At 37.6% G+C, this 144,179-nt stretch overlaps 1 protein-coding gene and 1 pseudogene across 2 annotated transcripts; one reads left to right on the forward strand and one right to left on the reverse strand.

The window, feature by feature from the left end:
• Window positions 1-232: 232 nt before the first annotated feature.
• Window positions 233-62,057, reverse strand: SNX2 (sorting nexin 2). Of its 2 annotated transcripts, XM_070465104.1 has the most exons (16): window positions 61,905-62,057; window positions 33,647-33,764; window positions 29,501-29,664; window positions 28,148-28,214; window positions 27,763-27,806; window positions 26,259-26,400; window positions 22,220-22,298; window positions 16,116-16,191; window positions 15,041-15,154; window positions 14,696-14,789; window positions 13,078-13,283; window positions 7,332-7,475; window positions 6,136-6,216; window positions 5,940-6,011; window positions 4,437-4,531; window positions 233-3,698 (listed from the first exon to the last, which is right to left on the reverse strand). In XM_070465104.1, exons 1-15 carry the CDS (start codon window positions 62,010-62,012, stop codon window positions 4,481-4,483), a joined length of 1,560 nt encoding a protein of 519 aa, XP_070321205.1. In that variant the 5' UTR covers window positions 62,013-62,057; the 3' UTR covers window positions 233-3,698; window positions 4,437-4,480. The 2 variants fall into 2 exon arrangements, with proteins under 2 accessions (XP_070321205.1, XP_020733260.1); XM_020877601.2 differs by lacking the exon at window positions 233-3,698 and having other exon boundaries at window positions 4,047-4,531; window positions 61,905-62,056.
• A 53,142-nt stretch (window positions 62,058-115,199) lies between these two features.
• LOC110135765 (PRELI domain containing protein 3B-like) lies at window positions 115,200-115,785 on the forward strand (annotated as a pseudogene).
• Window positions 115,786-144,179: the final 28,394 nt, after the last annotated feature.

Here is a 144,179-nt window from a genome sequence, read left to right on the forward strand (position 1 = left end):
AAAAAATCTCAGCTATGTAAATGAAAACATAAGCATTTTGTGTCTCAGTTGCAAGAAGATAAGAAGCACTTTTAACTGAAATTTAGCAGCAAGGGTTGGTTAAAGTCTCCTCTCATGCATGCACATGCACATTCATGTACACACACAAGTCCACACACACATGCTGAGAACCACCTGAAATAAAGACCTAGGAAATAAATATAGGTTAAAATCAAGATAACTCAAGACTTGATAATGGAAGCAATAAGAAAGCAATTTATTGTTCAGTTTTGTTAGATTCTGTCTGATTTGAGTTTTATTAAACAGTTACACATATAAATTTAAAATAGAACTTTTTTCCTCAAAGAAGTCCCTTAAATCAGTTTAATCCCACTAACTGGTGTTAATAAATTAAAAAAAAAAATTTCTGTGTATTAACAAGTGGGCAGCTTCACCTTAATTGTCTTTAGTTACAAAGTTTCCATTTGACTCAGTGTATTAAGAAAAATACTTAAAATTATTCAATTTCTTGAGAATTAAAGTATGTGACAAGAGGAAGGAAGATGAGGATTTTTAGTATCTTTATGTGCATTAAAGGATCAGATAGCAAGCCACAACTTTCCTGTTTTGTACCATCTTCTATTCTTAGCCACTTCTGAAGGAACCGTTTGAAGAAATAAATTCTCTGTATACCAAAGGACTATCTAGAATTCTATGTTAATGATTAGAAGAAGAATCGCTAATGTATCTTTTCATACATTTTCAAGGAAGAATGTTTCAACAGATTTAAGAAAAATCAGTTCAATTATAATGATTTAAGATTCCGGGTTTGCTTATCTGTAAAATAAGGAAGTTGTACTAGAGTCTCTAATTTTCCATCAGGAAATAAAGTGCTACCATTTGTTGAATGTTACGAGTGCTCACTACTTGCAAAGTACTTATACCTGAATTGAATTATACCTTTTGGGAGCACCACCACCAAGTCCCTTTTCTTTAGCTTTTAACACTTCACTGGATTTGGAGTGGTAAACAAAAAAATCGCTGTTGGATGTAACTCTCCTTTTCCAGTTCCATGCAATTATCTAAATCTGAACTGTCCAGAGTCACAGCCACTAGCCACACGTGACAACCGATCACTTAACATGTGGCTAGTCTGATTGCATATACAAAGTGCGAAATACACAGGGGATATTGAACACTTAGTACAAAAAACAGAATGTGAAACATCACAGTAATTTTTAATATACTGGATTGCATGCTAAAGTATTTCAGAGCTACTCAGTTAAAAATTAACTTTACCTGTTTCATTCACTCTTTAAAATACGGGTATAGAAAACTGAGAATCATGTATGTGGCCCACAGTGTATTCCTACTGGTCTGTGACACTAAGGACCTCGTCACAGATCATCGTGCCCTCTCCTCACGGCCGTGACTACAAAGGTGAGGAGTCAACAATTTTGATACCACTCCTGTCGCAAGCTCCCTCTTCTTGCTATTTCTGTGTCTGGCCAATCATTTATCTTCATTATTATTGAAACCATACCCTTCACTGTGAGGATTAGAAATGAAACTTGTTTGATTCGGGATTTTATTCTTTTTTTCAATACTTTGAAACAGATTGTATCACAAATATGGTAACATACACATTTCCTGCCAGTGGATATGGAAATGTGTCCAAAGATCTCAAGTCAGTGACTGCACTTTCTTTTCACAGCTGTTGTCTTTCCTCCTATCAGCAACCTTCCTTCCTCTAAAACAGGATGACCTCTGCTCCTTCTATCTATAGTCCTGAGTCTTGTTAGTCACATGACTGCCCATGCAGGGAGCCGTAACAAGAAAGTGAAGTAGACATTTGGCTTTATAACTAGTCATGTGCTACAGGACAGAAAAACAAAAATCTCTATAACTTCCTTAGAAGTTATTCAAGAAGTAATTTTTTTAAAGGACTCTAATCTTCCATTTTTACTCATCTGATTTCCTTCCTTTAAAGAAACCTGACTTGTTGAGACTTATTTTATATTTAAAAGCCACTTATGGAACAACCTACACACATTGGTAAAACTTTGCTATATCGTAGCCAACAATGTAACAAGGGTAGGAGATTAATATAAATATATATATGTATGTATAAAAAAGAAGATGGATAGTTGAAATTACTCATCAAAAATACAATAAAAAAAACTTACCTTACATTTTAGAAATTTTTATACACATTTATTTTGCTTTAGCCTTGCTTTTACTTTATTAATAGAAGGTGATTTTGATTAGAATATGACTCTCTAATAGAATAATATTTATGCTAAAACTTGGTAAACAACATACTTTAAAGTAGAAAGGCACTTTAGGAATCAGTTTGATACCCTTGTTTTATAGATGGGTCACACAGTTACCGAGTGATAAAGACTCAACACAAGTATGCTGACTCCAAGTTCAGTTTGTTCCGCTGTATTATGCTGCCTTAGTCCTTCTTTAACTTTTATCTGGTTAAAAAAAAAAATTCTAATGTGTATGCTTATAACTAAAAGATTATATGAACTGTACTATTAAGGCTCTTGCTGTTCTATTTACTTGGAATGAAAGTATTTTAGTAAGAGGAATAAGAGATGTGAAGACTGATGGCTAAAGATGAATGTAGGGCTGAAGAAATTAAATCCTGTCTCAGAGGCTCACATAATTTATTTGAAATTTCCAATACTCTATCTTTTAATAAAAAGATTGTTAACGGGAATGAAATCTGGAATAGACTCAGGTCTGTTACTCTCTTCAGCTTAAGTCTGAAAATATTTATTATTTTATTTGGTGGTCCTGAAGGTTGTTAAAAATATATCACAGCAGAACTGAAGATTTCTGCTTGAGTAACTAAGTTTCTATCCTATGTGTAAACTGAATCTTCGGAAGTAACAAAACTATATACCGAATACTAAAACATCATTATAGTGAAACTGTTCCCAGGAAGCCTGTATTTTGCTCAATATTAACAAGACAACAAGGTAGGGGATCTGATATATATTAATATGAATTACTCATTTCTTAAAAGTATCTCAGTCACCTCCAAGAGAAGCAACAACAGAAGACTGTACTATTTCCGATTCAGTTTCTCCTTAAGACAGCAAACATTATTTTGCATCGTCCAGGATTTTTTCTTTTCTGTCCAACTCATCAAGTCTTTATTATTAATCTATAAGTGTCAGGTATTCTTCTAGGTTCTAGGATTATAAATATGAACAATACCTACAGGAGGCTAAAAATTTCAACTAAAATAAGTGGAAGCAAACATAGCCTGAGGGTACTCTGCTATGTTAACTGTGTTCAGTAAGCTGTTAGAAAAGACTCAGTTACACGTACATCTTACCCTTCCAGAAGGGAGATACAATTGCTAAGCCTGAGAAGAGGAGCATCTTTAAGAAAAGCCTGATGCTAGTCACAACTTAAATTTTCATCAACATTAAGGATTATATAACTGCCATGTAAACATGATACAGAAATAGGTGAGATGGCTGCCGAAGACAAATTTCACTTTACTTCAAATTTTCTTTGCACTATCATTGGCTGTTCATCAAATAACTGGGTATTTTAGCACAGCGCTTTTCTCTGTCAATGATGACCACAGATGATCTTTTAGCTTAAAACAAACAAAAAAGGCAAGGTAAGGAATAAATTAAATATATGCAAAGTCTTAGACTTTGAAGGTAATAGAAGATGAGCAAAATCCATAGGACCTGTAACAGAAACAGATAAATATTTTTTAAGTTGTTAAATTGGGCACTTATAATAGGAAAGGATAAAAAACAAGACAACTATTACTCCTCTACTCAAGACAAAAGCATTCCCCAAAGCTGAACCAAGAGATAAATGTTCTTTGGTTTATGATGATTTTGCAAAAACAAAACTTAATTAACCTTCATTTAGTGACTTAGTAATGAAACAGTTTAGCTTTTTTGGTCAATTAAAAAATTAATGATCATAGCATCACCTAAATACATCTAAAAGAAAAAGCTTCTTTGTATTAAAATGCTTTCAAAAGACCTCTAATATGTTTACATACCCAAATAATTTGTTACTAATACTTCACAAGGAATATCATTTTATTACTGTAATCACAAAATCATAATTTCTGTACAGGAATGTATAAGTGAACATTAATCAATGCATTGATAATTCACTTCATAAAGAGGGTGAACACACTACAGAACATACTGTAAAGAAAAAATATTGTAAAATTTTCTGGCCTCGCAGCGCACTTTTTAGTGCAAGTATTTAAGACACAATAGTGTTCAATTCAGCAAAGTATTGCAGAATGTCATGCCACAGTCCACTTAATTCAAAGAGGGTCAGGACATGCAGCTTGTAATAAAATGTCAGAATATATATTTATAAAAAACCACATGTAATTCATAAAATATATAGTGGTTTATTTAGATGGTTTTTAATGATTTCACTATGGAATTCTGCATAACTGGAACAAGCATCCAAGATCTTCTTAACAGGAATAATCTTCTTGCTAGGCAATGGCTTTGGCCTCAGGTAGGAATGCCTCCCAGTATTTTATCAGCTGTGGATGATAATAAAAGATATTCTTATAACCTGTCATATATATAATATACTCCATGAAGCATTAAAAAAATCTAGCTAACAATAAATAACATTTACTAAAGTCTGATTCTTAAAGGGACCATCTAAATTCCCTTAAACAGCTTGTCAATATAATTAGTTTTTAATTATTTAAAAATATTAACTACTCATGGTTCATTTCAATTTTTGTAATAAAAAACACAATTAAAAAAATACCTAAAAATTTAAGATTAATTTATGCAAAATTGTATATATAAAAAGTTTTGCTAGTGTAAACTATATAAGATTATCTTAAATAATAAAACTGCAATGAGCTTTTCCATATAAAGTGATAACATCTCCTAATTCAGAGGATATTCACATTTTATGCTATTGCCAGCCAAAAAGAATGATTAAAAAAAGAAGGAAGAAAAGAAAACATCCAAGCAAGAAAGGGAAAAAGAGAGACTGTAAAGAATTATTAGCTGTCGGTCTTTCCTGGATAGTCCAGAAAATAGTACAGATTGACATAAAAATTGAAGATATAATGTCATCACCTAATTTAAAAATTTAATCTATTATATAGTTTTAAAAGAACTGGGGGAAGAAATCCTTCTGTTCAAGACATTAAGTAATTTGATATATTACTCAAAGTTACATTAAAATACACAGGGGAAAAAACCTCTATTATCTTGTTACAGATTATACTATAATGAAAACTCATGGTTTTCCCTATTTAAGGAGACAAATGCCACTTGTGGTATACAATCAACATGAAACCCACACAAACTAAAGCAAAAATCAAACCAATATTTTTTTAAAAACCTTCAAAACTTAGTTTTTAGTTTAAGTTCTAGCTGGTATGAAAGAGAACTTACTATAAGAATGTATTTAAACAGCAGTGATCAATAGAGAAATAAAACTGGGAAGACAGAGAAAAAAGGAAAAATAGTACAGCATGTTTCTCAAAAGTCTAAAATTGAGAAACCCATCTCTCTCCTAGGGGTTAGGAGTACAGGCAAAAAGAACTTCAAAGTGAAAGTGTTAAGTTGCTCCGTCATGTCCCATTCTTTGTGACCCCATGGTCTGTCCATGGAATTCTCCAGGCAACAATATTGGAGTGGATTGCCATTTCCTTCTCCAGGGGATCTTCCTGACTCAGGAATCGAACCTGGATCTCCTGCAATGCAGACTGTTTACTACCTGAGCTACCAGGGAACCCCAAAAAGGACTGGAGGACACTATACCATTTTATTTTCCATTTGCTAGCTTTAGTTTTTTCTACTCCATTTGTTGCTTCTCAAGTTTAAAAGCTCGTTTCAGTAGTTATCATCTTTAAAATAAAAAAGTTTATCAAAAGCAAGTTCTAGAGGTCTGTAAGTTATAAAAAAAAAACAAAACTACCTTACCTGTTGTTGTGTTTGTACTAATGATTCTAAGTACTTGATAATAACAGTTTTAAAATCTTTCACTCGTTCTTTCTGTTAAAATACAATAAATGGGGGGGGGGGGAAGCTCCATTAGTACAAAACTAAATTTGATTATACCACAGTATCACAGCAAAATGTGACCACATTAAGAAAAGTGTAAAATCATTAAACTTGCCTCAAATCTTCCCACTTCTTTTCGAATTGTTTTAGAGATCTGTTCAAAATCTCTTTCTCCTTGTTGTACTTTTGCCTCCCACTGACAAAAACAAAAGGTACAAATTTTTAAATCTTGCCTGGGAAGAATCATTAGAACTAGCTGTCACGACCACTCATTTAATTTATATAACACAATGCCTAAAAATCCTGAAAGCTCACCATTGGCAAGACCCAGTTTGGCATCACTCAAACTTGTATCTAACTTTACAGTAGTGGAAGTGCATTATCAGCTTAATTTCCATTAATATTTTACTGTCAGATATACTCAAGATCAGGATTTATAGCGCTTAATGAATTACAATCTCCATATCTTAATTTAGATGAAAAAGATTTTGAATATAAACTTCACCATCAAATAATTCAGCAGTTAAGAGTATAATCCTCTCATTTCTTTATACAACTGTAAATTATTTCAAAATATATCAATAATATTTGCCTAATTTCAAGAAGACATGGTCATCACAATTTATATGCCATGGAAATCATTAGAAAAATTAATGTGACATACATTTAGGAAACATTTTTGTGATGGTGTAATGTCCAGATTAAAAAAAAAAAAATTATGCAATTATGGTCTAGTGAAGAGCTATTAGTAAACATTAAACTCACTACAGAAACAATGAACGCTGTGATCAGTGACCAATGGAACAGCTAGAAATAAAATAAATGAAGAGTTAAGCGATGGAAGGCTCCTCCCCACTATGTGACCAAATGGGCACGCGCTCCGCGGAGCAGGCCCCTCGACTGTAAGTGAAATAAAGGTTGTCATACCTCTTCAATTTCCTTATTGAAGCATGGCAAGAGAAGTGTACACATTGTAATAAACTCACACAGATTTGCTAGCAGACCATATATAGTACATATATATGGGGGGTAATACACAAGTCACTCTCTGAAATCAAAGCATCTCAAAAGAAAGGTTAATTTAAATGCTTTCCCTGTATGCTTCTTTATCCGTTCCATAATTATGTGAAAGTAACAAAAGCTGCTGGAGATTTTTACGATGATCAAAATGCTAAAATAATTCTAAAACAGTTTACAAATTATGAAAAAAATTGCTAGGTGTAGCATGGTTCAGAAAAAAATTTATGAAAAATTATGCATATATGAATGACTTATGGAAAACTTGGGTAAAAGATAAAGCATATTAATCACCTCTCTTATTTCATTTTTAGCTTGCTGTATTTTATCTGGTTTGTTAGCAACCATCATTTTTGCTTCAGTTTCACGTTTTTTGAGCAAAGTAATTTGGGCATCTTCCCATTTCTGCCAGCATTTCACTCGATGGTCAAACACACCCTATAAATGAATGACATAGTATTATTAACTGGGAGCTAACAATGAAATTCTTTCAAAATACCAGAAGTGCTACATACTGAAAACAATAAAACCAAGTATTTATATGCCATTCTTTATACTAAGATACTGAAAATAAACATGCTATTATCAAAGGAAGTAGATTTCCATACTCATTTACATAAAAATAAAAACCCACCCATAACTGGATGAAATATACAAAATTCATTTCACTGGACTGGAGGGTTTAAAATGTGGCCTATGACAAGGTTTCTAACAGAGTTTTATGCCTTGAAGAAAGACTTTTTAATAGGAAAATGCTGGTATCATATCTACTATTGAAAGTTTTCCTACTAAAATATCAAAAGCAGATGGAAATATCAAAAGATTTGGAAATATGTCAGAAAATTGAAAATAGTAAATTGGAAAAGCTGTAAGATAACAAAGTAAAGTAAAAATGTAGTGGAAGAGATTATCTATAGCAAATAAAAGAAAAGCCAAACAATTTAAAGGTATAACAAAATGGGGGATGGGGGAAAGAGAGAGAGTCTTACACAAGACGAAAAGGGCAAATGGATGGATATCTAGTATGCAGAACCTAATGAAGAAATAGACAAAAAAAAAAAAAAAAAACAGAAAAATCCAACCCACTCCATGACTTCTTTCAAGGGGTTTGGCAGAGCAAGAACAAGTTAATAGAAATAAGACAGTTACTAGAAATTTCTTTAGAAAAACAAAAAACTGATGGACAGGATGGAATACAACAGTAATCCCTTTTCTAACTTGATGTTGAGGATATATATATATATTTTTAGTACTTATTAATTGAATAAATGAATCAAGCATTAATAGGTGAAACAGTTATTTTCATTTATTCCAAGTAAAGTGTTCTGGATCAAGAAACAGTAAATTAATAAATGTTCTTATAAGAACTTGATGAAGAAGAAAGCACCTAGATTGTGTATTTTCAAAATGTAGGCTTTGGAAAAAATCAAATTTGGATTCGAATACTAGTTTTGTTGCTTAAAACTTTGGGTAAATTCCCAAAATACCCAAAAAATTGGGTAAATTACCCAAAGTCAATTCATTTAATTTCTGTAATCCACAGTTCTCTCATATATAAAAGACGAAAATGAGATCTAGATTTATGCACTAGAAATAAACTGAAAAAAGTATATAGCATACACAGTGACTTAACCTACCAGATGTTTAATAATTAGAAGATACTATTATGGCTTACATACAAGTAACACACACACATAAATGTAGTTGATTAACTAGATTTCTACTAGAAGTGCACATAATAACAACTTAGTAGGCAAAAAAAAAATTGGACTGTATTTAGAAAAATACTAGTAATGTATTTGTATATTATTAAAATGTGGGCAATAATATTAAAAACTCCAAGTCAAGAGAGAGTTCTTAAAGACCATACACATTTTAAGTAACCAGGACAAGAGACATCCTAGACAAACTGGTAGGTTAAAAACTATCTATAGGCACTGAAATCCATTTTACTAGATTTGTCATCTCATATCATTTTTCTTCTCTTAGTAGTGAGTCTTAGTGTCCTCTTTGCTTTTCTTGTTTAAAAGACCATATTCACCTTAAAACATTTCTCATTATGAATTAATTTTGCTTCAGTCAAATTAAAGCGGGCCCAAATCACAAAAGTAACAAATCTAACACAGATACATTCCAAAAGTCACTATCATTTAAAAGAAGCAATCCCTGTGCCTCACCATATACACAAATTTTAAAAGTAATTTACAATTTTAAGGCCTAGTTTTCCTTTAAAGGGACAGAGCCGTATCAGCTCTTTATTTTTAAATTCCTCTGTTCAATAACTAAATTTATTATTTAAAATATTTACCAATACAGGGCAGAAGCGAACTAAAAAGCCCTTTAATTTCAATATTTGCTCAAGTTCTTAATATATATCAATGGGCCTTTTCAATGGAAACTAATTTGGTCTCTGCCCAGGTTATTTCATAATATTCCAGAATCATCACATGTTTACTATGGTACAGATACAGGAACCATGATAAAGGCAAAATGATGAAAGTCTGGTTATTTTGGGAAAAAAATTAATCTTAACTCCCCAAAAATTAGCTTTTTCTTCATTTGTCTTTCCACCCTTGTAACACTAGAATATAAAGAGAGAATCAGAACCACACTTAATCTCCTAAAAATGTGATCTTAAAAATCAAATTATTGCTGAGGTTTGACAGAAAACAACAGAATTCTGTAAAGCAATTATCCTTCAATAAAAAATAAAAATATATTAAAAAAAATCAAATTAGAACTTAATGTATGCCTCTGCATGGCAAGATACTAATCCACTCTGGTTCAACCAGTTTCATCTGTAAGAGGGAAACATTTAGACTGGTGATTCACTTTAGACTCCACATCTGTGGCGATTTTATGGTACCTATCTGTATGCAAGCTAGTCTAAGTTGGATAAGGTTGCAGTTGTGAAGCAGTTTTCCTAGCCAACCAGGAAATTTGACGCTACAATTTTAATTTTTTCCCATTTTAATTTAATTAATACCATATTCCAATTCAGTGAATCCAAAAGTATGTGGCCCAGATACCTGGAGTCCTGAAAGAATGCTGATTATATAGACAAACAATGAAGATGCTAAACTCCTTGGGGAATCCACCTATTGGATTTTTAAAAAATTACATTTTATATATTTTATACATTTACTTTCAGAGTAAGAATTCCTTATAAAGAATTCTAGTGCTGAAAACACTGAAAACTACTACCTCAATTCCTGACCCTACTCTAGAGGTTCATAGGAAGCCAACACATGAGAATGTATGTAACGAGTTTACCATTTAATACATGTCAGTTAACAGTACTACCCAAAATGTGGAGTCCCAGATGTCAGAGGCTGTACAAAAGAGGAAAACAGGAATTTTCTGGCTTCAAGGGCAGAACTGGAGAGTATTTTGAGCAAGTGAACTTTATCTCTTTCTTTAAGACCCCAATTTCTCCTGTTTTCAGCAGTCACTTTAATTTTAAGCTAGTTCTCAAAGTACTTTAGCTTCAAAATTACCATCATTTTGAAAAATACTCTCAATACAGATAGAACAAAGGGCTAAGTAGTATTAAACAGCTACTAGAAATCAGTAAGACAAAAAATTAAAAGAAAACTGGGCAAATGACACAAACAGTTCATAGAAAAAAGAAATGCAAAAGGCTTACTGTTTGTAAAAGTGCTTATATTCACAATAACTAAAGAAATTAAAACTTATACTTCTTTAGAGAGTAACATGGCAGTGATCATGGACATTTAAAATTCATATATCCACTGGTCAAGTAATTCTACTTCTAGGGATTTTATGCCCAAAGAGTTATTATCAAAATACTTAATATTAGACTGATCAAATAATTCAAGGTCTATCTATATGCTAAATGACAGAATATGATTAACCATTTAAAAGATTAGAAAATATATTTACATAAACTGATAAACAGATCTCTTAGAAATGGAGTGGGTAAAAAAAGCAGGCAAAGAACTGTGCATATAGTATGCTCCTTTTTGAAGGAAGAGATAAATGGAGAGAAAAAGGTGGTTGAGAAAAAGAGATAGAAGGAAAAAAAAAAGAGAATCAGTTTCATATACATGCATGGCTAATTCTGTAAAGACACCTCACAGTATTTGACTGAGTGAAGAGAGATGAGAGGTCTTAGGTAGAAAAGAAATTACCTTTTAGGGCTGCTAGAATTATTTTATGCATCTATTACTTATTGAAATACAAATGAATTAGTTTAAATTTAAAAACAAACAAAAGATAAAGACCATAAAAATTACCAAAAAAATTATGTCATTCATAATTTCTCAACTCCTTTATGAAATTGAGTTGGGCTAGGTTTCAGTAGAAAATCAATCTGAAACAGCTTAATGCATCTTAATGTATAACTTGACCACAGACCATACTAATTTAGTATTTTCCAAAGGGTGTTCCATATATGTGAAAGGACATTAAGTGGAAAAGAATTCCTATTCATATGAATTTGGAAGCCTCCGGATTAAACAAAGTTAAATGTCTATTTCATTTTTTACTACTAGACAGTCCTGAGCTTTTTAAATGTACACTGAATCCACAAGACAGGGATATCACAAACATTATCTCAAAGACTTAGTTGACTGTGGTCAGTGTAAGAGTTCTGTAGGAAACATTCTGGGATGTGAATATAACTGTAACTTCATGAGGTGCAAAAATGCAGTAAGAAGGTAGAGGCAGTGTGAGAAAAGCTGTTTTTGAAGGATGAGCATCCATCACACAGACGAACACTGAGAGGGAGTCTTCTCCCAGGTTAGCTCTTGTCAGCATGTACGACCTCTCATAATAGACAGTGCCAAGTGTCCCTTTTTGAACCCACAGGTTTTTTCTGGAGGTGTTATTCTTTTTAACAACTCTCATGCTAGTGCGAGTTTTGGAATGAGGTGAGGGTAGGTGGCAGAGAAACAAGAACCATTATCTATAAACTGGACTTCTGTGTATCACAAGTTGCCTAGTTAAAATGAAGTATACTCTGATTAACTGTCTATATTAACATCTTTAAATAACTGAAAAGAAAAATTAACCACCAGGAATATAAAGAGTGACATCTAAGAGTAAATACAAACAAAATTGGTAATTTAGCGAAACCTAAACCTAAGAAGGAGCCTCTATTAAGTGCTAAGAACCCTCTAGCAGTAACTGTCATTAGCCTGAGAACAGAATCATCTAAAAGATGAAATGCATCAATGTTCTGATTATAGATGAATACCAATTTGATCAGACTTAAGATGAAAAAAATTTGTGTAAGAAAGCAAGGAACAAGGTTACATTAACTTCTTAGATGTTTGAATTCAAAGTAAACTTTCAGTTCCCCTTATTCCATGATAACTAATGTTCATAACAATACTTCAAAGACACCATCAGATCTTAAAAAGTACATTCCAAAATATGTAACAGACAAAATAACAGTTCAATTACCTGAATAGTGGAGATACCTGTAAAAGACTAATTTTTATCAGTCAACAGGATTACTTTCCCATTATTCAGAAACTTAAGACTGCTCATCCTCTGACATTACAACTTAAAAACACAGTTCTTTATCTAATCTAGTCCCATGTCATCTATAAACACACGGTGACCACACGAAATGTTTTCTTATAGTCTAAACTCACGCTAAAGTCACTTTTAAGTATATTCATGCAATGGTCGGTCAGTTCTGGTTTTGTCTGACTTGCTGTAACTCTACTAATGAGAACAGAGTCCAGCCGGTAGTTTCAGCTCATGCCAGAAAAGAGTAAACTAATGCCATCAGTTAGCTGCAAACTTCTATATGTAGATATGTAAGTATGTACTGGTTTTACTGTATTTGGCATCCTTGGATCCCTTAAAAAACATCAATTCTGCCTGTGGTACTAAGTCATGGGGAAGAGACTATTAAGTTAGGAATAATCATCTTGAAATCATTTTACAGATACTAGTGTAGTGTGTAATTTACATATTTAAATGCATGCCTAACATGAAACCATATTCTTCTCATAAGCAAAGCACTGAAGTAGGGAAAGCTCAAGGAAGATTAGAAAGTAAGGCTTACTTTCACTGCGGCAATAAGACGAATGTAGTCACCAAGTAGTTCTGAAAACACGTAAAAATCAGCAAAAGCTTGTTCTTGATGCAACTGGTCTATCTTCTCCTCGACCTCTGCAAGCTGAGACAAAGCTCTAGACAGAGCAGTATGATCTTCAGAATTACCTAACATGGCAGCACTTTTAGCAAAGGCAGCTGTGTTGGCTGAAAGTTCTGAAATAGAAAAGTATTCATTTTTAGTGTTCACTAGTGAAGTTCTTAAATATTGCATTGATATTTTATATTCTCTTTAAATTTTATCTATTTACAAACTGCTCAAGTATTTTAAAACAACACTGTAAAGCAATATGCTCCACTTAAAAAATAAAAAAATATTTAAAAATAATAACATGAAAAAAAGTCGTTAAAATCCTTGGGCATATAAGTGTCAACTGTTCAGAGCTCTACTGAAAATTTACAAGTACACTGCATAAACTATGTTTAAAAATTTAATATAATAATCTCCCTTCCCATTCTCCTCCTAAGTGCTTCCCTGTATAGTCTAAAATAGACAAAAAATAAATATTTTTATATGGAAAGCACTGGGAACACTCACAATTGATTTGTATTACATTATATGGCCTTTAAACATGTATTTATTATTGAAAATAACAATTCTTATGAGATTATTATTTAGCTCACAGGAAGAAAGCAGGGCAAAACTGTATATATAATTCACATAAATCTTATTCTTTTTTTCTTTGTGTGCAACACCAATGCTTAGTGATATATTAAGAATTTTTGAATGTGATCATTTTAAACACATCAAACAGAAAAACAGATGTTAAGAACTAATGATTACTTTGCCTGGATTTGCTCTGTTGCTCTGCATTTGGTAAAGTTCTCTTAAAGAACCATAAAATGTTCCCTAAGAGAGGATATAAATAGGAAAAACTGTTATAAACTACTTTCAGTAAGAAATATATTAGTAGATTTTTGTAATTATTTTTTTTGCAGTATATTACTGATAATGGCACTTACAAGTAATAAATTATTTACTAAATGGTTTAGAAAGTGTTCTAGAAAGATAATTACTTACTAAGTGTTTCAAAAAGGTAGTTCTAGAAGTCATGTATTCTTTAAAAATAAAACAAAACCAAAAACACCTCACAATGGAATAAAAAATTAGAACTCAATTTTTTAATGAATTTTAAACACTCCCCTTGCTGGGTTTTTAAATATTGTGGTTGAAAAATAAAGCAAATGCTTCACAGTTCTTGAGGAAATATAGGCACAAAACTACATTTTAAAGACAAATTTCAAATATCAATTTTTGAATTTCATTCTTTAATTTTTAAGAGTTATCAATAAGACATCTTCATTCATTCAGTATATGTTTAACAAAGAGTTAATAATCAAGCAGTTTTAATCTAAAATTCAAAATATACTTTTACAAACCTAAGATTTTTCTCCTTCTAAACTAGAAGATTAAAATACAACAAAAAATATTAAGTAACAAAGTTGAAATAGAAAACATTCTCTTAAAACTATTCATTTCACAACTTTAAAATAATCATTTTTTAATAAAACTTAATAAAATATCTGAATTAACTTACAGTGTTAAACATATAAATAACAAGACAAACCTTTTCTATGACAGACCAAGGCTTCAACACTGGCATGAAGTTTCCTAAGTTGCTGATCCAGATTTTCAAATTGCTGCTGCTTTTCTTCAAACCACTAAGAAAAAATGAAAAATGGAGCTAATTTAGCCAGAACAAACCAGTGTAAATTAGGTTACCAATAGCAAGCTACATTCCTTGTTTTAAGGCAACGAATTAACCATGTATAACCATGGTGGTCAACTGATGTGCTGAGAACTAAACTCAATAAGCAAATTAATATCCTATTTTCTACTTGTACAGCTTTAAAATGCAATTGTTGGGCTCATTAATTCATCTCATTATTCAAGTCGAAAAATCAGCTCTTACTGCATCCGATTCATTCATCTTGATTGTCATTTTGTTGACAGCGTCGGCAGCCTTGTTCACCATCCTCAATATTCCTGCTCCACTCAGAGCCTGTGTATTAACTGCTCTAGGCAGCTGGAATTGAATGACAAATAAGGGCAAACAAACCGGTTAAAAGCCTAGAGGTTTAACTGGCCACAAAAGGGACAGCCCCCACATAACACCCCCGAAAAAAAAGAAAAGAAAAAAAGGAGGTTGTATTTTCTTCACTCTCATACATTTCAATAGTGAGATCTAATTTCTCAAATACACTACTTGTACATTCTCAAAGGAAAACTTAAAAAATAGACTTTCCATTTGTTTTTCTTCTGCACGTTTACATTTAGATGGAACAACACTCTGTTTGTCAAAATATATTAAGAAATTGCCGAGCACCTTAACACTGGCCACCTGTTTGCTAGCAGATATAAACTGTTTAAAAGGAAAAAAGGAGCAAGTCTTGAGAAAAATCTCCTTATGCTTACTTTGTCAGGGCTGTGCAATTTGGATTTTTTTTTTTTTTTTTTAACAATTCTGGAGTTCAAGTAGATTAAAAAAAAATCTCATATGGTAACAATTAGAGGATAAAATGTGCCAAATATAAAGATCAGCATGGTTACAATTAAAGTTCTTTCAAATCACACATTTCCATTTCAAAACCTTAATAAGACTATTAGAATGCAGACATACAAACCCACATTCAACTATCTCTAAAATGAGGTCTGAATAAACTTATTTCAACACAATGCCTAAGCAATGACTTAGGGTATTCAGAATTAGACTATTTGTAATCTTTTCTTTTAAATCTGGTTTTAATATATTTCAAGAAAGGGAATAATCATCCTACAATTATTGATATGAAGAAGATATTATGATATTGCTATGTACTTAGTTAAGTAATTAAAGCTAATTAAAGCACTAGGCAAAAAAACCCCACATTGTTTTAATTCATTTATTAATGCAGCTGTTTGCTGAACACCTATACTTATATAAATTACTACACTGATAATCATAAATGAGAACATATACATATAAAAATTTAAAGTAGAAATAGTACCTCCGAACTTTCTAAGAACTGCCTTAAATCAGGATCCTGCAGTAAAGTTGGATGCTTTACTGTTCTTTGAAGATACCTAGATTTAAGAATAAAATGCTTTTATTTATCAGTAGCATCTTATTTTAAATCTTATTTCAACAAAAGAATATTGAAATATTTTTAAAAGATGCCTTCTGTTTGCTTCCTATCAGTTTGCTTTCACTCTAATTATGTAGAATTTTACAGTAATTTAATAATTAAAAAGCTTTGCATTCATCTTTTGAAAATTCATAATTATGTAAAAAGAGGCATGGTAGGGGCTAGGGGTAGGAATGGGGAGAGGTTAAATTACTTACCAAACTTCTCACTGCAAAATATTAGAGTTAGGGTACATATGTAACTTTATCAAACAACTCTTATCTTTTGGCAGGTCAGTATGTCCCCAGTCACTATTATATATATTCTAGTAATATATATATTACTAATTAGTCCAAACTATTTTTTTTTAATTGCCATCATTACCAAAATGGAGCACAGCCTACCAATTTTTCCCCCCTTGGCAGTAGATTTAAATAATCAAATCAGTTTTCATCCTCATTTAACAGGGACTAAATTTTTTTCAATATTTCTATTTCCAAGGTTTTGCTATTTTTGATGTTTTCCTTATACGACATCACATAAAATAAAGAGTAAAGAGAAACATCACTATTAAATCACTATCAGTTTACTTTAGTAAATTTCCTTTACGAGAAAAGGTCAAACCCTGTCATTCATAATAAATTACCAATCTTTCTTTCATAAGAAAAAAAATTCCACCATTTGAATCACTGCTACTTATCTAATCCCATTTTTTAAAAATTGATCTTTCCCTAGATTAATAATTACATACAGTAATGTTTCAATTATAATAATTTGCCTAACAGTTAATATGCCTTTATTCTATTTATTCAGAACAGATTATAGAATATGCCTAAGAGTTTCTGGGGGGAAAAAAAAAAGCTCAAACATTAACTTCTGTTTTTACATATTTAAATAAAATACTCACCATATTAAACTTCATTTTAAGTCAGCTCACGTAAGACGTCATTATAATAGAAGTAGTATTTAATAGATATGTACAATACAATCTACACTGGGTTTAAAAAATATTTATTTGCTGCTTAGTTTATAAAACTAAAAAAAAAAAGTACAGTAGGAACACTAATCCTGTAAGTTTGAGAAATGGTTATATTTTTCCACTGGAATTTTACTTAAACAATTTTAACACTGGTTCTCCAGTACTACTCTAACTGAGTTATTGTTTACGACTGTGTGCTGTTTAAAAGCAGTCTTCATAAGTTGCTCATTTGAGCGCACACAACAGCTGGTAAATAGCAAGCACTTAAGACATTCATAAAACTAGCAAGGAAGACAAAACATCTAGTACACAACCTTCAAGAAAAATTGCAGTACTTCAAACCTAAATGGAAATAGTACTTATATTCTAAAATAACTTTTTAAAATGAGTTTTAGTGACAATTTTTGAGTGAGTTCTATTAAGTGAGAATACTAGTCTCATGAAATATTCCAAGAAAAAGAGTGTTTCTATAACCAACAAAGTGTGAAATATATTACATACATATTCCTTTAAGATTCATAGTGAACAGCAGCATATTAAATACTGTGAGAAGTACTGCAGGAAAAAGATTTGGTTTAACTTTGTTAAAGCCTACATTAATAAACCTCAGACAGTAGATTTCTTTTTTTCACCTTAAAACATACTAGCATTTTGAGGAATCAACGTTGAAAAATTATGTTCTAGAAAAAGACAGTAAAACTTTTTTAGGGGTTACATGAAAATAAAGAGTAATTAACCACTTTAAAAAGGTATTAAACTTACATAATGTTAAAATTAAAAGAAACATAAAACGGATTTTTAATTGACTAACTATTTGTAACTATACACCAATTCAGAATTAAGTTCAGAGAAGGTTATAGATGTGTAGAAGAAAGATAAAGAGCAAAAACGAATGCAGGAAGAATACACTGAAAATAAAATGAAAAGAGGTATTGGGAGAAGAACCAACACTGAAGGAACACATAAATGAAAGATGCTTGCAACTGATGAAAAGTAAGTATCAGACTCTACAAGAAGCGGTCAGGAGGCAGTTCTTAAGATCTGCGCTAAGGATCAGTATATTCACAATCACTAGGGGCTTCCAACGGCCTCCCTGGTGGCTGAGATGGTGGAGAACCTGCCTGCAATGCAGGAGACCTGGTTTCATGCCTGGGTCTCGAAGATCCCCTGGAGGAGGAAATGGCCCACACTCCAGCGTTCTTGCCTGGAGAATTCCATGGACAGAGAAGCCCGGAGGGCTATAGTCCATGGGGTCGCTTTCAAATTTCTACTTACCAAAACAGAATAAAGCAGGTTATACAAAATGCTTGAGAGAAACAGAGTTAAAGATATTTCTCTTGCTTTAGACTCAAACAAATGTGCTAACAAAGAGAGACTACAAAAGCATTTGTGGCTCTACAAATGCTACTACAAAAGAACCTAGGTCTCTGATGACATTCATTTGTTCCTTCAAGGAACATATCTTGATACATCAGTTACTGTTCTGAGTACTCAGAATGTATCAATGAACAAAAGAGAATAAGATTCCTTTCGACTGAAGCTTTAATATCAGAAAAAGAAGACAGACAGCAAATCATAAAAATTATGTAGTATGAGGTAAGATGGTAAATGCTGTGGAGAAATGAAAGGACAAGTAAACGGGATACGTGAAAGTGAAAGTTGCTCAGTCGTGTCCGACTCTTTGCAACCCCATGGACTATACAGTCCATGGAATTCTCCAGGCCAGAAAACTGGAGTGGGTAGCCTATCCCTTCTCCAGGGGATCTTCCCTACCCAGGAATCGAACCGGGGTCTCCTGCATTGCAGGCGGGTTCTTTACCAACTGAGCTACTAGGGAAGCCCAATGGGATCAGTGGTTGATGCCAATTTAAACAGAATAGGTCAGAAAAGGTGATACCTGAATGCCTGAATTTTAAACAGGTAATGGAATTAGCCATGCAGATACCCCAAGAGCAAAAGCTTTATAGGCAGTGCCACAGACGGTAGGGGAGTGAAAACCCAGGTGAGAAAATACCTGGGATCTCTGAGGAGCAGCAAAAAGGTGAGTGTGGCCTAGAGCAAAGTGATCAAGGAAGATATGAGATCAAGCACGTAACAGAGTGAGCAGTGTATGTCATGGAAGATTTTATAGGTCATTATAAGGATTATGGCTTTTATTGAGTGAAATTAGGTGCGTGTATGAGTGGGGATGATTCACATTTTAAACAGATGACACTGGTGGTTAAATTAAAAAAAGAGTAGAGATACGAGGATGGAAACAGGGAGATCAACTTGGAGTCTACAGTAGTGAATTCAGACGTTTCAACTAGTAGTGAACAAATGAAAAAACTGTTGTCCAGATAGCAAAAGGAAACAATAGGATTTCCTGATGAATTTGATAATATTAAAATCTGCCTACCTCCAAACCTTCTGGTATCAGTGGATTAATCAATCTACACTAACTGTTGAAGCTTTGCCAGCTGGGTTTTCAGGTACTTATTAAGATACAATTACATTTTTAGAGATAAGGAACAATGAATTTAGGTTAAATAATTGGTCCAAGACCTCACAAATAGTGTGCAATGCATAATGGAGTGCAGGTTTCAACAGAGAAAGGATTCTAAAACCCTACACACTACTTCATTCTACTTTACATTTCTCAGTTTATATTTACAGAAGTGTATCAATACTATATAAAACAAACTCAATATGCTCATAAGGTAACACATGAAGCACTCATAAGAAAATCAACGTGAGTATCTTTAGGAGACTTAGAAGATGTAGTTTCAGCTTACTCAGTGTGGCACAGGAGGAATGTTTGGGTTCTTAACCACTCCCTTTCTCTTCCCATATTTTAATACCAGATATTAGTTTTTTCGCTCAAGACAGTCATCTGGATTCTCAAAGTTCAACAAATAACTATGTAACACAACAACTTCATTTGAATCAGTTCTAATGAGATGGATGAAACTAGAGCCCATTATACAGAGTGAAGTAAGCCAGAAAGATAAAGACCATTACAGTATACTAACACATATATATGGAATTTAGAAAGATGGTAACGATAAACCTATATGCAAAACAGAAAAAGAGACTCAGATGTATAGAACAGACTTGTGGACTCTGGGAGAAAGCGAGGGTGGGATGTTTCAAGAGAACAGCATTGAAACATGTATATTATCTAGGGTGAAACAGATCACCAGCCCAGGTTGGGTGCATGAGACAAGTGCTCAGGCCTGGTGCACTGGGAAGACCCAGAGGGATCGGGTGGAGAGGGAGGTGGGAGGGGGGACCAGGATGGGGAATACATGTAAATCCATGGCTAATTCATTTCAATGTATGACAAAAACTACTGTAATGATGTAAAGTAATTAGCCTCCAACTAATAAAAAAAAAAAAAAAGAAAAAAAAAAACTATGTAAATGACTCCTAGAGTGTATATGAAGAAATACATCCTTGACCTGCCAGATCCAACTAGGTCATGTATCCCACAGAAATGCCTAAATGTTTAAATTTTAAGAAATGCCACAGAAAACTCACAATAAAAATCATTCCAGTTCCTCTGCTCTTTATGTTTACACCTGTATTTTCTTTAGTTATCTTCTATAATGTAGAATGAACTCATAATATGCTTTTTCACTACTGCAAATTCTACTAAGGTACTGATAGTACTTAACAAATAATATTTACTAGTCAAGAAACTATCCTCACAAATACACTAGGTCAAGCTTCAATACCTCCTTAAAACTCTCCTCAGTGTTACATAGTGAATGAAGGTATGGTTTAAGTACTACGCAATGCATTCAAGTTAAAAGAAAAGGTGAGTGAAGAATCAAATATGTCCTTGGTACAATAAATCTTCATTAAGTTTCTTATCAAGGATGTCATCCAAAATATTTCAAATTTACTCACAGGAAAACAGGACTGGAAAGGCTCCTCAAAAGGTCATGGTTATACTTTCATGAAGAACTAAGTGAAATCAAGGCAGTACATTATCTATCTTTATTCTTAAACATACTCAGTCTATGACTTTTCACAACAGAATCAATTCTAATGCCGAAATTAAACTTCTAGCAATTTACATCTTTTTCCAAGGTGACTGCTAGCCTCACCGACATAATCTCATCTTTTAAGTCTTCTCTAACATAAGATATTAAGTTGCACACTAGCTTTTCTTATTATGAATTGTTCAAACCTGACTTTACTGTGGCATTTTCTTAAAATTGAAATAATTACTAAAACCCAGAACTATGTTGTCTGAAAAAGAGTTTTAAAAACTAATATATACCCAGTAGATATATATGCTATTTCCTAAAAACTGTCCTTATCTACTCTAACCACTAATTTTAAGCTGAGAGAGAAAATAAAACAAATAAATTTGATTAAAATTAGAAACCAAAAAACTATGAAAGTAGCAAGTATTTTAAATCTACATAATTACCAACTATAAGTTGAACTTTAAGATAGTTTTGAACTTGTTTTCTCATATTTTCATCATAGAAAGGAAGAGGTGTTAAGATTCTGGGAGTAGATTCCTCCTATCCATTTCTTTTTGAGTTGGCCACAATGAACAAGTCTTCAAAGCTATAAGAAATGTGTCAGGTCAAGAAGTGTAAAAGCAGGTACAGTATAGATATCTATCAGCCTTTAACTCTACAGTCAGTTCAAGCACTGATTAACACTTTTGTACACTCAAGTCACAATCAACTATAAAGAACTGAAGGAGGGAGCACAAACCTACGTTTTCATTGCATTTAGTGATATTTCAATATCACTATTCAAGAGAAAAATTAATGTAGATGAAAACATGATACTTTGTTATGAGAATTAATAGAAATGGAACAAGTATACAGTACCACATTTTGTAATGAACCAATTTTCTTTAAAAAAACTCACAGTACTCTTAAGAGTAACTGAGTGGTACTTCAGAATTTCCATACTTAATAATATAATTGTGCCACTTAGTGGAATCAAACATATTACTGAAGTTAAAAACATAAGAGTAATAAATATAGCTGATTAGAATTACCTTTCAAGAGCTGCTCTCCGTTTTTCTACAAATTCTGTGGAGGATGAATCTTCTTTACCCACCTTGACCTTGGTCATGCCTTTGAAAAAATTGAATGAGATTCATGATTTTCAACTACTGAGAAACATTCTTTTAAAATAATTTCTGCATAATTTGGCTTCCCTGGTGCCTCAGAGATGGTAAAGAATCTACCTGCAATGCAGGAGACTCAGGTTCAACCCCGAGGTTGGGAAGGTCCCCTGGAGAAGGGAATGGCTACCCAGGCCAGTATTCTTCTCTGGAGAATTCCACGGACAGGAGTCTGGCAGGCTACACAGCTCATGGGGTCACAGAGTTAGATGCAACTAAGTAATTAACACTTTCACTTTCTGAATAATTTAAAATATATTTGAACTTGACAAAAAAGTGCCAAAAATTGTAACTAGCATCATACATTTGACAAATTAATATATATAATTGGCAAGTACTTTTAATGTAAGCTATAAAAGAGTACAGCTAAAAGCAGAGGTTGAGCTATGTCTGTAAGTTTTCCAGTATGGAATCCTCATTTTACTTGATATATATTATACTCCTGGTAAATTAAAATGTGTCTGCACTGCAATATGCATAATGGAGTTCAAATTCATGAGTTTAAGCTCACTTGATATTTTTATCTCTTTTGGGCAATAATTAAAAGTCTTTACTTTTGGTATTAGAAAAATATAAGTGTAATCTGTGAATATGCTAAGTATTTCCTCTGCCACAGATTTTAAGAACATGTTCTTGTTTATTTATCATATCTGGCTTTATAACAGCTGAAATAATGAGCTCTTTCACAGAACCTCTTTGAATTTAAAAAATAAAGTCATGTGCAAATTTTTTCTTAGTTAATGTATTCATTTTTAAAAACCGATGGACAACATGAAATTTTTAAAATGACTTCTTCTCTACTTGATTTTCTGCCAAGAACTTCACAGAACAACTTGTTATCCACCTTTAATAATTGCTCAGACTTTATGCACACATTTAGAGGAAACTAACTTGACTTTATCTTTTATTTAACTACATTTATTTTTCCTGCTAATCTCTTTATATCTTTTTTTAAACTGCATTTTGTATGGTTGCCTCAAATTCTTCCAATCTTTTCAATCCTTTTAATCTAATAATTGGTGGAAGGTTGAAGATTATTAGAGAAAAATATTAGTTTGAAACACAATAAACTTGGCATAAAAATTGAGTTTTTAAATTTTTTTTTTCCTGGCTCAATGTTTAAAGACCAGTGTATCCAGTCACCAAAATGAGAAAAATTATTTTGTTTTTCCTCTTTTGATATATTAAAAACAGTTGTACAACTTAAAGCTAAAGAAAAAAGGATATTAATATAAATAATTTATGATAAATGAAACAAGTTCACTACACAGATAATGGAAGGCCAAAGGATACCACTGCAACAGTTTAGAGAAATAAAATTATTAACTAGATTAGCAGTTCACAAAGCATGGTTAGAGTATCTGGAAGCATTCTGAGACCTTTTTGAGGAGTGACAGGGGATGTGTACAAAAATCTATCTTCATAATACACCACGGTGTTATTTTAGTATTTTTCACTCTCATTCTTTCATGAGAACTCAGTGGAGCTTTCCTAAAGTTATATGATGTGTTGTATTACAAAAGATAGAGTGCAGAAGCAGATGTAAAAATAAAGCTATTTTATATTAAGCCAGAAATTAAAGCGATTTTGCAAAACGATAAAAAACAAAAACTGCAAGCCATTCTTATAATTATTTTTTTGTCTTACAAAAATAGTTTTTCACAAAAACCTTATTTGTTAATAACAGGTTATGAGTTTATTATTTTTAAATCAATTAATAAACACAATTTAAAAATTCTCACATGTAAGTATCAAGAGATACAGGCCCAAAAGCAAAAGCTCTTTAACGCCCTTCAATAAATCTGAATATACAAGGGGTTTTGAGACCAAAAAACTGAAGAACTATACTAGATCTTTGAATTTTAAAAAAGAGCAAGAATATAAAAATGGTTTTGAATATATCAAGGTTTCAAAATCATAAAAGATACAGATAAAGCTGCTTTTCAAACCAAATGTTTAAAGAGGTAAAAACAGTAACTTAGAGTAAAACTTATTTCAAATATATTTCAGAATAACAATCTTATGTATATAAAAAATTGATTTAAATAAAAACCTATGACTGGGAAATTGGTTTAAGATGATGGAGAACGAGGATGTGCACTCAACTTCTCCTGAGAGAACACCAAAAATCTATGACTGAAAAGAAAGAGTGGAAAAAATACTACAAAATTTTAATGGTGGGACAATAGAGGTTTTCCTCTTTTGTAATATTCTGCATATTCTTAACTAAGTAAGGCTTTATTACCTGTAAAAGTGAAATGTTTTTAAATGTTAAATTGAGGTATGTAATAAAATAAAACGAGTTTAAATAGCTCCTGTGTGAGCAAGGCTAGATCAAATCTTTTTGTACAATGTATAGCTGAGCACAGAACATCTCCAAGTTCTCAGAAAAATGTTAATATGCCAATAATATTAAATATTCTCTAAATGTTACTCAGTAATAAGGTACTCTGCTACTGCTAAGTCACTTCAGTCATGTCCAACTCTGTGCAACCCCACAGACGGCAGCCCACCAGGCTCCCCCGTCCCTGGGATTCTCCAGGCAAGAATACTGGAGTGGGTTGCCATTTCCTTCTCCAATGCATGAAAGTGAAAAATGAAAGTGAAGTCGCTCAGTCGTGTCCAACTCTGTGCGACCCCATGGACTGCAGCCTACCAGGCTCCTCCATCCAAGGGATTTTCCAGGCAAAAGTACTGGAGTGGGGTGCCATTGCCTTCTCCGATAAGGTACTCTAATAATCCTAAAAGGGTTTTCAATTGCTTTCATCTTGCTAAATTCCAACTTAATATTTAACATCATCACATTGTATAAATCAAAATCCTTAGGTATTAGAAATAAAATTTTTAGCTACACTCTTCAGTTGATAAATGACTACCACAAATAGAATATTTAAATTCAGTATTCTTAAGAGACACGTGTACCCCAATGTTCATCATAGCACTGTTTAAAATAGCCAGGACATGGAAGCAACTTAGATGCCCATCAGCAGCGAATGGATAAGAAAGCTGTGGTACATATATACAATGGAATATTACTCAGCCATTAAAAAGAATACATTTGAATCAGTTCTAATGAGGTGGATGAAGCTGGAGCTATTATACAGAGTGAAGTAAGCCAGAAAGAAAAACATCAATACAGTATACTAACGTATATATATGGAATTTAGAAAGATGGTAACAATAGCCCGATATGCAAGAAAGCAAAGGAGACACAGATGTATTGAACAGTCTTTTGGACTCTGTGGGAGAGGGCGAGGGCGGGATTATTTGGGAGAATGGCACTGAAACATGTATATTATCACGTGAAACGAATCGCCAGTCTAGGTTGGATGCATGAGACCGGGTGCTCGGGGCTGGTGCACTGGGATGACCCAGAGGGATGGGATGGGGAGGGAGGTGGAAGGGGGGTTCAGGGGAACACACAGGGAACCCATGGCTGATTCATGTCAATGTATGGCAAAACCAATACAATACTGTAAAGTAATTAGCCTCCAATTAAAATAAATATATTTAAAAAATAAATAAAAAAATTAAAACCTGAAAGTCACTGAAGAGAGACTCAGAGAGATGTTTGGAGTGACTCCTCTCTTCCTTTAAGAAATACTGTAATATTTTACTTAATAGATATTTAAACTAGAATTATTAGAGCCATGAAAGACTTTTTTTGGAGGCAATATCAATAACATAAAGCAAGGGTTATTTTTGATGAAAAGTGTCTCACAAAGTTAGAAAAAATTCAAAAAAATAAAAGCTTGTATGGCATTTATAAAAAAAAAAAATAAATTCAGAATCTCTTACGACATTGATATGTCATGATAGTGAATGATCATGGAATACACAAATCCATGCAATTAAAACTGAACGTACTAGTACCAGTAACAAAAATCAACTTTTAAAGATTCACACTTACCTACTATACTCTTTTCTGGTGCTGGTGGCACAATATAACCGACGTGTAAATATTTGCTTGCTAACTTGCTATGCAAACCGAGAAAGTCACTAAATCTTCTTTTAACTGAAAATTCACTTTTACTGAACATGGAAAGAGAAGTCTACAAGTGAAGAAGAGGTATTTCAAATTTTGAATACTGAAGTTATTTAAAAGTTAATGTAATACATAACTGTGAATATGTGTACACACACACACACAGAGGTCTACATTGCAAAAAAAATGTAGAGTAGCTAACTAATGTGAAACAAAGATTTCTAACAACTGGAAAAACCCCAAATCATAGTTGTTGCTGTGTTTTTTTTAACAGAAAACACCTGCTTTATCCTACACTTAACTCATCTCACCAACTCTACCTGTATTTATGCTAATGATTCTTAACTTCTGATCTTTACCTCTAGCCTAGATCCCCACTGAGCTTCAGTCTAATATACAGTCCAAGGGAAAACCTCCACTTAATTGCACTGCCACCTCAATTTCACCATATTTTCCCCTGCTGGGAAAGTGAAGGGAACTTCTCTGTATTGTTTACTATTATATTCTAGCCTTTGGAAGACAGCCTGACTCCAAGGTATATAAATAAGTATCTGTTTAATGAATTAACAAATTTCACTCCATATTGGTTCCTCCCTTTGTATTGCCTTTTCTCCAGGATCATTCCAACAACCACAGAGTTCCTCTAGACAAAGATTCAGGTTTCCCTGCTTCCTGACTTCTTACATCCAAGCTCTACCGATCACACCTCCTATTTCTTCACTCATCCCCAGAACCAAGTCCTTAGTATTAAGCATCACTTCTCGCAGTAGGACTGCTGCAGACCCTCTGTCTTTACGATCTGAAGGTCTAAAATCCCTTTAAGAATTGCAACTGCCTCAGCCTCCTGACCTTTCTTTTTGTTTTGGCTGCACTGTGCAGCACGAGGAATCTTAGTTCCCTGACCATGGACTGAACTCACACACTCCCCAGCAGTAGAAGCACAGTCTTAACCAGTGCACCACCAGGGAAGTTCCCTGACACTTCTATCCTCCCAATCCAAACTGAGTCAGAGAGAGCTTTCTAGAACAAAAATCTCATTGAGCCACACTCTTGTTTGAACTTCAGTGGTTCTCTATCATACAATTCCTAATGTGACTGTTCATAATAAAGGCAGGCTTACTGCCAGACAATTTAATCTGGCACCACTTCCGGCAGGTCCTAGAAAGCACAATGTTTTCTTGTTTCTGGCTTTTACACAAGCAAATCCCTTTGCAACACTTCTACTTTGCCTAGCTTAGATCCCTTCCTGCAGAGCCTCCCAGAACACTCTAACCACCAAACCACTCAGGACTCACTGTGACTATTTATATGCAACTTTTACTGGATAATAACCTTGTAAAGACAGTGATCACATACACTTTAATCACTGTAGTATCCTCAAACTACACAGTGAGGGCTCAGTATTTTTTTAGAGGAGCAAAAGGCTTACCTTTGTCGTTACTCTATAAGCCATGTAAGCATTCATGCCATCACCTATAAGAAAAGCCAAGCTATTAAAATTCGTAAGCTTAACACACACGGTAACTATGTGAGGTAATATATTAACTTGATTGTGGTAATCATTTCATAAAATATTAAGCTATCACATTATAATTGCAATGTGTGTACATCCTAAATACACACAATTTTTATTTGTCAATTATTTCTCAATAAAGCTGGGAGAAAAAACAAACCACCAAACTGCCGCAAGTTTAAAACTTAGAAGCACTGTTTTAATATTGTAACAATGCATGTAGTTAAGAAAAACAGCACACTAACAACCACGTTAATTATCAAAAAGAAGCAAGTACAAAATATAATAAGTGTTGACTCACCAACTTTCTCTGGATCTGATACACCAATTTCTATATCAAAAACATCTCCATTTGCTTCTTCTTCAATCTAGGAAAATTTTTTTTGGTATTAAAGATTCCAATTTGTATTATTGTCATAATACCAGTAAGTATAATTTTTACCATCTATCTTTTATTAGGATCACTGCCACACGAAACAATCTGAGAATCACTCAGCACTCCATTTCTGAAAATCAATGAAAGCTTCTACATTTCCTGCCTATGTGAAAAATACACACACACACACACACAGACAACAGGAGAAGGATAATTGGGAGAAGTAACAAAGTCTTGTGTTCCTCTGACTCCTCAGATGTAAAGAAAACTTCTGGAGGAATACTGTGGAATATTTTTGTTCAATCTTCAGAAGGATGTTATGAAAATAATTCCTTAATTATTTTTAATGTTACCGTTTTTCAAAGCTGTATCTCTCCTCTTTAAAACCCAGGAAATAGCCATTACTTTTGCCAGTAGAATCCTACAAACTTGCAGAAATTATTATAAGCAACTTGATCATCATGATTTCTCTAATTACCTAGTAAACACATGTTCTTCTTGAAGCCAATAAAAGCACTACAAAGCTGAGAAAAAAGGTAGGAAAAATGATCAACCTATGAGACTACAGAGAAGCACTTTTTATGTCATTATAAGTAAGCAATCCCTATAACAGTAGCTCTGAGAGAAAGGTTTATTACCTTCAAGAAGAAAACACAGGAACTGTTCAATTTTTCAAAATTTAAAAGCAATATTAATATTCTAAGACTTCAGAAAAGCATGTTTTTCTAATGATAATTTTTTTCAAAGGTGCCCTACTGCACAGATTTTTGAAAAGTAAGCCTTACCTGAACTGTAACATAAAGTATATAAATCCTAGGTATACAGCTCAATAACTTTTACAAAGTAAACATATCTCTGTAACCAGAAACGAGATCAAGAAAGAAAACCATCATTACACCCTAGAAGCCCCTCATGCTTTCTCTCCACTCACAACACATCCCCTGCTCTGCCAACGTAGTCAGTCGCTCAGTCCTGGCCGACTCTTTGCGGCCACACGAACTGTGCCCAGCCAGGTGCCTAAGTCCACGGGACTATTATGGTAAGATCACAAATGACAAACTGTCTGACTTGAGAAGGAAAGTGATGTATTCAAGTTACTGGATTAAAAAGTGTGGAGATAAATTAAGAAGTCAAATCACCCAACCTCTTTAGTGTTCTTTTTGGAAATGTCTAAAAGGCTTTGATTACAAATGATGGACAGGAGAGAAATGCTGGGTCGGGAACAAAAACAAAAGTATTATTTACATATTACTTTAGAATATAAACATTTTTCCATACCTCATCCCTGGATCTATCAAAGATCACAGGAGCAGACATACTCTTTGATTCAATTCTGGGAGCAATGAGTGTTGTGGGGGTCACAGGTGTGACTGCAGGAGAAGGTTCTGAGGAGAGTATAGGTTCCCTTTCTGGACTGTCCAGAGAAACTTCTTCTGTAGCTTCTAGACACAAATTAAACAAGCTGGTTGAGGATACTGGTAACAAGTTGAGCAGGCAATGAACTATGAAACATTTTTATATGACCCATAATATCAAAATATTATTTTAAAATAATTGTTATAAATAATTTATAATAATAAACCACTTTCCTTAGTGGTTTACTTAAAACTTTAAATCCAACAGTGACTTTGTTGATTTTAGGAAGAATTCCAGTAAGTCAACATAGTTATCTATACTAGTGAAAGGGATAAAGCTAGTAGGAAAGCAATGATGTGAATAATTCCACATTCATTTGTGTCTGGATCTATAATATATCTAATACTTGTGGTAACTTACCTTCCAAAGTCTTGTATTCAGGCTAATATTATGTTTCTTATATACACATGAACATAAACTATCCCAACGGGGATTAAAAATTTGTTATGGAAAGTCCACAAAGTTAGTAATCTAAAGCAATTAACTGCTAAAGATTACTGAATATTAGCTGAATACACAAATATATACCAAGCAATAGATGTTTAGGTTTTCATTTCAAGTGCTTGTTTACTTGAAAAATCTAAAACTAAATATATTTATAAACAAAACAAATCAATAAACTGTGTCTAAAAGCTATGTAACATTGTGCTAAATGCAATGAAGAAACACAAAAAAATGTAAAGTATCATACCTGCCCTCAGGGAGTTTATAATCTAGTTGGGAAAACAAGACATAAGCATGTGGAATGTTAAATAATAAAAGACAAATAACAGCCAAGAGAACAATATAAAGAGCATAACAAAACGTTTAACTGATATATGAACTATAGAACAAACTATAATTTGAGTTGAGATGGGAGAGAATAATCTAGGCTGGGGAAAATAGGGAATATTTTATGAAACTGAATTGAAAAGATCTGAATGGATTTAAAAAAAAAAAAAAAAGAAAAGATCTGAATGGATTTAGAGAAAAAATGAGGGAAGTATTTTCCCAAAATGAAACACAGTTGACCCTTGAACAACATGGGGGTTAGGGCCACCAACCCTCTCCACAGTCAAAACTCTGAGTATAAATTATATTTAGGCCTTTCATATATATGGCTCCTCTGTTTCAGAGGTTCCACATTCTTGGATTCAATCAACCTCTGATCAAGTTGTACTGTAGTATTTACTAATTTAAAAAAATGCATATTAATGGACCTGAGCATTTCAAACCCATATTGTTCAGGAATCAATCATAATTGAGTAAGTTAAAAGCAAAGCCAGAAAAGTAAAATTTATAATCAGTGGCCAAAATAATAACCACAGTTCTGCTGGTTTATAGAACTGAAAGGCAGGAAGAAAAGGCAGGAAGGACTGTAAATGAAACAGGATTAGATCAGTGGTTTCTAACCTGAGGTTCTTAGATTCCTCAAAGTTTGAGAAGGTAGTAACAATACACAGTGAGTCATTTTAATACCTCAAAATGTATATCAGTAATAACATATATGTTATTTACTCGAAGCAGTAAGATACCTCTTGAATTTTTGAGGTATTAAAAATTTCTACCTCTTTGAATTAAAACATACAAAATACTATGCATAAAATAAATAATCTACAAGGATATATTGTACATCACAGGGAATACAGCCAACATTTTAAAACTATAAATGGAGTATAAACTTGAAAAATTGTAAATCACTATATCATACACCTGAAACTTAAATGATACTATGTATCAACTATACCTCAATAAAAAAATAAGTCAAAGTTTTTCTTTTTTTACAGAAAAAAGTCCCATATATACTATGTATAAAGATTAACATTTCCTTGAAAGAGACACTTTGAAGGTAAGTGTAAATTGATTATGTCAATGTCAGCTAAGTAACATTTCACTCATACCACAGACACCAGAGAATTTTTCAAACAAAGGAATACTTGTTAAACTTTGGATTTGGTATAATCTGCTGAAAAGCGTTAAGTGAAATACACTAACTACCCTGGCAAAAACAAGTTCTAAAAGTCTAGGACAATTTCAACACTGGCAATTTGCTCACCCTCACTTACTCCTCTTGGACAGTTTCCTAATGTGTTCAGTGAAGCTTAGTGCAGGATGGTACTGATGGGAAAGCGGCTCTCTAGTTACCCACGTTTGGTGAACATCCTGAAAGTAAGCTAATAACAGTAACAAAAGTCATGCTTGAACTTTTTCTGATGCCACTTCTGACATAATAGTATTTGAAATGCTACCCAAAGTATATTGGCATACATACCAATTACAATCTAATCTCATTATGGTTTTAAAACCAGAATGGCTAAGTCATTAGAGCAATACCTATAGTTTCTTCTCTTATCCAGGTCTTAGGAAACCTAACGATGTCATTATTAAATGTAGCTGAGTTTAAGATAAAAGTGTCTGCAGGTAACAAAAGAAACAGATGACTCTTTTTATTGCTTCATCTCTGTTTCTCCTTAAAAACAAACAAAAACACTGACACTGACCATGGATCAATCACTATGTTTAGTATAGTCTGCATTAGGTACACTGGCACAAAAAAGATTTTTCTAGTTGAGCTTTGTGGGCAAGTATCACTGCTCAGCCCTGATGTGGCAAACTGTTTGATCAGCAGGGCACATTGTAAACAAGAAAACCATCTTTCCTAGGCATACATCAGAGTTCTGCTTTTAGAGTTTCAGCACACTCATTAACATAGAATTCTGAGACTTAAAGGTTAAAGACTCTTTAATAAAATGGGTAATCCAAGTGTTCTATGTATGACCCTCTACTATTAAGAGGAATAACCACAATTTTAGATTAGCAGCTACTTTTGTCATCTTTCAGATTAAAACATAAATGCCACGAAGAAACTTCCAAGGATCTCCTGGGAGAAAGTTAAAGAAAGAAAAGAAAAAGGAGGATTACAATTTTGGTTAACTGTCATTATACTCTAAGTTGTTAGGCAGCGACAGAAAAAGAGGAGAGGGGCTGGGAATATGATTGTATTCACATTTTAATTTTCTGACATGAATTCATAAAATACATGAATTCATCTGCAGTGAAAACTTTTCACACATTAAACAGGAAATTATATGGACCTCTGTCATAGAGGATTGTATTTTTAAACATACTTGTATTAAAAAAATACAGGATGGTTTCAATATTCAACCACTATAAAAGCTGAGGGAGGATACATTATCAAGTTTTAACTCAAAGAAAGACAGTTTAGGTAAATTAAGCTCTTAAACACACAAAGATTTACTATTGCAATTATTTGTGCCATTAATTCTAAGATGCTGCTTTTTAATATCCAAACATTAATTTGTATCTAAATTTTAATCTTAACTACTGTTTTCAAGAGGGTCCAATTTTTTAAAGGTAGAAATGGACTACACCAAATCCTGCTGTGGCTGCTGCTAAGTCGCTTTAGTTGTGTCCGACTTAAGTGTGACCCCATAGATGGCAGCCCATTAGGTTCTTCTGTCCCTGGGATTCTCCAGGCAAGAACACTGGAGTGGGTTGCCATTTCCTTCTCCGATGCATGAAAGTGAAAAGTGAAACTGAAGTCGCTCAGTCATGTCCGACTCTTAGTGACCCCATGGACTGCAGCCTACCAGGCTCCTCCGTCCATGGGATTTTCCAGGCAAGAGTACTGGGGTGGGTTGCCACTGCCTTCTCCATAACACCAAATCCTGCCGCCATATCAAAAATAAATTCCTGAAGAATCTATTCAGTCTGAATGCCACAACCATTAGTTTGTGTCCAAGTACTGCTAGAAATAATCAAATTATTACTGTGACTTATTTCCAAATGCTTAAAACCAGAAAAGATCACATTCGTGCTTCTCACAACAGTCTTTATTTTTCACAAATCAAAGTAACTAAAATTTCCTATCATCCTAAGTCATTAACAAGAAAAGCCATCAATAGTACTTCACAGAAAATGTTAGTTTTGTTTTAGAGAATATTTTCTAATAGGATATATGCTACAATTGACTATTACTTAAAAAAAAAAAAAAGTATTTACAATTACCTGCAAAAAGATCTTCTCTGTCATCATCTAGCACAGCTTCTGCAGGCTTTGGACCATTGGAGTTCGTACTAATATCTTCTGCAAGAAAGCTAGCTGGATCCGGAGATGATGGACTTGACTGTTAAAAAAATAATTGATAATGGATTGCCATGTTTGTCTGTTATAATTATGTCTCCAGATACTACAGAAATAAAACATTCTCCTGATAAGCAGAGAAGAAAGAATAAGAACAGCTATTTACAGTTCCTCCTCTGAGGGTAAGAAATAACCAAAAACACACTTTCACTCACCGTCTTTCTTAACAAGAAGTCACTTAAGATTTAAAACAGAAAATCTTTTCCAGTCACCCAGTGAGATATACTAATCTGTCATATCTAGTTATAATTAACAAAAACAAATTTTAATGTTTTATATAGCATATAATATAATAGTAAAAATTGGACCTTGCAAATATGTTGCATGAATAAGAAGTTCAAATTAATACTTTAAGAAAAAGGTTTAGCAGTAGTTGACTTTTGACTTAAGACTACAATTATTCTAAAATTTCTGTATTGTCAAACTAAAAAATTCCCAATTATTTACATTTCAACTAAGCTAAAGGAATATTTTTGTATTTCTGAAAGTACAAAAATTAGCAAAATGGAATCAACACTGTTAGATTTACCACAGTTTTCTTATAATTAGTTAAAACCAGTACTTAAAAAAATACATAACACAAAAAGGAAGTTTTATACATCAAAAGTGCACAGCTATATATTTTCAAAACCCAACACACCTGTGTAATCAGCACCCAGATCAAGAAAGAGAACATTATCAAATCGAAAAGCTCCACTCATGCTCCCTTCCATTCTTTACCCTCTCCCAACCAAGGCTTCCACCAACAAGGATGAGTTTTTCCTGTTTTTGCTCTTCACAGAACTAGAATCATCCAAAACACAATTTTTTTGTTTTTTGATCTTAATGCTATGTATACAAGACTCTTTTATATTGTTGCATGTAATAATAGAACACTCATTTTTGTTGAGGTAAATATTCCACTGTGTAAATACGCCACAACTGATCCATTCTGCTGTTGATTAGCATCTAGGTTTTCAAATTTCATTATCAGTTTGTTACCACTATCAATAGTGCTGTATGAACTGTCCAGCACATGTATCTTTTAGCAAACAGTGAACAAATTTCTGTTTGGTATGTACCTAGGAGAGGAATCACAGGATAGGTAAATGTTTTGCTTTAGAAGACATCACTAAAAATCTTCTAAAGCAGTTATATAATTTACACTCCCCCCAGTAACATAGGACTTCCCTGTAGCTCAATGGTAAAGAATCTGCCCGCAACGCAGGAGACCAGGGTTTGATCCCTGGGTCAGGAAGATCCTCTAGAGAAGTGAATGGCAACGCACTCCAGTATTCTTGCCTGAAGAATCCAATGGACAGAGAAAACCACGGGCTACAGTACATGGGGTTACAGTTGGGCACGACCGAGTGACTAACACACACCAATAATATAGAGAGCTTCCAGCTGCTTCATATCCTTGTCAACACTTAAATATATTTCATGCTTTCACTTAAGCTATTATGGATATGTAGAGTACAGAGTGCATGTTACTGTGATTTGAACTGGCATTTTCCTGATGAGTAATAATGGTGAGCCGTTTTTCGTATGTTTAACAGACATTTGGATATCTTCTTTTGTGAAGGGTCTCTTAAGTATTTTCCTTATTTTTCTATTGTTCTTATTGATTTGTAGGAGTTCTTTACATATTCTAGATACAAGTTCTAGATATGTATCACATATGTATGGAGAAAAAAATTTTCTCCCAGTTTGTACTGTTGCCTTTCCACTTACTTAATGGTACATACTAATGAATAGTTATTAATTAGTAAGGGTAAATTATCAACTTTAAGGTCATTTCTAATTAATAAGATTTTTCTGATCAGTTTTTTGAGTAAACTATCCCCTATGGCATAAGGACATTTCTTTACAGCTTTCAAAAACAGTTTAAGTTCCTTATGGGAAAATTTTAAAAAGCAGTTTCTTTTCTCTCAGGAGCTCATTATTACATCTCCAAACTCTCACAAAGGTACACGTCTACTCACCTTAGCATTTTCTTCTTGAAGGAACTTAAAAACAAATAAGCTTTTCCTATAAGCTTTTTCCAGAAGATGTTCCTGACAACCTCCTCTCTAACAGAGTGTGGTTAGGTGAGTGGTATATATGCTTCCAATGCATATCTGTTTCTTTTGTCATAATTTCTCTTACCACACTGTATTACCATTATTATCTATTTATAGACTACAAACTCTGTATGAAAAGAAGAATGTCTTATTTTATTTCTTTTTACCAGGTTCCTGGCAGCAAACACTCAATGACTATCTGTTAACTCAACTCTAAGAAAATAACTATGAATATGTGTAAGAAATGGCAGTAAGTCTGTCAACCAGACTGTCTACAATAAAGTTTGAAATACCCTTAAGTACATATACATAAAAATGTAGCAGAGTGGCTCCAACACCCATTCATGGAAATACAGAATTGCTGCAATTTGAGGAATAGCTAAAAAAAATCTACCCCTAACATTACATTTAATGAAAAACTAAGAGCTTTCTCACTAAGAGCAAGAACCAAGGCAAGGATGTCTGCTGTCTGCTGTCTGCTGTCATTACTACTTGTCAACATCACACTGCAAGTCCAAGCTAATGCAGTAAAGATAAAAAAGGAAATAAAATCCAGAAGAACTGACAAAAAAGGCTTCCAGAACTAATAAACAATTATAGCAAAGTTGCAGGATACAAGGTTAACCTACAGAAGCTAATTATTTCTATATACCATCAACAAATAGAATTTGAAATTTTAAAAGAAAAAAAATACCATTTACATCAGCACCCAAAACAACTAAATACTCAGGAAGAAACCTAACAAAACATGCACAAAACCCCTATGAAGAAAACTAAAAAACCCTAGTGAACAAAATGAAAGAAGAGCTAAATAAATGGAGAGATATTCCATATTCATGAATAGGAAGACTCCATACTGTCAAGGTATCAGTTCTTCCTCACTTTGATCCACAGGTTGAATGCAATACCAATCAAAATTCCAGCAAGGTATTTTGTGAGTATCGCGAGAATGATGATAAAGTTTATACGGAGAAGCAAAAAACCCAGAAGAGACAATACATTACTGAAGGAGAAAAACATAGTGGGAGGACTGCAGCTACCTGACTTCAAGACTTACCATAAGGCTACAATAATTGACACAGTATGCTACAGGTTAAAGAATAAATAGACTAGTGGAAAAAAATAGAGAACCTAGAAATAGATTCACTTAATATAAGCAAGTCCTTCATGGATGGCAGTCTTGTGGCAAAGGGGCTTGTGTAACTCAATGACGCTATGAGCCATGCCATGCAGGGCCACCCAAGAAGGACAGGTCACAGTGGAGAGTTCGGACAAAACGTGGTCCACTGGAGGGAATGGCAAACCATCCCAATATTCTTGCCTCGAGAACTCTGTGGACATTATGAAAAGTCAAAAAGATACGACACTGGAAGATGAGCCCTTGGGTCAGAGGGTGTCACATGTTACTGGGGAAGAGAGGAGAAATAGCTCCAAAGCGAAGGAGGAGGCTGGGCCAAAGTGGAGACAATGCTCAGCTGTGGGTGTATCTGGTGTTGAAAGGAAAGTCTGATGCTGTAAAGAACAACAAAGTATAGGACCTGGAATGTTAGGTACATGAACTAAGGTGAACTAGACAAGGTCAAGCATGAGATGGCCAAGAGTGAACATTGACAACATTAGAAACCAGTGAACTAAAATGGATGGGAATGGGGGAATTAATTCAGATGACCATCATGTTTACTTCGGGGGCAAGAATCCCTTAGAAGAAATGGAGTAGCCCTCATTATCAAGAAAAGAGTCTGAAATGCAGTACTTGGTACAATCTCAACGACAGAATGATCTCAGTTTGTTTCCAAGGCAAACCACTGAACATCACAGTAATTCAAGTCTATGCCCCAACCACTAATGCTGAAGAAGCTGAAGTTGAACGGTTCTATGAAGACCTACAAGACCTTCTAGAACTAACACCAAAAAGTGATGCCTTTTTCATCATAGGGGATTGGAATGCAAAAGTAGGAAGTCAAGAGATACCTGGAGTTAAGAGGCAAGTTTGGCCTTGAGTACAAAATGAAGCTGGGCAAAGGCTAACAGAGTTTTGTCAAGAGAGCACACCTGTCATAGCAAACGCCCTCTTCCAAAAACAGAAGTGACAACTCTAGACAAGGACCTCACCAGAGGGTCGATACTGAAACCAGGCTGATTGTAATCTTTGCAGCTGAAGATGGAGAAGCTCTCTACAGTCAGCAAAAACAAGACCTGAAGCTGACTGTGGCTCAGAACATGAGCTCCATATTGCAAAATTCAGACTTACATTGAAGAAAGTAGGGAAAACTACTAGGCAGTTTAGGTATAATCTTAATTAAACCCTTTTGATTATACAGTGGAGGTGACGAATAATTCAAGGGATCAGATTTGATACACAGAGTGCCTGAAAAACCATGGATGGAGGTCAGTAACTCTACACAAAGTGGTGACCAAAAACCAGCCTAAAGAAAAAGAAATGCAAGAAGGCAAAGTGGTTGTCTAGGGAGACCTTACAAACAGTAGAGGAAAGAAGAGAAGTCAAAGGCAAGGCAGAAAGGGAAAGATATAACCAACTGAATGCAGACTTCCACAGAACAGCAAGGAGAGATAAGAAAGCCTTTTTAAGTGAACAATGCAAAGTAATAGAGGAAAACAACAGAATGGAAGAGACAAGAGATCCCTTCAACAAAACTGGAGATATCAAGGGAACATTTCATGCAAGGATGAGCAGGATAAAGGACAGAAATGGTAAAGACCTAACAGAAGCAGAAGAGATTAAGAAGACATGGTAAGAATACAGAGAATGATACCAAAAAAGTCTTAATGATCCAGTAACCACAATGGTGTGGTCATTCACCGAGAGCCAGACCTGCTGGAGTATGAGGTCAAGTGGGCCTTAGGAAGCATTCAGTTCAGTCGCTTAGTCTTCTACGACTTTTTGTGACCCCATGGACTGCAGCACACCAGGCTTCCTCATCTATCACCAACTCCCAGAGCTTACTCAAACTCATCTCAATTGAGTCGGTGATGCCATCCAACCATCTCATCCTCTGTTGTCCCCTTATCCTCCCGCCTTCAATTGTTCCCAGCACCAGGGTCTTTTCAAATGAGTCAGTTCTTCTCATCAGGTGGCTAAAGTGTTGGAGTTTCAGCTTCAGCATCAGTCCTTCCAATGAATATTCACGACTGATTTCCTCTAGCATGAACTGGCTGGATCCCCTTGTAGTCCAACGGACTCTCAAGAGTCTTTTACAACACCACAGTTCAAAAGCATCAATTCTTGGGCACTCAGCTTTCTGTATAATACAACTCTCACATCCAAACATGACTACTGGAAAAACCACAGCTGACTAGATGGACTTTTGTTGGCAAAGTAATGTCTCTGCTTTTTAATATGCTATCTAGGTTGGTCAGAATTTTTCTTCCAAGGAGCAAGTGTCCTTAATTTCAAGGGTGCAGTCACCATCTGCAGTGATTTTGGAGCACCCCAAAATAAAGTCTACCACTGTTTCCATTATTTTCCCATCTATTTGCCATGAAGTGATGTGACCAGAGACCATTATCTTTGTTTTCTGAATGTTGTTTTAAGCCGAATTTTTCACTCTCCTCTTTCACTTTCATCAAGAGGCTCTTTAGTTCTTCTTCGCTTTCTGCCATAAGGGTGGTGTCATCTGCATATCTGAGGTTATTGATATTTTTCCCAGCAACCTTGATTTCAGCTTGTGATTCATCCAGTCCAGCATTTCTCATGATGTACTCTGCATATAAGTTGATTAAGCAGGGTGACAATATATAGCCTTGAAGTACTCCTTTCCTGATTTGAAATCAGTCTGTTACTCCATGTTCAGTTCTAACTGTTGCTTCTTGACCTGCATACAGATTTCTCAGAAGGCAGGTCAGGTGGTCTGCTATAACCTTCTCTTGAAGAATTTTCAGTTTGTTGTGATCCACACAGTCAAAGGCTTTGGTGAAGTCAATAAAACAAAAATAGAAGTTTTTCTGGAACTCTCTTGCTTTTTTGATGATCCAACGGATGTTGGCCATTTGATCTCTGGTTCCTTTGGCTTTTCTAAATGCAGCTTGAACATCTGGAAGTTCATGGTTCACATACTGTTGAAGCCTGGCTTGGAGAATTTTGACCATTACTTTGCTAGCATGAGATGAGTGCAATTGTGCAGGTAGCTTGAGCATTCTTTGGCACTGCCTTTCTTATAGAGATTGGAATGAAAACTGACCTTTTCCAGTCCTGTGGCCACTGCTGAGTTTTCCAAATTTGCTGGCATATTGAGTGCAGCACTTTCACAGCATCATCTTTTAGGATTTGAAATAGCTCAACTGGAATTCCACAAACTCCACTAGCTTTGTTTGTAGTGATGCTTCCTAAGGCCCACTTGACTTTGCATTCCAGGATGTCTGGCTCTAGGTGAGTGATCATACCATTGTGATTATCTGGGTCATGAAGATCTTTTTTGTACAGTTCTTCTGTGTATTCTTGCCACCTCTTCTTAACATCTTCTGCTTCTGTTACATCCATACTATTTCTGTCCTTTATTGTGCCCATCTTTGCATGAAATGTTCCATTGGTATCTCTAACTTTCTTGAAGAGATCTCTAGTCTTTCCCATTCTGTTGTTTTCCTCTATTTCTTTGCACTGATCACCAAGGAAGACTTTATCTCCTCTTGCTATTCTTTGGAACTCTGCATTCAAATGGGTATATCTTTCCTTTCCTCCTTTGTCTTTAGCTTCTCTTCTTTTCTCAGCTATTTGTAATGCCTCCTCAGACAACCATTTTGCCGTTTTGCATTTCTTTTTCTTGGGATGGTCTTGATCACTGCCTCCTGGACAATGTCACAAACCTCTGTCCATAGCTCTTCAGGCACTCTGTCTATCAGATCTAATCTAATCTAATTGAATCCTTGAATCTATTTCTCACTTCCACTGTATAATCGTAAGGGATTTGATTTAGGTCATACCTGAATGGTCTAGTGGTTTTCCCTACTTTCTTCAATTTCAGTCTAAATATGGCAATAAGAGGTTCATGATCTGAGCCACAGTCAGCTCCCAGTCTTGTTTCTGCTGACTGTATAGAGCTTCTCCATCTTTGGCTGCAAAGAACATAATCAATCTGATTTCGGTACTGACCGTCTGGTGATGTCCATGTATAAAGTCTTCTCTTGTGTTGTTGGAAGAGGGTGTTTGCTATGACCAGTGTGTTCTCTTGGCAAAACTGTTAGCCTTTGGTCTGCTTCGTTTTGTACTCCAAGGCCAAATTTGCCTGTTACTCCTGATAGCTCCTGACTTTCTACTTTGGCATTCCAGTCCCCTATAGTGAAAAGGACATCTTCTTTGGGTGTTAGGTCTTGTAGGTCTTCATAGAACTGTTCAATTTTAGCTTCTTCAGCATACTGGTTGGGGCACAGACTTGGGATTACTGTGATATTGAATGGAAGCATTATTCTAACAAAGTTAGTGGAGGTGATGGAATTCCAGCTGAGTTACTTAAAATCCTGAAGGATAATGCTGTCAAAGTGCTGCACTCCATATGCCAGTAAATTTGGAAAACAAGGCATTGACCACAGGACTGGGAAAAAGTCAGTTTTCATTTCAATCTCAAAGAAGATCAATGCCAAAGAATGTTCAACTACCACCCAATTGGACTTATTTCACATGCCAGCAAGGTAATCCTGAAAATCCTTCAAGCTAGGCTTCAGCATTACATGAATCTAGAAAATCAAGAAGCTGGATTTAGAAAAGGCAGAGGAACCAGATATCAAATTACCAACATTTGTTGTATCTCAGAGAAAGCATAGAAATTCCAGAAGAACATCTACTTCCCCTTCACTGACTGTGCTGAAGCATTTGACTGTGTGGATCACAACAAACTGTGGAAAATTCTTAAAGAAACGGGAATACCAGACCACCTTAACTGTCTCCTGAGAAGCCTGTATACGAGTCAAGAAGCAACAGTTAGAACTGGACATGGAACAACAAATTCAAAATTGGGAAAGGAGTGCATCAAGGCTGTATACTGTCACCCTGCTTATTTAACTTATATGCAGAGTACATCACGTGAAATGCTGAGCTGGATGAATCACAAGCTGGAATCAAGATTGACAGAAATATCAACAATCTCAGATAAGCTGATGGTACCACTCTTTTGGCAGAAAGCAAGAAGATACTAAAGAGCATCTGGAAGAGGAGAGTTGAAAAGGCTAGCTTAAAACTCAACATCTGAAAAACTAAGATCCTGGTGTCTGGTCCCATCACTTCATGGCAAATAAGGAAAAAATGGAAACAGTGACAGAGTTTATTTTCTCAGGCTCCAAAATCACTGGAGATGGTGACTGCAGCCAAGAAGTTAAAAGACACTTGCTCCTTGCAAGGAAAGCTATGACATATATAGATAGCATATTAAAAAGCAGAGACATCACTTTACTGACAAAGGTCCATGTAGTCAACACTATGGTTTTTCCAGTAGTAATGTACAGATGTGACAGCTGGATGATAAATAATGCTGAGCATCAAAGAATTGATGTTTTTGAGTTGTGGTGTTGAAGAAGACTCTTGATCAAATCAGTCAATTCTAAAAGAAATCAACCCTGATCATACACTGAAAGGACTAATGGTGATTCAACTCATTGGAAAAGACCCTGATGCTGGGAAAGACTGAGGGTAGGAGGAGAAGGGGGCAAGAGAGGATGAGATGGTTGGATGGCATCACCAACTCAATGGACGGGAGTTTGAACAAACTGTGGAAGACAGTGAAGAACATGGAAGTGTGGCATATTGCAGTCCATGGGATTGTAAAGAGTCAGACATAACTTAGTGACTGAAAAACAACAAAATAGCCAAATGATTCTCAACAAATGAGCAAAGGCAACACAATGTAGAAAAATTAGTCTCTTCAACAGTGCTGCAACAACTAAAAATCTACATGTGAGAAAAGCATCTAGAAACGGACCTTAACAGCCTTTGCAAAAATCAACTCAAAATGGATCACCGACCTAAAGACAGAGCACTAAAGTATAAAGTTTCTAGAAGATAACTGAAGAGGCAATCTAGATGACCTCATATTTCATAATAAGTTTTTAGATACAACAGAGGCACAATCCACGAAAAAAATTTGCTAAGACAGACTTCACTAAAATTAAAATAAAAACTACTCTGCAAAAGACAGTGTCAAGAAAATGGAAAAACAAGCTGCAAACTGGGAGAAAATATTTTCAAAAGATACAGCTGATAAAGCCTTGTTATCTAAAATATACAAAGAACTCTTAAAACTCAACAATTAGAAAATGAACAACCCAATTTAATAACAGGCCAAAGACCTTAACAGGTACTTCACCAAAGATAAACAAATGGCAGATAACCATATGAAAAGATTTCCCACATCATATATAATCAGAGAAATGCAAACTAAAACAACAGTGAGACACTATACCTCATAGTGGATTCACTCCATACATGTACTAAAGTGGTCAAAATTCCCAACACTGTTATCAAATGCTGATGAGGATGTGAAGCAATAGGAACTCTCATTCACTGCTGGTGGGAATGCAAAGTGGTACAACCACTATGGAAGACCATTTTGGCAGTACATTTATAAGATAAGCATACTCTTACCATGTGTTCTAGCAACTGTGATCGTTAGCAGTCATCCAGGGGAGCTGAAAATGTATGCCCACACAAAACATGCACATGATGTTAACAGCAGCTTAATTATAATTGCTAAAATTTGGAAGCAACGAAGATGTTCTTCAGTAGGTGACTGGGTAAGCAAACTACACGATATCCAGACAATGAAGTATTATTCAGACCAAAAGGAAATGAAGCATCTAACCATGAAAAGACATAGAGGAAACTTAAATGTGAAAGAAGCCAGTCTGAAAGACCCACATATTACGTATTTACAACTACACTGCACTATTGAAAAGGCAAAACTATGGAGATAGTAAAGACTAGTGGATTGGGAGAATGTTGGGATGAGCAAGCAGAGCAGAGAGGAATTTCAGGACAGTCAAACTACTCTGTAATATATTATAACATATAATAAATACTACAGATATAAAACTACTCTGTAATATATTATAATACATAACACATGTCATTATACATTTGTCCAAACTCAGAAAAAGTACAACTCCAAGGGTGAACTGTAATGTAAACTACGGATCTTGGGTGATTGTGATTCATCACAATGTAATATGACATCACAGTGTAGTTTTACCAACTGTAGCAAAGGTACCACACTATGGTGGAGGATATTGATAATGAAGAAAAATGCATGTGTAGGCACATTATATGGGAAATCTCTATACTTTTCACTCAATTTTGCTATGAACTTAAAACTACTCTAAAAGGTAAAGTCTATTTTCCAAAAGACATAGCAGCAGAGTGGCATTTGGTTTCACATAAAGATGCTTCGAATATACCACTATATAAAAGAAATAATTACCTATGAGTATGATCCAGTTTCCTGACACTACTCATTAAAAATAAATGCTGCTTGGCTTCCCCGGTGGCTCAGTGGTAAAGAATCTATCTGCCAATGTAGGAGACACAGTTCAATCCCTGATTCAGGAAGATCCCATATGCCACAAGCAACTAAACCTGTGCACCAAAACTGTTTATTGAGCCTGTGCTCTAGAGCCTGGAAGCCACAGTTACTGAGCCCACGTGTCACAACTAATGAAGACTGCGTGCCCTAGAGCCCATGCTCCCCGACAAGAGAAGCCACCACAATGAGAAGCCTGTGCATCGCAACCAAAGAGTAGTCCCTGCTTGTAACAACTAGAGAAAAGCCCCGCAGCAATGAATGCCCAGCACAGTCATAAACAAAAATTATAAATAAAAAAATAGACACATACTCTAAAAACCAATCCATACACAAATAAATACTGTTTTTTGCAGCTGGTTCTCTCTTTGTGGGGGTCCCAACAGATTCAATCAATTGCAGATTGAAAATACTTTTTAAAAATTCCAGAAAGATTCAATAAAATGGATTTTGCCACACACCAGCTTGTGGCTCAGCTGGTAAAGAACCTTCCTGCAATGTGGAAGACCTGGGTTCGATCCCTGGGTTGGGAACATCCCCTGGAGAAGAGAAAGGCTACCCACTCCAGTATTCTGGCCTGGAGAATTCCATGGACTGTAGTCCATGGGGTCGCAAAGAGTAGGACACTATTGAGCAACTTTCACTTTCACTTCAGCAACCAATTGAACAGCTGCTGCTGCTGCTGCTAAGTCACGTCAGTCGTGTCCGACTCTGTGCGACCCCATAGACAGCAGCCCACCAGGCTCCCATCCCTGGGATTCTCCAGGCAAGAACACTGGAGTGGGTTGCCATTTCCTTCTCCAATGCAAGAAAGTGAAAAGTGAAAGTGAAGTAGCTCAGTCGTGTCTGACACTTCGCAACACCATGGACTGTAGCTTACCAGGCTCCTCCGTCCATGGGATTTTCCAGGCAAGAGGACTGGAGTGGGTTGCCATTGCATTTACATTGTATTTACTATTTATAAGCATTTACACTGATATAAGCATTATAAGAAATTTTGAGATGATTTTAAAGTATATGGGAGGATGTGTATAGGTTATACGGAACACTACGCCATTTTAAATAAGTGACTTCCTAAAAGGGATTTTGGTGTCTGTAGTGTGTCCTAAGGAGAAGGCAATGGCAACCCACTCCAATACTCTTGCCTGAAAATCCCATGGACGGAGGAGCCCGGTAGGCTGCAGTCAATGGGGTCACGAAGAGTTGGACACGACTTCACTTTCACGCATTGGAGAAGGAAATGGCAACCCACTCCAGTGTTCTTGCCTGGAGAATCCCAGGGACAGGGGAGCCTGGTGGGCTGCTGTCTATGGGGTTGCACAGAGTCAGACACGACTGACGTGACTAAGCAGCAGCAGCAGTGTGTCCTAAAACCAATGCTGTATGGATACTGAGGGAGATTATACTTGCTTTGAGTAAGAAACAGGCATTATAATAGGCCTGTGCACTCAACTTGATTATTAACATAGATTTTTATTTTTTAAATGTCAAAATTTCCTGGGCATCAAAAGTTTTGGATTTTAGTTCTGCCTGCACACTAACTTACCTATGGTTACATAAATTTCCTTGCTGTTGTTGTTCAGTCACTAAGTCATGTCCAGCTCTTTGCAACCTCACGAACTACAGAATACCAGGCTTCCCTGTCTTTCACTATTTCCCAGAATTTGTTCAAACTCATGAGAAGTACATCAGAATTGCTATAATGGTGCTTTTTTTTTTTGACTACCCACTTCACTATTTTACAATTTCTAAATCTCGAGTCATCTAACTTGATTTCTTTTTGTATTTCTTAACTTTGCTTGATAATAACTTTGAAAACACCAAAATTTGTAAAAATTACATGCAATCTTAAAAAAAGTCAATCTCAGCTCAAGGCTATTATTTAGTGCTTGTGTAATGAACCGGTGATCAAATCTCAAGAGAAAAGACAATCAACAGATACTAACCCCAAAACAGTCAGGTATTGGAAGTTATTAGCCAAGAAAACTTTTACAAGGTTTTTGAACTATGCTCCATGAGATAAAGGTAAATATATTTGAAGTGAATGAAAAGATGAATGTTTGCAGCAAATAAATAGAACCTACCAAAAAAACAAACAAAAGAGAGAGAGAAAAGAAAGAAAAAAGGAAAACTCCAGAACTAAAATCAAACTATCTAAAAAGGTTCACAGACTGGGTTCAATAAAAGAATGAAGATGACACAGAAAGTGTCAGTGAACTTGAAAATAAATCCATATGAAGTATCCAATCTGAATAATCATGAAAAAAAAAGTTGAATAAAATGAACAAGACCTCAGAGGTCTGTGGGATATTAGAAGGTCTAACATTTATATCACTGAAGTCACTGGAGACATGAAAAATTTCTGCAGAAAATATATACAGAAAAAAAAATGTTGAAAATTCCTGAAGCTGAAGGATATAAACATATAGGGGCAAACTTCAAAGAGGATAAAACCAGAGAAAACTGTGACTACAACATATTATCACATTGCTAAAAATATAACTATTAGGGGAAAAAAATGAAAGTAATGAGAGAAAAAAACCCACCATTTTCACAGGGACATATCAATTTTAATGACTGTACATTTCTCATCAGAAATCATAAGACTAAAACAGTCTAAGAATAGTTTCTAACTGATAGAAAAAAGACTGTCTACCCAAAAATCTATAAACAGCAAAAATATCCTTCAGGAATAAAGGAAAAATAGCTTTCAGATGAAGTACAAATAAGATAACTCATCATCAATAGACCTGGTCTAAAAAAAAATGCTAAAAGAAATTCTTTAAGCTTAAGAAAAATTATACAAAAGGAAACAATGAAAGAAGGAAACATAACAGGAATGCTAAATATCTGAATAACAAAAACTACTTTTCCCATCTTCAATTCGTTAAAATAGATACGACAATTCAAAGTAAAAACTGTAATACAGGATACAGTTATAACATATGCAGACTATTAATAACCTATGATGTATTCTTATCATAAATAAATGTTCATACTATGCTAATATCTTGGATAGTCATAGTTCTTTGACATCAAAGTCACAGAGAAAGAAAAACTAGAATGTTTATGTAACAGAAAGGACTCTTTAATATCACAGGTTAGTGCCTGGGAGTGGAGAACAAGATGGAAATGGTGTGGCCGCGAACAACTCCAGTAACGGCTGCGGTGGCAGCAGTCACCCCGCTGCAGGGAGGCTATGAGGTCTGCACTTTCTATCAGGGCCCATCCATCAGCAGCACAGTGCTCTGCTCCTCTGCTCACCGAGCAGTCACTCAGTAAATGCTCTCAGGACTCACTCACCTCTGCCTCTGCCTTTCTATGTCTCTTTTGGTTTCCAAGTGGGAGCAGGAAGAGTTGTTCTCAATGGACAGAAGGAGCATGGGGAGAGTGGCCACTGAATGAGGAAGTGATGGCAGAAGAGCAGTGTGACAGCTTCTGGGTGATCAGAATTACCCAAGACAGGTTATTCAACACAGGTATGAGGAAGCATACTTAACCTCTTTCCCCCCAAAAGATTAGGTCTGTTTAATACCCAGTATAATAAAGACAAGGCTTTCCTGGTGGCTCGATGGGAAAGAATCCATCTGCAATGCAGGAGATGCAGATTTGATCCCTAGGTTGGGAAGATTCCTTTGGAGAAGGAAATGGCAACCCACTGCAGTATTCTTGCCTTGGAAATCCCAGGGACAAAGGAGCCTGGCAGGCTACAGTCTGTTGGGGTCATAAAAGAGTCAAACATGGCTTGACAACAATAAGGATACTGTATTTTCTAGAGCAAAGAACAGGCAGACATTGTCTATTATAAATGATTTAGGTTCTGTAAACTTAAGTTTCTCAGCTAAAGGCTGGTGCAACACTGCTCTGGGCCCCTCTGTCTTATCATGCTGGCAAGAGAGGGGCAACGGAAAGAGTCACAAAGACACTCATGCTATTTGCTAGGCACTGAGTATAAAATCCTTTATTACGCCAACTTCTATCAACCATAAAAGAAATTAATCTGTCAGCTGACCAGGGAAGGAAAATTTACCCTTTACAGTACTTAAAAGAAAAAGTCAGTGATCTTGAAGGCAAGCCTTGGGAAATATTCAATCTGAGTAATAGAGAGGAAAAAAGAAATGAAGAAAATGAAAGAAATCCTAAGGATCTGTGAAACAATATAAAAAAGTTTAACAATCACATTACTGAAGCCCCAAAAAAGAGCAGCACAAAAAAATGTTTCAAGAAGTTATGGCTAATTCTCCAAATCTGGTGCAAGAGATTAATTTACAGATCCAGCAACATAAGAACTCCAAACAGGACTATTTCAGAGAAAACTAGATGCAGTCTCATCATGAAAAATGGCTGAAACCTAAACATTAAAAAACTAAAAACATGAAGCAGCTAAGGAAAAACAAACAAAAATTACACTTATGGAAACAGAAGAACTGAATATTTCTCATCAGAAATCAGAGACCAGAAACAGCACAAAATCGTTAAAGTGTTGAAAGAAGTGCCAATGCAGAATTCTATATCCAGCAAAAATACTCTTCAGGAATGACAGTGCAATAAAGTTATTCTCAGATTAAAGAAACCTAGAGGAATATGCCATTGATAGATCAGCTTTTTTATAAAAAAGTGCTAAGTTCTTTGGCCTGAAGATACATGATACAAAAAAATGTAAATACACCAGTTATAATATAGAGGTGGCCAGACTGTGTATAAAAGTAACAATTCACAACAATACACTGCCTACAAAGCCCTAAAGATATAAATAAGTTAAAACTGGAAGAATGGAAAAATCATGCTATGCTACCAAAGAAGAGCTGGAGTGTTACATTAACAGTAGATGAACTGAAGAACATCATCAGCAATAAAGAGGGGTTTGTTGCTGTTGTTTAGTCGCTAAGTTGTGTCTGACTCTGAGATACCATGGACTATAGCCCGCCAGGCTCCTCTGTCCACGATATTTCCTGGAGCAAGAACACTAGGGTTGGTTGCCATTTCATTCTCCAGGGGATCTTCCCAATCCAGTGACTGAACCAGTGTCTCCTGCTTGGCAGGTGTATTCTTTACCACTGAACCACCTGGGAAGCCCAATAAAGGGGCAGTGTCTCATGATAAAAGGATCAACATACCAAGAAACTGAAATAATACTAAATTGCAGTAACTGATACAATAAATATAGGTAATAAGAGAAGATAGAGAAGACCTGGAAAATACTACCAGTCAACCTGACTTTTAGGGAATACTTCAACAATAACATCAGACTATACATGTTTTTCAAGTACACACTGACTATTCACTATAAGAGGTCACATTCTGGGCCATCAGACAAACCTTAACAAATGTAAAACAACTGAAATCATAAAACATTCTCTGACAATAATCAAATAAACAGCTATCAGTAACAGAAAGCTATCTAGAAAACCCTCAAATTTTGGAAATTAACACTTCTAAATAACCTGTAAGTCAAAAAGGATGTCACAAGGGAAACTAGAAAACAGTTTAAACTAAATGAAGACAAAAACAACATTAAAATTTGTGGGAGACAGCTAAAGCAGTGCTTCAGAGAAATACATAACTAAATACTAGTACTCAAAAAAAGCCTTTTTAAAAAAAATTTCTTAACTCTGTCCTTTTTTTTCCCCCTTCATTTATTTTCATAAGTTGGAGGCTAATTACTTTACAATATTGTAGTGGTTTCTGCCATACATTGACCCTTTTATCAATAATCAAAGCTTTTATTTGACAAAACAGAAAAGTAAACCAAACAACAAGCAGAAGAAATTAATAAAATTAAAAAAGAAAACAAAAAACAGAAATCAAGAAACCAAAAACTGATTCTTTGAAAAAGAAAAAAAATCCCAATAAAATGACAAAGCTTTAGCAAGATTAAAACAAAACAATAAAAAGCAAACAAAGAGATGGCATAAATTACCAATATAAGGAATAGAAAGGGAGGGGCATCACCCACAGACTCCATGGATACACTAGTAAGTATGCAGTATCATGAAAAACTTCTGCCCATAAATTTCACAACTTACACTGAAAGGACAAATTCCTTTAAAGTCATATACCACCAAAGTTCATCAAGAAGAAATGCCATGCTAAGTTGCTTCAGTCGTGTCCGACTCTGTGTGACCCCCTGGACAGCAGCCCACCAGGATCCCCTGTCCACGGGATTCTCCAGGCAAGAATACTGGAGTGGGTTGCCATTTCCTTCTCCACAAGAAATACTTTCATAACTGTCAGAGACACTGAATTTGTAGTTAAAAATCTTCTAACAAACAAACTACATGTTCAAATGATTTCACTAGCAAGTTCTGCCAACAATTAAGGCAAACATAATTCCACACAAACTCCTCAAGACTACAGAAGAAGAGAAAAACACTCTCCAATTCATTTAATGAGGTAAGCATTTCTGATACCCAAAATCAGACATCACAAATAAAATAAAACAATACCCAAGTATCTCACAAACACAGACACAACAGCAGCAAAATACTAGCAAACTGAGTGCAGCAATATATAAAAAAAGATAAATACATTATGACTGTGTAGGAATTCAAGGTTTACTCAATATTTGAAAATCAATCAATACCACTTTATCAATAAACTAAAGAGAATCATATGAATATATTAGGTGCAGAAAAAGTATTTGCCAAAATCAATATCCATTCATAGGTACAAAATTCAGAAAACTAGCAGTAGAAGGGAAATTCTTTAACCCAATAAAAGCCATCTACCAAAACAATAGTCTAGAAAGAAAAAAATGAGCATTTTCCTCCTATGAGCATGAATGGGGAAAGACACCCACAATCACCACTTCTATTCAACATTACACTGGGGGATTCAGCTAGTGCAATAAGGCAAGAAAAAGACATAAAGATTGGAAAGAAATAAAACTAATCACAGACAATATGATTGTCTACATAGAAACTTTCAGACTCTAAAACTCTACTAAGAACTAGTGTCTAGCAACAGCTGCAGAAAACAGAGAAAATGTGCCATTAATGAGTGAATGTAAAAGATATAAAAGCACCAAAAAGCCATAAAATAGGTATAAACTAATAAAATGTGCACTAGATCTGTATGCTGAAAAGTAGAAACACAAATGAAAAAAAACAAGTAAGACCTAAGAGAAAAAGAGAGAGAGAGAAATAGTATACTTATGGCTTAAAGGCTCTCAATAGTATTAATATGCTAATTCTTCCCCAAACTAATCAATGGGTTCATCGTTATCTCAGTTAAAATCTCAGCAGGAATTTTTGATAGAAATCAATAAATAGATTCTAAAGTTATATGGGCAAGCAAAAGAACAAGAATAGTCAAAAAACAATTTTGAAAAGAACAATGTCACTGGATTCACACTACTTGATTTCAACACTCAGTTAATTAAGACAACATACAACTGGCAGAAAGACAGTCAAAAGACCAAACTACACAAAGTCCAGAAATAGACCCACACATAAATGTTCTATTGATTTTTCGATAAACATTGAAAGAAAACCCAAGTAAGAAATTTTTTTAAAAGTCCAGCTTCTTTATCTTAATACAAATCTTAAATCTACTGATGTTTCATGTACTGAAAAATACAATTAACTTAGGATTTATAGAGCATTCTGCTCAGTATCAAACTAAATATATTCTTTTCAAGTACACACATAATATTTACCACAAAAGACCATATTCTGAGCCATAAAGGAAACTGTAACATGACTGTCTTTCAATAATTGAAATGAGATTTCATATGCAAAAAAATGAACCTCAACTCATAAGAAAATTAACTCAAAATCAATCATGTCTAAATATAAATAAGCTACAACTTTAAAACTTATAGAAAAAACATAGGAAAACTTTTGTGACCTTGGGCAATGTTACCCAAAGATTTCATATGCAACAATATAAAGCATTATCAATCAAAAAAGGATAAAACAAACCAGACTGGGTAAAAAATACCTACAAAACGTATCTGATGAAGGATTTATATTCAGAATACATGAAAAAATTCTCAAAACTCAATAAAGAAACCTATTTTAAATGGGAAAAAGACATGAAAGAACACTAAGCACAACTTTCAGATGGTGAGTATGTAGGCAAAAAAGTACTCACCATCATTAATCATTAGGGAATGTATATTAAAACCACAATGAGATAACACTACATATCTCTTAGAATGATTAAAAAGCAGTGGTATGCTGGTATATATTTAGCAATCAGGTCTTTGGGAAAGAAGACCCTGAATTTTAGCTTTCGCTGTTTCTGTGGCATAAACAATTTCCTCTGGCCGATTACTCCTTACTGAAAATGGAGCTAGTAAGACACTTTACACCACATAGATACAATAGACACATTACTTCAGGAGCATAGAAACTAGTAAAACACAGTAAAGAAATAAACAAGTGACAAGTTCTAAGTATTTACTGCCTTTTACAATATTATGTTTATGTAACTTTTAACAATGGCTGTTTACTAACCAGTTTACAAAATTCCTAAAAATTTAAAGATCAGTTCTTTCAAGTCAGCATAAGTCAGATGTGTGGATCACAACAAACTATGAAAAACTCTTAAAAAGATGGGAATACCAGACCACCTTACCTGTCTCCCGAGAAACCTGTATGCAGGTCAAGAGGCAACAGTTAGAACTGGACATGGAAAAACAAGACTGGTTCCAAACTGGGAAAGGAGTACATCAAGTCTGTATACTGCCACCCTGCTTATTTAACTTACATGCAGAGTACATCATGTGAAATGCCGGGCTGGATGACTCACAAGCTGTAATCAAGACTGCTGGAAGAAACAGCAACAATCTCAGATATGCAGATGATACCACTTTAATAGCAGAAAGCAAAGAGGAACTAAAGAGCCTCTTGATGAAGGTGAAACAGGAGACTGAAAAAGCTGGCTTAAAACTCAACATCAAAAAACAAAAATAATGGGATTGGTACCATCAGTTGACGGCAAATAGATGGGGAAAAAGCGGAAACAGTGACAGAATTTATTTTCTTGGGCTCCAAAATCACTGCAGATGCTGACTACAGCCATAAATTAAAAGACGCCTGCGTGTTCCTTGTAAGAAAAGCTATGACAAACCTAGACAGTATATTAAAAAGCAGAGACATCACTTTGCCGACAAAGGTCCATACAGTCAAAGCTATGGTTTTCCCAGTAGTTATGTACAGATGTAACAGTTGGACCATAAAGAAGGCTGAACGCTAAAGAACTGATGCTTTTGAACTGCGGTGCTGGAAGACTCTCAAAAGCCCCTTTGACAGCAAGGAGATCAAACCAGTCAATCCTAAAAGAAATCAACCCTGAATTCTCACTGGAAGAACTGATGCTGAAGCTCCAAAACTGGTCACCTGATGTGAAAAGCGTACACACTGGAAAAGATCCTGATGCTGGGAAAAACTGAGGGCAAAAGAAGGGGGGGCGAAAGAGGATGAGATGGTTGGATGGCATCATTGACTCAATGGACATGAGTTCGGGCAAACTCCAGGAGATGGTGAAGGACAGGGAAGCCTAGAGTGCTGCAGTCCATGGGGTTTTAAAGAGTTGGACAAGACTTAGTGACTGAACAACAAAGTATGCCACTGTCTGAAACAGAACTGATAGTAACAAATAGTGACAAGGATGTGGAACTGAATTCTCAACCATTGAAGGGACTTCCCTGGTGGACCAGTGGCTAAGATTTCAAGCTGCCAATGCAGGGGACCCATGTTTGATCCCTGATCCAGGAACTAGATACCATATGCTGCAACTAACAGTTCGCATGTCATATTAAAGATCCCACATGCTACAACAAAGATCGAAGATCCTGAGCACCTCCACTGAGACCCACTGCAGCCAAATAAATAAATAAATATACTTTTTAAAAATGGCTCAAAACACCATTGAAAACTGTCTCTTTTCCTTCTCTCTCAGAATGTTTTATAAAGTTACTAGATTTCAGAGATAAAATGAATGAAAAGCTGACCAGATACTAAAATAGGCAAAACCAGCTGTACCTAAGGTTCCTTCAGGCGACCCTTTAGGATTCAAACACTCAATAAATAGATACAAAGCTCTCTAAGCAGGAATAAGATTTCAATATTAAAGCAACTTTGATGATGGGAGGAACGTACCATAACATGCTCCTGTCTTGAAGAATCGTGCTGCTGTCGATCAGCTTTTAAAAACGCTTTTATCCGTCTGTGTCAGCCGCGCAAGCTGTTCCCCCGCCGCTGGGCTCGCGCGCCTCACCGCACAGGCTTCTCTTGCTCAGAGCCCGGCGCCAGGGCGCCTGTGCTTCAGCAGCTGCGGACACGCCATTAGCTGCTCCAGAGCATACCGTGATTTTGCTTTAGTGAAACCATATATTACGAGTTCTCAGACGTGGAGAACTCTGTCTTAATGGACATGGTCTTGAGTCATATTGAGCTGGCCAAAAAGTTCACTCGCTTTTTTTCACACGAACTTTTTGGCCAACCCAATATTATTACTACAGATACCTATTATAACTTGAGTTATATTTTGAAAGAGCCATCAACCTGCAAGACTAAAAGTAAATAAATTCATCTCCCTTTGCTTTATCCCCCCATCCCAAACCTTTCTGGCAGAAAGTTCGGCAGTTTCTTAGAAAGTTAAACATGTGTTTACCACAAAACCAGCCATCCTGCTTCAAAGTATTTTCCCAAAGGAGATGAAAACTGTGTTCATACAAAAATCTGTACATATATGTTTATGTCATCTCTATTCATTAATGCCCCCAGACTGTAAACAACAGAAACGTTCTTCAACAACAACTAACTGTGATGCATAATACAATGCAATACTAAATTCAGCAATAAGAATGAATGACTCTCAATACATGCAACATCCATACATATCAGATACTTTAGGTTAAGTCAAAGAAGCCTCATTCAGAAAGTTTCACACAATTTTGTTTGTACAAAATATAATTCCATTTATATGATTCCATTTATATGAAATTCTGGAAAAGACAAAACTATAGGCAAATACAGATCAGTGGGTGCCAGAGGCTGGGAGTGGGTGGAATTAACTACATGAGAGAATTTTTAGAAGGTGACAGAAACGTCATGCATCTTCAGTGAGGTGGTACTGAACTTTACTGAGGTAAGTTTTATCACAACTAAAAACTATCATCACAGGGAAAAAACACAAGAGTTCAATTTTATAGCAAAGTATGGGCATTCAAAAATTAACATTAAGGACAAATTTTAGGAGTTCCCTGGTAGTCCAGCAGTTAGGCCTCCATGTGTTCACTGCCAAGGGCCTGAGTTCAATCCCTGGTCAGGGAACTAAGATTCTACAAGCCATGTGGCATGGCAAAGGAAAAAAAAAGAAAAAAACATTATTCTATTTCAGGAAAAAAATGAAAATAATTGAGCACCTCTGCCCCAGCAACTACAGAGTAACATTTTTTATAGGCACTAAAAGTAGTTCAGTCCTTGTATTTAATAGTTTGCTGGGAAAGTGGTCAACTAGTTATACCTTGTCATAAATCTCTTTCTAGTATTTCTCATGCAGTTGTCTTTAAATACCTGGTCACAAAATGTCTTTCCTCTGAAACATAATGAAATTTAAAAAAAAAATTTTTTTTAAAAGATGGATGCCAACCTAAAGATTAGAAGACAGAATTAGGAAAACAAGATACACGCTTTTACTACCTGTTGTGTTGAAACAATAGATACTGAACTTCGGTTCTTTATTAAGACTCTTCAGTCTTTCTCTACTTGCTCTCTGTTGATGTCATCCACTTTTCACGGTTTCAAAGATCACTTCTACACAATTAAGTCACTCCAGGCTTCTATACTATTTCTGCTGTTGTTGTCTGCTATATTGTGTCTTACTCTTTGTGACCCCATGAACTGAAGGCTGCCAGGATTTCCTGTCCTTCACTATCTTCTGGAGTTTGCTCAAATTCATGTCCAGAGAGTCAGTAATGGTATCCAATCATCTCATCCTCACAGTACATGGTACTGTTTCTGTACCATGTACATATTTCAGTTACACACGTTTTCACCTCGTATTGAAGGTGTTTTCCCACAAAGCTGTGTTTATTATGTTGACTCCTTTTCATTCATATACTCCATGAGGACAAGGACTAGATTTCCAAAGTTCAATTTAGTGTCACCATTCAATAAATTGTATTGAATCTGTATCTCTATCCAGGATTTCAAGCTGTCTGACAGTCTCTTCATTGATGTAACTTATTCCCAAATGAAATAAATTTATAACTCCTTCCCCAAGACATTCAAAGCATTAAGATGGCCATCTTTTAACCTTGTTATTGTATCAACTTCCTTCTCTCCTTTACTAATTGCACTATTCCTCTTGAGGTCTTTAAACTTAGACTTAAAATAACCTCCAGCTCATCAACCTACCAATGATACCTCCTACAAATTTATCCCCCAAACTGCCAGAACATTAAGCTTCCAAAGCGATCATCTTACTGCCCTGAAAATTTTGTAGGGCTCTCATGCACCTATGTAACAAATTTCAAAGCTCTACACAGTCTCACCACATAAACCTGTAACATCCTATATAGAGCCACTCAAAATTATTTATGGTTCCTTAGAATACGGACTGAACCATAAGTGACATTTGCTATTTTCCTACATTGAAAATTTCATTCCACCCTTTAAAGTCTCTCTTAAATATTACCATCTCAGTGGCTGTTCCTAGCCAGTAGAAACATTTATGTTCATCTGCTATGTGTCAGGAATGCTGATAGGAGTTAACAATCTCCCCCAGTTCACTGGTACTTTCAGTGAAAACTGGTGTGTTTTCAAAACATAGTCACAATCTCTTTGGATCTGAGTTTTCTATACTTCTCTTTCTTCTTCACCAGAGATTTTCTTTCCTCAAAGGTCTGCTGATATCTAGCTGATATTTGTACTCCCACTATCATCTAAGAAGTACAGTAGAGAGTAAAGAGTCAAGTATTTACTGAAATCAACCAAGTACAGCATCTTCTGAGCAGGCATGGGGTTACATGGTGAGGAAGGAATTCTAAGACCTGTGAACCACCCATCTGGAAATTTCATTTGAAATATTCTATAAATCTATCATGTGACAGTGTTTGGGAAACTCTGGTACTCAGCTTAACTTCAGCTGACCTTAAGATGAGAGGCTAGTACAAGAACCAAGTGTAAACATCTATAGTCAACCAATTTTCAGAGTGCCAAGACCATTCAATGGAGAACCAGTCTTTCAACAAATGGTGCTGTGACAACTGGACTGCCACAAGCAAAAAGAAAAAAAAAAGTTTCTCTCATACCATATACAAATGTTAACTCAAAACAAATCAAAGCTGAAACTATAAAACTCTTAAGAGGAAACTGTCATGATCTTGGATTGGGTAGGGGATTCTTCTATATGATGTTGAAAGCATGAGCAACAAATAAAAAGCAGATGAACTGAACTTCATCAAATTTTTAAAAACTTTGTGCTTCAGAGGACACCATTAAGAAATGAAAAGACAATTCATGGAATGGGAGGACATTTGCAAATCATGTATCTGACAAAGAACTTGTATCTAGAATATACAAAAAAATTCTTATAAATAAAAAGACAACCCAATTAAAAAATAAGCAAAGGCTCTGAATAGACATTTCCTCATAATGTACAAATGGCCAACAAGAACATGAAAAGAAAATATAACCTTTAAGAAAGTCTTTTAATATAGTCTTAAGTCTTAAGAAAGACTTAGTCTTTAAGAAAATACAATCTTACTGTTGATAAATGTATGTTCTCATATACAGATGTCATTTTTGTTGTCACAGCACTACAGTAAAATACACAAATAAAAACTTAAATTCATAAAAAAAGAAAATATAATCAAAACCACACTAAGATACCATTTCTCAAGCATTATGATGGATAGAATAAAAAAGGTCAAGTAACAACAGGTATTGGTGAGGATGTGGAAAAATTGGTTCCCTCATACATGGCTGGTGGGAATGTAAAATGGTGTGGCCATTTTGAGAAACTACTCCAGCAATTCCTCAACTGATTAAAAGCAGAGTCATCATATGATGGAGCAATAATAATATGCAAAATGTGGAAACAATGCAAATGTCCAACAAATGACAAAATGGATAAACAAAATATGGTATAGCCACACAATGGAATGTTATTCAGGCATAAAAAGGAATACATACATAGACTCTGAAAACATCAGGCTAAGTGAAAAAAGTCAGTCACAAAAGACCACATATTACATGATTTCATTCACATGAGGTCCAGAATAGGGAATACATAGATAGAAAGTGAATTAGTAGTTGCCTAAGGTTGAGGGCAGAGGGGTTTAGGGAATGGGTACAGGGTTTCTCTCTGAGGTGATAAAAATGTTGCAATATCTGTGAATATACCAAAGCCCACAAAATTGTACATATTAAGTGGGTGAACTGTATGGTCTATGAACTAAAAAATGAACACTGCAAATCAACTATTAATTTACTCCAACAAAAATTTTAAAAAAAAAAAAGGAAAAGGAACAGGGCTATCTAGGTGGCTCAGTGGATAAGAATCACCTGCCAATGCAGGAGACATGGGTTCAATCCCTGATCCAGGAAGATTCCACATGCTGCCGAGCAACTAAGCCTGTGTGCCATAACCACTAGACCTCTGCTCTAGAGCCTGGGAGCCCCAAGTACTGAAGCCAGCGCACCCAGAGATTACTACCTAGAGAGGAGCCCCCACTCGTCACAACTAGAGAACGCCCTCGCATAGCAACAACGATCCAGGGCAACCAAAAATAAAAAAAGAAAGAAAAGAACAGACATGTAATACATAAATTTCGTTTTCCTATTTAAAAATACCTTTTTTAAAGGTATAGTCTTACTATTTCATGCTACTTTAGGGCAAGCACCTCTTAACCTTAGGACTATATCATTTTTTTTTTTTTAAAGGCAGCATTGCAAAACCATCTAAAGCTTCTCAGGTACCAAAAAAGAACAAGCTTTTGCCAGATTTTTTTCCCTTCCTCATTTCCTTCCGGGTCCCCTATGCCAGCCCTTCACCACTTAGTTTCACAGTCACAACAGAAACATACAACTAGATGTTTCAAATATGCTTTAACTACTGAACATGGCTTTATGTGACTGTTCTTCATTTTGAAAAGAAAGGATTTTAACACTGGGATTAAAATATACTCACAGCATACATATACACTAAGTTGTACAGTCATTGCAAGGTTAACAATTACGATATTGAAGCTATGTATAATTTAATTTTTGCTTATATGGATTTCAATAGATTTTTTTACTCCCAATGCTCTCAAAGGAGAAAGTTTCTACATGAACATTTTTAAAACTTTTTTTTTTCAAATAGAAAGATGTTAATTTTAAGTCTATTATAATTTATAGCTTAGGTAATAACTATTCAAAGCAGATGGCCTGCATCACCTGGAGCTTTGCAACTCATCCTTGTCTGTGGACTAGAAGCAATGTCACAATGAGAGTTTGTTTACAATGCAGAACACTGGCTTATCCCAGCCCTACAGAATCAAAATTTGCACTTTAAAAAGATCTCCAGATAACTGACATATGAAGTTTGAAATGCAACGATAGAGAACACTTAGAAAACATGCAGATTCTAGTGAGGCAAAGGTATCTGCCTTTTAAATAAGAATCCTATAGTTTCTTCTCCACACTTAAGTTTGAGAAGCACTATTCTGTAAGTGACATTCTGAAAAAATATTCCTTTAGAGCAGCTTTGGTATACTAATAAGTATTGCTATGTACCCTTCCCAAAATAGCTTGAAAAGCAAAAAATAGTAACAATTCTGAATTTATAAGCCTCACAGTTATACTACTTTAAAATATCCTGAGTCTCATGAAATAAAGGATTTAGATGAATAATCAAAACCAACATTTGAGAAAGCTTTCATAATGCACTAACCACAATACATTTATTCACACTCAGAATTCTATAGACTTTAACTGCGGGGGAAAAAAAAACCCACAACCTTATTACACAGTCCCATTCAAATGGGAACTAGAAACTGTAGTTCCTTTTACTCAACTTTAAAAAGACCTCAATAAAACAGAATGCCTAGTGGTCACAATATTCTAGTTTACACTATCTTAAGTTTATTCTGATCCTTGTTGGTGGAAAATCTTTGTAGTCCCACAGGGAATCCAGGTCTTACAATCTTGCATAGACATTACCTTTCAAAACATGTTAAGTAGCTGTAGAGTAAAAAGGACTACAAGGACACTACCCCCAAAAGGTAATTTGCTGTACAAGATAATTTTTATTAAATCTTAGGAGATGCCGGTTTTGACAATTCATTCAACAAATATTTGCAAACTGCAAATGTTCGATATCTTGTGAGGAACACAAAGATGATCAAGGTACTACCCCTAGCCCCAAGAAGCCTATAATCTTGAGGAGAGGTGAGGTTTGGCCAGGAACATGCATATACAAATAGCAGAATATGGTCAGTACTGAAAACTGACCAGGGAAGTTACCAGTTCCACGTAATTGAAAGCTAAATAAAGGATATTCTACAATAATTTTCAACTAATTTGGTGCAGAGTGGATCAAGCTAGGGAAGCTTATTAAAAAAGCATTTTATAAGGAAGTACATTCTAAGGTAAACAATTCTTTGGAAAATTTGCTTATATTTTAATACACATACACACACTTAAAGTTCAGCTATCAGGTGTGTGTGTTCATCAAAGGCAAAGCAACTGAAACATGAACTAGATTCAGGAGGCCCAATACAGTTAAGTTCATAGAGGGCGTTTCCTTTGACAAAAACAGGAACACGTAGCTTCAGAGATCGCTGATCATGCGAGAAAAGAGGAAAAAGGAGTGAGGATCTCTTATTTCTCCCCTGGTAACTTAAAAAAAAACCTCCCCCACTGCCCAGCAGTTTCCTGGACTACTCCCTCCCTTCAACTTTGTATTTTATCAACACTATGATCCTTAAAACGCTTAGAAACTAAAGACAAGCAAAACCGGCCAAATTCATTTACCTATTTAACAGTCTAAAATAGAGGTACCTCCCTCAAGGGGAACTAGCAGTCCTTGAAGGTCCAGGACCGGGAAAAGTGCATCCACACGGTCCCTCCAGCGCCCCGGCCACTCAGCGCGCTCTCTTCACTGCTCTCCCTTTTCAGAGGCACACCCTCCCTTGGGAAGGGAAAGGCAAGCACCTCTTGGAAAAGGCTGCGGAGGTCGCCCGGCAGCGCGAAGAGGTGTGCTGAGACCCAAGGCAGGACCTTCAGAGCTCTGGAAGAAGAGGCGCAAGTGACACCGAGGAGGGCCAGCTGAGCGGGGAAAGGACACTCGATGCTCTGTCCGCTCTCGGCCCTCAGGGGATCAGGTCGGCCCCCGGCCCCGCAGGTCGCTCTCCTAAGCAGGCCTGGCCGCCCAGGCCAACTCCAGCCCAGTGACAGGTACGCGAGGTGGGGCCCGCGTCACAGGTGTCGCCCCATCCAGGTCCTTGCAAACCTGGGGGCTAGGGGGAGCGGGAGACGCGAAGGGTCAAGTCGAGGCAGGGCAAGCACCAAAAGGTGAGACGCGCGGCAGCAACGGAGCGCAGCACCCACGGCGACGCGGTCTCACCTCTAGGGTGGAGACAGTGCTGGTGAACAGGTCCTCTCCGTCCTCCAGCTCTTCAAAGTCGGTGGGTTTCCCGTCCCCTAGCGGAGGAGGCTCCCTCTCGGCCGCCATCTTCGCTCGCCCAGACGACTGCGCGAGCGGGACCTCGCGGACCTGTCACGTGAGCACGCACGGCTAGGCTCGCGCGCCGGCCGCCGGGCTCCCCCGCCTCCCTGGCCCGCCGCGCGCGGCCCCGCCCAGCGGCGCGCGGCCCCGCCCCCGGCCTCGTGAAGGCGTCAGTCCCGAGCGCGCTGCGCTCAGCCCCGCCCCGTTGCCTCTCCTTCCACCCCCACGTCTGGTCCCGGCTCCTTTTTTTTTTTTACCGCCCACTTGCTCTGTTGACTGTTGTGGAAGAATCTTGGCGTTCTATTACCATGTCTCCTTCTTAGCGGGACTAGGCCAAAAGACTTTTGTTGTTACCAGTTTTAAATCTTCTTTAGGAAGTGGAAGAGCCTGGGGACCAATCTTTGGGTTTGGGTTATGCACAGACTGAGGGCGAGATTGAGGATTGGCAGGAGAGAGAGACATCTCTCTTAGATCTGTGGGCTGTCCTGTAGAACTTTCTGACGTGATGGAAGTGTTCTGTCTCAGTCTGTCCACCAGGACTTCTCTCGTGGCTCAGCGGTAGAAGAACCCCCTTGCAATGCAGGTGTAGGTTCCATCCCTGGGTTGAGATTCCCTGGAGAAGGAAATGGCAACCCATCCCAATCGTCTTGCCTGGGAAATCCTATGGACGAAGGACCCTGGCAGGCTACAGTCCATGTGGTTGCAAGAGTTGGACACAACTTAGCGACTACACCACCACCACCACTGTCCGCTAGAGTAACCGATGGGCATTGCACATAGCAACCTGAGGTTAGTATTTTGCTGGAGAGGAAACCTTCACAGGGATTCTTTACAAATTAAGTATCTAGAAGTCTTCAGCTCTCAATGGCTGGGGAGTTAGAAGTCCTGGGTTTTACTGGCTATATACAAGACTGACTTAGCATCACTGTAATTATTATTATCTTTTGAAGAGCATTGAGCAGAAGGTTTTCCTAGTTGCTAGGCTTTCTTCCACCCCTATTTCTTAATTTTTATGATCATTGTTAAGAAGCATCAACCCAAACCACAACTAATTTAAATAAGTATATCAAGGTCCAAATGTTGCTTGGGTGAGCTGGATACATGGGCCAGTTGTCACTATCATGCCACATCACCATCACCACTGCCGCCGGTCTGTCTGGAATAATCAGCTGTTGAGGCACATTCCCCCGTCTGCATTCCACCACCTATAGACAGTCTGTGGTCTGTCACTGATCAGAAACTTTAATCTCTTTTGAAAGTTTACAGTCTGGCTTGAAGTGATTTTCCTCTGTATCCTGTTTTTCTGTGCCTCTGTTTATTGCTTACTACTTTCTGTCTTATGCTATGGTCATTTTTATTCCCAGCATATCTTTTTTACTGGACATCTAAATTAGTTGAAAGGTAGGTCCAGTCACTTGTAACAGAAAACCACATTAAAAGAGGCTTTTTAAAAAGTATAGTTTAATTATTCCTCATGTAAGATGACAAAGGATCCATGACATCATCCAGGGAATACAGACTCCTCCTGTTGTTCCGCCCTCCCTAGGAATAGAATGTCTTCCTTATGGTTCAGGTTGGCTCACCACCACGACCATATTTGAACAGACAGAAAAGGAATAAAGGGAAATGGAATGACATCCCATTCCCTTTAAGGATATGGTCCAGAAATGGCACACACACCACTTCTGTCCATATTCCTTTGATCAGCTTATTAGTTGCATGGCCATTCCTAGCTGCAGGAGACTAATGAATACTATCATTATGTGCTTCCCCCACCCCTAAAAACTAGGGGTTCTCTTACTCTGGAAGAAATGAACACTACTGTAGGAAACCAGTGGTCTCTGCTATAAAGCATCCATTCACTCTTCTCATGGTCGCAAACCTGAATTTCCTTCTGCGTAATCATTCTTTCCCACTCTCAGCTAGAAGTCCCTTCCAACTCAGGACTGGAGTATATGACCGAGGCTTAAGTCAAACCTAGCGTTGACTCCCTTGGCCCTAGTGATTGGTATGAGGTCAGATTTGGTGACATTTCCCCAAACTCTTAGCAGCTTTGATTGTCTTACTTTCTCTATTCATCCTAAACTCCACTGGGACTATAAGAATTGTCTTGCTCTTTTTCTTCCTCAGTCCTTTGCTTTTCTGTTTTATCTTCTCTGAGATCCCAAATCCAATCATCAACTTCTGTAATCTTATATACACATTGCCAAGAACTTTTTTTTTCATTCATTTTTATTAGTTGGAGGCTAATTACTTTACAATATTGTAGTGGTTTTTGTTATACATTGACATGAATCAGCCATGGATTTACATGTGTTCCCCATCCTGAACCCCCCTCCCTGCCAAAAACATTTTAAAAAAGTAAACCCCAGTCTCAACTGGAGATTCTGCAAGTCCATGATTCTTAACCCAACTCCTCACTGCCTAGATATCATCACTGGCTTCTCTTCTAAATCTTTCACCTATTCTTTCCAGTAGAGGTTCTAAAAATTCATTTTCTCCTCAGGTATCCCATCACCATTTTTCCTCATTTTGATCAAATGACTTAGCCTGCTCATTCAATGACAAAAATAAAATCTGCCAGTTAAAACCTTCAGTCTTCAAGTAGGATGGAAATTCTCTTCTCTCTGTGCTCCCATCACTCACTGTGTATGTTTCTATAACACCTATTATACTGTGGTGTGATCATGGCCACTTTTCTATCACCCTTGATAGTCTGCAGAATTGTTGCATGTCAGGGCTCTTTCTTATTTGACTTTGAATCCTGGTTAGTCCTCTTGTTGTTGAGTCACTTCGTTGTGTCCGACTCTAGAACCCCATGAACTGTAGCACACAAGGCTTCCCTGTCCTTCACCATCTCCTGGAGTTTGCTCAAACTCATGTCCATTGAGTCAGTGGTACCATCCAGTCATCTCATCCTCTGTTGTCTCCTTCTCCTCCTGCCATCAATCTTTCCCAGCATCAGGGTCTTTTCCAATGAGTCGGCTCTTCATGTCATGTAGCCAAAGTATTGGAGCTTCAGCTTCAATGAACATTCCTTTCCTTTAGGGTTGATTTCCTTTAGGATTAACTGGTTTGATCTCCCTGCTGTCCAAGGGATTCTCGAGTCCTCTCCAGCACCGAAGTTCAAAAGCATCAATTTTTTGGCACTCAGTCTTCTTTATTGTCCAACTCTCACATCCATACATGCCTACTGAAAAAAACATAGCTTTGACTAGACAGACCTTTGTCAGCAAAGTAATGTCTCTGCTTTTTAATATACTGTCTAGATTTGTCATTACTTTTCTTCCAAAGAGCAAATGTCTTTTAATTTCATGGGGGCAGTCACCATCCACAGTGATTTGGAGCCCAACAGTCTATCACTGTTTCCAATGTTGCCATGAAGTAATGACTGGATGCCATGATCTTCCCTTTTTGAATGTTGAGTTTTAAGCCAGCTTTTTCACTCTCCTCTTTCACCTTCATCAAAAGGCGCTTTAGTTCCTCTTTGCTTTCTGCCATTAGGATGGTGTCATCTGCATATCTGAGGTTACTGATATTTCTCCCGGCAATCTTGATTCCAGCTTTTGTTTCGTCTAGCCTGGCATTTCTCGTGATGTACTCTGCATATAAGTAAAATAAGCTGGGTGACAATATACAGGGTAGTCCTCTCCTAGTCATCAATCACTGTAAACCAAATTATACCAAACTTAGCAGCCTAAAATCACAAATATTTATTTTCTCATAATTTCTGTGGGTCAAAAATCCAGGTGCAACTTAGCTGAGTGCCTCTGACTCAGGGTCTCTCACAGGACTGCAGTAAAGTTATCTAGCAGAGTGGGAGTCAATTCAAGCAAGACTCAATTGGGAGGGGACCTGCTTCCACGCTTACTCATGTGACTGGTGGCAGGTCTCAGGTCCCTGCTGGCTGTTGTCTGGAGACTGAGTTCCTTTGCATACAAGCCTCTACATAAAGCTTTTGTTTTGTTTTTAATTAAGTTATTTGTAATTGGAGGATAATCGTTTTACAATATTGTGTTGGTTTCTCCCATACATCAACATGAATCAGCCATAGGTGTACATACGTCCACTCCCTCCCACTTTCCACCCCATCCCACCCCTCTGGGTTCTCACAGAGCACCAGATTTGAGCTCCCTGCCTCATACAACAAATTCCCACTGACTATCTAAACCATAAGGTTTTTCAAACAGCATGTCAGCTTGCTTCCCCTACATGAGGACTCTAAGAAAGACAGAATGAGCCAGGAAAGGACAGGAGAGGGTGAACAAGACAGAAGCCAGAGTCTTTTTGTTACCTAATCTCAGAAGTGGCATCTCATCACTTTTGCTGTGTTCTGTTCATTAGAAGCTCACATTCCAGGGAAGGGATTAAATGGGGGATATGATTAACAGGAGGCAGGGATCTTGGGGGTCACTTTAGAGGTTGCCACACACCCCAGTAGTGTTTAGTGTTCAATAAAATATATAGTATGCTGTTAATACCTTCAGTGAATAAATGAATGAATATATGAAACTCAGAAGAGAGGGCTAAATGGAAGATATAAATTTGGTAGTTAATACCACTAGTATATGATATGACCCAGGAAGTCTGGGAAGCACAACACTCAGGATCATTAAAGAAGCATGTAAAGGAAGACCCGGCATAAAGAAAACTAAAAAGCAGCAAATAGATAGGAAGCAAGATAGGAAGGAGGCAAAAGAAGTGAAATGTTTGGCAGTATCCATTGCCTTGGGTATATTAATAAGGTGGTAGCTGAAAAGGTGAATGATTAATGAGTACAAAAAATGAAGATAGCAAGTTGTGATGGCTAATTTTATGTGTTCCTTTGGCTGGACCATGGTGCCCAAATATTTGGTGAAGTATTACACGGATGTTTCTGTGAAAGTGTTTTTGGGATGAGATGAACATGTAAATCAGCGGCCTTTTAGTAACAGATTACTCACCGTTATGTGGGTGGGCCTCATCCAATCAGGTAAAGGCCTTAATAGACCAAAGACTGACCTCCCCCCAAGCAAGAAGCAATTTTGCCAACCGACCTCTGCCTTTGGGGTTGAACTGCAACTCTTCGCTGAGTCTCCAGCCCACTGACCTACCTTATCAGATTTTGGACTCACTAAAGTCTTCCCTTAGTGATGAGATGGTTACAGGATATCACTGATGCAATGAACATGAACTTGGGCAAACTCCAGGAGATGAGGGACAGGAAGGCTTGGCATGCTGCAGTCCATGGGGTCACAATGAGTTCACATGACTGGGCAACTAAGCAACAACAAAGGGCTTCCCAGGTGGCACTAGTAGTAAAGAACCCACCTGCCAATGCAGGAGATATAAGAGACTTGGGTTCCATCCTTGTGTTGGAAAGATTCCCTGGAGGAGGGCATGGCAGCCCACTCCAATTTTTTACCTGGAGAATCCCAAGGACAGAGGAGCCTGGCAGGCTACAGTTCATGGGTTGCAAAGAGTCAGACATGACTGAAGCAACTTAGCATGCATGTATGCCACACTTGTATAAGTCAGTTCCTTAAAATAAATCTCTCTCTATATGTAACACATCCTGTTGGTTCTGTTTCTATGGCAAATCCAGACAAATACACATGTATAGACTAATCTTTTAAAATATATAAATGGAAGCAATAATAGAATAGGTCAGTAACTTGCTGAAGACACAGGCTTACTTTTTTGTGTGTATGTTTTAATTAGATTTAAACATGTTTATATATTACGGAAAGAGGTGAAAAGACAACAATAAGATGAGAATATAATAATAGAGAAATGATTCAAATGGTTGAGGTCTGAAAGCATACAGGCAGGAATAGGATAAAAGCAAGTAGAAGAATGTGCCTTAGGAAAGAGAAGGTTTACTTCGTCCTTTTCTATGGAGAAAGAGACATTTAGAGCCTGTATTAGCTTTCGTGCATAACAAATCATTCCAGATCTTAGTCACTGAAAACAACAACCATTTCTGATTTCTCATGAGTCTGCAGCTCTACAACTTAATTCTGCTGGATCAGATGTGGTGAATCTTATCATAAGGTTTGTTCATTTATCTGTGGTCAGCTGAGGGATATGTCTAGGGGCTGGCTGACAAGGCTGGTTTGGGATAGGACAGTTCAGCTCTGCTCCATATGCTGTCATACTCTTAGACTGGGCTTCTTTTCTCTTTTATTTCTCACTCTCTCCCTTTTTTAGTTTTGTATTTTTAGACTGGGCTTCTTTACAAGGCTATGATAGGATTCCAAAAAAGAAGGTAGAGGCATACAGGTACTTTTCAGTCCTTCACAATAGAAAGTCACATAGCCAAGCCCAGGATCAGAGTGAGAAGTGACTATAAAATTATAGGGTGAAGGGTGTGGAAAAAGGAAGTCATTCATTTGGTTCATTAATGCAATCAGTTTACCACAGGATGGATGCAATTATAGACGTGTTAATAAATAGAGGGGCAAGAAATGAAAAAGTCCACACCCAACTTTATAAGACTAGAGATCTCTTCAAGAAAATCGGAGATACCAAGGGAACTTTTCATGCAAAGATGGGCACAATAAAGGACAGAAATGGTATGGACCTAACAGAAGCAGAAGATGTTAAGAAGAGGTGGCAAGAATACACAGAAGAACTACACAAAAAACATCTTCATGATCCAGATAACCATGATGGTGTGATCACTCACCTAGAGCCAGACATCCTGGAATGTGAAGTCAAGTGGGCCTTAGGAAGCATCACTATGAACAAAGCTAGTGGAGTTGGTGGAATTCCAGCTGAGCTATTTCAAATTCTAAAAGATGATGCTGTGAAAGTGCTGCACTCAATATGTCAGCAAATTTGGAAAACTCATCAGTGGCCACAGGACTGGAAAAGGTCAGTTTTCATTTCAATCCCAAAGAAAGGCAATGCTAAAGAATTTTCAAACTATTGCACAGTTACACTCATCTCACGTGCTAGCAAAGTTATGGTCAAGATTCTCCAAGCCAGGCTTCAACAGTATGTGAACAGTGAACTTCCAGATGTTTAAACTGGATTTAGAAAAGGCAGAGGAACCAGAGATCAAATTGCCAACATCCACTGGATCATCGAAAAAGCAAGAGAGTTCCAGAAAAGCATCTACTTCTGCTTCATTGACTATAACAAAGTCTTTGACTGTGTGGATCACAACAAACTGTGGAAAATTCTGAAGGAGATGGGAATACCAGACCACATGACCGACTTCCTGAGAAATCTGTATGCAGGTCAAGAAGCAACATGACATGGAACATGTCATGACATGGAACAAAGAACTGGACATGGAACAACAGACAGGTTCCAAATTGGAAAGGAGTACATCAATGCTGTATATTGTTACCCTGCTTATTTAACTTATATGCAGAGTACATCATGAGAAATGCTGGGCTGGAAGAAGCATAAGCTGGAATCAAGATTGCTGGGAGAAATATCAATAAGCTCATATATAAAGATGACACCACCCTTATGGCAGAAAGAGAAGAACTAAAGAGCCTCTTTATGAAAGTGAAAGAGGAGAGTGAAAAAGTTGGGTTAAAACTCAACATTCAGAAAACTAAGATCATGGCATCTGGTCCCATCACTTCATGGCAAATAGATGGGGAGACAGTGGAAATAGTGACTGACTTTCTTTATTGGGGCTCCAAAATCACTGGAGATGGTGACTGCAACCATGTAATTAAAAGATGCTTGCTCCTTGGAAGAAAAGTTATGACCAACCTAGACAGCATATTAAAAAGCAGAGACATTACTTTGCCAACAAAGGTCCATCTAGTCAAAGCTATGGTTTTTCCAGTAGTCATGTATGGATGTGAGAGTTGGACTATAAACAAAACTGAGTGCTGAAGAATTGATGCTCTTGAACTGTGGTGTTAGAGGAGACTCTTGAGAGTCCCTTCGTCAGCAAGGAGATCCAACCAGTCCATCCTAAAGGAAATCAGTTTTGAATATTCATTGGAAGGACTGATGCTGAAGCTGAAACTCCAATACTTTGGCCACCTGATGCAAAGAACTAACTCATTGGAAAAGACCCTGATGCTGGGAAAGTTTGGAGGCAGGAGAAGGGGCCGACAGAGGATTAGATAGTTGGATGGCATCACCAACTCAATGGACATGAGTTTGAGTAAGCTCTGGGAGTTGGTGATGGACAGGAAGGCCTGGAGTGCTGCAGTCCATGGGGGTCACAAAGAGTTGGACCCAACTGAGTGACTGAACTGAACTGATGAAAGTGAAAGTTGTTCAGTTGTGTCTTACTCTTTGCGACCCCATGGACTGTATAGTTCTCCAGACCAGAACACTGGAGTGGGTAACCTTTCCCTTCTCTAGGGTATCTTCCCAACCCAGGGATTGAACCCAGGTCCTGCATTGCAGGCAGATTCTTTACCAGCTGAGCCACAAGGGGAGCCCAAAAATACTGGAATGGGTAGTCTATCCCTCCTCCAGCAGATCTTCCCGACCCAGGAATCAAACTGACATCTCCTGTATTGCAGGTGGATTCTTTACCAACTGAGCTATGAGGGAAGCCCACGTATATAAATATATTTATACTTACTTATTGTGATAGGAAAGGTTAATACATAAACAAAAAGAAGTCAGTACCAGCATAGATGGCAATTCCAAGTATTTTCAGTAGATCTTGTGAAGATTTGATGAGGACATTCACCAGGGACATACGGGGAACTGGAGAATACTACTGGAAGCCTATTGAGGTGGAGGCTGTATGTTTCTGGCTGCAATAATCCCAACGCTTATGTGATTTTCTCCTATAGTCTGGCCCTGGAGGTGTAGGAGTGAGGTGAATGATAGGGCTGATTCAAGGCTAGATATTTTGGGGATGAGCTTGATAGGGAGAAAAGGCAGCTAAGGATTTTGAGGCTCCTTCAACAGGGAGGAGTGACCAGAATCAGATGGTTTCCAGTGACAAGGATGGATATCAAGTTGCATGAATCTCCAAGAAGAAGAGACTTTTTCCAGGGGGGATTAAAAATTGATAGTATTAAAGTGATATTTAGGTCTTCCCTGGTGGTTCAGCGGTAAAGAATTTGCCTGCAACGCAGGAGTCACAGGAGACCCAGGTTCAATCCCTGCAACGAGAAGATCCCCTGCAGGAGGGCATGGCAACCCACTCCAGTACTCCTGCCTGGAGAATCCCATGGACAGAGAAGCCTAGCGGGCTACAGTCCTTAGGGTCGCAAAGAGGACACCACACAACTGAAGTGACTTAGCATATACATATAAGTGATATTTAGAACATATGTGAACTATATTTTTGGTGAAAAGTGACATATAACTCCAGGCAAGGAGGCTGAAGGAACTTTCTGGGCAGAGATTGATGATGTAAGAGCATTTGGATGGGAATTGGGGGTCTAGGAGGCATAGAGAAAATAGTGAAGACGGTAGGCAGACATGGACGGACAAGTGTGTAGGAGGTAAGGGGGAACAAGTTGAGAAGACCTAAACAGACCTTGTCCATGAACATAGCTTCTGGTGAGTGAAGTGGCATGCAGGGTAGCAGCTATGAAGAAACAAGATTCATTATCATCTTCTTTGCAATTGTATTGGGAAAGTAATCATTTGTTTGCTTAACTGTAATCATAATTAAGTGAAAATATTTAAGCTTCTTACTGGAAGATAATGAAAGACTTCACATTTGTTAAAGGAAGGAAGTCAGTGAAGCATCGTGTTTTCTTTATCACAGATCATCAATGCCAACAAACTGCCATGACTCTGAAAATATCAGCAATCCCCTAAATAGTGAGATTGCTACTAATTCTAAAATGATTATATAGTTATGACCCCCATCTCTCACTCCCTGAATGGCACAGATGCCTACAGAATAAAACAGCCTTTCAAAATAACTGTTTCTTCATTTCTATTTCTTCTTTTTAAAAATAATTAATTTTAAATTTTAATTCAAGTATAGTTGATTTATAATGTTTTAGGTATGCAGCAAAGTTACACATATATACATGTATGTGTATTTTTTTCAGATTCTTTCCCATTATAGGCTATTATAAGATATTAAATATATTTCCCTGTGCTATATAGTAGGTTCTTAATATTTATGTTTTATGTACAGTACATGTACATACATGTCAGCATAGACAGCATATTAAAAAAACAGAGACATTACTTTGCCAACAAAGGTCCAGCTAGTCAAAGCTATGGTTTTTCCAGTAGTCATGTATGGATGTGAGAGCTGGACTACAAAGAAAGCTGAGCACCGAAGAATTGATTCTTTTAAACTGTGGTGTTGGAGGAGACTCTTGAGAGTCCCTTGGACTGCAAGGAGATCCAACCAATCCATCCTAAAGGAAATCAGTCCTGGGTGTTCATTGGAAGGACTGATGCTGAAGCTGAAACTCCAATACTTTGGCCACCTAATGTGAAGAACTGACTCATTGGAAAAAACCCTGATGCTGGGAAAGATTGAAGGCGGGAAGAGAAGGGGACAACAGAGGATGAGATGGTTGGATGGCGTCACTGACTCAATGGACATGAGTTTGAATAAACTCCGGGAGTTTGTGATGGGCAGGGAGGCCTGGTGTGCTGCAGTCTATGGGGTTGCAAAGAGTTGGACACGACTGAGCGACTGAACTGAACTGAACTGATGTACATGTCAATCCCAAATTCCAAATTTATCCCTCCCCTTCTTTCCCTTTTGGTGACCATAAATTTTTCTCTGTCTGTGAGTCTATTTCTGTTCTGTAAATAAGTTCATTTGTATCATTATTTTCAATTTCAAGTGTAAGTGATACAATATGATATTTGTCTTTCTCTGTCTCACTTAGCTTCTCTTAGTATGATTATCTCTAGGTCTAGGTCTATCCTCTTCACTTCTATTTTCTTTTTCCTTTTTTTTTTTCATTTCTATTTCTTGAACACCCTAAAGGGAGACATGAAGATTATAACACTCCAAACAAGAAGTCTTTAACCTTTCCATTCCCTCCATTTTCTTATGCTATAAACGACCTCCGTACTTCTCTCACCCCAAAATGCCCCTGAAAAAAATACCTCATCCCATGCCTCTGGGCCATGTTTTCCTGCTTCCAGCCTTAGAGCAACTTTTCTGGCTCCAAGTGTTCACAGGTCCACAACCACAGTCGTGGCCAACTTCATGGCCCTGAGAGCTCTGTAGCCAACGTGGCGCCCTGCACTCGGAAGCACCTCATGCTCAGTTTAATGCTTTGCCATCAATGTCTTGAAATTCTTTACAAGTCTAAAGTCTGGGCCCTGCAAATTATATAGCAGGTCCTGACTCCAGCCTTCCAGTTATGATAGCACCAGAGGACAGTGGGAGGGTTGGGCATCCTGGGTCTTCCAGGGCAGGGGAAGTCAAGTCAAGAGAACTGTCTGAGTGGTACTGGTGGCTTCACCCATGTGTCTCACTTACTGGGAGGAGCAGTAGTGAATGCTGTAGACACTTACATATTAATCATATTAATAAGTTTTGTCCTATCACACATTCTTCTGAGGATAAAAAGTTCAGATATAAATTATATCATACAGGTGTATATGGTTAAACTTACAAGGACTAGAACATGTAAAGAAAGGCTTAAAGCAGTTTTTCAGTAGAATAGAACACTGGCAACAAAGTAAGAAAGACAATATTTGATATTTCTAAAAGATGCATTTATAAATACATACTTTGAGGGACAGAGTTATTTGCTTGGTTGAACTGAAGTGGGAATGGAAACTATTAAATGTGGGGAAAAGATCTAAGGAAATAAGATACAGTGTTGGGGGTCAGGTAAAGAAACTGGGCCAAAACCAAAAGGAAATAAAACTAAAAATGAGTTACTGCAACCTCTTTTTTAAAAAATTCTAGTCATGAACCCTGTCCCCTACATCAGAGACTGACTTGTTCCAATGAAAGATTACATCTTTTTGTCTTTCATCGCCCTTAACATGGTACCATACACATTGTACTCCTCAGTCAATATGTTGTTTAATTGAAAATAAAGCTAAAAAAGAAACAAAACCAGTTCTTTTAGATCAAAGGAAGCAAACTTGCAGTCTGAGGCCTTGGCACAGATGGGTTTTATTTGGCTCACACAATTTTTAAAAAATATTTTAATCAACTGTTAATTAAAAATCAAGAAATTTCACATAAAAATCCAGTGTCCTGGCTTCTTTTTAAAAAATTAAAAGATCTGGGTACATTCGGCCCAGACCTTTATGGACGTATGCTGTCCTTTTCTTCATAGTCCTGAGTTCATCCTGCTGTCCTCTCAGCTTGGATGAACTGCCCCACCCTCACCCCGGACCCTCTCTGGGCAGAGACTGTGTGCTGATCCCCTAAATCCAAATCTAATCATACCCTATTCTTCCTTCATAATAAGCATCAGGCTTCAGCAAGCATTGTGGTAATTCAGAATAAAGAGAACTTTTCCTCCTCGCTTATAGCCAGGGGTGGGCATGTAACTAAATTCTGGTCATCCTCTGTAATATAAGACTTCCCTCGTGGCTCAGATGGTAAAGTGTCCGCCTGCAATGCGGGAGACCCATATAATGTAAACAGTTTTATGTACAACTTCTTTATTAAAAAAAAAAAAAAGGAGATATGCCCTTCCCCCACCTACTACTTCTGCAGGCTGTAGAAGTAGTATGTAATCAAATATAATCACTGGCATTCCAACAGCCATTTGGGACCATAAAGTAAACTTGGGACTGGTGGAGCAATCAAGTAGATGGGGCCTGAGTCCTTGATTCAGAGTCTGCTATATCAGCTCCAGGCTTTTACATCAGACAGAAACAAACTCTTCTTTTGTTTAAGCCATCATTGTTTGTGAATTTTTCTCATACTCAGCCAACCCTGATCCTAAATAATACAACTACAAAATCATCTCAGATAGCAGGATTTTTCTTCTTTATCATGACTACTATTACTGTAGGGTAAATATTCTGAAAAATCATAGTCTTTGGAAAGAAGGATCTGTGCAGTAGATTCCATAATTTGGAAGCGATAACTTGTTGAGGCTCCTCTGTCTCTGCTAATATTGTGTGGTAGTGAAGCATGCAGGCTTTGGAATTTCCGAGTAAAAATAGGAACTTCCTTAATGGCTTTTTTTTTCATTTATTTTTATTAGTTGGAGGCTAATGACTTTACAATATTGTAGTGGTTTTTGTCATACATTGACATGAATTAGCCATGGATTTCCTTAATGGCTTTTTACAAAGATCAGATGAGATAGAGCACTTAGTGCGACCCCATGGACTGTACACCGGGCTCCTCTGTCCGTGGAATTTGCCAGGCAATAATACTGGAGTGGGTAGCCATTCCCTTCTGAAGGGGATCTTCCCAACCCAGGGATTCAACTTCTGTCTCCAGCATTACAGGCAGATTCTTTACCATCTGCGCCATTGCTTAATGACTTTTGGGGAAGATTAGATGAGATTAAAGCACATAATCAAATGGAAAAGTCTCATTCCTTAAATTCTAGGCAGATGAGACAGAATGATGGCCTGGGGATGGCAGGGCATATGGAGCTAGGTGAAGTGAAGTCGCTCAGTTGTGTCTGACTCTTTGTGACCCCATGGACTGTAGCCTACCAGGCTCCTCCGTCCATGGGATTTTCCAAGCAAGAATACTGGAGTGGGTTGCCATTTCCTTCTCCAGGAGATCTTCCTGACCCAGGGATTGAACCCGGGTCTCCCGCATTGTAGGCAGACGCTTTATCCTCTGAGCCACCAGGGAAGAGCATATAGAGCTAAAGAGAAGCACATTTCACTTCCTGTTCACTCGACTCTTCTGACATTAACAAGTATTAAAGATGGCGTGATGGTGGGACTGATAGTGAAAAGTTTTATCTGACCATGAAAGAGCTCAGCCTATTGTTACTTCAAGCCAGCATATATATGATCTATTTAAAGTTAAGACTAATGAGGAAATCTCAGATACTAATGTTTTTATATCACACTTAAATCATCCCTAATAGTGGGGAATCTGATGATATTTGAGTGGGAATTATATTTTCTTAATCAAAGTACCATTATTAGACAAGTATTAATAAACTCTTAAACGAGCCCTGAGTTTACCAAGAAACTTAATTCCTGTTGTTGGAGTGAGCTCCTGGTCAGAATACTTCTCGTAAACTCAGAACAATGTATGTACAGAACACAGACAATTCTCCTTCTATCAACAGAGCAATTTCTATATATTTGCATAATATCTATGTATTTTTGGAAACCAAACCAGCAAACTAGAATCAGAAGAAATTCCATCCATTTGGTAGTTTTTATGAAATTAAATTTTTTCTTATTTCAATATCTAACTCTCTTCTAAAACAATATTCAGTGAAGCCTGAGACTTCAAAAATATCTTTAGTTAAAAGTAAACATACAGCTTAGAAGAAATAAAGAAGGTGGTGCCATTTTAAGGAAGTAATTTAAAAGTGGTTTTATCCTGGCACATAGAGTATAAATGGAAAATATTTGCATAGATAGAAAAAGAATACTATTCATAGAGTCAATATGTTATTTACATAGAGTTAGACTGTGACATTTTTGTTCATTACTCATAAAAGTGTCCACAGTGGAAACATCTTATTCATCAGTGTATTTTATATTAAAGTTGTCATTTTACCAGTGAAGAAGCAGTCTTTACATATCATTTCCTTGTCCTCTATGTTTAAAGGTATATTCTAATTAAAAAATCCTAAATCTTCTTTGTATTTAATTGTGATATAATGATTAATAAATTAGTTATGCAAGATGGCCTTAAAAAGGATCTGAGAAATCATATTGTAACTGGAAGAGATTATACTAATAATTTTTTCCAGTGATTTTTAAAACCTCTATGAAGATGCAGTTGTGGTGACATTAAAAAAAAATTATAGTTGTCAGCTGGACTTTGTGAGAATTCCCTAGGATAATCCTTTAGGATGGGACCAAGACCCTCCAGGTCAGCACCGATTATAATGAGGCTTTCTATCTTTGATGTCAGATTCTCAAAATATTTGAAGCCTTTAGATTAATCTTTAGATTTAAATCTAAAGTTAAATCTAAAGGTTTAAATCTAGATAGTCTTTAGATTTAAAATAGTCTGATGTAATACAATTAAATATAGCAGTTTAAGTTGAGGTACCAAAGTTCTATCTGAATTGTAGTGTGTAATTGGCTTTGGAATATATGTTTTCAAAGGCTTGGAGTGTCCCTTTCGCCTGGCAGCCCCATCCCTAGATGCCTGGCTTCCCTTGATGTGACTGAGCCGTCCTCTGCCTGTTTCTGTCAACAAGAGGACCCGTTCAGCCAGCCCAGTGGGAGGGCGGGAGTGATAACATCTCTCGGGACAGCATCATGCAACAGAGCACACACCCAGATCATGCTGCCGGTGTCAGAGCTACTTGCTAATTTAACCTGACCTTGTTTATTGGAACAAAGTCAGACTCGATTTCCTTGAAGACTTGTTGGCTGTCTCAATGCCTCCATCCACCCATCTCCTCCACTTGCCTAAATGGCTAGAGAAACTAACTCTTGGCTACAAACCACAAAAGCTCATTTCCTTTCTCCCCCGTCTGGTCGTGATACCATGGTGAGATGACAATCTGTTTATGCTTTTTTCACACTCTGTGGGACTATGCCCTTCTGTTAAAGTTGACTTACAGAAAGCAGTGATTCTCAAGTTCTAGTGTGCCTCAGAATCCTCTGGAAGGCTTAACAAAACAGATTTCTGGGCTTCACCCTCAGTATCTCTGAATCAAAGGGTCTGAGGTGGGACCAAGAATTTGCTTTTCTAAACAGTTCTCCATAAAGCTAATGCTATTGGTTGGAATATCAGACTTTGAGAATAACTGATCTAGAGGATAAAACCCTTTGGTTCTGGCTCTGGAACAAGAAAGTTAGTTCTTTAATCAACTGATATGTAGCTTTATGTCTATCAAATCTTTCAGTATTTAAATGTGTTGTCATATACATCCTGCATGCATGTTAAGTCACTTCAGTCGTGTCTGATTTTTTGTAACCCCATGGACTGTAGCCCACCAGGCTCCTCTGTCCATGGGATTCTCCAGGCAAGAATACTGGAGTGGGTTGCCATGCCCTCCTCCAGGGGAATCTTCCTGACCCAGGGATCGAATCCTCATCTCTTATGTCTCCTGCATTTGCAGGCAGGTTCTTTACATATACATCTTAGGGATTCTTATTGTGTTATTCAAATAAGTGGTCTTTGATGATGTTCAAACCCTAAGGCTGTGGATAGACTTGAGTTTACACAGAGGGGGAACAAACAGCCTCCTTCATCATTTGCCTCCTTTTTCACTTGGTTCACATTTGGTTCTTCAGCCAAGGTGACCTGAAATTTCTACAGTCACTTTCTAGTTTAAGTAATGAATGCCAGAACACTGTCACCAGAAAGATATGGTTAAAAAGAAAGGAAGCAAGAAAAAAAGAAAAGGACAGATGGCAGGAGGAAAGCAAATAAGGAAGGAGGGGGTGAGGGAGGCAAGAAAGGAAAAAAGAAAGCTTCAATCATTTTTTGTTTGTTTTTTTTTTTACTTACTTTAAAAAAATTTACTTTAATTGGAGGCTAATTAGTTTACAATATTGTGGTAGTTTTTGCCATACATTCCCATGAATCAGCCATGGGTGTATATGTGTTAAAACACATTTTCAAGATGATACATTTAGAGAATGTCTGGAAGGAACTATATTGACTTAATAATAATTAAAATAATAATGGCAACTAAAATTTTTATCCACTGCTTACTCATGACAAGTAACTGCTAACTACTTCATACATTGTATCATTTCATTTTACAAAAGTCCCATAAAGGCTGCTATCTCCATTGAAATTGTGTTAAGTGATGTTGAATCACATTTAGAACCAGATTTTAATGAAAAAAATTTGATGTATTAAATCACAGGGTAGGGAATGTTTACATTTCATATAAGCTGAATACCCAGAACCATAGCACTAAACAGATAGCTTGTTTCCTGGCCTTGCTTTTCTCTTTCAGTGTTTTCACTCCTGCTGTGAACACCTTTTCCATTCCTTTCCCCTGGAGCTGAAGTTCTGCCCTCTCCTCTGGTCATATTCAAGTGACAACTCCTCTGGGTTTTCTCTTCTCACTTCATTTTCTTTTGAACAGTCACGTATAATGAAGAGGTGAATGTGTCTGGATAGGAAATAGCAGGTGTTCACTTTTATTTTTGTCACATATTGGCTTTGGAATTTTGAGCAATTAATATCTCTGTTTCTCTGCTTGAGAAGTGGGATGAATAATATATTAGAATGTTGTTGTTCAGTCGCTAAGCCGTGTCCAGCTCTTTGTGAACTCGTGGACTGCAGCACACCAGGCTCCCCTGTCCTTCACAATCTCTTGGAGTTTGCTCAAATTCATGTCTGTTGAGTCGATCATGCTATCTAGCCATCTCATCCTCTGCCGCCCTCTCTTCCTCTGCCTTCAGTCTTTCTTAACATCAGGATCTTTTCCAATGAGTTGGCTTTGGCATCAGGTGGTCACAATATTGGAGCTTCAGCTTCAGCATCAGTCCTTCCTATGAGTATTCAGAGTTGATTTCCTTTAGGGTTGACTCTCAAGAGTCTTCTCCAGCACCACAATTCTAGTATACTGCACCCCAATATTAGTATACTGGCCTGTTTTTATTTTATGAATTTATGAATCAGTAATTAATTGAGTGTTCTCTGTATTGTCTTCTAGAAAGCTCAGGGATTAATTGGCAAGCCCTATCTAGGAAATGTACTGGATCTCATGGCATCTTGTCTCTGTACTACTACTTTGTAGTATTTTCCTTTAGACTTTCCTGAAAATAATAACTTAAAAATTAGTTTACAAAGGTAATTCAACTCTGTGCATACAAATTAGAAGATATAGCATCTCCACCTCCACTCATTGAGGAATAATAACTTCTAATATACACAGTTTCATTTATATCCATCTATCATCTGCCTATCTGTACCAGTTAAAAATGGTATTCCACTATGCATAGAATGTAAATACTATGCATAGAATGCAAAGAACTGACTCATTGGAATAGACTCTAATGGTGGGAAAGATTGAGGGCAGGAGGAGACTGGTTAACAGGGGATGAGAAGGCTGGATGGCATTATCGACTCAATGGACATGAATTTGAGCAAACTCTGGGGGATAGTAAAGGACAGATAAGTCTGGTGCACTGTGGTCCATGGGGTCACAAAGAGTCAGACATGACTGAGCAACTGACATGCATATTGTTGTATAGGCTGATATTTTAAATTTAGGAATATATTGTGAACATTTTCCCATGTCAATAGGAAATGTAAATATTCACATGAATATTTATTACTTAAGGAATTTTCCACCCTAGGCCTCCACCATGATTACTTAAAATTTGAGCAGGTGAAAGGAGATGGAACCCAACACAGAGGAGAAGGACTGACTTCAGGTAGTGGAAGAAACATTTCTCCCATTTTAATGGAAAGAAAGGGCATATGCAGATAAAGGTAGATTATATAAATATATAATTTATATTGTATGGGCTTCCCTGATGGCCCACATGGTAAAGAATCTGCCTGCAATGGGGGAGACCTGAATTTGATCCTGGGGTCAGAAAGATCCCCTGGAGATGGGAACAGCAACCCACTCCAATACTCTTGCCTGGAGACTCCCATGGACAGACGAGCCCAAAAATGTACAGTATATAACATATATATATATATATGTCTGCCTAGTCAAAGCTATGGTTTTTTCAGTAGTCATGTATGGATGTGAAAGTTGGACTATAAAGAAAGCTGAGTGCCGAAGAATTGATGCTTTTGAACTCTGGTGTTGGAGAAGACTCTTGAAGTCCCTTGGACTGCAAGGTGATCAAACCAGTCAATCCTAAAGGAAATCAGTCCTGAATATTCATTGGAAGGACTGATGCTGAAGCTGAAACTCCAATACTTTGGCCACCTGATGCAAAGAACTAACTCATTGGAAAAGACCCTGATGACTGGGAAGGATTGAAGGTGGGAGGAGAAGGGGACAACAGAGGATGAGATAGTTGGATGGCATCACTGACTCAATGGACATGAGTTTGAGTAAACTCCAGGAGTTGGTGATGGACAGGGAGGCCTGGAGTGCTGCAGTCCATGGGGTCACAAAGAGTCACACACGACTGAGTGACTGATCTTAATTATATATATATCTATATCTATCTATCTATATATATAATATACATATGTATATGTGTGTGTGTGTATATATATATATATATATATATATATATATATATATAGTTTTTCCCCTTAGACCATATAGTAAGAAGAAGCATGGATATGGTGACCTGAAAGCATAAGGCAATCAAATCTCTACTGCCAGAGTTCAAAGAAAAAAAATGGCAGCAACTTGAACAGAATTTTGTGGCAAGAGAACTGCTTGGCCTCCTTATGCCCAGATCTTCAGCGCTCATGTTTGTCCCTTACTATTCCCCACAGGGGAAACTCACCTTAAACACGTGCTACCCAGCTTTCTGTGTTATTCTTGTCATCCATTTCCTGGGGACTGGGCCCTGATCTACCTGTTTCACATGCTGTATTTTTGCACTGACTTCTCTGGCTCTCTGTGACCTTCTAGTATCCTCACTGCAAACCCCTGAAGGCATGCCTCTTATCTGATCCTAGATCAGACCCTTTGCTCCCTACCTTACCATTAGCTTCCCAATTATCTGCCTACCTGAGGTCTCTCCAGCCACTCCCAAACCACTACAGGACATTTTCCTAAAACATCATGAGACTCTGTCTAACTTGCTAGCAAAAATTGTTGTTGTTGTTTAGTTGCTAAGTTGTGTCCCCCTCTTTGTGACCCCATGGACTGCATCACACTGGGATCCTCTGCCCTTCACTATCTCCTGGAGTCTGCTCAAATTCATGTCCATTGAGTCAGCGATGCTGTCTACCCTGTTCATGGATCACAGCCTTGTCGTGGCCAAGGGGCTTGCCAGGAGCCATGCTGTAAGGGGCCACTCAAGACAGACAGGTCATACATGGTGAAGAGTTCTGACAAAATGTGGTCCACTGGAGAAGGAAATGGCAATCCACTCCAGTATTCTTGCCTGGCGAACCCCATGAGCAGTATGAAAAGGCAAAAAGATATAATGCCAGAAGATGAGCCCCCCAGGTCGGAAGGTGTCCAATATGCTACTAGGGAAGAGTGGAGGGTAATTACTAATAGCTCCAATAAGAATGAAGCAGCTGGGCTGGCACAAATACACAGTAGGAAATAATCCCTGGAGCATAAACCGAGAAACTCACCAGTACAAAGAAGAAAACATGATACATATCAGATTAGTGAAGTTCACACAACAAACAGAAGCCACTATGATCACTTTTTACCAGAAAATCTATTCAGAGGTGAAGATGAAACTGTTTATGCAGAATACAGTTTATTCAGGTTAATATTTAAACAGCAAAAAAATTTCTAGCTGAGTGACTGAAATCTACAATAAAAAAATGTAGTCACCTTCTGTTTCTGTAACAGCCTGTGTTCTAGGTGAATTCTTTCTGCAGATAACATCTACATTATTTGCTTACTTGACTTTACAATTACTAGTTCTCAAGTGTAAGCATGTGAGATAAACAGTCACATGGTTAAGAGATCTGAACAATTTAATCCTCTAATGCCAATAGGTTTGTTAAATGTAACAATAAAAAAAAACAAAATCAACTAACAGATAAATATTGATGCAAAAGGTCAATGTTTCTATGTTTGTATATGCCAGTCCTTAACTAAATGAGTTTATTTCCTTACAAAAGGTTTATTTTTGATATGTAGAAATGTGTAGAAAGCTCATCAGCTTAATGAGATAAAGGCTTGTCCAGGAAGGTTTGGGGAGAAAAAATGATGGGGGAAGGATGGGGGAAGGAGTCAGCAAAAGCCTTAAGGGTGACAGAGGGAAAAATGATATTCATAAACTCACATTAGCAGTAAAGGACACTAGCTAAGTAGGCAAAAGCAGGTTAATATGTATTCATCTGAGTCACAAGACCTGGGGGATGGGTTTATATCTAAGTGAGAATGAGAATTTTAAAAGAGTCCAAAGGTCAAGTGGCAAGACCAAAGAAGGATCACAGCCCTTCTGTGGCATTCTCCAGTATCCAGAAAACAATGTTACATTTCTCCGAATGTCACTACTTCATTAAATTCAGTAACCAAGTCAATGTTGGCAGTATGACTATGGCTGATAAAACTGTTCAAGGAAAATTTTATAATGATTATGTTGATGGTGTGATTTTGGAGTTAAAAAAGGAAGCACAAATTTCACTTAGTACCCATTGTCCCACATCATTTCTAATGAGAAAGTGTGGGCAAAAGGCAAATGGACAATGTAGCCATCAATATGTGTACTGTGTGATTCTCAGTGGACCTCTTATAGGCAATGAATGTAGAAAAGGGTAGCAAATTCTTCCTGGATGTTCTCAGGTAAGGAATAATTTCACCTCCCACTCATTTCTTACTGTGAGACCTTAATAGATCAAACTGGGAATCTGACCCTAAGTCATGTTTTTCTTGTTCCTCCAGATTGCGCAGAGGAGGTTGGAACTGTGCACCCTATTATCTTAATACAAGGTAATTTTCCCTCCTTGTCTCTTTATCGATTCCTTTTTATGGTCAGCGTCAGGGAGAAGTATCTTATATGTGAATGTGTGCTCAGTTGTTTAGCTGTGTCCGACTCTTTGTGACCCCATGGACTATAGCCTGCCAGGTTCCTCTGTCCTTGGGGGTTCTCCAGGCAAGAATACTGGAGTGGGTTGCCATGCTCTCCTCCAGGGGATCTTCCCAATGCAGGGATGGAACTCAGGTCTCTTGCATTGCAGGTGGATTCTTCACTATCTGAGCCACCGGGGATGCCCACAGCACAGCATAAGGGATTGAAATTAACTACATGCATGCATGGATAGTGCAGTTACAAATAATGAGATACAAACAGGCTACAAAGCAAATGCCATTCTTGAGGTGGATGGATGTGCATGATCTTTGCACACAGCACCACCAAGGGGGTGGGGAGACCACTGAAGCCACCCCCTCCCCACAACCTCACTCCATTTAAGGAACCAGCCTGCCCTCGTCAGAGAGTGAGTAAGAGCATCTCTTTCTTGTTTTTGATCTCGTGGTGCAGCAATAAAATACCAATAAAGCCTTGCTTAAATTCCTTGTCTGACCTCTTATCAATTTCTATTGATTAAAGAGTCCAAGGATCTGAGTTGGTAACAGCATAGTAGCAATATACTTCATTTCCACTGGTCACATTCCATTGGTCAGAACTAATTACATGTCCCAAGTTACATGTGAAGGGGCTTTGAGATGAGGTCCTTGGTTGAAGTGAAGTCTCTGACTCCTTCCTCTCAGACCCTGGGAGCATCCTGGGTAATCTCTCCTTAAAGTTCCATTAGATTGGGTCTCCCTGGTGGCTCAGTGGTGAAGAACCCACCTGCCAATGCAGGAGATGCGTGTTCGAGCCTTGATCCAGGAAGATTCCACATGCCTCGGAGCAACTAAGCCTCTGTGCTGCAGTGTTGAGCCTGGGCGCCACAACTTCTGAGCCCACATGCTGCAACTGCTGAAGCCCATGCTCCATAACAAGAGAGGCCACCACGATGAGAAGCACATGTGCAGCAACTTAAGAGTAGCCCCTGCTCATCTCAACTAGAGAAGAGCCTGTGCAGCAGTGAAGACCCAGCACAGCCAGAAATAAGATTTTTTTAAAAAGTTTTCATTGAAAAAAAAAATTCATCAGGTTGTTGGCTGAACTGGGCCTCACACAAATTTTATGTGGCCCATATAGCACTGGTTAGGAAAATATAGGGCCAGAGGAGGTGGCTCAGATGGTAAAGAATCTGCCTGCAATGCAGGAGACCCAGGTTGGATCCCTGAGTTGGGAAGATCCCCTGGAGAAGGGACGGCAACCCACTTAGTATCACTTTCAGGACTATATACAGACCTTTTCAGTTAGTTATTAATATTTAAAAATAGGAAGCTTTCTATATTAAAAAGTCTACATCTTGGGTTTCTCTCAAAAGAGTCAGATTCTCTGACGAAGCTAGACCTACAGTTATGCATGGTAACATATAACTAGAGCTAGATCCTGTCTACTTTCCAGTTTGCTTCTGCCCCCTTTAACAATTCCATTTAGCCCTTCCAAGTAGTTTCACTGCTTTGGATTACTTGCCTTGGCACTGCTGGCATTTGAACTTGTGTTTCTGGAGCAGAAACACAAATTATAGTGTGGTTTGGCCAGAGGTAGAGGAGAGTGTCTTGTTTTGCTATATGAAGTAGTTTGCTAGCACTATTTTAGCAAAGTACCAAAAATTGGGTGACTTAAACAACAGAGATTCAATGTCTCAGTTCTGGAGGCTGGAGGTTTCATATCAAGGTGTTGGCAGGGTTTTTTCTTTCTGGGCTATGAGGGGAAAAACTGTTTTAGGCCTATGTCCCTGGCTTGTAGATGGCCATCTTCATTTTCACATGGCACTTTCTCTGTATGTGGATCCCTGAGTCCAAATTTCCTCTTCTTATGAGGATATTAATCATATTGGTTTAGGGCTTGCCTACCTTAATGAGCTCACTTTAACTTGATTACCTCTGCAAAGATCCTGTCTTCACCCAAGGTCACATTCTGAGGAACTGGGAGTAAGCACTTCAACACATGAGTTTGTACAGCACACAATTCAACTCGTAATACTGTATTCACTCACCTGGCTTCATGTGCATTTCCCGATTACATAAAGAAAGGAAAGGGACTTCTTCCCTGGTGGCCCAGTGATTAAGAATCCACCTTGAAATGCAGGGGACACAGGTTTGAGGCCTGGTGGGGGAACTAAGATCCCACTGCCGAGGGGCAACTAAGCCTGTGTGCTACAATTATTGGGACCACACACCACAACTAGAGAGTCTGTGCGCCACGACGATAGGTCCTGCACGCCACGGAGATTCCATGTGCTGCAACCAAGACCCAGACCTGATGCAGCCAAATGAATTAGCTTTTTTTAAAAAGACAGAGAAAAAAATTCTCAAAATAATCTCAGCTAGAAAACTGATTGTGTTATACCATTGTGTTGAAAAAAAAAGGGGGGGGCATATTTTACAGAAGAGTTGAGATGCAATATCAAAAGTAATCTCTATTCTTTGCCAAGAATGTCACATATTTGGTTTTCACTGTGCAGCTGACATGGTGTATTCTGAGGCCCAGAAGAATCCTTCCATCCCATGGGGAAAGGCTTTTTCTCATGGGAAGGGGCAGTGCAAAGGCTGCTGTTGTGAATTAAAAAGGTTGCCGGCCACATCAGTAAACAAAGGATGTAATCCATGGCTAATTCATTTCAGTGTATGACAAAAACCACTGCAATGTTGTAAAGTAATTAGCCTCCAACTAATAAAAATAAATGGGAACAAAAAAAAAAAACACAAAGGATGTTGCAGCCACTAAGCCAGCAGCCCCAACCGTGCGCTGGAGATCGAGGGTGGAGAAAAGCAGGATACTGAGCCTAGGCCATTAAAACGAATATTAAAGGAATGTCTTCAGTGAGCCCTGATTCTTGCATCTCCCCACACACAGAAAACCACTAAAACACATTAACTTGAAATGTCCCATTTTCTTTCATTAATATAATCTTTTGATGGGGCTTCCCAGGTGGCACTAGTGGTAAAGAACCCTCCTGTCAATACAGGAGACATAAGAGATGTGTGCTTGATCCCTGGCTTGGGAAGATCCCCTGGAGAAGGGAATGGCAACCCACAGTATTCTTGCTTGGAAAATCCTCTGGACAGAGGAGCCTGGTGGACTGCAGTTCATGGGATTGCAGAGTTTGACACAACTGAAGCAACTTAGCACAGCACAATCTTTTGATGTTCTGAGTCCTACCTGGTTTTGTTGCAGAAACTCCCTTACCTCTTCAGAGCAATCCCTCAGAGCTATCTGAGAGGCTGCCTTTTGGGCTCGAATCCTCAGAAAGTCTGCCAAGTAAAACATAATTCTTAACTTTTAGGTTGTGCTTTTTTTTTTTTTTTTTTGGTTGACACCGTGTTCCTTGACAAAAGAACAGCTCTGCTCAATCTTGCATGGACTTTTCTTCTCTCCCAGGCAGAAAAATATGTTCCTTTTCATGTAATTGTCCACCCACATCTGCTTATCTGCAGAGCAGTTGTGAAGTTACCACACAGAGCCAGTGGGCTGACAAGTCTTTCAGTAACAGAAAGCCCCCCACAGAGCCAGCTATGAAATGTCGCCAGAGTTCAGTTGTGGTAAATCAAACTGTTTATTGAGGTGCAGAGGAAGAGTTCCTAACTGCCATTCACATTCTTTCAACTTCTTCCACCAAAGCATTTGCTGACTTCTCTGAGGGGGTGTGGGGGCCTTTGTGGGGGAGATAGCTGCCTGGGACAGCCAGAACAGGCCGTGGTGGCTTGAATGAAAAAACTCCCAGCAGCCGAGCGCCACAGTGCAAAGCACAGCACCCTTTGCTCATAAAACACAGTGAAGGGAAGCATGTTGTTGTTCAGTCAGTAAGGAGTGTCTGACTCTCTGCGACCCCATGAACTGCAGCATGCCTGGTTTCCTCGTCCGCCACCATCTCCCAGAGTTTGTTCAAGTTCATGTCCGTCGAGTCAGTGATGCCATACAACCATCTCATCCTCTGCCACCCTCTTCTCCTTTTACCTTCAATTTTTCCCAGAAAGGAAGTATAGTAGCACTGAGTTCTCAAAACTGTTGATAATACACTTGGGAATGCAAAGAGCCAAACCCAAGTGAACTGATACAGATATAAAGGGCTACTGAATCATCATTAGAAGTGGGAAAAATGCCCAATGTTTGAGTTTTCAAAAAGACAAGTAGTCTGCTTAACTGTGTGTGTTTGAATTTTTTGTTTATCTATTAGCCAATGACTTGACTTACTTCAAATAGATCAGCTGTTTGGAGACACATAAGCACAGTCCCACATAAAAGACTATTTAAAAACCTTTAGGGATAGTTAGGGAGTTTGGGATGGACATGCACACACTGCTACATTTAAAATGGATAACCAACAAGGACCTACTTTAGAGCACATGGAACTCTGGTCAATGTTACGTGGCAACCTGGATGGGATGAGAGTTTGGGGTAGAGTGGATATGTGTTTACGTATGGCTGTGTTGCCATGCTGTCCACCCGAAACTATCACAACTTTGCTAATCGGCTATACTCCAATATAATAACAAAAAAGTTAAGAAAATAAAAATTCTAAAGTCAAATCAGAGAGTTATGAAGATAAACAAACAACCCCAAAGAAAATAATTGCAAAATATTCTCCTTACTTAGAAAAATCAAGATTCAGAATTCCTGGAGTTACTGAGACAGTTCAAGAATACTTGGTGCCATACACTCATGATTCACTTCCTTTCTCATGATACGAGGATATGAGAGGCTGACATTTTCTTCCATCAGCACTGGTTGAAAAAGAGGATCGGGGAAGTCCTCTCCGGCTGCAGAGGTGCTGAGTAGCTGAATGTAAATGTAGAATTCTGTAACTCTGCACAAATGAGATAGTCTGTGATTTGATCCTAGAACAATGACAGGAAATAACTCATCATCTCTTCTCTGGAGAAGAGTTTTCCTTAAAAAACCATGTGACTACATCCTTCTTTATCCTAAGCCTCTGCTGCCTGGTAATTCCCTAACCTTCAGTCCTTCTGGAATCACCCTTTTCTTTAATAATCAAATAACATGCCCAAGCCCCCATCCCACTCCCTGCAGCCTGGTGTCCTAAAGACGCCCTAATACACCCTCCCGAAGAGAGGAATGCCCATGCTACTTCTGCATTCACTACCACTGCTGTCTCTCCCTACAGAGCCAATTGCATCCTTACATTACTCTTGGCTATTTGCTGTCATATGTATATGTTTCAAATATAAGACAATTGGACTTCTTCTGAAGCTGGGAGCAACAGAGGGTAATTGCAACTCAGGGTATTAGACATTCCTGTCCTAAAATTTGTCAGCTGCTTTCCCTACATAAAATGCCTTCTTGAATAACTTTCTCTCCCACCTCTGCCTGCCACCATACAGCTTGGGTCTTGCTTTCTTTCAGGTTATCCCAACCTTCCTTCCTTCAGCTGCTACTAAGACACTAATACCCAAGTCTCTTGATATAGGGTCTATGAAAGTAGGCTTAGCTTGTTGCTCAAGGTTATGACAAGTGTTGTTTTAAGTGTCTCTCTTATTCTAGCTCTCAAACCCTGGCAGAATCTTTTGTTGATATGCAGCTTCACCTCGCAGGAAAAAATATTTCCCCAAACTTGCTCTGCAAGAGCAAATCACAAATTATATTACAATTTCTGTTTAGGGGGCAGATGTATTTCTATCTCTGGGAAAATTTGGAATTAAATATGCAAGTGATGAAGTAGATAATCAATATTATTAGTATATTTTTCTTAAGGAATAATCTATCTTCAGATATTTATATTATTTTAGACAATTTGGCCTGTTAGAAGGGTTCCATCATTCCAATTTAAAGTGAGTAATTGAATAACTGTTTTACATTTGTGATATTAAGTTAAAATCTAAGTTTATAACAAAGAAACACATGAAAAGATGTTCAATAGCATCATTATTAGAGAAATGCAAATCAAAACTACAATGAGGTATTACTTCACACTGGTCAGAATGGCCATCATCAAAAAATCTACAAACAATAAATGCTGGAGAGGGTGTGGAAAAAAGGGAGCCCTCCTGCACTGTTGGTGGGAATGTAGATTGATATAGCCACTAGGGAGAACAGTGTGGAGATTACTTAAAATACTGCAAATAAAACTACCATGTACTGTGCTGTGCTGTGTCACTTCAGTCACGTCTGGCTCTTTGCAACCCCATGGACTGTAGACCGCCAGGCTCCTCTGTCCATGGGATTCTCCAGGCAAGAATACTGGAGTGGGTTGCCATGCCCTCCTCCAGGGGATCTTCCTGTCCCAGGTATTGAACCCTTGTCTCCTGCATTACAGGCGGATTCTTTACCACTGAGCTATCAAGAAAGGCCCTAAAACTACCATATGACCCAGCAATCCCACTAGTGGCCACATTCCCTAAGAAAACTGTAATTCAAAAAGACATACATACCCCAGTGTTCACTGCAGCACTATTTACAATATTCAGAACATGGAAGCAATCTAAATGTCCATCAACAGTTGAATGGATAAAGATGTGATACATATATACAATGCAATACTCTCAGACATAAAAAGAACAAAATTTGGTCATTTGTAGTCATGTATATGAACCTAGAGCCTGTCAAATAGAGTGAAGTAAATCAGAAAAACAAATATTGCATATTAACATATATATATGGAATCTAGAAAAATGGTACTGATGAACCTATTTGCAGGGCAGGAATAGAGATGTAGATGACTCTTTGTGACCCCATGGACTGTAGCCCACCAGGCTCCTCTGCCATGGAATTTCCCAGGCAAGAATACTGGAGTGGGTTGCCATCTGCTTCAGGGGATCTTCCTGACCTAGGGGTCGATACCACATCTCTTGCATCTCCTGCACTGGCAGGTGTGTTCTTTACCACTAGGCTTTCCTGGCGGCTCAGACACTAAAGAATCTGCTTGCAGCATGGGAGACCTGGGTTCAATCCTTGGGTCGGGAAGATACCCTGGAGAAGGGAATGGCAATCCACTCCAGTATTCCTGCCAGGAAAATCCCATGGACAGAGAAGCCTGGTGGGCTGCAGTCCAAGGGTCGCAAAGAGTCAGACACAGCTGAAGCGCCCGAGCCCACATGCACTCACGTGTGTAAAATAGACAGCTAGTGGGAAGCTGCTATATAGCACTGGGAGCTCAGCTCGCTGCTCTGTGATGACCTACAGGGGTGGGATGGGTGGGTGGGAGGGAGGTTCAAGAGGGGGGGAAATACATGTACACCCAGAGTCAATTCACGTTGATGTACAGCAGAAACCAAAAAAATGTTGTAAAGCAATATACTCCAATTAAAAATATGTTTATAAACCAGATGATTAGAACAATTAAGAGAATTTATGATTCATCTTATCTACAAATCTAACTTTTGATTTATAAGAATCGCTAGATTAAGGAAGTTTCTTTATGGCGTGATGGAAATAGTCTAAGGTTGATTATGATGGTGGTTGTATAGCTCTGTGGATACACTGAACTATACACTTTAAATTGTACATTTCTTGTACTCTTTAAACGGGTGAACTATATGGCGTATGACATATCTAACAGCTGTTAAGAAAAGAATCATTTGACTTCTTGAGAACGTGAGTCCATTGTAATACTGAAAAAATACAGTACACTTATAAATTCAGTATCAGAATTTTTCCCCCTGTTTATACGTCAGAGTATTTAAAAGCATTAGATTAAATTATAAAAGCTTCCTTAGGTCTTCCCTGGTGGCTCACTGGTAAGGAATCCACCTGCCAAACCAAGAAATGTGGGTTCAGTCCTTGGGTTGGTAAGGAGAAGGAAATGGCAACCCACTCGAGTATTTTTGCCTGGGAAATCCCATGGAACAGGGAGCCTAGTGGGATATATATAGTCCATAGCATTGCAAAAGAGTTGGACATGACTTAGTGACTGAACAGCAACAAAAGCTTCCTTAAAACTGATTGTGAAAATTTACCAAATAAAATAAGAGGATTTATAAATTATAATTAAAGTTTAAGGCAAAAGTAGGTTTTTAAAATTTAATCTTAATAAATTGAATACTAATAAAAATAGGATATATTATGCATGCTTAGGACTTCCTTATGGAGCAAAGGGGATGAGGCTTATATAAGTTAGTCATTACAATATAAATTAGCAGTCTTGAGATCCCTGAATGATGGAATAACAAAATTCCTATGAAATTGAGCTTGAAAAACCTAGTTATTCCGAAATTAGAGTTAACACCTCTAACTGGTACCAGCTCTGACTGGTTCTGTTTTATAGAATGGAAGTTGATGAAAGGACAGATTTTTCTGTTTTGTTCACTGTGAAACAGAGAAAGAAAACTACCTGCCTCCTATGACTGTTGTGAGGATTAAATAAAGCAGTCCATGTAAATGGCTGAGTTATTGGCACAGAGAAGGTGCTACATAAATGTTACCTGCTGTTATTAGCTGGTCAGTATCAGAACATCCTAGGTAAATGCACAGAGTAGACATCTGATGCTTTGTTGTTATTTTTGGCCAGCTAGTGTCCATTCTCCCTTTCCAAGTCTTGATTTCCTTTTTGAGAAGTTATCCATTTCTGAATGTGCCGTATCCATGGCGGAACTACCTAGGCACTTGTCTTCATGGGCTGGCAGGGAATCCAAGTTAGACTGACTGGAGCCCCAAGCTCAGCCTCTGGAGAATTTGATTCTTGAGCGAAGCGGTGCAAGAAGGGAATGCCTTCATGGTGTAGCTCACAGTCACACAGTGCGTGGTGAGCCTGGGGCCATGCGTGGCCAGCAAGGCCGACGGACAGCTGAGCAGGACAGGGGACGGCAAGGACGAGCGAGGACCTGCCGCGTGCCTCTGCATTTGTCCACTACTGCATCTGACAGCCTCCCTAGAGGTTCTTCTCTGCTCAGCTTTAACTTGGAACAGTACAGAGAAGGGGATTCTGAGAAAGAGAGCTCCTAATAAATCAAGTTGACAACTATGCGTTCCAGCATAGTTCTTAAGGAAATAAATGGAGATGATATACATGAACATGTCAGTGCAGGGCCTGGCCCACAGTTGGTGTTTACTAAAAGCTCATTTATTTGTCATTGTGTTAGTAAATCAAGTGACCTGTGCTAATATTATTGAGACTTGACATCATTGTTTATGACCATTTTAAATATGTGAAAAGCAGACACACCTGATGTTAGAGTGAATAGCATTGCTGGTACCCTGTATCTCTTCATATGAACATATTTGCAAACTGTTTATATGAATAAGATGACTACATTTGGTTAAATGTCAAAAACAGTAAATACAAGTTGTGTATTTCCTGTGATTAGATTTATTTTCACTAGCCTTGTATCTTGAGTTTTAAGAATAATGATCTTTTCTCATTTGCCTATCAAATGTGTGATTTGTATTTGTTAGAGTAAGACCTTTTTATTATGCTGTGCTTCCTTCATCCCAATTTGTTTCTTCCAGCTTTCCAGCATAGACTTCATTATTTATTAAACTATTCCAATTTACTGCCTGTGTTCTTCTTGCCTGAACTTTTCTTACAAAGAGAGATAGCTAATTAGCTCTTAGATAAGAGTCTCCATAAGTGTAATTGTATCTGAAGGGTTCTATTAGGAAACAGAAAGCATGCTTAGCTGGGATTTAGGAGAGAATTTATTGAAGGAGCCATTTACAGAGGTGAAGATAGGGCTACAGGAATGAAAGAGAAATGTCAAAGCACCCAGGAACCAGCCATGATTGAAAGCTACTATGACTGCCCCGAAGGGATCAGGAAGAAAATGGCCTGGCAGATGCTGGAACCAAGCCAGAGAAGTTGGCCAACAGGAGCTTAGGGATGAAGCATCCTCCAGAACTTTCTACTGAAGCAAAGCAGGAGTGCAGGCTCACTGAGCTCCCGCCAGTGCCCTCCCATTAGCTAAGCCCCATTAGCAGCGAGAGGACGGTGGGGTGTAGCTGGTGCAGTCCAGAGAGGCTGGCTCCCTTCAGGGCCGGAGGACTCACTCGTGTGCAATTATGTGTGTGTAAGCACCAAGTGGGTTCTATGGACACCCCCGGGATAGTGTCTCAGAAACCCCAGAATAGGGAGCAAGAGGTACTTGGACAGGCTGAGGTGAGGTGCTGTCCCCAACAGGCTGAACGGAAAGCTGGTGGAACTGTCACTGTATCTTAGCCAAGATATTTAACCTCCTTCAAACCCTTTTAAAGCTTGAGGAGAAAATAGCAATGCCTAACTTACAGAGTCGTTGAAAGGATGAAGTGATAGTACAATGTAGAGTTCTGAGTGTACTGGCTGGCATGTGTGAGGCACTTCATAAATGGTTGATGCTTTTACAATGAAACCTGAAAATCAGCATTGATAACTTTAATTTTCCCTTTTTATTTATCAAGTCAGAGTATGTTCAAAAATGAAAACCTAAAAAAAAAGAAAAGAAAACCTGACCTAGGACCTGTATACACCCTACACTTGTCAGCATCCGCACCCTTTTGAAACTGCAGAAGAAAGCAGAATACAAGACTGTTATTGCCTTGAAAATTACCACATACTCCTGCCTGACTATATAACCTTTCCTTACTCACCAGGGAGAAGTGTTCCCCCTTTGCCTGGCAAAGTAATAAAGCCACTCTTTATTTCTTCTCCATTTAAAAAAAAAAGAAAACCCTTTTTTAGGATAGAAGGGGAACAATCTTCCTCTAAATCATACCATCCAGAGAAAATTACTGTTAACACTGGTATTATTTGTATTCATGTGTATCAAAACACTATTATAGTTTCTATGTTGCCATGTGGCATACTTTTTCATTTTGTGTTTTGTCATGAACATTCTACAAATAAATATTATTTTACACAATTATGTTTACTGGCTGCATACTATTCTAAGTAATAAATAGCATAATTATTTTTAATGATTACTTATATAGACATATAATGATTACTTATATAAGACATTACCTATATAGACATATAGTTCTCTGATTTTGGACTTTTAGGTTATCTCCAATTTTCTTATTTTATAGACTATTCTGAACTCAGTAGTTCACTTAATAAATGTACCCATGTTTGACTTTCTTCAGGATAAATTTTGAAAAACTGGGTTGTTCTGTCAGAGAGTATTAAAAAAAATGTTAATTTACTTTGAAATAGTTACCTAATGTTAAAATGCCTCTCATATGCAGTGTATCTCACTAGTAACAGCTTGTAAGCTCTAGGAAGACAAGGATTTGGGTCTGTATAATTGTATCCTAGGTGCATAGAGCAGTGTGAATGAAAAAAATTGCTTTTCAGTGAAGGAAACAAAACAATACTGTGAGTACATGCTAATACAAACCAAGGTCAGTAAGATGATTTTAAAAGACTACTACTAACAATACAAAAATGTATTGAGGAAAAAAAAGAACAAGTGTTATCTATTTTTTAAAGGAGACTACAATATTGTACTATTCCAGAAGAAGACATCTGGATGGAATGAGGATTTTTTAATAAAGATGGAAAAAATGGAGTGGCTGTTGGGTAGGCAGCCAACAATGTCTGCTGCACAGCTAAAAACATAGCTTTCCTAAGTCTTGAATTATAATGAACACGTTAAGTTTGTAGCAGTGTTCTTGATTGCTGTATTAGAATGTAGCAGGAAAATTATTTTTGAAATAATTTTGTAGTCTTCTAAACACACACGCACACACGCATACACACATACTTCTGGCCCATGAAATTTGTGGAGAATCCAGGTGGGTGTCTAAGGGGTAGATTCTGGGAAACTTGATCTTAAAAAGAAATTCAGGGAAAAAAGGGCCTTTCCTTTTCTCTGCTTTTATGTCTCTAATACTGTATTCATTTCTGAAATGACCCATGGAGGGACTTATTCTGATGATGAGGCTGATGTGCTGAGAAGGCAAAACAGAAGGATGGAAAGAGTTAGGGTCCTTGGACATGACTTTGGGCTGCTAACTTTGCCAGTACTGAATTCATCTTATCTCAAGGCTTCCTATCACATGAGAATCAGTTTTCCTACTGTTTCAGACCATTAGGACAAGGACTTCTGTTCCCAGAAATGGAAAGCATCCTAATTATAAAATATATCACAGGTATCATTCCAAATATTTTGGAGTAAGCCATGTGTGTAGTACATTTACAGTCATTTGATAATTCTTAGAGCATGAGTTTTAATGACAATAGATGTATAAAGCTATATATTTAGTATATACAGTATATAATCGATTATAACATTTATAAAATACTTATAATATGGCAGGCATTAGCCTCAGCTTTGGGAATCCAAGGGAAAGTAAAACAAGGCCCTTTCCCTCTGGGAGGAAAACATGATTATTTCCTAGTAATTTTTATTTTTAGCATATGTCTCTAGGAATGAAAAAATGAGCTTTGTTTAATATAGTTTACCTCTTTTTTAAAGATTTTTAATGTGATCATAAAGAAATTATGCTATTTTAAAACCCTAAAAGAGAACTAAGAACATATGTGTAAGACTCAAAGACAAATTCTTATTTATGAGCTTTGCTATATATGTGTGTGTGTATTTTCCGAAGTTCTGTACATGAATCCTACTTTTGAAAAGTCCAAAGGAAGCATATTGTTTTGGATTCATAGCACATCCCACTAGAGAGGTAAATCTGTATATTAATGTCCTAATAAATTTTTAGCACATATTTTATGAGAAAGGTGAAATATTATAATATTTTTGACAGCTAATCAATAAGGTAGGCATTTAGTTTTACTACTTTCTGGGTTATTAGGCTGCTGAGTGAAAGCAATATAGCTAGTTAAGGGAGGTATCCATTTCATAAAAGACATGGAGAATATTAATTGGTCTTTAAGATATATGCCATGTTCCTAGCTGCCTTCTCTGATTTCCTTAGCTTGACATTTAAAAAAATTAAGTTCCAAAGTTCCCAGGTACCTTTCTCCTTCCTTTATTGATCTTCCTTTATATCTGTCACTGAGTAAGATTTAAATGTAACACATAAATCATACATATAAAATTATAAGGCTAAAAGAGTAATATAACAAGCAATAAGATAAACCTGTAAGACCCTGGTTAAAAACCTTTTTATGTGAGGGAGTTGTTTTCCAGCGACTGGTGCTATATTATGAGTCTAGTCCATGAATTCAGACCCTCTTGCATTAGGCCATGAAGCGTGCTATCACAAGAACTGAGTCTTTATTTCATTGCAGCATTTCCATGCCTCCCATCTGGTGGGCAATGTTGGCATCTCCAGGTCACCAGTCCAACTAACTGACCAATAATATTTTACAAGGTCTTTCAGGGCCTTGGGGCTTCCCCCCAGCTCAGCGGTAAAGAGTCCACCTGCAATCCAGGAGCTTACTCTTCCTGTTTCTGATCATGTCACAAATGACTCTAAGTGGAAGATTCTTGCCTTTCAGGTTGTTTCTGATATGTCTGAGATAATCTCAGGACTCACTGCAGTCATTCCAATTAACTATGATCCTCCCACGGATATGGAAGTTCTGTTCAACTGTTCTGAGATAGGTTAGTGGACCCTGCCGGAATCCACTGCATGCACACAATGTAGAGACCAAGTAGTTTGTGAAAGGTAGTCTCGGGGATAAAGAGTGAAGCCGGAGAGCCAGTCCCTGCTCTCAATGGGTGACGTGAAAGCTTCATGCGCCATTCTGGGTTCATTCCATGTGCATTCCAATCTGCTGTCTGCCCCAGGAAGCTGACTGGTAGGAATTCCATCCTGTGGTTCCTGGTTCCTGGATGGGGTCAGCTACTGGGCTGTCCTGATAAGAAACTAGAGAAAGGGAGGAGAAAGAGGTCAGGGTATGTATGGCCCTCGTGACCTCCCTATGAAGACACCTTAAGTTGGCTGCTACAGAAAGTCTCAGCTCCTCCCTTGGAGGCTCCCTGTTTACCACTCTCTCCTTGTGGTGGGCTTCCCTGGTGGCTCATCTGTCTGCAATGCTGGAGGCCCAGGTTCGATCCCTGGGTTGGGAAGATTCCCTGGAGAAGGAAATGGCAACCCACTCCAGTACTCTTGCCTGGAAAATCCCATGGTCAGAGGAGCCTGGTGGGCTACAGTCCATGGGGTCACAAAGAGTTGGACACGACTGAGCGACTTTACCTTGCTTTTACTATACTCCTTCTGGTATCCACTTCCTCTCTGTTCTTGTGGCAGGGACAGCACCCCTTAGCTAGCCCAGATTCCTAGACAATCTCGTGGTTTCTCTATATAGTGCCCAGATCCATATAACAAGTTCACTGCAAATTATTCCAGTGTGTGTGTGTGTGTCTGTCATCAGTGTAGTGTTGGGATCCTGTTATCGTAGGCTTGTGAGATATACATACAGAAATTCATGAAGAGTTCACTTGTACAAATGAACCAGTGTAATAAGATTCTATAAAAAGGAGCAATTCAAGCTACCATTGGGTGACGGAGGAGTTTTCCTCAAAGAGGGGGCTTTGTACAAAGTGCAGAGAAAAATGAAGCATTGATCTGTTTCTCATGATCATGTTTGAGCACAGGTCTCCACCAGCTGTGTACATTTTGAGAAAAGAGTGGAAGATAAGGCAAGATGTTAAAGATAGTTATCAGTAGCAGCCAGGTACATTTATCAAGTGCCTACTTTAATGTGAGAAATCTGGTGATAAGCATTCCTTTTTTACATGAACAAACTCTTATCTTCACCATTCCATATATTACCTGAAAGATGCTAAAAAACACCTTTTTGCTCCTTCACTATTTTCTATAAATTTGCTCTCTGTTCCGAGGGGATAGAGAATGGAAATAAGTTATAGCCCATTAGTTCTTAAGCAGTCTCACTACTATGCAGGTGGTGAATTTATCATCTATGCCTCCAATGCTCATTTGCTACAGTCAGAAAATCTGTCTGTGGTTGTCCCGTAGACCAATAATCATGATCACAGATATTCAGATATTTATCAGAATGCTTACATGATTCATTTAGTCAGCAAATATTTACTCAGGGCCTACTATGTGCCAGGCACTCTTCTGGGCTGCAGGCAGAGGAGAGTGAACAAACAAAACCCTTGTCAATATGAAGCTCACATTTAAGTGGAGCAAGCCTGACAGTAAGCAAAACAAAAAGTCAAATATATAGAATGTTAGTGCCTTTGAGAAAAATATTGCAGAGGGGAAGGATAGTACATGCTGGAGGCTGTACTGGGTGATTTTGGATGAGTAATCAAGGAAAGGGTGGTGGATTTGTAATGTGACTCAGCTAGGACTTTTCCTTTTCCTGTATGTTTGTTGTATAATATTCAGAGGGGAGAAATGAAGCAACTACCATGTTGTTTTTTATGCTTGCAAGGTCCATAAGGTGTTATTGTTTTGCTTGAAGTATTGAATAAATGTGTGGCAAAATAGAAAAAAATCAGATAGCAAATATAGACAATGCTTTTGAGGAGTTTTCCTGTCATTAATATTGATTTGTAACCACAGTCAAGGTATACTTAAAACACAGCCAATCATTTGACTCTTACAGACACTTTCATTAAAGGATCAATGATATTTTCTTTACTGTATTTTGCTCATATGTATGCCTCTCCTCCTAGCCAACTAGTTCCCAGAGAGAAGAATCTATGTTTTTCTTATCTTCTTTTTCTTACCAAGCATGATGAAAGAAAGAGAAGTTTATTGAATAATAGCTATCTTTCATTAAGTGTTTCTTTGAGTTAAATGATTTGCCTATTTCTATAGAGTTGTTGGGAATATTTAAGAATTCAAGTAGGCATGGTTTTCATATGAGCATAGCAGTCACAGAATATATCAGTATCTAGAGATTAGGTGAAAAGTCTGTCCATTTAAAAAATAAATGTTGCTAGTCACAGATGGATAGTAACTCTTTTAAAAGTATTTTATGATTTTTTTAGATCAGAATAAGGGAGCAAAAGCATAGTCAGAGATGAATTCAAAAATTAAAGGAGGAATGCTAGTTTGTATATTCTTTAGGAAAGTAAAATTTTAGAATGACTTATTTATATCTTTAAACTATTTTTATCCTGATATAGGATGAAGAAGTGAAGTCACTCAGTCATGTCCAACTCTTTGTGACCCCATGGACTGTAGCCTACCAGGCTCCTCCGTCCATGGGATTTTCCAGGCAAGAGTACTGGAGTGGGGTGCCATTTCCTTCTCCAGGGGATCTTCCCGACCCAGGGATCAAACCCAGGTCTCCTGCGTTGCAGGCAGACGCTTTACCCTCTGAGCCACCAGGGAAGTCCTGATATAGGATAGGAAATGTGTATAAGCATTATTTGTAGTTCTGACATCTTATTTCCTTAACCTAAGAAAATTTTGAGAAGTATAAACATAGCTAAATTGTGTTATTAAAAGTCTGAGGAACCTAGAAGAATGAGTAATTATTAAAGAAGAGATCCAAATAACACAAAATAAACACAAAAATTAAAATGAGGGAAACATTAAGATATTATAGAGCCAAAGAAATACAAATCATGTTGCCTTAATCAATGTAGGTATACCTAACGTGTGTGCTAAGTGCTAAGTCATTTCAGTCATGTCCGACTCTTTGTTACCCTATGGACTGCAGCCCACCAGGCTCCACTGTCCGTGGGATTCTCCAGGCAAGAATACTGGAGTGGATTGCCATGCCCTCCTCCAGGGGATCTTCCCAACCCAGGGATCAGCCTGTGTCTCTTATGCCTCCTACATTGGAAGGCGGGTTCTTTATCACTAGTACCACCTGGGAAGTCAATATTTATTATGAGTACTGCAATGCCATGTATTGAGATTTCTATGGCCTGAACTATGTCTCCCCAAAATTTGTCTGTTGAAACCCTAAGTCTTAAAGTGACCGTATTTGGAGACAGGGGCCTTTAACAGATAATTAAGGTTAAATGAGGTCAGAGGGGGGCATTCCTTATCTGCTGGGATTATTATTCTTATAAAAGAAGAGGAGATACTGGAGAACTCTCTACCATGTGAGGATATATGAGAAGCTAGCTGTCCCCAAGTCGAGAAGAGAGTCCTCACCAGAAACTGAACCCTGCTGGAACCTTGATCTTAGACTTCCAGCCTCTCGAACTATGAGAAAATAATTGTCTATTGTTTAAGCACCCAGAATCAGTACATTTTTATGGCAGCCCAAGCAGACTAAGACAGGGGTGGTGGTTTAGTTGCGAAGTCGTGTCTGATTTTTTGTGACCCCGGGTACTGTACCCCGCCAGGCTCCTCTGTCCATGGGTTTTCCCAGGCAAGAATACTGGAGTGGGTTGCCATTCTTTTCGCCAAGTGATCTTCTTGACCCAAGAATTGAACCTGGGTCTCCGGAATTGCAGGCAGATTCTTTACCAAGTGAGCCACCAGGGAAACCCTGGGGACAATAGTTAAAAATGGAAAAGATACAGTACTACTTTTATTAATATATGGAAAAATCCCAGAGCCCTTACGATGGAATACATACATAATGCTAGGTACATTTAGTTTCATTTAATCTTCAAATTCTTTGAGAAAGGGATTGTGATTCCTGTATTAGTACAGCTAGTAAGTGGAGGAGTCAAGCTGCATACTTCCTTCATTTGGTATCAAAAGACAGGTTCTTAGCCATTCACTTTACTCATTCTCCAAAAAGTACTTGAGTTTTTACTACGTGGCAGGAACTAAAGTGGATGTAGACATGATTCTGGACCTGTTCCCTGACCTAGGGGGACTTACAGTTTAAGGAGCTAGGGTCTACACCAGGATGCTATCTATATTTGATATTCTAAAAGCCTAGACAGACATGGAGAAGAAAAAAAATCTCAGAGACAGAAACATCTGGTGGTAAGATTTGAAGTGAAAGGTGAGAATAGAAATTAGAAGCATTCTCATGAATTCTAGAGCAGTGCTTCTCAAAATATACCATTCCCATCAATCACCTAGGGATCCTGTCAAAACATAGTTTCTGACTCAGTAGGTATTGGGTGGGGCCTGAAAGTCCACCTATGTGACAAGCTGCCAGCGAATACAGAACATTCTGTGGACCACACTGGAAGTATCAAGAGAGACAGGCATTACTGACTGCGGCCCAGAAAGAACCCAGCCACTGTTCTTGCTTGAACACACACATTTAGCTCACTAATGGGTTAGGAAACAGGGCCACTTTGGTAAGAAAACATGTACTGTTTTACTCAATTATTCCTTGTTGAACACTGTATTTTAATTAAATCAGAATATATGGTGCTACATAACCCCAAGTGATCAGTTTGACAGAATTTTACATTTCAAAACTAATATATTTTTTATTTTTCATTAGAGGCCTGGGTTTTGACTTCTTTATTTGAAATCACTGTGACATCCCTACGTAGAGGGTATAGAAAGAAATTAAACAAATTCCCTAAACAAAAGCATTATATATATATACATATATATATATATATATGTGTGTGTGTGTGTATATATACACTGAAGTGTTTTTATATGTTCTAAATAGTTGGCCATGTAATTAATTAACTTTATTTTAGTTATGGAAACTGAAGCTTGCTACCTTTGTTCTTTCTTTCTCTCTCCCAGGTTTATTGAGATATAATTGACTACTTCTCTTTTTTAACCACCACTTCCAAAGACATATCACATTTGAACTGACCATCAAGAAGACTCTTTTTCTGATCCATGAATAGCTATGGAATTCTATACTATTTTGGGATAAAATACCACCTTTTACTAGCAAGGTTTTCATAAGACCATTTCTGTGATGATTTGAGTCTGAGGCTTCCATTTCCTTGTACAATATTCTTTTTTTTCATGAATTTAGAGTTTTATAATTGCTAATGTTTCCATTCAGGAAAGGCCCAGGAAGATATAAACATTTTAAATAACCTTCTAAAATCAGCCCTGAGCCCTTTCATTTAAGTTAAATACAGATATGTTAAAAATATGTGGATTAAAAGTAGTTATAAGAAATAAAAGTCTTTCTTGGTCTTTTTTTGTGACACCCGATTTATCACTTGATATTTATGTAGTGGCTTTGTCCAAGTTTCTGAATATGATGAAACACAGAAATATTGTCATGATATTCCTATAAGAAATTTAGATTGAAAAGAAGAGCAAAGTCAACTATTACCTGCTCACCCTGAAAACATGAAAACAAATCTTAAACTGTAAACAGGACAAAACCTTTTGTAGAAGTTAGGAAAATTTGAGTTGAAATGATAAGAATTTATCATTTCAGGGAGGGAAATTACACAGGAAACAGTAGCGATTAGACAGGAAGCAACTGCAGATTATCCTAGGATGTGGCCACCCATAAGTGCAGGATTTTTCCTTCCTTTCTGGTCTCACTGTCACTCCCCTAGAAGTAATGGTTAGCACATTATGTGCATACTTTTGCACTGACTCTGAAATGACTGCCTACCTCTTCCACCTTGCCCTTACCTCCTAGTCCATCTCTTCTCATGCCACAGACTTCAAAATCACAGAAGTGTAGAACCACAACTGCAGACCCACCCCATCTTCTAATGCAGCTAAAAACCCTCCAATCCCTCTTTGGCTACCCCTTAGGTAATGCCATTTGCTGTAATTAATCCCAAATTTCCAGTAGCTTAAAACTATACAGATTTTTCAAACATACTCAGAACTATAGAAAGTAGTAAAATGAGCTTCCATAACTATATAAGTTAGTGTTCAGAAATTTTCTCTCTCTTTTTTTTTTTTGCCAGTCTTGTTTTAATCTATCCCCACAACTCTTGGTTACTTTTGTTATATTATTTATACACACTTTTATGTTTATAATGGATAACCAACAAGGATCTAATGTATAGCACAAGAAGCTCTGATAAATATTCTGTGATAACCTAAATGGGAAAAGAGTTTGAAAAAGAATAGGTATGTATATATGTATTTTTGCCAACAAAGATCCATATAGTCATGTATGGATGTGAGAGGTGGATTATGAAGAAGGCTGAGCACCAAAGAACTGGTACCTTTGAATTGTGGTGTTGGAGAAGACTGTTGAGAGTTCCTTGGACAGCAAGGAGATGAAATCAGTCAATCCTAAAGGAAATCGGTCTTGAATATTCATTGGGGGACTGGTGCTGAAGCTAAAACTCCAATAATTTGGCCACCTGATATGAAGGGCTGACTCACTGGAAAAGACCCTGATGCTGGGAAGATGGAAGTCAAAAGGGAAGAGGGTGGCAGAGGATGAGATGGTTGGATAGCATCACCGACTCAATGGACATGAATCTGAGTAAACTCAGAGAGATAGTGAAGGACAGGGAAGCCTGGCGTGCTGTAGTTCATGGGGTTGCAAAGAGTCGAACATGACTTAGGACTGAGCAGCAACAACAACAACAACTTAGTTGTACACTTGAAACTAACACAATATTACAAATCAACTATAGTTCAATATAGTCTATCCTAAAGGAAATCAGTCCTGAATAGTCATTGAGAGGACTGATGCTGAAGCTGAAACTCCAATACTTTGGCCACCTGATGTGAAGAACTGACTCATTTGAAAAGACCCTGATGCTGGGAAAGGTTGAAGGCAGGAGGAGAAGAGGATGACAGAGGATGAGATGGTTGGATGGTGTCACTGACTCGATGGACGTGAGTTTGAGTAAGCTCCGAGAGTTGGCCTGGTGTGCCGCAGTCCATGGGGTCACAAAGAGTCAGACACGACTGAACGACTGAACTGAACTGAATAGGTCAATTTAAAAAGTAAAAAAAAAAGATACCATAGCATTTCAATTGTAAATACTTTAGCATATAACTAGAAGAAATAAGGGCATATATATATACCCACCCACAATACCATTATCCTACGGAATATGCCTAACAATAATTCTTTAATATTACCTAAACACTCAGTCCTTGAAATTTTCACAACTATGAAAAAAGTCTTTTTGTAACTGATACATTGAAATCATTATCATTTAGTCATTAACATCTCTCGGTGGTGGTTTAGCCACTAAGTTGTGTCTGACTGCTGCAACCCCATTGACTGTAGCCCACCAGGCTCCTCTGTCCATGGGATTTTCCAGGCAAGAAAACTGGAGTGGGTTGCTGTTTCCTTCTCCAGGGGATCTTCCTGACTCAGGAATCAAACCCCAGTCTCCTGCATTGCAGCAGTCTTTACTGACTGAGCTAACATCTCTTAAATCTCTTTTAATCCGTAACTGTCCCCCTATGTTATATATTAACTGAAGAAATCAAATCTTGTTCTTTAGATTGTCCCACACTCTAGAATTTCCTTCCTGTGTTGTTTAATGTGTTCTTCTACCCATTCCTTGGAGGAGGGCATGGCAACCCACTCCAGTATTCTCGCCTGGAGAATCCCATGGACAGAGGAGCCTGGTGGGCTACAGTCCATGGGGTTGCAAAGAGTTGAACACTAAGTCACTTGACTTAGCACACATGCACCCATTCCTTCAGTTCAATTCAGTTCAGCCCCTCAGTTGTGTCCGACTTTGTGACCCCATGGACTGCAGCACACCAGGCCTCCTTGTCTATCACCAGCTCCCAGAGTTTACTCAAACTCATGTCCATCGAGTTGGTGATGCCATCCAACCATCTCATCCTCTGTCATCCCCTTCTCCTCCTGTCTTCAGTCTTTTCCATATCAGGGTCTTTTCCAATGAGTCAGTTCTTCGCATCAGGTGGCCAAAGTATTGGAGTTTCAGCTTCAGCATCAGTCCTTCCAATGAACACCCAGGACTGATCTCCTTTACGATGGACTGGTTGGATCTCCTTGCAGTCCAAGGGACTCTCAAGAGTCTTCACTAACACCACAGTTCAAAAGCATCAATTCTTTGGCATTCAGCTTTCTTTATAGTCCAACTCTTACATCCATACATGACTACTGGAAAAACCATAGCTTTGACTAGACAGACCTTTGTTGACAAAGCAATGTCTCTGCTTTTCAATATGCTGTCTAGGTTGGTCATAACTTTTCTTCCAAGGAGCAAGCGTCTTTTAATTTCATGGCTGCAGTCACAATCTGCAGTGATTTTGGAGCCCCCCAAAAGAAAGTCTGTCACTGTTTCCACTGTTTCCCCATCTATTTGCCATGAAGTGATGAGACCAGGTGCCGTGATCTTAGTTTTCTGAATGATGAGTTTTAAGCCAACTTTTTCACTCTCCTCTTTCACTTTCATCAAGAGTCTCTTTGGTTCTTCTTCGCTTTCTGCCATAAAGGTGGTGTCATCTGCATATCTGAGGTTATTGATATTTCTCCCAGCAATCTTGATTCCAGCTTGTGCTTCTTCCAGCCCAGCGTTTCTCATGATGTATTCTGCATCTAAGTTAAATAAGCAGGGTGACAATATACATCCTTGATGTACTCCTTTCCCTATTTGGAACCAATCTGTTGTTTCATGTCCAGTTCTAACTGTTACTTCCTCACCTGCATACAGGTTTCTCAAGAGGCAGGTCAGGTGGTCTGGTATTCCCATTTCTTGAAGAATTTTCCACAGTCTGTTGTGGTCCACACAGTCAAAGGCTTAGGCATAGTCAATAAAGCAGAAATAGATGTTTTTCTGAAACTCTCTTGCTTTTTTGATGATCCAATGCATGTTTGCAATTTGATCTGGTTCCTCTCCCTTTTCTAAATTCAGCTTGAACATCAGAAAATTCACGGTTCATGTATTGTTGAAGCCTGGCTTGGAGAATTTTGAGCATTACTTTCCTATCGTGTGAGATGAGTGCAATTGTGTGGTAGTTTGAGCATTCTTCGGTATTGCCTTTCTTTGGGATTGGAATGAAAACTGACCTTTTCCAGTCCTGTGGACACTTCTACCTCTTCCTAATTTGTTATATATTAGTAGTTAGACCTACATGTTTGATTCAATTCTGTATTGGTTTTACAGGAGAAGAGGCAAGAATACTTTAGAGGATTTCTTCCCATTTGTGATAACTGACCACCAAGTTGGCCCCTGTTGCCCATCACTTTCTTGTATTCATGTCCTCATATAGTCAGTTCTCTCCCAAACTGAATAGAACTGACAATGTAAGCCAATGGTACATACAGAAATGATGCTATGTGACATAAAAGACTTTGTAGATTTTTCCTTTCTTTCTCTTGGATCACTCAGTCTGGAGGCAGCCATATGTTCGGGCAGATGCACACCCTCCAGTGGCCCTGGGAGAAGGTCATGTGAGGGATTGAGGCCTTGTGCCAATAGTCATGTGAGTGAACCATTATATGGAAGTAGACCCTCTAGCCTCAGGCAGGAGCTCGGACAGTTGTTAACGTAGGTGACGTCTTGACTGCAACCTCCAGATTCCTTGAGCTAGAACTGCCCAGCTAAACCACTGTTGAATTTGTGATCAGAGAAACCATGTGAAAGGATAAATATTTGTTTTAAGCCACTAAGTTTGGAATGATATGTTACACAGTAATAGAAGAAAAAAATCACTAGTGTATCACAAACTGTTTTTGGGAAGTACTTTTAATGATGCTAAGATTGATCAATGGTTTCAGGTGTTGTCAACCTGACCTATCCATTATAAAGTCTTCCATGAACATTTTACCTAATGTTGTTAATAGCCATTGATGTTTACTGACTACATTTATTATTTTATTGGGGATTGTATATAATTTCTTCTGTTTTTATTAGTTGAGATTCTCAGAAACTTGGAAGTTTTATGTAAGCTAAATTAAGAGATATTTTAAAAGTTTTATGTTGGCTTTATATCTCCTTCATTGATTGGCCTAAATGAATAAAAATTAGTGTCTTCAAAGTAGAACACTGAAAATTAAAATGACAATGTGGTTAAGGTGAGGGGATCTTTATGATGCTAAATAAGTTAATGATGTTAAATAACTAATCTGTTCTGTTTTTCAAGGATGCAACTGGCTGCTTTGGTGTTAAGTGGTAAATGAGATATGAGATTCAGAGAAAACATTGCTCACTGTAGTAGCCAGTGAGTGCTGATATTTACTGGATGAACAGTCTAACACGACTACCGGCATTTTCTGTTCCATTCAGCTTTAAAGAGTCTCCTGGGCTAAGTGTTTTGCAAAGTAGCAACCATTACTGCCTGTATAGTTCTTATTGTAATAATTTAAACACGACTTTATGTAATCACTTCTGGGCGATAAAATAGTGCAATTCCCAAAGCTATAAGGTCATCTAAAATTATAGCTAAAATTATATACAATAACTGCCCACAATTTCAGAAATTATTCCCAGCAAGCTCCAGTTATGAGAATGGATTTCCCTCATTCTTCAAAAAGATCACCTGTCACATATTATATTTTCTAAATAAATAAATCTATTATAATGTTTTATTTCTTAGGATTGGGACTAGTTAAACGCCAGTATTTTGCTTTAAATGGTTTTCAGCCATTTCTTCAGGGAAAGCTTTTCTATATGGTAAGATTTTATTTCACATTTTGTGAAAACACACTTTTGGGGGGCAGGAATCACATTTTAAATGTTCATCTTAGAATTATGTATTCTTTACTCACATTAGCTTTAATCAGTTACCACCGTCATTAGCTTACTTTTAGTATTTGCCCTTCATTCAGTTAAATTCTATTTCCCAAACATTTACTGAATATTTGCTAGAGGCAAAGTTTTATGCTTATAACTTATAAGTTGGTAGAGTTACAAGTGCAAAAGAGTGAAGATACAGTGCCCAGCGTTCATTCAAAATGGTCAGTCATCAAAATGTTATCTTCCATGGTCTGGAGAGTCAAAATTGGTGGGAAAATTGCAAATTTTAATTTAAAAATTATGAGAAAATTTAGGGGAAAGGATTATTATTTCTCAATTGCTTCATAGAGGAAATACTTATGAATAAGCCTTGGAAAAGGAAAATTTAGATAGCAAAGAATGAAGAGGGGAAGGGGCTATTCCAGGTAGTAGAAATGTAGATCAAGGTATAGAGGTAAGTAATCCAGATTAGTTGATTGGTGAGGCTGGAGCAAAGTTTGTGTGGACAGTTCTTCTGGGAGATAAAGTCAGAAAGAACATAAACTGACTTAAAGAGAACCACAATCAGCATCTCACTGATTGGTTGGGCTTGATATTTTACATATTTGTATATCAGATCATACATGCTTATACAACTAAATGATTCTGCTTATTTTAAAAACTATAAACAATACTCATAATGTCTCTTACTAACATGTTATACCAGTACTATCATAGTAAACACAAGGCTGCTCAATGTACGCTTCCACCCTATCTAGTATCTTCTTTGGGAAACCACTTCCTTCTGCCCAACCTTATTTGCATAGGAAGAACCATTTCCACTTCTCCTGTTCCATTATATTCTGGGAGATAACCTCAGGATGAAGCCAAAACACGTAAGAGGACAGAACTGATATTTGGAGATGAGCTGAGCTTACAGAACATTGTGTTTAGTCCTTGGAGCAAGTTATTCCTGAAGCTAGAATAGTCCTTGAGCCTGCAGATGAATGAACCAACAAATTATTTTTTTTAATTACGTTTGAGTTGGATTTTCCATCATTCGCAATGGAAAGAGTCCTATGTGTCCTTATTATCAATAACTTGCCCCTGAAGCTATTTTGATGGGCACCCTCTGGGGAAACAGACCAGTCACTCTGTCACCCAGTGAATTTTACATCTTTGTATGATTATAAGCTTCCCCAACCCTTCTTGGAATGTTCTCATTCCCTTTGTTGATGAAGCCGAGTTTCTAATTTCCTTTCTGTTTTATCCATCTTTTCAGTGGACGTTGTGTCAATTCTTCTCATTTACCGAAACTGCAATTAGAACACAAAATGGTCATCTAAGACAGCTCACTGAGTGATAAGTTCATGTTTACCCCCCTATTTGAGCAATATTATAAAATTCAAAAGCCGCGTTTATCATTTTAACAAATAGCACCATGTGACACATTATATTGCACCTGCCATCTCTTCAAATTCCTAGCCAAAGTTTTGGGGGTATCACAGGAATTGAAAGGAGAGTCAAAGGCTACTTGGTTCATTGTTTCCTAATGTTGTCCATCTCCATTCTACAGGAGATCAGTCCTGGGTGTTCATTGGAAGGACTGATGCTGAAGCTGAAACTCCAGTACTTTGGCCACTTCATGCAAAAGTTGGAAAAGACCCTGATGCTGGGAGGGATTGGGGGCAGGAGGAGAAGGGGACGACAGAGGATGAGATGTCTGGATGGCATCACTGACTCGATGGACATGGGTTTGGGTGGACTCTAGGAGTTGGTGATGGACAGGGAGGCCTGGTGTGCTGCGATTTATGGGGTCACAGAGAGTCAGACATGACTGAGCAACTGAACTGAACTGAACTGAATGTTGTCCATGGTTCCACTGAATCTGTCTTTGGATTGGTAAGCCACAGAGTTGCTCTGGGATCTGAAACTGCACTCACTGTTTTCACTCAGGAGAAAAGTATTTTCTTTAAATCATACACATACTGTGGGTTTTAAAAACATCAGATGATCCTCAACAAACAAGGAGGAATGAAGGGAAATTATCAACTACTTGATAATAATATCATGTCACTTTTCTTTGGACATTTTGGGGGAAGATTTACTAGAAAATTTACTTTTGAAACAGTTAAGTGATCTCATCCTTGCCTGAAAAACTTTTCTTATCTGGTACTATACTGATCAGTGTGTGTGTATGCATGCCAAGTTGCTTTAGTCACGTCTGACTCTGTGCGACCCCATGGACTGTAGCCTGCCAGGCTCCTCTGTCCATGGGACTCTCCAGGCAAGAATACTGGAGTGCGTTGCCATTTCCTTGTCCAGGGGATCTTCCCAACCCAGGGATTGAACCCTCGTCTCTTATGTCTCCTGCATTGGTAGGCAAGTTCTTTACCACTAACGCCACCTGGGAAGCCATAATGATCAGTAAAGAGTATTAAACAAGCTGATTAAAACAGCTTTATTGTAAAACCTAATCACTAAATATAATTATCTCCAGGATAACTATTTTCACTATCACTAATTTAAAAGAACATTTATGGACCCAGTGTAAAAAGATACTTAAACATAGAAAATTAAATCTATAAAGCACCTTCAAATAGGTTTAAAAAAAGGCCTAGGCAATCATAAAAATGCTCAAGCTTACTAAAGAGTCTTTAGTTGCTCTCTTATGTACTATTAACTGTTAAAATAATCATCATTTAAAGGAAATGATATGTTTAGATTTAAATATGTTGCCCTTGAAGTAATACTTCAAGTAATACTTTTTTGGAGAAAAAAGAGATGTGGTGGTCAGCAGTGTCACCACTGAGAGTGAGGACAGGGAGAAGGGCATACTGAATTTGGCACAAGAACACTTGAGATTCCCGGGAGGGCAGAATCAGGGAGCAGCAAAGAAACAAGTGATGGAGTCCAAAGGAGGAAATAGCTGATGAAATTCTGGCAGTGGAGGTGTTTGAGAATTTTCACAGCATGTAATACCAGGGCTAGGTAATTGAACTTTTTGGATCACTTGGAGAGATTATTTAATTACTCTAGCCTTAATTTTCTTATTTTAATTATCTTTCACTGAGGAACAAACCAACTCCAAAGGTAGTGGTTTAAAACAATATTTTGCTCACAAATATGCAACTTAAGGAGCGGGGGGTCTGTGTTAGTTTTCTATGGCTGCTATAATAAATTACCACAAATTTAGTGGGTTAAAACAACACAAATATACTGTCTCCCAGTTCTGAAGATTAGAAATGCAACACAGTTAACCACTAAGCTAAAATCAAGTGTTGCAAGGTTATACACCCTTCTGGAATCCCTAGGAGGGAACTGGTTTGTCTTTTTTTAGCTTCTAGAGGATGCTTGTCTTCCCTGGCTCATGGATGCTTCCTCCATCTTCAAAGCCAGCAACAGCAAGTCAAGTCGTTCTCCCACTGAATCACTGTGACCTTCTCCTGCTTCTCTCTTTCAAGGATCCTTGTGATTGCACTCGACCTACCCTAGATAATCCAGAATGAATCTCTCTATTTAAGGTCAGCTGATAAGCAATCTGAATTCCATCTGCAACCTTAATTCTGCTTTGCCATGTAAGACTACCTACTCACAAGTTCTAAAATTCAGGAAGTAAATCCTGTTCCATCATTCTGCCTACTACAGGTGCAATGGAGATGATGGCTCATCTCTGCTCCACACAGCATGAGTTGGGCTGGTTGCACTGGGTCTGGAAGATTTGCTTCCTGACAGTTCACTCTTGAGTGAATAGGAGCTGGCAGGTTGGTGCTGACTTTCCACAGGGAGCTCAGTTCCTCTCCATGAGGGTGTCTCTGTGGAGCTACACTGGCTTCCTCGCAACATTGATGGCTGGCTTATAAGGACTATTATTCCAAAGGACAGGAAATAGAAGCTGCTATCTCTTAAGACCTGGACCTGGAAAATGACACAGTGTCAATTTCATCTTATTTAGTTGGTCCAAGTAGTCAGAGTCCTCATCTAGATTCAAAGGGAAGGGGCAGAGTCTCGGTGACAGAAACATCAAAGAATATGATAACCTTAATTCTCCATATTCCCCACTGGGAAAATAGGAATAATCTTTACTTACAGTATTGCTGTAAGAACAAGAAATGAGGCATGTAAGTCGGCTAATGACATTCCTACTATATGTATAACAATGAATGGCAAGGAAGACACTCAATGTCTGTTGAATATTTGGATATGTATGAATAGATGAATGTTGTGGTTAATATTTGGGGGTAGGAAAAGAGTGTTAAAAGATCACTTTCCTTCTCCCCAGAAAATGTATATGTGCACTTATGTATACTCTTTGGTTGACCGTTTGAAGGGGTTTGCAGACTAGTTAAAGAGCCTTAGCACGAACACACACAGTAACAGTAGACAGAAACACTGCGGGGCAGATGTCCATGTGCTGTGGGGCGTAATTTGGGTTTATTTCCTTTTTAGATCTGGGGTTAGGGAGAGTTTTCATAGCTGCTTCCAAGATAGCCTGCTTTGCGTTTTTTGTTAAATCGGAGATATGGGGAAAAGATGTTCCACTAAAACTGTTAAATGTGCTTTGCCTGTTGTTTCATTTTCTCTGCTCAAATAAAGGAAATGCTATTAGATAACAATCATTTTTAAGAAAAGAAGGGACTGAATGTTTCCATTTTCCTTAAAGCTTTTAATCTTTCATTGTACTTTTTTCTTTTTCACTTTGCTTCAGTGTATATGTGAGTAATTATACTTATATGTAATTAATCATTAATTGTTTCAGTGGCATTTTTTATTTTAACTAAAAGCTTTATTTTTCCCTAATGATCAAAGTCATAGATACCCCTGAGAATTTAAACAATTCTCATAAAACAAAAGGGGAAAAATCTTCATAACATGGAAGGATAACCATTACTAATAGTCTGGAAGATGTCCTTCCAGACTTATTACCATGTTTATATACACATAAAACAAAAATAGGACCAGCATTGTAGATACTATGCAGCTGTTTTCTTTCTTCCCTAATACATCAGGCACATCTTTCTATGCTAATGCTTGTTTATCTAAGCACTTATTTTATCTTTTTTTACTGAGGTATAGTTGATGTATAGTTATTGCATAAACTTAGGTATATAATGTAGTGATTCATAATTTTAAAGGTTATACTCCATTTACGGTCATTATAAGACATTGCCTGTATACCCTGTGTTGTACAATACATCCTTGTAGTTTATTTATTTTATACATAGTAATTTCTGCCTCTTAATTGCCAATTCCTGTCTTGCCTCTCCCTCCTTTTTTCCCCACTGGTAACCACTAGTTTGTTCTCTATAACTGTGAATATGTTTCTTTTTGTTTTACTAGCTTGTTTTATTTTTTAGATTCAACATATAAATGATCTCACATAGTATTTGTCTCTGTCTGACTTATCTCACTAAGCATAATACCCTCCAAGTCTATGCATGTTGCTACAAATGGTAAAATTTCACTCCATTTTATTGGCTGAGTAGTATTCCATTAGCTATATATATATATCACATCTTTTTTATCTACTCATCTATTGATGGGCACTTAGGTTACTTCTGTATCTTGAGGTTACTTCTGTATCTTGGCTACTGTAAACAATGCTGCCATGAACATTGGTGTGCATGTATCTTTTCGAATTAATGTCTTCATTTTCTTTGGATGTATACACAGGAGTGGAATTTTTGAATCATACAGTAGTTCAATTTTTAGTTTATGGAGGAATCCCGCTTCCACAGTGGTTGCATCAATTTATATTCCCACAAACAATGTACAAGGGTTCCCTTTTGTCCACATTCTCACCAACATTTCAATTTGTTGTCTTTTTCAAGATAGCCATTCTGGCAGGTGTGAGGCAATACCTCACTGTGGTTTTGATTTGCATTTCTTTTATGATTAAAGATTCTGAGCCCCATTTCTTGTGCCTGTTGGTCATCTGTAAGTCTTCTTTGGCAAAATGTCAATGCAGGTCGTCTGCTCATTTTTTAACTAGGTTGTTTTTTCTTTGATGTAGGGCTGTATGAGCTGTTTATGTATTTTGGAAATTAACCCCTTGTCAGTCTTATCATTTGCAAATGTTTTACCCATTCAGTTCTACCTCACATATTTAAGTGGTTGGATAATATTCTGTTATGTGAATGTATCAGAATCTGTTTTGCCAAAAAATAAAACCCTTAATTAGAAGATTTGGGCAGGAGGGGGCTGTGATATATTACTGACCACATTTATAAAAGAGATTATTGTATGTCTCTTCTTCCCTCTCTTCCTCTCCAGTTTATCCTCATACTAGTTTCACTGGAAGACTTCACTAGGAACTGTGCCTTCATGATTGCCCCTTGTCATTTGTTTTTATGCTGCCACAGTGCAGGGGTTTTCTGCTGAAACAGCTATCAGACTTCAGAGACCTGGGATCGACTATAGATCCAATACTCAATGTATAATTCTGGGCAATTTCTATAATTTTCTGGACTCCTTTATATGCAAAGGGGGTAAGTGCATTAGATGGTCTCTGAGGCTCTAAGTCATCTCTACTTGAGTTTCTTGAGACTACCACGTGCTAAGCACTGCACAGACTGTCCAGATTATCTTCATACTAATTCCAAAAGGTAGATAATGGAATCCCTGTTTATCACACAGAGTTGAGGGAGATAGAATGTGAGAACCTGAAGGTAAGAAGAGAGTCTGGTATTATTATCTGAGAAAGCAAAAGAGTTGGAGAACCTGAGCTCTTAGAAGCAGCTTTACCTAAATTGAAACCCTGGAGTTCGTGAGTACTTACCAATTTATAGTCCAGTTTCACAAATATTCTGTCAGTTCTGCTTACCCAAACTATGTGGGTAGGTAAAAAATGGTATTTTTTATTCTCACTTTCAAAAGTGATAAACAGAGACGTGACTTGTGCAAGATTATAGAGAGGGGAAGTGGTCTTAGAATTAATTGCTGGTGAGAAAATCACAAAGCCAGGCTTTCAGATCTAATTATGATGATCATTTGCATAATTCATATTTCATTACTTCCTGACCCTGGGACTGAACTGAAGTCTCCTGCTCTGCAGAATGATTCTTCCTGTCTGAGCCAGCAGGGAAGCACACTGCATTACTTACACTGACTACGCTAATTCCCCAGTTACTATAGAAAAAAGGACCATGAGTGGCTGAGGGGTGGGGCAAGGGCAAGATTGACATCTTCGCCTCGTTATGCCCTAGCCCCACCCCAACACTGTGAGGGCCACCGACACATGAAGATCTGGACTTCAGAGCACGTTATTGACTACTTGTGGGAAAACTGTTATAACAGGTGCAATGCAGAAATATCCACACGCTATGAACCCAAGTGTGGTTGGAGTTGATACATTGGGCAGACACACAGATCCCCCTAGAAAGCTGCATAAAACAGACTTCTCAGCACAGAGTGGGGACTGTCTTCCACTGTGAAATCAATTATTGGTAGAGCAAGAACCAAAACACATGTGTAAGAATATTCTGTAGTGGATCTCGTAGAGAAAATCATGGAATTTAAGTATGAATGTTTCATTTACAAATTTGGTTTCAGTAGATGAGACATTTATATATAAACCACATCCTCAAGACCCAGAGAGCACTATTTTGACTCAAGAAGCCATAATTACGGTGAAAGGAGTCAGTCTCGGCAGTTGCCTCGAAAGTCTGATGGCAAGTACCATATTGTAAAATGCTAATAAAGGCTGAGAAGCCATGGAGTAGGTAATACATAAATTAAATGCTGAAATGGAGGAGTTGATGGCTTTGGCAAGAAGGAGCAAATGGACACCAATGGGAACAGCAGTATTTGTGAAGAAGTGGTAATGAAAGTTGATATACAACACTCAGTTCCCCAGGTCTCTACAATTAGCATTATATTTATTTGTTATTTTTTTTTATTTTTGTTATTATTTATTTTTATTTGTAGGATTCTTTTTTTAATAAGCTGAAGAAAACATCTGTGACTTGATCAAAACAAAGAGGTTCAGAGTTTCTAAATAAAAGGGACCAGCTGAAATTAGTGCTGTATGAAATTAAGACGCTTGCTCCTCTGAAGAAAAGCTATGACAAACCTAGACAGCATGTTAAAAAGCAGAGACATTATTTTGCCACAAAAGTCCATATAGTTAAAGCTATGGTTTTTCCAGTAGTCACGTACAGATGTGAGAGTTAGACTACAAAGAAAGCTGAGCACTGAAGATGTGATGCTTTTGAACTGTGGTGTTGGAGAAGGCTCTTTAGAATCCCTTGGACTGCAAGATCAAATTAGTCAATCCTAAAAGAAATCAGTCCTGAATATTCATTGGAAGGACTGATGCTGAAGCTCCAATACTTTGGCCACCTGATGCGAAGGACTCATTGGAAAAGACCCTGATGCTGGGGAAGATTGAAGGCTGGAGAAGGGGATGACAGAGGATGAGATAGTTGGATGGCATCACCAACTCGATGGACATGACTTTGAGTAGGCTCTGGGAGTTGGTGAAGGACAGAGGAGACTGGCGTGCTGCAGTCCATAGGGTTGCAAAGACATGACTGAGCAACTGAACTGAACTGAACTGAACTGAAATGGCTGGTTTTGAGGATTTCAGTATTAATGCGAAAATTCATCAATTTTTGAAAAGTATACTTGGAAATTGATATTGGCTGATTAAACCTCCTTAATGTAGAATCTTAAAGCTTTTCTTGCATTGGAACTCTATTAGGCTTTATACCAATGCCAGAACCAAGCAGATCCATCTCTACATATGCACCACTGCCCTGCTGCAGTAAACTTAGAGATCTTACATGCGGGAACTCACTTTTAAAGGAGAAATTGTATTTTAAAAAGACATTAACTGTATAAAATAAACAGCTCCAACAAAAGTACGTTTTATTGTGTTAAAGAGTACTGTATTGATTTGCCAAAGTTCTGTAACTTAGTGAAAGTATGATCTTCCTTGGATTTGCACTTTATGATTTAGTATGCTGTATTGTGGACTGATTATGTTAACTGAAAAGATGAAGTCATTATCGGAATTTTGCAGCACTCTAACTTAAACAGAAGAACAGCTATTCACATCTTTTAGCATTTCCATGTGTCAGAATCATGGTTCTGTAATTGGTAAAGCATGATATGTCAGGTTATTTTCATATAATTATTTTTTAAGTAATTACGACCACACCACATCTTTGTTATGTGAAAAGCTATACATCATTTGAAATTACTCAAATGGTGTCTTGATCTGAGGCATAAGTCCCAAGGACTTAATGTTTTTAATAATACTGTGTCACTGCAGGGGATGGGGGTAGTGGAGAAAACAAAACGAATAATAAGGTGAAAAAGAGCATTGGCCTAAACTAACCACTATGTGAATTGCTTTGCAGCTTTTATTTATGGAAATCCTTGCTTTGGATGCCAGAGGGCAGCTGCTGAAAAACAATCCAGTATATGGTTGTTGTTGTTTTTTTTTTTTGTATTTTGTATCTGGCAATTCCCTGGTGGCTCTGATGGTAAAGAATCCATTTGCACTTCGGGAGACCTGAGTTTGATCCCTGGGTTGGGAAGATCCTCTGGAGGAGGGCACGGCAACCCACTCCAGTATTCTTGCCTGGAGAATCCTGTGGACAGAGAGCCTGACCGGGGCCTGACTACAGTGCATGGGGTTATAAAGAGTCATACATAACTGAGAGACAAAGCAAAGCACAGCACAGCAGGCAATTCATTATCAACCACTAAACAAGAATATCTATGGTTCTTGGAATTGTTGCATTGAGTATTTTTGTTAAAAGGTGATGAGCTCTTGCCTTTATTTCATAGTACCTAGTGTGATAAACTTTGTCAGGTTTCTTATAAAAGAAACCAGTTAATGTGTGTACATAAACCACAAAAATAATATACCAAATTATTTAAAAAATAGTGTTTTTCTACTTAAAATATCATTTAGCTTGAGACTTAGGATATTTGTAAAGGCAAGTTAAAATCAATAAGGTTTTTTATTATTTTTTATAAACAAAAATGGTTTTTACAATTAAAATAACATTTCAACTAAACAGAACATTGATAAATAGTGATATTTAATGATAAGTTGCCTTGTATAATGTCTGAAAATTATACTTGTTCTGAAAAGTGTCAATACCCTAATGATAAAAAGATTTCTAGACAAACAAACAAAAGGACCCTGAAACTTATAATTGAGAGATATACACTGGCGAGAAAATATTTTGAAAAATCAATGTACAAAATTTATATAGACTATACCATTTTAAATTCTTAAAATTAGGTTAAAATTATATTTTGTAACCTTTTTTTAACTTACTGCCTCTTTTCATCTTTTAATATTACATTTAGGATATTGGTAATGAGTATTCTTTAAAGTGATCAATGGCCTCTGTTCAGCAGCTGAAGATTTGTCAAGGGAATAAGAAGAAATGTTTACCAGTATAGTGAATATCTACTTTTAGTTCAGTTTGTGAACAGATGACAGGCCCCTAGGTCCATGAGGGAACTATCTTGCTTCCTGAGTTTTTCCCCTTAATTATTCTTAAAAGACATTTTTTTTTAATTGGAGTATAGTTGATTTACAATGTCATGTTAGTTTCAGGTACACAGCAAAGTAAATCTTGTACATATAAATATATCCACTCTTTTTTTCCTTTTGTATTCTTTTCCCATCTAGGCCATTACAGAATAATAGAGTTCCCTGTGCTGCACAGCAGATTATTATTAGTTATCTATTTATATATAGGAATGTGTATATGTCTGACTTTGTTTTTCTGGGCTCCAAAATCACTGCAGATGGTGACTGCAGCCATGAAATTGAAAGAAGCTTACTCCTTGGAAGGAAAGTTATGACCAACCTAGACAGCATATTAAAAAGCAGACATTACTTTGTCAACAAAGGTCCGTCTAGTCAAGGCTATGGTTTTTCCAGCGGTTATGTATGGATGTGAGAGTTGGACTATAAAGAAAGCTGAGCACTGAAGAATTGATGCTTTTGAACTGTGGTGTTGGAGAAGACTCTTGAGAGTCCCTTGGACTGCAAGGAGATCCAACCAGTCCATCCTAAAGGAGATCAGTCCTCGGTGTTCACTGAAAGGACTGATGTTGGAAGCTGAAACTCCAATACTTTGGCCACCTGATGTGAAGAGCTGACTCATTGGAAAAGACCCTGATGCTGGGAAAGATTGAGGGCAGGAGGAGAAGGGGATGACAGAGGATGAGATGGTTGGATGGCATCACTGACTCAATGGACATGGGTTTGTGTGGACTCTGGGAGTTGGTGATGGACAGGGAGGCCTGGCGTGCTGCAGTTCATGGGGTCGCAAGGAGTTGGACACGACCGAGCCACTGAACTGACTGACTGACTGATGTGTATACGTCAGTTTCAATCTCACAATTTTGCCTCTCCCACTTTACCTCCTGGTAACCATTTTTATGTGCTGTGTGCTTAGTCGCTCAGTGGTATCCAACTCTCTGTAACCCCCTGGACTGTAGCTTGCCAGTCTCTTCTGTCCATAGGATTCTCCAGGCAAGAATATTGGAGTGGGTTGCCATGCCCTTCTCCAGGGGATCTTCCTGACCCAGGGATCAAACTCAGGTCTCCTGCACTGCAGGCAGATTCTTTACCATCTGAGTCACCAGGGAAGCCCAGCCATTATTATAGTAAGTACAAATCACATTATTTAGACTAACTTTCTAATCAAGTACAACTTAAGGTTTCTGTTGCAGGACCTTTAATAGCTGCTTTTCATCCTAATTTCATCCATTGTTGCATTTTAAAAGAAAGCTTCCCATATATAAAGCACACAGGAATTTCCCATCTAAGAGGATTATGAAATGGGAATGTGCTTACTCATTGCCCTAAAGTCTCCCTTCTGGCATTATAGCTCAAGTCCTACTTAGAAAACAGGCAAGAGACCTCTGAAGTCTCTTAGGACATATTCTATCTCTGTGTATAAACACTGTGCCTACTTGGGATTGGTTTTATGATCTCACTTTTTAAACCTCTACTTTTATCCCAACTAGTTCTGGTTTCAATTACATAATTGGCTCAGCTCTCTTAATAAGCTTCCAACGCGGCTCTCTCAGGAACTGCCTTGCTCTCTTTTTCTTCCTTGCCTTTCCCCTAATAAACAGTCATTTTAAATGAGACTCTTACCTTGCCATGGGCTTCATGCTATCTTCTCTAATCTTACCAAGTACTCTTTCTGTTTTCCAAGTAGATTTTTTCCCTGTATCTCTATGGTCTTCTATCAGAATTTTTTTGTCTCCTCAAACAAAGGGAGAATTTGTTGTTTGCCCAAGTAATTCTTTTTCTTTATTTAAATTTCAGCTTTATTGAGATAGCTGATCATATGGTAGCTATTTGTAATTTTTTTGAAGAAATTCCATATAGTTTCCATTGTGGCTGGGTCAATTTATATTCCCACAAATAGTGCACAAGGGTTCCGTGGGATTGCAAAGAGTCAGACATGACTGAAGCTACTTAGCATGCATAGTCAACTAACAATGCTCTGATAGTTTCAGGTGAGCAGCCAAGGAACTCAGCCATACATATACATATATCCATTCTTCCCCAAACCCCCTTGTTGAGAAGTTCCTTACTTCTTATTGGTCTGTTTTGATTTTATGTTTCTTCATGATTCAAATTTGGTAGATTGGGTGTATGTTTTTAAGAATTTTTCCATTTTGCCCTAAGTTGTCCAATTTGTTGATGTATAATTATTCATTTCAGTCTCTCACAATCTTTTGTAGTTCTGTGGTACCAGTTGTAAAGTCTCTTCTTTCATTTATAATTTTATTTGAATTCTTGTTCTTTTTCTCTTGGTAAGTCTAGCTAAATGTTTGTCAGTTTTATTAACTTTTTCAAAAAATCAACGCCTGACTTTCTCAATCTTTTCTATTGTTTTCTAGCCTCTATTTCATTTATTTTGGCTCTGATCTGTATCTCCTCCCTTCTGTTGACTTTGGACTGAGTTTATTCTTGTTTTTCTAACTTCTTGATGTATAAAATCAGCCTGTTTATTTGAGGTCTTCCTTTTTTTCTTAACACAGGCTATAAACTTTCCTCATAGAACTTCTTTTTGCTCCAGCCCATAAATTTTAGTATGTTTCCTTTCCATTTTTGTTTGTTTTCCATATTTTTTGATTTCCCACTCAATTTTATTTTTGACTTGTTTAATTTCTGCATATCTGAACATTTCCAGTTTTTCTTCTTTTATTGATTGTGGTTGGAAGAGATGCTTGGTATGATTTCAGTCTTTTAAAATTTGCTAAGACTTGTTTTGTGACCTAACTTATGATCCATTTTGGAGAATGTTCTATGTATAGTGGAGAAGAATGTGTATTCTGCTGCTGTTGGATGGAATGTTTTATGTATCTCTATTAGGTCTGTTTGGTTAATTTGGCTTAAAGTGTATTCCGGTCCAATGTTTCCTTGTTGATTTTCTGTCTGGATGATCTATCCATTACTGAAAGTGGAGTACTGAAGTTCCCTACTATTATTGTATTGCTGTCTATTACTTCTTTTAGATCTGTTAGTATTTACTTAATATATTTAAGTGTTCTGATGCTGGGTGCATATATATTTATAATTGTTATAACCTCTTGATGAGTTGATCTTTTTATTATTATATAATGGCCTTCTTTACCTTTTGTTACAGTTTTGGACTTAAAGTCTATTTTCTCTGATTAGGTATAGCTATATCTGCTTTCTTCTGTTTCCTATATGTGTGGAATATCTCTTTTCATACCTTCATTTTGACACAATGTGTGCCCCCTTTTTTTCTTGTCTGCACTGCATGATTTGTGGGATCTTAGTTCCTCCATTAAGGACTGAACCTATGTCCTGGGAGTGAAAGCATGGAGTCCTAACCACAGGACCACCGGAGAATTCCCCCAATGTCTGTCCTTGAAGCTGAAGTGAGTATCTTACAGGCAGCACATAGTTGGGTCCTGATTTTTTTTGTTTCATTCTGTCACTGTATGTCTTCTGGTTGGAGACTTTAATCCATTTACATTTAAAGTAATTATTGATAGGTGTGGACTTTCTATGGCCATCTTGTCAATTTCTGGCCCTTTTGTAGTTCCTTTGTTCCTTTTTTCCTATCTTTCTTTGTGAATTTATGATTTTTTTATGGTGATATATTAGTTCCTTTCTCTTTATCTTGTGTGCACATAGTATAGGTTTTTGTTTTGTGGTTAACGTGAGACTTACTTGAAACATCTTAGAGACATAAACCTATTTTGAACTGGTCACAACTTAACTATGATCACACACAAAACTCTACACTTTTACTAACAACCCCTTGACTATGTTATGTTTTTAATGTCATGATTTATATATTCTTATATTGTGCATCTGCTCTCAAATTAGGGCTTCCCTTGTGGCTCAGATGGTAAAGAATCTGCCTGCAGTGCAGGAGACTAGGGTTTGATCCCTGCGTTGGGAAGGTCCCCTGGAGAATGAAACGGAAAACCACTCCAGTATTCTTGCCTGGAGAATTCCATGGACAGAGGAGTCTTCAATGGACAGAGGAGCCTGGTAGGCTACAGTCCATGGGGTTGCAAAGAGCTGGACATGACTAAACGACTAACACACACAAATTATTGTAGCTATGCTGTGCTGTGCTTAGTCATTCAGTCGTGTCTGACTCTTTGCCACCCCACAGACTTGTAGCCTGCCAGGTTCCTCTGACCATGGAAGACTTCTCTGTCCATGGGGATTCTACAGGTGAGAATACTGGAGTGGGTTGCCATGGCCTTCTTCAGGGGATCTAGTTATTTAAAAAACTTTTGTAATTTAACCTTTATATTTAAGTGGTTAATAAGCACCACTTACATTATAGCACATTAATATTATAATATTTTCAATCTGACTATATGCTTACCTTTACCAGTGTGCTGTATATTATCATACATTTTCATTTTATTACTGGGCATCCTTTTGTCTCAGCTGGAAGAACTCCTTTCACTGTGTCTTGTAAAGCACATCTAATGATGATGAGCTCCCTTTAATTTGTCTGGGAAAACCTTTACTTTCATTTCTGAAGGAAAACTTTACTAGGCGAGCTGCTCTTGGTTAGCAGGTTCACCAACAGCTGTGGGGGCCCTGGCGACTGGTGTGCACTCCCAGCTACGGGGACTCACCCTAGGTGCATGGCAGTGGAAGGCATGTTGGGGGTTTGGCTGAGAGCATGCAGGTGCATGATGGAGGGGCTAGCTTCAGGTGAGCCCAGTGGTACAGGCTAGTCACTGGGGATAGGGGTGAATCTGGGCCTACAAGTAGCTGTGGGAGCCCTAACTTTTGGTGTGCAGTCTCATGCTTAAGAAAGTTGAGGACAACATTCTGAGGTCCTCGTAAAGCTGCTCTTTAGAGTTACCTATTATTTTTTCAGTGTTTGATACAGTTCACTTTTCAACCCTTTGAGGGCCCATTTACCATACTCTACTCAATTTAGAATTCAGGTAAGACAGAGAAAGCCTCTTAACAAAACTGATTTCTTCTTTCTTATGGGAAGTTATCTGACTTCATCTCTTTTGTAAAACTTGGCTTAACATGGCAAGAAGTAGCCAATACACAGATTCTCAGTTTTTCTGACTTAATTCTCTTAGAGTTATAGCCTCTAACAGTTTGTGGCATGGAGGGTCACAGTTTAACCATATACTTTTCTCAGCATAATAATAGTCACTAGATTTCCACCTTGGATTATCTGAGATTTTTATGCTTTTTGCCCAATTGATAAGCTAATATCACATATATCTTTTGTTATAGCAATATCACTTTTAGGTACAAAATCTATATTACTTAGATATAGGTTTAACTGCTATAACAAAGATTACCAAGTACTAGTGACTTAAGAAATCTATAGAAGTTTCTTTCTTTCTCATGTTGCATCCATGTATGCTGACCATACTTAGTATGACATCTCTATGCTGTTAAGGGATTTCCTGGTAGCTCAGATGGTAGAGTCTGCCTGTAATGTGGGAGACCTGGGTTTGATCCCTGGGTTGGGAAGAAGGAAATGGCAAACCACTCTAGTATTCTTGCCTGGAAAATTCCATGGCCAGAGGAACCTGGCGGGCTACAGTCCATGGGGTCACAAAGAGTTGGACACAACTGAGCACCCTCACTTTCATGATGTTAAAGCCCAAGTCCCTTCCACTATGTTTCCTTTATTATATGACTTTCATGTTTTTGCCCAAGATGGTTTCTCGAGCTCTTGCTGACATGTTCATGTCCCAGCCATCAGGAAGAAGAAAAAGGGGAGGTGAAGAGTGTGACCCATTTCATTTTGAGTACAATCAGGGAGCTGTGAATGTGACTTTGACTCATAATCCATTGACCAGAACTTGGTCACACTGTCACACCTAACTTTAAAGGAGCTTGGAAAGTATCGCTTTACTGTGGATGGCTATGTGCCCAGTTAACATACTGGGGCTCCACCAAATAAGAAAGAAGAGTGAATGAGTATTGGAAAGAGCTATCAGTTTTTGTCACATTAGTTGACTCTAAATCATATTTCTTTAAAAATTTGAAGTCTGTAAACCTACAGTAAAATGAGTTATATTGGCTCCTCAGTTTTCTTCACTGGGTCTGAAATATTTTATGCTCCAAAATACTCAGACTAGAGATTTAGCTAGCCCTTTGGAACTCTCTGAATGTTGAAAATAATCCCTCAAAAAGAGAGCTTTTGTTACTCTCTACCAAGAATCACATAATTCAATATTTTGTTGAAATGGTAGATGGAATCCACTGATCCCAAAGGAAACCTTGTTTCTTGATGTATGAGGAAGCATAATAACAAGGAGGCCAGAAGTTAGCTGGGGAAATTACAACCAAGTTGGCCTCAGCCAAAGTTTAAAATGGTCCTGTAAGACTTAAAACAATTTTTTTTTCAAATAACTTACTTTCTGGCAAGGATCTTGGTATCAGTCAGGGTTCTCCAGAGAAACAGAACCAATATCTTTTATATGCATACATATATAATGTGTTATATACGTATACACATACATATAAAATAAGGAACTGGCTCACATAATAAGATGGAGAAGTCCTACAGTTTGCCATCTGTGAGCTGGAGAACTAGAAAAGCCACGGTATAATTCCATCCAAGTCTGAATACCCAAGAACCAGGAGCATGGATGTCCCAGCTTAGGCAGAGGCAACAAATTCACCCTTCTTCTGCTTTTTGTTCTATTGGGGGCACTGAATGAACTAGATGATGCCTACACATATTGGTGAGGGTGGTCTTTACTTAGTCTTCTGATTCAAATGTTAATCTTTTCCAGAAACATCCTCCCAGACACAGCCAGAAAGAATGTTTTTTCTAGCTATTTTGTCATCCCTTAGACCAGTCAAGTTGCCACATAAAATTAATCATCACAATCTGCAAGTATTACTATCAGAAAGAAGCTTAAACATAAGAAAAAGCCAAGTATTACTATCAGAAAGAAGCTTAAACATAAGAAAAAGCTCAGGACTGACTCTAGAGTTAGAAATATTCTCTTTAACTCTCTCCCTTTCTGTACACAGAATGGTTATTTGGAGAAGTGGTTGATTTCAGGACAGAAGCAGGAAAGGCACAGCTTGAAATATCTTGTGGTACCAGAAAGTAAGGAGGTGCTCAAAAAGTGATGTGACTTTTCAAGTCATGTCAAAAGTACACAGAAATATTGTAAATCAACTATACTTCAATTAAAGAAATTTTAAAAATAAAATAAATTTTAAAATGCAAAAAGAAAAGGATGCAGGAACTAACTAGAAGGAGTTACCCCTTCCAAATGGTCAAACAGTTGAGCAAAAAAATTTAAAGTAATTAATTATAACCCATAAGATAAAATGGGCTTCCCTGGTGGCTCAGATAGTAAAGAGTCTGCTTGCGATGCAGGAGACCTGGGTTCTATCCCTGGGTTGGGAAGATCCCCTAGAGAAGGAAATGGCAACTCACTCCAGTATTCTTGCCTGGAAAATCCCATGGATGGAGGAGCTTGGCTGGCTACAGTCCATGGGGTTGCAATGAGTTCATAGTAATATACATAGCCAAATAAATAAACATAAATTCTTCCCTATATTGTTGTTATTGCTTAGTCACGAAGTCGTGTCCGACTCCTTTGTGACCCCAAGGACTGTAGCCTGCCAGGCTCCTCTGTCCATGGGATTTCCCAAGCAAGAACAGTGGAGTAGATGTCACTTCCTTCTCCAGGGAATCTTCCCTACCCATGGATCAAACCCATGTCTCCTCTATTGCCGGCAATTTATTTACTACTGAGCCACCTGGGAAGCCTTCTTCCTTATAGGACAATTCTAATTAATGAATGTACAAGCAATGAAAAGAAATAAGAAATCACCATTTGACAAACACCTCAGTAACAGCCATTTTGGAGAAGGATCGTTAATGAATGCTAAAATCAGTGGGTGAAACTTTGATGAGAAACAGGATATTTGCAGAGGCTCAAAAGTATTTCTCCATGAAATACTGATTAGCTACAGTGAGGAATTAATGCAGTGGAGGAACTTGGTAGAGCTGACCTTAGCAAAGAGATCAAAGTGAACATCATCAGGAATGAGCTGTATTGCATCAAGTTCCTCCTGACAAGGGGCACTGAGAATGTCATGATATAAATTCTGTGCTATTCTTGCCAAAAACTGTATAACCTGAATTTTGTCATGAAGAAACACACCAGATAAACCAAAATTAAGAGATATGCTACAAATAATTAGCCAATACAAAAATGTCAAGGTTAAGAAAGATAAGAAAAGACTACAGAACTGTCCAGTTTGGAGGAGAAAAGGTGATATGACAGTTAAATGCAATGTGAGTTACTGGATTGGACTCAGAAAAAAGTATTAGTGGGACAACTGGTGAAATTTGAGTAAGTACCATGAGTAAAAATATCAATGTTAATTTCCTGGTTTTGATCATTATACTATAGTCAGGTAAGATATTACATTTAGGGAAGCTGGGTGAGGGGATATATGAAGTCTTTTTGCAACTTTTCCCGTAAGTCTAAAATTATTTCACAATAAACTTTTTAAAAAGGAAGAAAATGGTGATAAGACTAAGAGGTGATCAGAGGCACTGCCTAGGTTTTACCTTCCCTCAAAGGTGATTGAGTTGAACTTGGAAAGCATTCTGATATGTGTACTTTTCAAGCAAAATTTATATGTCACAAACTTCTTGTACACCCTCTGGATCTTTTTTCTTCTTGATTCTATATTACAGTTTAATTTAGCAACCAGAACTCTATGCATATTCCATATATGTCAATTCTGAGATGAAGTTTTGTATGCAATATGCTTTCCTGACAAGGCCTGGGGTTTTATTTAACTTTTGGCTACAACACTGTACTGAATCTATGCTCTTGGCGTGCATGCTCAGTCATTCAGCTGTGTCCAACTCTTTGTGACCCCATGGACTATAGCCCTCTAGGCTCCTCTGTCCATAGGATTTCCAAGGCAAGAATACTGGAGTGGATTACCATTTCCTACTCCAGAGAATCTTCCCAAGCCAGGGACCAAACCTGTGTCTCCTCCATCTTCTGCATTGGCAGACAGATTCCGTACCACTGAGTCTCCTGGGGAGTCGGACTGTATGGTCTTGCTGCTGCTGCTGCTAAGTTGCTTCAATCGTGTCTGACTCTGTGCGACCCCATAGACAGCAGTCCACCAGGCTCCCCTGTCCCTGGGATTCTCCAGGCAAGAACACTGGAGTGGGCTGCCATTTGAGGTCTGCAAATATGACTTTAAGATCAAACCTCCAGATCACTACGTAAGAGAGCTTTAAAATTTTGTTAGAGAGTAATTAGATTATTTGTACCTCTCCTCTTCCTTCCTGATGGATTATCTCAATTTGCATGATTTTTTTTTCTTTTTTCCCCTCTCTACTTTTCTGATCATTACCACAAGGTTTGACTTCAGCATAGTCTGTGAATGAGAGTTCTGCAAAGTCCCCCTCAGCGACTTTTGTTATCTCTTTTTTTCCATTCATATTTAGTACAGTGGGCACTATATGCTATGCACTTTAAATATATTATCTCTAATCTTTTGAGGTTTTAGTCTATCCCCTTTTGGGATGAGTAAAGTGAGGTTCAAAGATTACACAACACGTAGAAAACTATCACTGTAAACTTTGACTGCAGAATTTAGAGTTTGTGATTACTCTAGAATGCCATGACCCCCAAATCTTCAAGTAATCCTGGGGAATCTCTAACAGATTCTACCTGGCTTTTACTCTCTGATGCACTTAGTAGCATAAATATTTCTGGCAAAATCACATAGGTGTTCTGTTCCTTCTAGGATCAGATTTCTTTGAAAAACAAAAAATCAAAACAAAACCCAAACAATTAAACTCAGCAGCATAAAAAAAGAGATAATTGATTAATCCTCTATTAGTTCTCTGACCTGATTCTTAGGTCTTTGGGAATTATTTTGGCTTTGAGTACATATTTATCTTCATATTTCTAAAAGAGTTCTATGGAGATGTGTAAAAAAAAGTTCTGTGTAACAAAATTATATACTCGTTGGCATTCGATAAATAGTACTTTGTCAATGTTTACATCATGCCTGGAAATGTCAAAATTTTAACCTATTAGAAACCAAACTTTAAGGCAATTATTTTAAATTACAAATGAACAATTTTTGCCTGTCATATACTTAAACAGGAGCTTTGGCATCTATTAAATCACCCTGAAAATGTGAGCAAAGAATTAGGGACTTAAGTAAACAGCATTTGTGGGAGAAAACATTTTCTGTCAAGAAACTGGCTCTCCGTTCATGTTATTTTAGTCACTATGCCATGGGACACAGATATTTATGAAGTTATATTTTATTAAATTATTAATTTATGAATTTATACTATATATTATTAAATTAATGACAGATATTTATGATTTTATTTTATTAAGTATAATTTATATTTTGAAAAGTAACTACAGTAATTAGTTATTAGTAATTAATTAGTTATTGGTAATAACTAATTTCTTTCAGTTTTTATTTAGTATCTTTATGCTTTATTCAATCTCTGTGAATTCCACAAGGGAAATTTTTTTTTAATCGCATTTAAGGTAAAGAGGGATTTTAAAAATAATTTGAGGGAGAAAAACTAATTCTTTTCTAAGAGTTCAGTTGTTAGCAACATAATCACTGTTTCACAGTTTAACATTTTAAGTAGAGAATATGCTTACACATTTTGCTTTTAAAATATCTGTGTTTTCTGTTCTTATTTTCTAATTCATGGTAACAAGCTGTAATTAGACACTTCCTCTCAGAGAAGAACTGTACAAGAAAGGGAAATTATGCCCATAAATTTGGTGAGATGTATCCAGTCAGGAGGTCTTTGGGAACTCATGCATGTGGTTTCTCCCCTACTTTCCAGAACACGCTTAGAGCCATTTAAGAAATAAATAGTACTGGTATATAGTAGTAAAATGATGTTATCTCAAAACTATAGTATGACTTTAAAAATTCAGATATTTTTATCTAAGTAAGTTTGCTTTATTGACTGGTAATCTGTTACCAAAAGGAAGATTTTGTTAACTATTCTCTCCATTATATTCATTATTCACCATTATTTCTCACTGTATTCATTGATTCTTTTTGCCCTTGCTTGGTTTCCAACATTTCTTAAAACCAAAAGTGTTTTAATAAAATTTGACTGGATTATTAGAGGCTTGAGTTACGATGGTTAGGAACTAAAAGTATCTTAGGTCACTGAGGAAAAAAAATACTGTGGAACACTTTTTTCTGTGCTCTATTTATTATTCACAGCCATTACTTAAACTTGGAAATATAAAGAGAGCATCTAAGGCAAACGAAATAAAAAAAAAAAAAAACTGAGTCCAAAAGAAAGAAATTTACATTGACCTTAAAATGTGCTAATTTCCTTTTAGAATTTCACCAGTTTTTATATTACATGGTTTTGGCCATCCTTTAGAGAACTAGATAAAACTACTGAGAAAAAAAGACCAATTTCTCCTCTCATATTTTTATTGCTAGAGGTTAATAATTAAGGCAATGTTTTTATTGTTAAAGATTATTCAGGTGACTTTCATCACTTTCATCAAAGATATTTCATCAGTTGATGAAAGTGAAAGAGGAGAGTGAAAAAGTTGGCTTAAAACTCAACATTCAAAAAACTAAGATTGTGGCATCTGGTCCCATCACTTCATGGCAAATAGATAGGGAAACAATGGAAACAGTGAGAGACTTTATTTTCTTGGGCTCCAAAATCATTGCAGATGGTGACTGTAGCCATGAAATTAAAAGACACTTGCTCTTTGGAAGAAAAGCTATGACTAACCTAGACAGCATATTAAAAAGCAGAGATCTTTGCCAACAAAGATCTGTCTAGTCAAGGCTATGTTTTTCCAGTTGTCATGTATGGATGTTGGAGAGTTGGACTATAAAGAAAGCTGAGTGCCGAAGAATTCATGCTTTTGAATGGTGTTGGAGAAGACTTTTGAGAGTCCCCTGGACTGCAAGGAGATCAAACCAGTCCATCATAAAATAAATCAGCCCTGAATATTCAATGGAAGGATTGATGCTGAAGCTGAAACTCCAATACTTTGGCCACCTGATATGAAGAACTGACTTGTTGGAAAAGACCCTAATGCTGGGAAAGATTGAAGGCAGGAGAAGGGGACGATAGAGGGTGAGATGGTTGGATGGCATCACTGACTCAATGGACATGAGTTTGAGCAAGCTCTGAGAGTTGGTGATGGACAGGGAAGCCTGGCATGCTGCAGTCCATGGGGTCACAAAGAGTTGGACACGACTGAGTGACTGAACTGAACTGAACTGATTCAGGTGACTTAGCCCTTAGAGCTCCTTCCTGAAAACTAAGGAGAATATTATGATGTTGTATATACTTGGGATTTTATTTTAATACATGGAATGTTAATAATTTTGGACAATTTTTTATGATCCATTAGATAGAAATGATGGTGCTTTGCTGGTTTCATTACAATCAGTTATACTATGATAACTTTTGTGATTTATGGAAACTTTATGAGTCCTGTGCTACAACAAAGGGCTTATTTTGTTTTCTGCCTATAACAGAATCTTGGATTTGGAAAGGATTTAAAGATTGTCCCACCTATCTCCTTAGTGTACCGTCTCTTTTGTGGAGTCCCAGGCAGATTGCCATTGATGCTTTGAGTGAATACCTCTGAAAAGGACTCTTTTTCTTCCTTAGGAGCTCCTTGCTATTCTCAGAGAGCTCTAGGTGTAGCTGTAGCTGACCTTTACATCTCCCCTTTTTTCCCCTCTTCTACACAGGGTAAAGATTTCACATAACAGTTTCCAAATTTTGAAAATAAAACACTGATGTGTGAAATTTGCCTTTTATAGTTATTAATATATATTTCAAAAATATGTCTCACAAAAATGCATCAATGGACCAAACACAGCCACACAATGTTCCAGCTTCATGTCACTAAAATATGACGACTCATGGTCTGAGGCAAATGAATCAGCACTATGAAGATTTCACACAGGCAGTTGAATTAGGACAAGATGAATCAGGAGTAAAGAATTAAATATTTTAACACTGGATTTATTTATTTATTTTAATTAAAAGAGTAAATATATTGTGGAATATAAAATGATACAAATTAGCTTATTTACAAAACAGAAATAGACTCACAGACATAAACATTTATAGTTACCAAAGTGGGAAGGGGGTAGGGGAGCGATCAATAACAAGTTTGGGGTGAGCAGATGCAAGCTAGTATATACAGAATGGATGGACAACAAGGTCCTATGTATATATAGATGCAAACTCCCATTAGTTTGGAGAAAGATTGCCTTTACCTGAACTCAGTTCATTTATTGAAAATCATTCTCTTCCTGATCTTGTCTTTTTTTTTCATTTATTTTTATTAGTTGGAGGCTAATTACTTCACAATATTGTAGTGGTTTTTGTCATACATTGACATGAATCAGCCATGGAGTTACAAGTATTCCCCATCCCGATCCCCCCTCCCACCTCCCTCTCCACCCGATCCCTCTGGGTCTTCCCAGTGCACCAGGTCCGAGCACTTGTCTCATGCATCCCACCTGGGCTCGTGATCTGTTTCACCCTAGATAATATACATGTTTCGAAGCTGTTCTCTCGAAACATCCTACCCTCGCCTTCTCCCACAGAGTCCAAAAGTCTGTTCTGTACATCTGTGTCTCTTTTTCTGTTTTGCATATAGGGTTATCATTACCATCTTTCTAAATTCCATATATGTGTGTTAGTATGCTGTAATGTTCTTTATCTTTCTGGCTTACTTCGCTCTGTATAATGGGCTCCAGTTTCATCCATCTCATTAGAACTGATTCAAATGAATTCTTTTTAACGGCTGAGTAATATTCCATGGTGTATATGTACCACAGCTTCCTTATCCATTCGTCTGCTGATGGGCATCTAGGTTGCTTCCATGTCCTGGCTGTTATAAACAGTGCTGCGATGAACATTGGGGTGTACGTGAACACTGGATTTAATCAGACCCGCAGTCAATATACCCTAATTTTTGGTACAAGGCCAGTTATGAAACTTTTCAATAGCGACATGAAACCATTGAAGCATTAATATAATTTCAAGCAAAGTGGATTGATTTCATCAGTCCACCAACAGAATTTTTCAATAACAAGTTTAAACCCTCTTGTGCTGTTGGTGGGAATGTAATTTGGTGTAGCCACTATGGAAAATGGTATGGAGGTTCCCTAAAAAATTTAAAATAGAACTATCATATAGTCCAGCAATCTCACTCTTGGGCATATATTCAGAAAAGACAAAAGCTCTAATTTGAAAAGATGCATGTACCCCAGTGTTCACAGGGCTTCCCTCGTAGCTCAGTCAGTAAAGAATCTGCCTGCAATGCAGGAGTCCGCCTGGGTTTATCTTGTGTTAAATTACAATGGAAAAGAACATGTGCATATATATCTATATATATCTGAATCACTGTGCTGGGTTCAATTCCGGGGTCCAGAAGATCCCCTGCAGAGGAAAATGACAACCCACTCCAGTATTCTTGCCTGGAAAATCCCATGGACAGAGGAGCCTGGTGGGCTACATACAGTCCATGGGTCTGCAAGAGTCAGACATGATTTAATGACTAAACACCACCAATGTTCATAGCAGCACTATTTACAATAGCCAGGACATGGAAGCAACTTAAATATCCATTGACAAATTATTACATATAGAATGGATAAACAACAAGGCCTTACTGGGAGCTGCATTTATTTTGTAATAAATTATAATGGAAAAGAATATGTGCATATGTATCTATATATATCTGAATCACTGTGCTGTAGAGTAGAAATTAACACAAAATAGTAAATCAACTATACTTCAATAAAATAAATTTTTAAAAGTTTCTCAGGGCTTCCCTGGTAGTCCAGTGGTTAAAGGGGACTCAGGTTCCATCCCTGGTCCAGGAAGATCCCACATGCCTTGGAGCAACTAAGCCCATAAGCCACAACTACTGAGACTGCGCCTGAGCCCATGAGCTGCAACTGCTGAAGCCTGAACACCTAGAGCCCGAGCTCCACAACAAGAAAAGCCACTGCGATGAGAAGCTGCTGAACCTCAACAAAGAGTAGACCCTACTTGCTGCAACTAGAGAAACAGCATAGCCCTAAAAGAAAATAAATAAATAAATAAATATATATTTTTTTTTCCGTGAGATGAGTAGGAAGTATGTGGCAATCATTCCTGTCACTTTCTCTAACTGGGAATCAAAATACTCGTAAATATCTTGCTCATAGTGACTCAGAACACTAAGCATTTTAAAGAGAACAGCATCGAAACATGTATATTATCTAGGGTGAAACAGATCACCAGCCCAGGTGGGATGCATGAGACAAGTGCTCGGACCTGGTGCACTGGGAAGACCCAGAGGGATCGGGCGGAGAGGGAGGTGGGAGGGGGGATCCGGATGGGGAATACATGTAAAACCATGGCTGATTCTTGTCAATGTATGACAAAAACCACTACAATATTGTAAAGTAATTAGCCTCCAACTAATTAAAAAAAAAAAAGAAAATTACTTGGAGTTATACTGCTAAAAAGAATTCTCTTTCATTCTCCACACACACATTCTATTTCAATGTAAGTAATTTATTTTATACTGAATATATTTCCCTATGTTATGAAAGTATTCAGGATAATGACTTTTTATGGTTGTATAGAACAACATCTTTTGGATGCACATTATATATTTAAATATTCCTTGATTGTTAGACATTTATAGGGTTTCCATTACTTTATTAATATATATAATATGGCAATGACCATGGTTGACTGAAAATATTTATGTGAATCTGTTATGTTTAAAAATTAATTCTTCCTGTTAAATTATATTCCAAAAATATTTTACCAGCTTACATTTCTACCAAAATAAATGAGAAAAACCATGTCCTTGTATTTTTGCCAATACTGTATATCACCACTGAAAACAAATTCCAATTTTTTTTTAGCTTGAGTGGTAAGGAATACAATTACCATTTTATTTTGCATTTTTTGGATGATGCACTAAGTTCTAAGAAAACTTTTTTCTTGGGATCTTACATAGGACATCTGCTGAATAACTTTCCTTCTGGATTGTTAAAATGTTTTTCTGTCCATTTCAACTCAATTTTTTTTAGAATGAGTTTATCCGCTAGCTGGGTATGTGAACTTGGATAACTGATGACTACTCTGGACCTCTTTTTCTTCACAGGTAAAACGATCACTAAAGTTCCTTCTGCAATTTGAAATGAGAGCTGTGATTTAGTATAATTTCTGATTGAATGGTTCCAAAATATAACATTAGGTTTGGAAGTTGACTCATATTAAGTTTCTTTTTAAGGCTGAATAGCATATAAATGTTACAAATTCCTACATTTCATATTTTAAAAAATTCAGTGTCTGCATAAACTAGTGATGGAACTACCTTTTTGTGTAATTTGAAATAATGTGTAAATATTTCACTTCTATCTTTTTAAAGTATTTACATTTTTTTTTAATAAAGGAGAGAGGATTGTTTCTGGCAACCATGATTCATGGTCGCCAATTAAACATTATAAAGCAATTTTTATCCTATTGCAATCACACGTTTACACACTCCCTCTGGTGGTTTACTGAACATTCCAGACCACATTAATTTCTTAGCTGCTCTGTCTGATGCTTAAATATGTCCCCTCGTAAACTTTCTTCATCTATCCAGAACCAACACTGTTTTTTAACATATCATTTAAGGTGAAGGTGAAAAAAAATTGGAGGATGGTTGCTGTGCCATTTTAATTTAAAACAAAAGGAAACAAGACAATCCATTAACTCAATTCAGCAAAAATTTGTTGATGATTGAGTGTACCGGACTAAGGTAAACAAAGATCTACAGGACAGTTTCTGTGCTAGGAGAGCTGTGTTACTGCCTTTTTCTCCTTTGCATGCCATGTAGCCTGTGGAGCACTGGGAGAGACCTGTGGGCTGGCCTAGTAGGGTTCTGCTTTGGCCCCTCTGGTCAAGGTTTTAGTTTCTGGCTTCCAAGCTCACTAGTGTCCTTTGAGATGTTTGTGATCCCACTAGGTTTCCAGTCCCTCAGTCCATGCTGCCCTTCACAGCTGAGTCCTTTCAGGACAACCATAAGACCCCTTTGGACCTTATGATCTTCCATCATACTCCCTTATCTCTCTGGGGAAGGGGAATGGTGAGCATTGTTGCCTTATTGAGTCACTCAGTGGCCCAAGGGAAATTTTGATGGGGGCTGTGCCCGCCTACTGTGGCTTCCTTCCCACTCGACTGCTGTCCGTAGATTCAGCCTTGATGGCTGCAGGTAGGGGACATGTCCCTGTCTCCTTCCAAAGGGCTGGCACACCTAATTATCTTGCATTGCTCACTATATCTCCTCTTCTTCCTACTCTGAGGAGCCAGTCCAGGTAAGGGAAAGTGAAAGTGAAAGTCGCTCAGTCTTGTCCGATTCTTTGCAACCCTGTGGACTATACAGTCCATGGAATTCTCCAGGCCAGAATACTGGAGTGGGTAGCTGTTCCCTTCTCCAGGGGATCTTCCAGGCAAGCGGGATGGGGAATTACACAGCCTTGCTACCAACATGTTTGATTGAAGGGGAAACAAACAAAGAAACACCCTAGGGTGTCTGTCTCTAGTTCCTACTCACACTGCCATTCTGTCCCCTTGGAGCAGAGCTAGTTTCAAGTCTCATGCATGAACAGGAGAGAGTCACACGGAAAGCACGTAGTTAATTCATCCCTTATCCCCAAACAAGGGATATCCCAGAGAGAGGTGGGGTGTCAGGTGTGTGAAACTACAAAGTTTAAGGAGAATGAGGGGCAAAATGAGAAAGAAGAGATGAGGAGGCCATGAGTATATTTCGGAAATAAATTTCAAGCCTCTGGTAGTCTGGGGATGGAGGAAGTATGGCTGGAAGGTGAGGAGTGTATGTGGCTGGCAAGAAGTTTAATATGTCACGTTTATTGAGTACATACTATGTAAAAACACTGTTTTAAGACTTCAGATGCTTAATTTCACTTATTTCCAAAACAACTGCTTCCCCCACCACTTACAGATAAAGAAGCTGAGGTTCACAGAGATTAAGTTAGCTGTCCAAGGACAACATACAGCTAGTTTGTGGAAGAGGCAGTCTGGCTCCTGAGTCCCTAAACACTGCAATAGTGACAACTTGGTAAAAGATCAGAGGGAGGACTATCTCAAGAAGAGAACAGATTTAATTTTAGAATTGGGCTACCTGGACACCTGGAGAGAGAAAGGAGAAGAAACTGATGGGTTAGGAAGAAAACCCACTTTTAGTAACTATTTAATCACTAACACACAAGTGAGAAAGGGAATAAGAGGTGACAGAAAAAGAAAGTACAAGACAAGATGACAGCTAAGAGGTAAGACTGGGTAAGGGCTGAGGGTGCTTCTCCCCATAAGACAGCTCAAAGGAGTCTGAGTGAAGTACTGAGAAACTCTGAGCTCAGTAGGGCGTCAGGACAGCTGGAGAGGCAGTCACGCACCACTGGCAGGACAACGTTGATTTCCTCATTGTACAGACATCAAGTTGGCCAAGAGTTAGAAGGATGGCTGGGGATGTGAGAGCTGTGGAGAGCTGTCTGGAGTCACTCCTGTGAAGAATGCAACAATGTCAAACAGAAAGAAAGGAAAAAGTGCCAAGTCAGAGTGCCCTGTTATGATTATGACCCAGTTATGTACCAGACACTATATTATAGACATTATAGGTACTACCTTTCCTCATGATGGATTTGTATGATAAAGATGGTTGTTGTTCCATCACTTAGTCATGTCCAACTCTTTGTGACCCCATGGACTGCAGCACTCCAGGCTTCTCTGTCCTTCGCTATCTTCTGGAGTTTGCTCAAACTCATGTCCATTGAGTCAGTGATGCCATTCAACCATCTCATCCTCTGTCTTCCCCTTTTCCTTCTGCCCTGAAGCTTTCCCAACATCAGTGTCTTTTCCAAAGAGTTGGCTCTTCATATCAGGTGGCCAGAGTATTGGAGCTTCAGCTTCAGTATCAGTCCTTTCAATGAATATTCAGGATTGATTTCCTTTAGGATTGACTGGTTTGATCTCCTTACTGTCCAAGGGACTATGAAAGCCTATCTTTTAACAAAGCCTATGTGTTTCTGTCCCACATGGACAGAGAAGTCTGGCGTTCTGCAGTTCATGGGGTCACAAAGAGTTTGACACTACTTAGCGAATGGACAACAAAAACAAATGTGTTTCTGCAACTTGAAGGTAAAAAGTGAAAAAGTGAAAGTGTTAGCTGCTCAGTTGCATCTGACTCTTTTGTGACCTCATGGACTATAGCCTGCCAGGCTCCTCTGTTCATGGAATTCTCCAGGTAAGGTAGAATACTGGAGTGGGTAGCCATTCCTTTCTCCAGGGGATCTTCCTGTTCAAGGGATCAAACTTGGATCTCTGGCATTGCAGGCAAATTTTTTAGCTGAGCCACCAGGGAAGCCCACCAACCTAAAGCTAGTTTAGAATAAACCTGTAGAAGGTAGTTCAGAATAAATTTGTTGTAGTCAGCACACTTTGAGCCTTTTTCACGTGAGTCTTAGTAACTGGAACACAGAAAAAATAGGTGGTGAGAAGCATCAGAGTGGGGAACTGATGTAGAGATAACAAGTAGAAATGCTGAAGGCGAGTCCTGGTAACTTCAGATCCTCTTGAAGTGTAGAGATGTCATGTCACTTCAAGTCAGTTCACGTTTAGCATCTTTGAAATGTAAACTTTTGACCTAAATTTCTCCATTTTGCAAATTCTTGACATTTCAGACCTATTGCTCTGAAATTTTTATCTTTCTTTGAGATTGCAGTGTTGAGCAGGAGACCGTAGGTTGAGTGGTCAATGTACATTCTCATAGATGAATTTGTATCTTCAGAACTGGTTGGGAGTATGTTTTTGTAGAAATTCCATTGTTGATGTCTATTTTCTTCTCATGGTCATGTAGAGGAATACATTTTCATCCTTTATTTTATCTTCCTAAGCAAAATAAAATATGATATCTCTTCAAAAACATTTAAGAAGGAAAAGGAAAAACCAGTTTGAAAAAAAGGTCAGCAAGACACAAGGAAGAATGATATTTGCTGAAAGCGCCTGTCAGAAGGGTCTGAATAATACAGATCAGCCAAGGGAAACAAGGCACAATTAAAGCAAAACTCATTCCCCCAAGATAGCTGAAATGCGAGTTTACGAATCCTGAGAAGTAGGGGGCCAAATGAGGTCTAATTGTGTCTTATTTAACTTGGCCTTTTATATGGATAACCCTTGGCTCTCTTTGCAGTTATCACACTTTTGTCAAACTGACCTTATTCTAACATGTTTTTCTTCTTTTTTTGCAAATGTGAAGTATTTTTGATCATACAATAGTAATTCAACTAATAAGGTTTTCAACTACAAAAGTAGACTATGCTCTAATGGAAACCATATTACCAGCAGAAAGAGTTCCATTCCTTATTATCATATTCTAGCTTGAATAGTTCTCACAGCAGGACCTTTAAAAGGGTCCAGAAAAATAGTTCAAGTACTATTACTTTTGCAAAGATTCACATACTCAGAATATACTGGAAAAATAAGAGATTAGCTCATTCAGATAAATAGATGTTCATAATTAGGAAAAAAGTTTTGAAATATCGTCAACCCCAAGTAGTCTTCTGGTTGCACAAAAGACAACAGAAAAGAACTGCACTATCAGTTCAGTTCAGTTCAGTCACTCAGTCGTATCTGACTCTTTGTGACCCCATGGACTGCAGCATGCCAGGCTTCCCTGTCCATCATGAACTGGAGCCTACTCAAACTCATGTCCATTGAGTCAGTGATGCCATCCAACCATCTCATCCTCTGTCATCCCTTTCTCCTCCTGCCTTCAGTCTTGTCCAGCATCAGGGTCTTTTCCAATGAGTCAGTTCTTCTCATCAGGTAGCCAAAGTATTGGAGCTTCAGCATCCAAAGAATATTCAGGACAGATTTCCTTTAGGATTGACTGGTTTGATTTTGCAGTCCAAGGGACTCTCAAGAGTCTTCTCCAGCACCACAGTTCAAAAGCAGCAATTCTTTGGTGCTCAGCTGTCTTTATAGTTCAACTCCCACATCCATACATGACTACTGGAAAAACCATAGCTTTGACTAGACTGACCTTTGTTGGCAAAGTAATGTCTCTGCTTTTTAATATGCAGTCTAGGTTGGTCATAATTTTTCTTCCAAGAAGCAAGTGTCTTTTAATATCATGGCTGCAGTCACCATCTGCAGTGATTTTGGAGCCCAAAAAAGAAAGTCTGTCACTGTCTTCACTGTTTCCCCATCAATTTGCCATGAAGTGATGGGAATAGATGTCATGATCTTAGTTTTCTGAATGTTGAGTTTTAAGCCAGCTTTTTCACTCTCCTCTTTTACTTTCATCAAGAGGTTCTCTAGTTCTTCTTTACTTTCTGCCATAAGGGTGGTGTCATCTGCATATCTGAGGTTATTGATATTTCTCCTGGAAATCTTGATTAAGCTTGTGGTTCATCCAACCCAGCATTTCCCATGATGTACTCTGCATAGAAGTTAAACAAGCAGGGTGACAAAATACAGTCTTGACGTACTCCTTTTCCTATTTGGAATCCATATCTTGTTACATGTCCAGTTCTAACAGTTGCCTCTTGAACTCCATACAGATTTCTCAGGAGGTAGGTCATGTGGTCTGGTATTCCATCTCTTGAAGAATTTTCCACAGTTTGTTGTGATCCACACAGTCAAAGGTTTTGGCATAGTCAATAAAGCAGAAGTAGATGTTTTTCTGGAACTCTCTTGCTTTTTTGATGATCCAACAGATGTTGGCAATTTGATCTCTGGTTCCTCTGAATTTTCTAAATGCAGCTTAAACATCTGGAAGTTCACAGTTCACATACTGTTGAGGCCTTGCTTGGAGAATTTTGACCATTACTTTGCTAGTGTGTGAGATGAGTGCAATTGTGCGGTAGTTTGAGCATTCTTTGGCATTGCCTTTCTTATAGAGATCAGAATGAAAACTGACCTTTTCCAGTCCTGTGGGCCCTGCTGAGTTTTCCAAATTTGCTGACATATTGAGTGCAGCACTTTCACAGCATCATCTTTTAGAACTTGAAATAACTCAACTGGAATTCCATCACTTTCATGAGCTTTGTTTGTAGTGATGCTTCCTAAGGCCCACTTGACTTCACATTCTAGGATGTCTGGCTTTAGCTGAGTGATCACATCATCATAGTTTCTAGAAGGTCTTGTAGAGTCATAGAACCATTCAACTTCAGCTTCTTCAGCATTACTTCTTAGGGCATAGACTTGGATTACTGTAATATTGAATGGTTTGCCTTCGAAACGAACAGAGATCATTCTGTTGTTTTTGAGATTGCATCCAAGTACTGCATTTTGGATTCTTTTGTTGACTATAATGGCTACTCCATTTCTTCTAAGGGATTCTTGCCCACAGTAGTAGATATAATGGTCATCTGAGTTAAATTCAATCCTCCCAGTCCCTTTTAGTTCACTGATTACTAAAATGTCAATGTTCAAACTTGCTGTCTCTTGTTTGACCACTTCCAATTTGCCTTGATTCATGGACCTAAGGCTCCAGGTTCCTATGCAATATTGCTGTTTACAGCATCAGACTTTACTTCCGTCACTAATCACATCCACATCTGGGTGTTGTTTTTGCTTTGGCTCCATCTCTTCATTCTTTCTGGAGCTATTTCTCCACTGATCTCCAGTAACATATTGGGCATGTATAGACCTGGGGAGTTCATCTTTCAGTGTCCTATCTTTTTGCCTTTTCATACTTTCATGCCTTTCATACATGGGGTTCTCAAAGCAAGATTACTGAAGTGGTGTGCCATTCCCTTCTCCAGTGGACCATGTTTTGTCAGTCTCAACCACGGTCTCAACCATGACCTGTCCTCAATAAATGTTGCTTGGTGTTGTTAATGTTGTTGCATTACACATTTTCAAATTTCTGGGATTGTTAAAATATCACCATATTCCCATGTAAGTCTACTTTGCCAGAATACCTAAAAATCTCCTCCTCACATTAGTATCAGCTATATTTTCACCTATGTTTTTCTCTGTTATGTTTATCATTAACAAATCCAAAATCTGGTATGTATAGGGATCAAAATTTTCCTTTTTCTAGAAAGCCTCACCATCATTACATTTATAATCAACTTTCCCACTGATTTGAAATCTACCTATTCAGAGTTTGTTTATAAGTTCTTAGTATCTAACTGAGATCAATCATGTTTGCTGAGGAGATGATGCTAGAGTTGAGTGAATCAGATAAAGGTGCTACTCATAATGCTGAGAAAATATTCTAACTGACAAGAATACTATAAAAAACACATTCTTTCACTTAACTATAGAAAAACCCAAATTAGACATAGTTCTGAACCTACTTGTCTTAGGGTTTATATTGAAATACATAACATTCTCTGACAGAGATTCATTCAGTCATGCCCGACTCTTTGGATGCCCAGGATACATGTGATCCCACAGACTGCAACCTGCCAGACTCCTCTGTCCATGGAATTCTCCAGGCAATAATACTGGAGTGGGTTGCCATTCCCTTCTTCAGGGGATATTCTTGACCCAGGGATCAAACCTGGGTCTCCTGCATTGTAGGCCAATTCTTTACCATCTGAGTCACCAGGGAAGCCAAATATATTCTGAAGGAGATTTAACTTGTTTAAATTGAAGTATAGTTAATTTACAGTGTTGTGTTAGATTCTGGTGTATAGCAAAGTTTTATATACATATAAACATTTTATATATATATACACACACATAAACATACACATATAAACTTTATATATATACTTTTTAGATTCCTTTTATTATAGTTTATTACAAAATAATATCATTCTTAATTTTACTTATTTTGGTCAAGATTCCCACAAAGGTCTTAAGGTCTTTGTTCCAGCTGATCAGAATTCTAGTCCCACTTGGCCATCAACTCACAATGTGCACTTAGGCAAATCACTCATTCTCTGTGGGACTCCATCTCCCATTTGCAAATGACTGTTCTGCATTAGATGATTGACACCTTCCCTCTCACAGTTTTATATATATATATATATATATATATATATGTATATGTTTAGCTATATATAATTCTATTTGACTCTGAGACTTTGTGAATAATCTGAAGTTGAATTAGAGTTGGAAGGAGAAAGGTGGTCTCTCTGTGTCTTTAGTTTTGTGTTCTTTTTCTTTTCATGTGGGGTTGGGCTTTAAAAAACTTTAGGAGAAGTCATTTCCCTTGAGAAACCAACATATCATGTCCTAGGAGAACTGGCATCTGGCCTGGATGAAAGAAGAAGGAAGAGAGGATAAGAATGAAGGCTGGTAGGACAAGATGGCAGGAGCTTTGGTTCTGAGGATTCATAATTGTCCTTAACTCATATAGACTGAATTCTTGCCTGCCTATTTACCTGGATCTTGTGTAAGAACATCTTGAGGAAAATATTAACAGGGTGAGTGACCTTCATTGGGTTTAATGATTCACTGATTGTAAAAAATATTTTACCTGGAATTGCAATGAGCATGCTCCCTGGAGCCTATACCCATGAACCTAGAAGGAGGCCCCCCAGAAGTGTGCTAAGTGGACAAGGGGAGCCTGGCTAGTCTATATTTACCTAACCAGATAATTGAGTGAACTAAAAGGTCTTTTATTATCCTTGTGTGGATTACGTACTTTTTAGAGTATCCACAGTCATTATTAAAACCATGTGTATTCCTGACTTACTTCTGAGCACCTTCTCTGAAAATCAATCCATACATGCTCAGGAATGCAAACCACACTCATTTTAGAGTCCGTGTAAACAAACATAATTAAGGAGGCAAATTCACTTCAGAAATTATCTAATGCCTTCCACATTAAAACAGAAATGACTTTTGGCTGTTCCCTTCTACTTAGATGGATAATTGTTAAATTCAGATCTGATATTTCTGGAAAAACAAGCTAAAAAAATCTCAACAGGCTCGATCTAATTCTCCATCTCCATGTTCCTTGCAGTGACAGGTAATTCATAGAAATTACTGTCTCAGAATAATTTTAAATACAACTTTCTTAAGACTGACTCAAGATGATCTCATAAGATTTTAAGTAAAACTCATAGTTAGAGAGATGATGCTAAAGCGGGGAGAAACTCTCACAGAATCAGAATACTTTTGTTGTACAGGAAGAAGAGACTTCTACTGGTAGTCTTGATTATCGAAAGGAAGGAAATCAAACAACATCAAAAATTCTCATTAAAATTGTATTTTAATGTATTTTCCCCAAGACATGTAAACTAAGTAAAATTTCTTGATCCAACACTGAGTTGTATATTTTGTTACCTTCCTATGTTTATTGCTCTTTCTTAAAGCTAAAAATGGGCTAGATTTTACAATGTCTTACTTATTTCATGGCACTATAAATATTTAGTCCACTAAACAGCTAATCCTTTTCATGGTCAAAACCATTTTAGGTTATAAATATTCTTTTAGAAAATATTAATAAATCAATATAATATGAAAGACCTATGAGAGTAGTTTTATGAAAGAGTATTTTAAGAAAATTTAAGAATACGAAATATCTCTTTTAATAATAATTCTGATTTATTAAATATTTTTGCTTATTTTATTATGGATCTAAATATTCAACTACTATGTCAGCATCCTTTATATTTTGCTTTAAAGCTGTTAAAATATTTCAAGTTAAGCTTGGTTTATTTAGAAAT

This window comes from Odocoileus virginianus, chromosome 3 (genome assembly GCF_023699985.2).
Source record: "Odocoileus virginianus isolate 20LAN1187 ecotype Illinois chromosome 3, Ovbor_1.2, whole genome shotgun sequence".
Classification (NCBI taxonomy): Eukaryota; Metazoa; Chordata; class Mammalia; order Artiodactyla; family Cervidae; genus Odocoileus; species Odocoileus virginianus.

Excerpts from the sequence above, each read along its gene's own strand:
- SNX2 (XM_070465104.1), bottom strand. The coding sequence starts at position 62,012 with ATGGCGGCCGAGAGGGAGCCTCCTCCGCTAGGGGACGGGAAACCCACC. Across the intron at positions 27,807-28,147 it reads ATCAGATCCAGAGAAAGTTG|GTGATGGCATGAATGCTTAC; the intron begins GTGAGTCAACAC and ends CTTTTCTTATAG. Across the intron at positions 13,284-14,695 it reads CTTGGTCTGTCATAGAAAAG|AACTTTCAGCCAACACAGCT; the intron begins GTTTGTCTTGTT and ends TTTCTATTTCAG.